This window comes from Notothenia rossii, assembly GCF_949606895.1.
Source record: "Notothenia rossii genome assembly, chromosome: 6".
Taxonomy (NCBI): Eukaryota; Metazoa; Chordata; class Actinopteri; order Perciformes; family Nototheniidae; genus Notothenia; species Notothenia rossii.
In genome coordinates, this window is record NC_136909.1 from 14837927 (window position 1) to 14980485 (window position 142559).

Below are 142559 nucleotides of genomic sequence, written 5' to 3' on the forward strand. Positions count from 1 at the left end.
AACCGCTCCCTCCCTTTCTTTTGTTCCAGTTAGTTATGTAATCTAAGTGCGTGTGTCATATGTGACCAAATATCGATAGCTTAGTTCTCCATTGACACTCTCCAGCCAGTATAGTTAGTTACCCCATTCCAGGCAGCTGGGAAGCAGCATACTGAAAGTATTTAATTTCATGAGGAGTTTGTGTTTTCATGTTACTGGTGTACAGCCATCAGCATTACCTGACTGTCAGTTGGTACCTACTAAATTTGAGTAACATCACATGCCTTGTGTGTGGGTTCAAAACAATCTTGTCAGTTGATGTTATGCGACCGGTGTTGACTGCAAACCAGATAACACTAGTACTGTAGGATTCTATACGCGTTGCCATAAACTGACTAACAGCACGCAATTCCTCGCTGACCTAATTCGTTCTAATCTTGTTACGATAACGTTGGTGGGATTATTTGGTTGCCTGATGTGAAATTTAAAAAAATTCCATGATCTGTGATGAACAAGACCAGGTTTTAAAACTGAGATGGCAATTGAATGTGAAGGCATTTTTAGCTTGTTTTAACAGATCCTACAAAACAATATATCGGTTGTACTTTGGGATGTTGTTTCTTGAGTTGGTTCTGCACAGTCATTCTGAAAAATTTATTATGTTAGTAAGTAGATTGCTTTTGGCTGAAGAAAATGTGTTCTAGTTCTTCATGTCTTTTTGTAGGAAACATAACAAGAAAGCAAGGTGAACGTATACATCATAGAGATCTCATAGGCATGGTTGGAAATGTGTTTCACTTTTGCCGTGTATGTAGATGTCTTGCCCTATAACAGTAAATTACAATAATGGAGAAAAAAAGTGAATACATTGAAAACAAATCTAGTTATACATTGAAAGTCTGCCACATGTCTTCGAAAATGCCTGGAAGAGAAGAGATGTTGCATAGAGAAAGAGACAAAAAAACAAATACCCTCCCTCTGCGAAGTGCCCTACTGGGCATGAGGGGCCTGTGGGGCCGCACACAGAATAAAATCACAATGTTATGGTTTTTTAGATAGTCCACTTGAGTGAATAACTTTTAGGCCACTCCACCTTGTCCTAAAGTCTGTTAGCACTAAACTGTCATTGGCCTGCCTGCACAAAGAAATAACATAACCAATAGCCCCATCTATTGGTGGATTTGTGAAGTGCGGAATTAGCAAGATACAGGTTTTTTTTTTTATAAAAATGTTTACTGGTACAGTTGTTTAAAACATACATTTTGTCAGAAAGAATAATATAATATTTATAAATGTTAAAGCTACATTTACATACATGTACATACGTGTACTTTTTATACACGTTTCTTTTGAATCATTCTGTAATAGGCTAATTTTCTTCCTACATTTAAAGACAAAAATAACATTTAACATGTAATGATTTTCCCATGGTCCTTGCAGAATGTCACCATGACCTTAAGCTGGCCACTTATGACTCTGTTTCTTTGAGTTCATGATTTCTTTCAGAAAATTCTCCAATTTACCAAATTTACATTCATATACGTCAACTAGAGCAAATTCCTATGACTGGGTGTAGCGAATAATCTCACTCAGGTCATACCCTGTCACTGCAAAGGCATGACCATCACCGTCACAGAACCTGGCGCCACAGATTTGTGTGTCTGTCACACACTCATTGTGCAAATGGGCAACCTAAAAGGAAATGAGGAAAACACACAGTTAGGGTTGCTTTGAGAGTAAGTTTTGTTTAAATGTGGAGAAATTCACTAGAAAAGTGTGCCTTGATTGTGAATGTATTAAAACAAACAAGTTTTGTATTTTGTGTCAAGTCCAGTTACCTCCACACTTAGGGATTCTGGTTTGATTGACAGGTGCCAGACCCTGACCAGAGAGTCCTCAGCAGCAGACAGAAGCTAAAGAAAAAGAAAAAATCATGAGATATGCCCAAACACCTTAAGAGCTTAAGATCTAAATAATGTTGGTCATTTAAGTAATTATTCATTTTAACTAGAACATCTAAAAATCATAACAACTTGTTCTTGTTATCTCTATAAACAACTCTATATCCATTTGATTTATACAACTCACCAGCCCAGAAAAAGGTGCAATGTCCAGTGAGTATATCCAGCGAGCGTGGGCATTGACCTCAGCATGCAGGATTCCCGTCACTGCTTCATAGAGACGAATCTGACCTGTGCCATAACCTGCCACGGCTGTACCTTTCCATAACTTGACCGATGTGCAGCTTATACTGAAAGCAGTGAGGTTGATAGAGGGTGATTGCAATTAGGGAGTTCAGGGAAAAGATCATGGACATTAGATTAGAGCCAGGAGGGAAAATGAATAAGGAATAATGGGCAGTGCAACAGAACATAATGTGGAGTAGATAAATACAACAATGCAATGCACGAGTGATGATGGAATTTTACCATGGATCTCATTATCAAAGCTCGATATTTTACCACTCAAAAGACAATACATTATTATGCAATCAAGTTCTTACTCAAAGCCAGGGATGTTGTTGAACCGCTGAAATTCCTCCCCGGACTTCCACACACACAGGTTGCCCCCATCATCTGCACTGATGAGATCAGCTATGCAATCCTGAGACAACAAAGAGAGCAACAGAATTGATAGGATCATGTATTAAAACAGGTACATTATTAATGTGTATGTATTGTATGTCTTTCAATCATGGAAAAGTTAGAGATACTCCAATTCAACATAGGTTCAGATAGAAAAAAAAAGAACTAGCACACACACACACACCATACCTGGCTGCCTGAGCACTCTGAGGCAATGTCAGTGATGGACTTCTTGTGACCTTTCAGGACGTCTGACAGAGTAATATTACTGCCTTTACTGGGAACATCAAATACTAGAATTGAACCAGATGAATCGCCTAGAGACAGTGAAAGAGATGATGGAGAGTTGGCCCTGTATTTGAATATACCGTATAAATATTGTTCACTAAGTACAAAACAGCAGTGTAAACTTGAGTAACTTGACTTGGACTCAGTCACACATTTGATTACTTGAGCCCTTTGACATGGAAATACTTGAGATTCCCAAGCCCAAATATCATGTTAATTAAAAAGTGTGCATCAAAATAGTTTACACTTTCACTCATTTCATGTTTTCAATCCTTATTCTCAACAAGTTGCGACTTAATTCCCCAGCTCCTCTTAGCTTGAACAAATTCAACAGCATCCAATGAAGTTGTAAAAAAAAACCTTAAGAACCAACGTTACTTTACTGAGCCCCACGGAGAAAAAAAATACTAAAGATACATTTGTGTAAGATAAGTTTGTGTACAAGAAGTTTTTGTTAAACAAAAACAGACTGCAATATGCAAAACCTGGTTGTCGGAAATTGCATTACATTTGTTAAAGAGCACATTTTGACCCGTTTAGGATAGAACATAGTTTAGTTTAGGACTTGGGACTTGACTTAAGACCAGTCAGTCTTGACTTGGGATTTGGCATGGTACAGGAGGTCAAATACTTGAGACATACTTGTGACTTGCAAAACAATGACTTCCATTTCTGTTACTTACCAACACATATATAACTGTTCCCCACTGCTGATATCCCCCGAGCAAACACGGCCTGATCTGGAATACAATTCAGTTCTGGATTAATGCTTTTTATCCCACACGTGAATGTGTGATTGCACAAATATGCATACTTGAACACATGTGTAGATGTGTGATCGGTGGTATCAATAAGTACACCTGACAAGCAGATCCTGCCATTTGTGCTTGTTTATAATTAGGTAGGTGTAGATGTCTGGAAAATGTTAATTTGATTATAATAATCAGGTCCTTCCAATTATGTTTTTAATTATGTTTGTGTTGTGAGGATGGATCACATACACTGACACATTTCCACGGAACAACAAAGTATCTTTGTTTATATTCTATTGTATTATACAGTATCTCACACTATTAAACTGCAACATATTTATTGAATCTTTACAAAGTGTTAATGCAAATAGTTGAGACTCTGAGTGCCTGCATCTGTTCCAAATCCACAGTTTAGATTAAATGTACCTGTAGGTGTATCCGGAGTATCCAGTGCATGCCAATACACCATGGTGGAGCCATCAGATTCATAAATCTATAAAAATGGATGTATAGGCGAATAAAAGGATGTAAAACACATAAATAAATACTAAAAAACACACTCAATGACAGACTTCAGTTCAGACATAGAGGCTGCCAATGAAAGCAGAGAAAGCAAAACTCACCTGGATGCCTTTCTGAGAGGTCACCACCAGCAGATCACGAGAGGGCAGAGCACAAAATGCAGCCTGAAAACAAGAAAACACAGGATTTTTTCATTTGTTTTTGTTTATGATGGATAATATGCCAGAGCAAAATATAAAATGAGCCAATGTTAAAAATATATATATTGTTATCTTTTCCAGCAACTTATTGAATGTATTTCAGAGATTTCTCATTGAGGGTGCATGGATCCCTAATTCGAAACAGTACAAGATGAACTGCCCTCTTTACACATAGTCCTCTAACTTTAGGACATGCAGTAGAGCAATACCTTAAATATACATAGACGACAAACAATACTTTGTACACAAATACATTGTTTCCCTGAATGTGTATCAGTCTGCAGATATATGTGGTGCCCTAATTTAGCCATCAATTTCTCTCCCTTGAAATTGAGGAACTATACAAATGGGGTATCAATTCCTTCTTATGATCTCTCGATGTTGCATGGGGAGCTGCTGACCTCACCTGCATGATGAGCGATGTGCTTGTGGCGACATTTGGCTCCTTGGACTGCAGCTGACGGTGAGAATAGTTGAGGCCGTCCCAGGACGCGCTGACCATGTTCACCACGTTAGCATGGACCACCGTGAAGTAGGTGAGGCTCCTCGGGGCGATGCGCAGCACGCCGAGGTTGTTGTACAGCGCTGAGGCGCTGTTTTTGATCTGGATGCTCTTCTCTTTGTGATACATTGCACTTACTTCTCTTAGCAGCTCAGTTTAAACAAATGAGGAGATGATCCGGTGTAAATCTAACAGAATAATAAAAAAGGGGATCACATTCTGGTTTAATTTGATAAGAAGTTTCAGTTAAAACACAGCGTTGTGTGTAGCAATTGGCAGCACTAAGCACTTATCATTAGCAGCAAGCTAACCTATGTTAGCTAAAAGCGATACAAAACATCGCAGTTGAAGGACACCGTTTGCTTTCTCTGCTGCACTTACCCTTCCTTTTAGATTACGTTACAGTTGATCCAGCAGTCATTGGATCTGTTTTAATTCACGATTACATAAAGTTGCCATAAACGAAGCACTTTTCTACCTCTTCTTGATAGCAACAGATTACCTCCGCGTCGTCCGAAGCCATAGATACAACGCCAGCTCTACGTAAAACGTCATCAGTGCGTCCTCGGTTGCCGAGCAACCGTACACTACACACAAAAGGGGTACAAAAAAGAAGAGCGTATGGTAAGTTACTAAATAAACCTCGCATCGTAACATTATAATGTTGATTATTCGCAAGCAGTAACTTATGTATTATTATGCATTTTAACCGCGTGGCTATAAATAGCTTACCTTAAATACAATAACACTTTACAGCCCACACTAGTACTATCAGCTCTGACTGAACTAACTGACAACAATTTTAGCTAGACTTATTTTTGATAAATAATTAAATAAATAGTATTAAGAAATGTTTAACATATTTGACATAACGATTAAGATTTTGTTGACATAAACGGGGCAGGACTGTAAAACATTTCACAAAAATTAACTACACAAGCTAGTATTTACTTAGAAGATGTCTTTAGATTGTGGCTCTCACACATTGTTGTCCACATTTGTTTTGGGATTTAAAATGCACGGAATTATTGATTTGTAATCAGGAGCATTGTATTGTTATGCAAATACAGTTCTGTAATGATTGATGGTATTTTATTTTACATCAAGTTCCCAAGATGAAATGAAGCCTGTCATGTTTGACTAACACCACCAGTTGGCGCTAATGTCTACCATCTGACATTTCACTGCAACATGCCAACTGATGTTCTTAATTTGTTGATTTTTTCCCAAATAAATATATACTAAACTATAAGATATTGGGTTTTTGATTTTCTCTTCAAAGTTGTTTTTCCCCATAATTTGTGTTTCATGTGTCACACCAGCGTCTGAGCCACAATGCCCCGCTCTGCAGCCAAGTCCGCTGATAAGCGAACGCCTAAGCAGTCTATCCAAGTGAACACACCTCCAATAACTCCACCTCCAGCTCAGTCCCAATTAACGGACACATTGAGCAAAAAGGATGCAGATGAGACAGTGGCAGAAGGCATGGAAGAGCTGAAGAGCAAAGCCATGGAAGGCTGTTTGCCACCTCTAACTCCAGCTCAGTCCCAATTGATGGACATGTTGAGCAAGGAGCACACAGATGAGACAGTGGATAAAATCATGGAAGAGCTGATGAGCAAGGTCATGGAAGGCTGTTTGAATGTGGACATTGAAAGACAGGTACAACTGAAATGTGTATTTTGATTACCCAAAAATGTGAACGTCTGCCTACTGAGCTAAACCAATGGACAGACCAATGAAAATATTGATTGTGTTGTCATCAATTTCATCCACACGTATACATTTAGTATTGATGATGTTGCATTTTGCCCTTAAGCTAGTACCTTTCACTGCATCCTGGGCCAAGAGCTACCTCACCAAGATTCTGGAGAGGCAAATCATGTGCCCAGATGGTGGAGAAGAACCAGAGGAATCATTGAGAACAGAAGACTCGGAGCCTTTGCCAGCAACCCTAGATGCCTGGGTTCAAGGATGTGTGCCAATCGTAAGTGCTACCCCTCGAACATCCCCCTGCCTCACCACAGATTATGTTGTAAATCTATATCTCTTTATTTGTTTCTAACAGGAGGCTGACATTGACCAGATTCCAGCACAAACAGAGCCAAAAGTCAACCAGGTGTGTAATGTTATGGCCCAAACAAACATCTCGCTAAAGCAATCTGAAAAAGAAACAACTCCCAGAAAACCTGTCATTAACAAAGTGCTTAGTCCTCGCCCCCCACCAAAAATTGATCCAAAGAAAAAGCAGCAGGTTAATTGGACTCCTAAGCCTGTTGCGGGCAAGTTACTGCCACCCCTGCCCTATTCTGCAGGGAAAAAAGAAGTGGGCAAAGAGCGTGAAGACCGGACATATTCTGTTTGTAACTACTCGACTGAATCATTATATCAGCATAATAACAAGCAACCAACAACAAAACTTGATCCATCCAGTTTGCCTCGACATTGCATCTTTCCTCAGTATGAGATTATTGACGACAACCATAAAAAACCAAACAGCAAAAAAACAAGTGGGCTATCCAAACATGAACCAAGATATGTCAAGCCGCAGAGTGAGCAACTAAACCGTTCCAAGGATCAGCCAGCAAAGGGGAGAAATGAGGCAGACGTCTGGCTGAAGAAACTGCCTCCACAAGGAAAGGAAAGGATGGTCTCCTCCGGGCCTCTGAGGCTGGACACAATGGTTTTGGCAAAGGGAGTTTCTCTCGTGGATCCCCAGGCCGTTGAAATAAGCCCTCTCAGATGCAACCCTCCAACTCTTACCAAGCTGAGGCCGATACAAAGTGTTGCAGCTGTGCCAATGTTTTCAGTTGATCAGTTTACCACAGGGCAACCACCTCGGGTTATCCCATTGCTCAAGTCCAAGAACCCTGACAACTAATAGAAAAACTAAGTGATAAATGTTTGTGGTTGTATTTAGAGCATATGTAAATGGTGAAAAAAAGTGCCTGTATTACAAGAAAACTGTATGTTATTGCTGTTGTAGGCTTAGGTGGGACATGTTATACATTTTTGAGAGATTCTGACTCTATTATTTATCCGTCTGTATTTGTTAGCAATTCTTCATTTGCAATGCAGTGGTGAGATGCACTGTGCACATGGAAACAACAGTACCTAATAATAATAATAATATTATATTTCATTTATATTGTTCTTTTTGAAGTACCAAAATACCCTTTTTACAATATATCCATTGACATTTCTATGATATTTGTATATTAAAGGAAAGCTTTGTGTTCTATAATGGCCTCCCGCAGCCTGCAAAGAAGATATACAACTACAACACTGTGATGCAAGTACATTTAAGCATGAGTTATTAAGACTGCAGGCTCTCTGTTTTCACTCTTTTCCATCTTGTCATATGCAAAGATAAACACTTACTGTGGAACCAGATTGTGTTTTAGCCACTTTGTTTTACTGTTATCTAAAACTCAAAACAGTGATACATTTAAATATGTGTTGTACATGTTTAAAAATGAATGAATGTGTTGTGCCATAAACATCTGTTGTACATGACCCCTATATTACAGGAGTTTCTACTATTTGGTTCATAACATTTGTATCACTGAAGGTAGGATAATAAGATAAACACTTCTTTGTATAATACCTACAGTTCAACAGCATTAACGAATGCATCCTCAAAACCATACTTTTTAATCAACAGATCCAACAAACACTTAAGTCCATTTAATAAAGTGGTGGGGACAAGTCCCTAGCGTTATTACATGCACACCACTCATAATCATCTGCTGCCGTCAACATCTGCCACAGATCTGTAGGTATTGGATTCGGAAAATAACAACTTAAGTTAATATGTAAATATAAATAAATAAATGTTTTACCGCACGAGGTTTTATTTGTATTTAACTTTAGGCATCCCTGGACCATGACACATCAGTGCCACAAGAAGACTGTTCATGCAACCTATCTTGCTGAAGCCGGAACGAGTCTCGACCACGCTCGACGTACAGTGAGCCAATCACATTTCACCCCGGCCACTCTTCCACCAATCAGCAGAATATTTTTGCTATGTAGCATGTATGACTGACCCTGTGCACATGTGAGAGCGATATGAAGGGAAAGCAGTGTTGATCAAAACGTCAAAATACCGGATTTTTCCTCACATTGGAATCAGATCAGACATGAAAAATAAGCAAACTGTTGCCGACGACGCAGCAGAGGTAAGACTGCTGACATGTATTCTGATTTTAGCTGCTCGGTGGCTAACTACCGCTTAGTTAACAAACGAGACACTTTACCTAGGGCTACACGGGTGGTGCGTGCATGCGTTGCCTACAGATGGGCAACTACGTTACATTGTTGAGATTTAATGTGCACTCTTTAATAATAGAAATGCAGTGCTTTCCAGTAAAGTAACACACACTCGAACAAACGCTCCAGGCCCAGTTTGTATTGTATACCCTGATTATGATGCCTTACTAGTTATACAATTCAAAGTTGGATAAAACCGAGCTGCTGTTGATGCCACTGCATTTTCTTGTTTTACAGATGATTCCCTCCGAGAGTCATGAGGAGCAGGAGAACGAGGCTCCGTCTAAAGCTAAAAGGAGCAAACCCGAAGACGCTGGGGGGGAGGAGAGTGTGTATCATCCGGTGAAGCTGTCCCGGAGTGATCTGTACAAACCCCCCTCAGCAGAGGAGCTGAACCAGCTGAAAGAGGCAGAGAGTCTGTTTCACTGCAGCCTGCTGAAGATGCAGGTAAGACCTCTGACATGGACAGAGAATGAAGTTGTGACTTAAGGGAAGCCTGTTAAACAATAACACACAACCTTGCTCATGCTTGTGGTAAAATGTCTGTAATTTATCACCAATAACAGATGGAAGAGTTGCTGAAAGAGGTTGCCCTGAGTGAGCGCAAGAAACAGCAAATCGATTCTTTCATTCAGACAGTCACCAAGCTGATCCAGACTGTACCAGAATCGCCAGAGGTTGAGGTATGTAGTATTTCAACTTTAAGAAAAGCTTAATGAAAAGGCAAAACTTCCCACACTTTAACCTGTGACCTTTTTATCTCTCAATCTCTCTATGTGTTCAGGTAAGTGACCTGTCATGGCTGTCCAGTGAAGTGAAGGTCCCTTTCCTCCTGGTGCCCAAAGCAACGAAGGGCAAGTTCCACATGGTGCCTCCTGCTTCTGTGGATCTGATCGGCAGCTACCCCCTGGGCACCTGCACCAAACCACGCATCAGGGTGGACCTGGCTGTCACTATCCCTGCTGTAAGTCTCCTGCTCCCTTTTATATTTTAATACATCACCTCAAGCCTTGAAAGCAATGTGCTATTAACAAGTACTGAATGCAATATAACAATTGATTTATAATCAGGGGTGCACATAACTTTTTTAGTGAGTTACTCAGATGAGTACCAGGAGACAGCGTTTGGTACTCACCCCACACGAAGCATGGTCCTCCTCAGTGTCTCCTTCACTGTCCTCTATTTACACCTCTTGCATGCTCAATGATGAAGACGATGAAGATGCACCTCCCTGTCCCTGTTTAAGCCTCCGATTTGCTTTCTCCAAAACTTGTTGCCAAACCTGTGAAGTCCTTGCCTTTCCTGAGGCCAAGTGGAAGGATCAAATACTAAGAAATTATAACATGACTTGAAATCTTATCTGATTTCAGATGTGGGAAGTTACTCTATTAACTACTATTAAGTACTGTACTTAAGTACAATTTTTAGATATTTGTACTTTACTTGACTTTGATTCTACTTTGTACTTCTACTCCACTACAGTTCAGAGGTAAATGGTGTACTTTTACTCCACTACATGTATTTAATACTCAGTGTGTGAAAAAGCACATGTCCCACCGTCCGGGACGTGTTATTTACAATATCGGACAAGTAGATCTTTCAATTGACTTGTCCGATGGACAAGTGACGTTTTTCGCCGTTATTTATTGACAAATTATTGATAAATTCAGCTTACAAAAGGCAGAACTCATTCGCAAATTGTCCGTGTCCGCAATTGTTGTGGTTTTGCTCGTCGATTCCTAAGTAAATGTATCTCACAGCTTTCTGTACTGTTAGACGGGGGCGGGGCCGGACGTGTAGCACAGTGGCACTGCCGTTGCTTCCCAACCCTGCCAATGTGAGCAAAACTCGGTTCCGAGTAAGAACAAATAAAAATTGTCCGGTACCGGGATTAATAAGAGTTGTGAGGACAGGAGGCGGAGGCCGATCCCCGCGGACCGCAGCTCTCTCTCTCTATCCTCCGTATCAGCTGATCGCTGCACAGTGCAGCTCAGCGTCTCTCTCTCTCTCTTTCTACACACATAGCGGATCGGCCTCATATTTGTCAAATGAAGGTTATTAAGCGTTTTAGCTCCTATGTTGTTAATATTGACCGCCATTTCCTTTATGAAGTAAAGCAGCCTCCCTGTCTGTGTCCTTGCGCTGTCCTCACATCCCCTTACCCCCAGACTCGGAGGAGCACAGGGATGTCAGTATTGTTTATGAAGCAGGGTATAGAAAGTACATTATTGAAATTAAAGTACTTTTTATTTACTTTTACAAACAGTGAGTAGCTGGGCAGCTGCAGCATGTGTATTCCAGGACATGTGTTGGACAGACAGTGTGTGGTTGGACTCTGTCTCACAGGCAGGTTGCAGTGTAACATCAGAGGAGACTGGGCCAATTGTACATTCTCAAACTGCACCTCTTAGAACTAACTAAAAATTATTTTTATATAATTGTATTCAAAAACCGTAACAAAATTAAACAGTATGAAGTGATTTGTAAATGGGAATACAGATTTGACTTAATGTTTTCATAAATATATTTTTCTCCCAGTTTGTCATGGGACTTATTTTTACCCTCCCAAAGAACCAGAATCGAGAACCGAAAAAAAACGGAATCGAAAAGCATAACCGGAATCGTTAAAATCCAAACGATACCCAACCCTATGTGTGATGCAGTAAAATCTTACTGTTCACTTACGTTAGCGGTGTCATAAAAACCGTGGGAAAATGTAAAATACGATGCTGATTTGAAAAAGTGAAAAATGTATTCGGACAAGTAAATTGCCAAACTCACTTGTCCATGGATAGGTACTCTCTAAAAACGTTTTCTTACATTGAATACCTTTAGTTACTTTACAGATCTGGATTAATGATGTGAAATATATTCAAGTCTAAAATCAGACTTTAGTTCCACCTGGAGTAAATTCACAAGCTACCCTGTCTACCCGGTCGTCAAGGGCCGATGACGGCCGGCTCGATTCGCTGACGGCACCGACACCGGCCTTACTTTTTAATGTTTTTAAACCCCACCGTTGACAATTCGCGTGGGCTGGTCTGGGTGAGATTCCAGGGCGGTTTTTTAGTCCCAGTCCGCCCCTGCCTGCAGTATACAAAGTCATTAACACTAGCTGCACCTTTACCAGCTTTGATAACACTTTAATGATCAATCATTATAAAACATACCATATATATATCATTCTGAAATGGAACAATCTACACAATGACTACTTTTACAGTCGCTACTTTAACTATATTTTGATGATAATACTTTTTTTCTACTTTTACTTGAGGAACATTTTGAATGTAGGACTTTTACTGTAACAGAGTATTCCTACACAAGATCTGAGTACTTCTTCCCCCTCTGTCTGATTTCAAACTCTTAAATCAACACCCTGAGTAAGTTTGCAACTGTGTGTTTTACTCCACTTTGTTGTAAACGAAACTGCAGCAGCTTGACCACAGAGCGTGAGTGTTGTGAGCAGCTGATTTTGCTCCAGTGTTTGCGCGGAGCACAGAATGTGCACAGGGGGAGTCTCCCACTGCAGCCAGTTGGCAGAGTTTTGGCACAATTCTGTTGTTCATACCAACGTTAACCCTGTCTGTACACACGGTGAACAACTCTGTCGTCCAGTGATCTAAGCCTCTGCCTCCTGTAAAGCTTCACAGGTCCGTCGGTTATGTCCTGCGCGGCTTTGCCAGCTCCAGTTCAATCAGTCATAGAAAGTCCGAAGATTTTTAGCAGGGAGCGAAACGGCAACGTAGCTGCTTAATGTCTTTGTTTTCTTTGACTTGTCTAGTAGTTTACTCCATTGAGTGTTGAAAAGAAACACGTGTAGACGAAATATATGTTTTGTTGTACGCAAAGGCGCGTTGTGACACAAGTGACGTCACGCAATTCAGATTTGTGCCGCGCATGCGTACCAGTTATGTGCTGTTTATAATATTAAAATAGAGACTGATTGTTTCTGGTGCCTCGTCTTTTTGTTATTAGGATGTCCTCCATCCAAAGGATGTTGTGAACCAGAGGTATCCGAGGAAACGGGCACTCTACCTGGCAGGCCTGGCACAGTATCTCGCATCTTCCTCTGAAATTGGAACCATGCGTTATTCCTGTCTCCATGGTAATCGACTCCGACCCGTTTTGCTGCTGACACCTCCAGGTATTTCACTTTTGATTTCGTATAATTTATTTATTTACTGGATGAGTTTAATTTCTGATTTCCTAATGTACACAACCCTTTAATCTCACAGTGTTTAGAAGTTTGAGTTATGATTGCTATATGTTATGTGTTGTCTGATATTTCAGGTAAAGACTCCTCCAGCTTCTCTGTTAACGTCCATGCCTGTCCGCCTCCTGGATTCTTCAAGCCCAGCCGTTTCCACCCGCAGAAAAATAATATCCGGACAGAGTGGTACACTGGATTGCAGAACTCTCAGTCTGGTAAGATTGTTCATCAAAATATAATCAGCCATCACAATTTCACTGTCCCCTGCAATCACTCTTTCTCAGACAATGGTCATACGTTATTTATGATTGCATTTTCAGCAACAATCCCAAATAAATATCATAATATTTGTTTTTCCTTTGTTGCAGAGGGCACCGAACCTCCCACCCCTCATTACAATAGCTCTGTTCTGGGGGATTTACTGCCCAGGCCGCACCTCCAGTTTCTTTCTGCTGTTGGCTCCCAGTGCTTTGCTTTTGCAGATGGGGTGACTTTGCTCAAAGTCTGGCTTCGACAAAGAGAGCTCGACCAGGTAGGAGGCTTGAAAGGGTTCTCTGACTTGTTGAGAACTTTTCACAGGTATTATGTATTAGTATTCTTACACCAATTCTCTGACCTCACCTTTGTATTGCTCTCTTAATGTCTTATAGGGCACTGGTTGTTTCAATGGATTCCTGGCTTCAATGTTGTTGGCCTATTTGCTGAACAGTCGCAGAATCAGCAACTCCATGACAGCCTATCAGCTGCTTCGAAACAGCTTGAACTTCCTGGGTAAGACATTTTAAAACCCACTAAACATGATACACGTTATACAGTAGTTGGTCTTACAGCAATTAGCTCGTATTACTGTTTTGAATATCTTGCGACTCACCCAACTCCTAATTCTAACCCTCAGCATCTACAGACCTGACAGTGAATGGAATAAGCCTCGCCAAAGATCCTGACTCTTCCGCTGTGAGTTGTATAAACCAGTGCATGTAGTTTAACCCAGTCTTTTTCTTAACCTCCTCAATTAATCATATTCTTTCCTATTCTTCTTTTTCCTACAGCCATCTATGGAAGAGTTCCACAATGTTTTCCAGGTGGTGTTTGTGGACCCTTCAGGACATCTCAACATGTGTGCTGACATGACTGCTTGTACCTACAAACAGGTAAATACTGTAAAAACAAATGTGTGAAGATCATTTTTACACTGTTAAGATTAAACGGCACTCTATTGACTATTTATAATTTGGTTTTCAGCTGCAGCATGAGGCATCTGTGTCGATGCAGTTCTGGGACAACCCCACGGTGGATGGGTTCCACAGCCTCCTCATGACCCCCAAACCCATGATAAGGACAAGCGACCATGTCTTCCAGTATGGATCTTTTTAACAAATCGAAATCCTGTCACTTTTCTATTTACTAAATGAGCAGTTTTTTTCAACACATTCTCACACACGTACTACATTTTCCACGGTGTATCACATGAGTTTACTGTTTCATTGTTGTATCTGTCTAAAGATAGTTCCTACACCCTCCTGTTCGCTTTCATCACTAAAGTAAGTTTTTTGGAGCCTCATGTATAACGACGTGCGTAGGATTGACGTGGGAAGGTTGCTTACGTAGTAGAAATCCGAAAATTAGGTCCATCAATTTTCCGCCACTTTCCGATTCACCAAACATTACATACCGGCGAGGAAAGTGCGTACGGCACTTCCTCCGCCGGTTTCCCTCTATAAATCACAACCGACTCGAAATGCGGTGCAGCTTTGGCGGGCTTCACGTAACGCCCATGTTTACGTATAAATAGTCAAAGAAACGCCCTTTCATTCATTCATTTTGACTGACTTCATGGAGAAGATCGCAGGACATGACGACAGCTAAAAAAAACATCTCACGCCGTGTCAGATTTTGGTTATGTTTGGGAGGTCGAGATAAATCGTATTGTTTGGTGGATGCAGTTTGAACCAGAGGAGCAGCATGGAGGTCAGATCGTCACCAAAATAAATAAATAAGTGGTCCGAAAAAGGTTAATCACAAAAAGAATACACATAGCCTTCCTCAGGCAGTGTGTTTGTACCGGGGACAGGAGACCCCCCCCTTGATGATAAACTGTGAGAAATGATTGGGGGATCCCTCCGGAGTGGAGTCATGACGGCTGGATCTGAATTATGTTTTTGTATTTGGCGGTTTGTGTCCCAGCTGCCAATCAGCTGTGCGCAGCGTCTCCACTGCAGCCTTTCCCCCCCCCCCCCTCCGCCGCAACTCTATATCTACAAGTTAAAGGAAATACAACTAATGTGTTATATTAGCTGTACAACTTACCACATATGGTGCTCTTAGTTTCCATACCTCCTGTGTTTTACGAGCAACTTATCAAGTCTTGGCAAACGGCATAAAACACGATTAAACATGTATTAAACATATATAAAACCATGCTCGTATCTACAACCTATATAAATGCAAAACGGCGTCAGTTTAGACGTAATTCTGTCCTCCTGCTTACCGCATCATTTATGAGAAAACATTTCATAACATTAACACAACATATTCGAGGTGATTTTAAATAACATATCCGTATTTATTTATTTCTCCCATCTAGGTTTTTGTGTGCACTGAGGAGTCTCAAACAGTTGTTTGTTAAATCATTTTAAGATTGGCTTTAATCAATGTTTGAAAATGAATTCTTCATATGATAAATGAGAGGTAACATTTTATTTATGGTATTATTTCCACATATTTCTCTCCATTCTTCCTTCTGCCAACGGTGTCGCAGTTTCTCGTCTGCCGTTTTTGTGCTTAGTGCGTACGCATGGGTTAGAGTTTGCGTGGAGGACCGCACGTTTTCCCGTCAAGTTACTATTTTATAAATCGCAAACATTGCGTAGAAACTGCCGTACGCCATTTTTTGAGCGTATATCCCTTTATAAATGAGGCCCCTGGTCACATCATCTGTTTTGTGTTTTTCATCTGTTACTCAGGTTATGTGAGCTGGTAAAGCTTCAGTCCAGCTGTAAGAAACTGGACCTCCTCAGTGAGTTGATGGACCACAGTGGAAATTATGTCCACACTGCACTCCCCTTTATTCTGTCACTGCTGCAGCAAGGACTGGGCCAAAGGATCAGCCTCCTCACCCACTCCCTCTCTCCTGACCCTGAGGTGGGAAACATTTGAAATTCAGGGTTTACCAATTTCTGGCTTTGGGAATTGATAAGATTTTATCAATAACAATTCCATTACAATTTTGTCTTATAGATCAAATTCTTATTCAGCAGTAATACTACTACTTTTAACACTATGTTTTTGACTCATAACTTGAGTTTGAACGTGCCTTACAATCATAAATCACTAAATGTGTTGAGCTTTGTTTTTGTTTTATTACAGTGGTCTGTGGATAGTGAAGCCCCAAAACACAAAGCCCAACCTCCCCTCTGCTTCGGTTTGCTTTTAAAGCCAGAGCTGGCAGCCTCTGTCCTGGAGAGAGGCCCACCTGCAGACAGCCCTAAGGTAAGCCACCTGTCGGTTTTTTGTGCGTGGTTTATTTTCCTAGATATAAAAAAATGCTACAAAGGAGCCCATCTATATTAGTGTCTACTCTGTGCTACATTGTACTTACCGTAGTGTTTGATTACTGAAGACCTTACGAAAGTTTTCACATATGCTAAATCAAGTATGTTTGCAAAAAAGATTATTCAGGAAAAAATGTTTTAGCATTCAGACACAACTAAATTACTTATATTTTTGTATGGCTAGAATATAAACTTATAAAAAAGCTTTTCTTATTGGGGGGGAAAAAGAGAAAAACTTGTTCTTTCAAGTGGGTTGTCTCGTTTTAAAGTCGTTTTATTTTGTGTTGCAAGGCGTATGTTATGGTTAACAATAATAGTGTTTCTTCTGCTAGTCGGCTGAGTTCCGCCAGCTGTGGGGTTCTCGCTCCGAGCTGCGTCGCTTCCAGGACGGTGCCATCACTGAGGCAGTGCTATGGGATGGAAAGAGCATGTGCCAGAAACGACTGGTCCCAAGGCAGATCATTACACACCTGTTACAGCTGTATGTATTTAATTTTTGCTTTACATACTGAGAGACACAACAGACACATTTGTTCTGTTAATAATACAGTGATTAGTTTGGTCAGTGAGTTTCTAGCTGTATTGTAAATGCACATATTAAGAATGCTATCTTGGTACAAAGGAACAAACCAGTGCTTTTTTTTCCTTCATTTATTTTACAATTGAGGTTTATCACAATCAGAATACCTTTATTCGTCCCACAGAGGGGACATTTACATTTGTTACAGCAGAAAAAAAAGCCAAAGACAGCTAAAGATGGTTGTGTTTACCATGATTTGAATGTACGATTTAGATAGTTAGGTATTTGATTGCAGCTCAGCTCATTACAACTGTCGAGGGAAAAATATCTAACCATTTGTCGACTACACAAATTCATATGTTTAGCGTTGCTTGCACCTACAAATATAACACATCAACCGTGGAAAAGTACCTACCAGCTTCTTTTCCCATACTCTTGAAACATCTAATCAAAGGGTCAACCTAACACTGCCATACAGTAACTATTCTCTAACATGAATATAGGTTATTAGCTGAGTCTAACAAAAGCAGTCAGTAATGTAGCTCCTATGTTTTCATTTAAACAGCTCCTTATATCTGTTAGCGCAGCTAGCTAGCACCAGATGCTAACAACAACAACAATACACGTAAGGTCTCTCGCTCGCTCGCGCCACACATACACACACCCTCCCGATGGCCAGTCGGCGCCTACCGGTGAGTGTGGAAGTGTGGTCTGCCACAAGCGTGCGGCAGGAGCGGGGCTCTCAGCATCAGCTTGTAGATGGTATTTTAAACTCGATGCGCTCTGAAACTACGGGGCGGCCGAGGACAAAAAAATACACATGCGTTAATCGCGTTAAAATAATTAGTGGCGTTATTTTTTTTGTTGCGTTAACGCGTTATTAACGCGTTAACTTGACAGCCCTAGTTGTCATAAAAGTTATGCGTTTCTGTTTACAAAGATCATCATGTCAACATGCTCTGGGGCCAGTCTTGTACGCATTTTTGCAAATGTTTGCCCAGACTCTGACAATAAAGACGGCAGTGATACCCCGGGTACACACAAATAGTGTCTCGCCAGAGTAGCCAGTTTGGGGAATCTTGGTCCATTTACCTTCCACCAGTCAAGAGGGTTTATGTCCAAAGAGGGCGCAATGTCTCTCAAATAGTAATCGACCTGAGCCTCAGAGTCTGTGGCATAGGAGGAACTGTAGTTGTCTCCTAGGAGCAACATCATGGTGTTTTTGGTGTCACTTCTCAGTTGGGAGGGAATAGCTGCCTCCTGGCTGATATCAGGTGTGACCAGGATCTCTTGGTGTTCATCCTTTAGGCCCACAGTAGGAGTCTTCACATCTAATTTTGCAACCAGTTCGTGCAGTTTCACCTTTGCCGACAGTCTTCCTGTTGGTGTCAGAAAGCTGAGATGTTTGTGACGAGGGTCCAGCATAGAGGCAATCAGAGCTGGTTTGGAGGCGAGGCCGTTCGAGTCAACCTGCGAACAATACAATTAAATTGATATAGTTATTTCAATGGAATGCAGATTGTTTATCATAATCAAATGTTGCTGTTAGTTAGCACTTGTTCTGCTAAAATGATTGCAAAATATATTTCAGTCAGTAAATTATGATTAGTTTATGCTTACCTCCATGTGATTTTGAAGTAACTTTTGAACCTTCAGCTTGAACTCGGAGACTTGTTCCACATCGTTTTCTTTTGGCACCAGATGGGTCTGAATAAGGCTGAATGTGATCGGGTAGATGTTTGAAATGGACACTTCTGTCTCAGCAGATATCACTGTTGTCGCCCATTTCAGAGTTGCAAGCACAGGTGTGAAATTCTCAATTATTTGCCAGCAGTCGTCTTCAATCTCAAGCATCTGGGCTTCCTGTCGGTTGGTGATTGTGCGATCGGAGAGCACCGCTTTAATTGGCCACCGTTGTTCCAGTAATCGCTCAAACATATCACAGATTGTGTCCCATCTAGCTTTGCTTGACTGGATAAGCTTGTGCTTTGGCAGACACATGTGAACTTGCTTTTGCTCCAAGGCTTCACATGCCTGCAAGTTGTGATTGAAGTGTTTGACTAGTTTCCCTGCGGCAACGATGATGCGGACCAAATCCTCACTCAGCCCAACACTGACTGCCAGCTGCAATATAGTAGCAAAGCAAGTGGCATAGTCCCAGGTGACAGGGGGACACTCATGGGCTGACAGAATGCCTTGTGTGTCGTTATGAACACATGCAGTCACTTTCCCATCAATACCCCAGGTTTCCACAGTGTTAAAAAGCCTTTCTGTGAAACTGTCTGTAGAAGTGTGGCTGTCGGGTGATAGCTTGTGTGTCTGCAGCACAACTGACCTGCCCTGCCAGTCTTCTGTTATGAATGAACAGGAAACTGTAACATATCTCTGAAATGGGAGGGCTGTCCAGAAGTCAGCAGTGAGAGCCACTTTCTCCACTTTACCAAGCTGCACTAGAAGCTCCTCTGCTTTCTCCTGGAAATGTCCTTCTATAAGGCGTATAATATCTTCAGCAGATGGCATTTTATAAGTATGCACAGTGTATGCGAGTAGCTCACGGAAACCATCACCTCTAAGCAGGCTGATGGGAAGCATGTCCTTCTCAATCATTCTGGAGATGAGCTCAGTCACCTCTGTGTGGGCTGCGACCGACACACCATCATTGGGCATAGAAGAAGAAGAAGATGGACCTTTATTAACCCCCCGAGGGGGAGATTCAGTGCCTTGGTGGTTGTTTTTGATGTGGTACATCATGTTGGTGGTGCTGCTCCTGTACTTAAGCTTTGTGTCGCACATTGTACAGTGAACCTCGTCGTCCACTCTTACGAAAATGTCCCACACAGAGCTCCTCTTCGGGCGCCTCTTCACTCCGCAGTCACGCTCAGTGGGGTTTGCATTCATGATATTTATATTGGGGGACATAATAGCAACCTCCATTATTTCCGAATTAGCGGTACTCTCCTCCTCGAGGCTCTGAACACGGCATATGACCGGTTTCTCGTCTTCGTCCAGCGGTGCGGTGGACGCATGGTGCCTGCTCATGTGGCTCATCATGGCGGTGGTGGCTCCTCCGCAGTACTTCAATGTAGCGTCACATTTCATGCAGCGGACAATCTTTCCCTCTTGTTCAAAGCAGTCCCACACAGAGCTCCGTCTCCTGCTCACTCGCTTCATTGTTTCTTCAGTCAGAGGACTAATGTCTGAAAATTAGGTTAGCAAGCTAGCGTTAGCAAATTGTACTCCAACTCGCAAAACCGGTGTTTTGGCTAATAAAAAGCCAACATGCGACCAGTTTCACTTCGGCATTGCCCTAACAGATGTACAGTGAGGCGAATGTTTGTTTGAATTTATTGCAACCTCGTTTTTATAAAGAAAATAATATACCTATTATCCACCAGGCATGCAGATATCCCCGAAAGTGCTATACGGTATGTGGGTGCGCTGTTGGATGACGTCATCAAAACAGGAAGTGAGGTAATCTTCTTCTTTTCTTTAATGGCGAATCGCTTCCACTTGGAGCATATATCGCCACCTACTGTTGATTTATTTAATGTTCATACTAAATCCTTGTCCTCAGACCAGTGTTTTGAGTAACTTGAAGATCAGCTTGTTTACTTAATTTCTTGATTTACTTTCGTATATTGCCTTGAAATCCATGTCCTTGATGTTAAAAGGTAATGCCAAATCGTTTAGGCTTAGACAACAAATACAAATATAAAACGTTTGTGTTATTCATTCAAAACATGCAGAATCAAGTTTTTCACTTGTGCTATGTTTATCCAAAAAGAAGATCCTGCATCTTTTTTAAATGCCATTTGTACTTAATTAAGTATTGTTAATTACATTTAGTAGTTTTTGTTCTTGTTGGAACAGACATTTAATTAATGGTGTATTACATGTGAATTTTTGAGTTTCTTGCTTACTTATTTAAATGGTCTAGTAGTCCACCAGATGGGAGAAGTTGTTGCTGTTTCATCTTATAGTATTAATCATGTGTGTGTATGTGTGTGTGTATATATATATCTATCAAGGAATATATATATATCAAGTTACTGATGTGTATTGTATTCTGCAGGTGCCAAGTACTGGAGAAGAGGAGAGTTTACTGGTTGTTCAGTCCTATGATGACCTGAGTAGAAAACTGTGGAGGCTGGAAGGTCTGCCTCTCTCCATCACAGCAGTGCAAGGAGCCCACCCTGCACTCAGATACACACAGGTAAAGCTCTTGTTCTTGACATCATACTGCTTTTATTACTGTAGAAGTAGTGAAAGTTAAGTAATTTCTCCTAATTTGAATTAATATTATAAATTGTGACTTTGACGTTAGGACCGCTCCAACATTTCGTTTGTGCCTTGCAGGTCTTTCCTCCTGTGCCACTCCATATGGACTATTCCTTCTTTGAAAGAGAAAAGACTTCCAGATCATTGGTGCCAAAAGAAGGCAAACCCTGCCCTGCTTACATCACCCCTATCACAGGTATACGCCTACCACTACTAGCAAATACTTAGGAGTTTTAACTCTTGTTTAATCCGTTTAAAACTACATCTAACTTTTTTTTTTTTTTTTTTTTTTTTTCGTGTATTGTATTCATTTCTGTAATTTACCTGCTAAGTGACAACCCATGTATTCAAAGTAGGAATACCCATAGGTCCTTAACCACAGATATTAAGCTATTGGAACTCATGTTGATATGCAAACTAATATCATTGGTAACCCTGCTTTTGCAGTGATCTGTCACATGGAGGGGAGTGGAAAGTGGCCACATGACCGCTTAGCCATTCGCCACATACGCACCGCCTTCCACATCCGCATGGGAGAGTTACTCAAGAAGCACCATAATTATACATGCAAGCCCTGCCCTACACACCTAGATGTCTTGAAGGTATATTTTTGAGTTTGTGTACAGGTTGCGCACTTATCTGTAATTTGACTGTGGTTTTTGTTTTGAGGAATCTAATTATACGTTTGTGTTATGTCTAGGAAAGTTGTTGTCATAGAGCTTTCTTATGTATTCATTTATTTATGCTAGCTAATTCAAATATTTTTGTGCATCCAGGATGGCTTGGTGTTCCGCATCCAGGTTGCCTACCATCGGGAGCCTCAAGTGCTGAGGGAGAGTGTGAATGCCGAGGGGCTGCTGGTTGTTAGGGACAACGAGGAGGCTCAGGCTCTGGAGATGGCAACAAATCACAAGCCGATACTCACCAGCACATTGCATGGGTAAAACTAAAACAGTAACACAAAGCAATATCTGTGTGTTTGTTTTGGAAAGCAGGGTTGTTGTGCTCTTACAGGTTACCACACTATTTTCAACCTTACATGTTGCTGATATAATACATGATACATTTTTATTGGTTCTAAATGTTCACTTTATTCAACCTTTGGTCAACATATTTTTGTCTCTTTCCTGTTTTATTTAGCTTGCTCTGCACGCACAATTATCACATTTTGTTTTGCTCCATCTTATACATATCATCTTGGTCTCGTTAGTCTCCAGCAGGAGCACCCGTGTTTCGGGGCAGTGTGTCGCTTGGCCAAGCGTTGGCTGGGGGCTCAACTCTTCAGTGAAGACATCACAGAGGACACAGCAGACCTGCTGGTGGCGTCCCTCTTCCTGCAGCCCGCACCCTTTACTCCTCCTGGGTAACTACCAGTTCTACTTTTTAATAAATTCTCAAAGTCATTAGTGGACACATTGTTTTGTCAGTTCTCTTTGTTCGTTCAGTAGGTCATGTCAATATATTTCTGTCTCCCTCAGTTCTCCTCAGGTTGGCTTCCTTCGTTTCCTTCATCTGCTCGCCTCCTTTGACTGGAGGAACAACCCGCTGATAGTCAACCTCAACAACCAGCTTGCAGGCAAGCTCTCACACCCCCTTTCCCTCGGTGTCACGCAAACAAATACACCTCTGACCTCTTTTTATATACACACTGAAAGAACGCAATGTTAAATTGTTGTACACCTCTCTGTCACGTGCAGTCTCCGACTACACAGAGATCAAGAATGACTTCATGGCCTCCAGGGAGTCTCTGCCTGTCATGTTTATAGCTACGCCTAAAGAGACGAAACAATCCATGTGGACCAAGAAAGGACCCACTGTACAGGTCAGTGGAACAAAATACAAGCACTCAACTCATTCAACCCGCTCAACAACACATTTAATAGAATAGGACTCTACTGAATTTGAAAAATGCTTATTGCAGAAGAAAAGATCAAATCAAATACTAATATGCAATCAAATAGATCACAAGCTTATAGATTTTTACCCTGTTTCTTGTATGTTGTAACACACAGAGAATCACAAACAACGGTGTAGAAAAGAGTTGCATGTTCTCGGCAGATAGCAGTCACATAGTTTCCCGATCCTTGAGCCTTTTCTGAGTGCACACTGGTCTCCTGGATCACACTGAAAATATATAACACCAAAATAAATTGTTTAACTGAAAGGTAATAAACACTTTTTAAACGGACTGAATAGGTTGATTTAAGTGATTTAGATCATTGCAAATTGACTGATTTGTTACATTACATACCACAGACAGGTAGCCATGCTTTTTTCTTAGAGCTGGAAACTGATTGTTCTGTAGTCTTTCCAAAACTCCATGTAAATCAATGATCTGAAAAGGCAGACATTTTATGAATTTGAGATTATCAGCAGAACATCAAATAAGAAACAACATTTTGAAGAATTTTGACTAGCACTTGTGCTTTGGGAGACTATCAGGTGTAGCTCACCAGTTGCCTTTCATTGCTGTCCTCTGTCGTAGTGAGATAAGTGAAGTGTTTGGTTTTGTATCCCCCTGTTTGGCTGTAGAAGAGTCCAGTGGCACACAGTATTGAACAGAAAAGGGGAACACGGCAGCTTCCCATCGTGCGTAGTTGACCCAGATAAACTTCCTGTGCTATAGCACATCACTCCCTCTGCAAGCCCAACATTAACACTGAGCCTCCCCCAGCATCCTCCTTTATACCGGTGGCGGAGAACAGGAACTTTGTGCTCTGTGACGTCCTGACAGAGACGTCATTATTTACTCCTCACAATGCACAGGATCATTTCAATTTTACTTTATTTGGTGGCACAGGATGCATAAATCAGCTATTGTTGAATAAGCAAGAGACCTTCAAGGACTGGCACACATTTAAATCGTTTTAAAACAAATACCTGGGTCGAGTGAATGATCCTGGCTCAGTGTGTTATTATTGTTGTCTCAATACCTCTGAATGGCCACTAGGGAGCAGGAGGTGATGGTAAACATAACGGCCCAATTCCAAGCCACACCCTAGCCACTCCCCTTGTCTGTAGTCACACTTGCAGCTTAATGAGGCTCCCTTCTTCCAGGTGGAGGGTGTAAATACAGCGGCAAGCTTTGGGATGAACTCCCCTCTCTCCAGCTGAAACAGGAAATGCCATAATACGCAACAACGATTTCAAATCAGCATCTCTTGGATTAAAAATAACAAAAATAAAAATCTAAAAATCTTAAAAACTTATGCTGAACGGCTAACCTGCTCCGGAGCAGGTTAAGTTCCAGGATAAGAGATCAACTCAGTGAAAGCACTGCCTGCTGACTAATCAGAGCTCAGTGTGCGGAGTTTAAAGCTATTGCGTCATATTACAGGAGAAAGAAAATACAGAAAAACTGCCGTTGCAGGAAAGACGGCCGGCAAAAATAAACTGACTGTGAACGTGAACATTAATAGACTATCATCTCCCATCTTCAGAGCAATCTAACTATTATAACATTAGCGTTAAGAAAGCTTATTTAAATATCTGCCACAACATAAGTAACCGGATCAAAGTAACATTACGTACAGTCACTGTGAGTGCAGACTTCGATGTGTCACATCATCATTCATATCACATCATAATGTATCATATATTTCCTTATCTGAGTCAGCTTCTTGAGCCGTATCTGGCCGTACAACACTTACAGTGTCACATACTGTATGCAGAAGTATTATTTTAAGCAACACATTAAACGTGGGGTAGGTAAGTTTGAGAAACCGGCTCGAGATACACTTTTTGTTATATTCCATGGAATGCTCTTTACATCCCGATAGCAATGAATATCTGAAGTGCTTTGACAAAAAATCCATACAAAAATGTCATCTGTGGAAGCCGTAGTACTGTAAAAAGCACGACCAATCATTTTAGCCGGCCCGGCTAAAATAACTGGATGGCCTACCTGCCTGTCTGCCTTCCATCTGTGCACAAACTTATCTCGTGCCCTCATTGGTCATGTACGCGTTCGTGTGTGTTGGAGGAGGGGCTCTGTCAGGAAGTGGCAGATTTTTTCCTGTTGTGTGTTTTCAAATTCTAGCGCACTCGAGCTGGTTTCTCCAACATTACCTACCCCACCTTTAAGATGACGAAACACTCGAGTCAAATGTAATTTAAAGTCAGATCCACAGTGATATCATAAACCTGTTAATGTACGCATTCAAACACTTTCTTTTTACCAGCTGTGTTCACCTTGCAGGTGCAACTATGTTGCTTTTATCCTGGATAAAGTGTTTAAGTCATGGATGTTTAAAGTTTAACTTCTTCATTTGTCCAATATTATAGTTCACTTTTCATTCAGGAAATGAATGCTGCGCTGTCAGTACGCTTCTCCATGTTTGTGATTGGTCAAATGTTGCTAACCCCGCCCCTTTCATGTGAACGCGCACTCAGTCGGACAGAGAAACCCTGGCTTGAGTTACCGAGTTGATAACCAGCGTCTTAGGACCGCTTAGCGAGAGTGCGTTTGTTTTGGATTAGGTAAGCCGGGTAACTCAAACATATCCAGGGTATGTTGAACTGGATTCGTAGTACATGCCTCTGGTGAAGTCAGGACCGATGCAGACTCGCTGTTTGAGTGCTTGATAACCCACTACCCCTTCACACTCGTTGGTTTGGAACAGCACTTAATGTGGCAGACCCTCCGCGAATGGAGGGGTAGGGGTAGTGTGTAGGGGGTGGTTTGGAATTGGGCCAACATTTGAGTTCCTTTTCACAAAGATCATTATAGGTTTAAAAATTGCATTTAACATTTCCATGATAAATGATACCGTAATTGGTTTTAATCTTGTTAACTGTAAACCAAAAAACAAAAACTATTTTGTACAAGTTCTTCTTGTAAAAGTCATGACTAGTTTATATGTTGGAAAAAATGGGTTTCAGTAGGAAGAAAGTTGCTTTAACTAATTAAATACCTTTTACCAAAGCCGAAGGAGATAAAGGCATAACATTTGCTAAAAATAGTGCAAATGGAATAATGGTGACGTCGAATTTCTTAAAGAACATTTATTGGACAACTTCATGCATTGATTTTATATTGTCAAAAATGACAAAAACAAGAATCTTCAACCATTTTGCAGGTGTATAGATTTACTCGAGAGCCATAAAGATTAGATCCAATATAAGACACGGATCAATGTGCCCAGTGTGTAGCCCATATTCAGGTTAGCCCTGTACCCACATGCATTTACTTCAAGTCAGAAACACTGGCACATGAGCTTAGACTAACTTGTTTGGTTCCAGCTGTAAATGTACAGTAAGTACATTTTTGCACTGATACAAAAAACATATGGGTGTACTTTCATCAGACGTGTTGACAAAATACAGTAGGCGGCTCCTTGTAATACAACAATTGCTGGAAATCGCTCTATATAATGTTGTTCATGTTGTTATTGTCTTTTTTCGTGTATGGAATTGCTGTTTGTATTTTCTGTGCCCTGTGAAAGTGGATATTGAAAATGCCAGTGCTGATGTTACATTACATTACATGTTACTTGTTAGACGCTTTTATCCAAACCGACTTACATACTCAATACTGTGGACAATCCCCACACGAGCAATTTGGGGTGAAGTGTCTTGCCCAGGGACACAACGACATGCTGACTGCAGTGGGGTTTGAACCTGTGACCCCCCTGATCCGAACACCAACGCACTAGTCCACTGCCTCTCCCATTGTGTAAAACCACAAATGAAGGGTTACATATTACATGATATGACCTTTCAGAATATCTTCAGTGAATATGAAATGCTACCGAGTGTAACCATAATAGTGTTGTAATTTGTGTGTGTCTTCAGATGCTACAGCGTGTGGTGATGGTGGCAGCAGAGAGTCTTAAATTACTGGAACATCAGTTGATGGACAGCAACCAGACACAAGATGTCAGGGTGAGTAGAAAGCACTTAAAGTGTCTCATTTACTATAAATCCTACTATCAGAATGAATTGGGTTAGAATATTTCAGCCTTGTGATGCATTCGTCTGTGATTGTGCAGGTGGTCATGCGCCCTCCGCTGGATGCTTACGACGTGCTGATTCAGCTGAACCCCAAGCAGGTTCCCCTGCTCGCTCAGGCAGTGGACCCCCCCGCTGTCACCTTCGGCAGGGGCGCCATCGCCGGCCGCGCGGGCCAGACTGGAGGGGCCCTGCCTGTCGTGGACTACAACCCTGTGACCCTCTACTTGGCAGAGCTCAGAGTGAGTGCTGTCTGTCGGGGAGAATCTTGTGTTGAAAAGGATGTGTGGTGGTAATGAGGCCTCTTTGACACGGGATGTGGAAGCTATGCAGCAGGATTTGCGCATGCAAGTCGCAGCTAGGCTATTCAGGAACAAAGTCAATTCTTTGTGACATCCAGCAGCTTCCTGACATTAAAAATGAAATGCAGAGAAGAGAAATACCAAGAGGGTTCTTACATTGTTCACAAAACGGATAGATTTCCTAAAAACAAAGTCAACAACTTCTTCAGCAGTTAATGATCATGTCCTTCAACTTGTCCTTACACTCTGGTGCACCATTAAGCATGTTTAACGGCCAGGGTCTTGGCTTGTTGTCGAGTAATCTGAACAAATAGGGCCTCTCCCTTTCCTTATTTCTGCTTTTTCTCCAATGATAGTGTGATAAATAGGACACAGGCAGACACAGGCACTTATGACGCAAAGACATATCTTTTTTTTTTGCAGTGTATGAAAAAGTCAACACTTAATAATGATGAATCATGCAATCAATCCTACAGTTAATAACAAGACCAGTTTATCAAGCAGAAGTTAATGTGTTAAAGTAAACTTTATATCTGCACGCCTTCTTACTGGGAAGAGACGTTATGACAACATCACACCCGTTTTGGCAGATCTTCATTGGCTTCCTGTCAGTAACAGGATCCAGTTCAAGTACTTACTTGTTGTTTTTAAATCATTGCTTGGACTGGCACCACATTACCTGTCTTGAGTTGTTGCACCGCCATGCTCTAGCTAGAGCTTTGCGATCAGCTCAGCAAAATATGTTGGTGGTTCCTCGGTGCAGGAAAAGAACCTGAGGTGTTGCAGCTCCCAGACTGTGGAACAGCCTCCCAGCACATATCCGGACTGCTGAGTCTATTGAACTTTTTAAATCTCAGCTAAAAACTCACCTCTTTGCACTGGCGTTTAATACTAGTTGAACGTTACATTTTTACATTTATATGTGTTTTTTATATGTTCCTAGTTATTGTGCTTTTGATCATGTTTTTAATTATTGTTTTATTATTGTACTCCCATTGTGTTATTTAATATTGTAGTTATTGCCTGTACAGCACTTTTGTCAACTGAAGATTGTTTTAAATTTGCTATATAAATAAATAAAGATTGAGAATATATCTAACTGAGGATGCGATTTTCCCTTACTGTTCTTGTCCTGGCGTGTAGTTCTGTTGAATAAAACTTTCCCTTGACTTTTGGCCTAGAGCACTGCAACAAAATATGTTATATCACACTTGTGTCCTGAATGTCTACTCCATCATCTTACCTAATTTATTTCAGGAAGCTTTCGGGGACCTGGCCCTCTTCTTCTGTGACCCGCATGGTGGAACAGTGATCACAGTTTTGTGGAAGCCAAAGGCTTTCATGCCAACACCCTTTAAGGTAAGCCTATAGATGTCCTCCATCTATAACAAGCTTTATCTAAGTAAAAACAGCTTGCTTTGTTGCATCATGTGTCCTTAGGCCTCCATCCTCCTCTTGTCACACGTGAGCATCAACCTCTCTCCTATGTTTGACTTTTTCCTTTCTCACAGACGTCACAGCTATCAGCTCGGAGCGTGGAGGTGAATGGAGATGAAGCAAAAACCATTCCCAACGTCGAAGCTATACTGGAGGACTTCTGCGTCATGGGAAAGGGTTTGATCAAATCAGTCGAAGCCAGGACTGAAAAATGGTCATTTTAAACGCAGTATTTTCACCAGGTACATTACAGTGCATTACAATATCTTTGTTTTGTTTGTGCCTGATTTGAAAACTTCAAACAATGGAAACATAAAGACACCTTGGACATTTTGTTAACGATATTATAGGTTAATACATTTGCTGTTAAAGATGAGCCAGGTGATTGTTTTGTTGATGCAATATCATGTCTAATAAATGCTTATCTACACTTTTTGATTCACATTTGATCCCTTTGCCTTCTTTCTTAATCAGTAGATGACATTTGATGAAAGCTTGGCAGATTGGACACTACAGTGACTGACTTTTAGCTCTCACATTTTGTTCTGGAAATGTCCATGCTCCAATAAATGTACCCTAAATTATAGCACTTCATATATTTATTAGGTAGACTAAACCAGTTTATGTCTGCGCTTGTCGCTTCTGTTAATTAACGTTCATGAAACAGATGTTGTCAGCCTTCCCAACCTCTGTGACGATAAACAGTGATGCAACAAAACCGTTTTTGCTGGTTATTCGCAGTGTGTAAATAGACCGAATATACGTACAGAACATAATGGGTACATTCAGTTAAACTGCTTTTATTCCTTGGTTTGACAGTAAGTCATGTACATGGACGTTTAAATCTGTAATAACCTGGATGCAGGTAGGCTTTTTGTTACTTACAGACAGCTTGTTGCGTGACAATCCCTCTCTCCCTCTGCAAGGCTTGTGTAAGATTTCATGATAACCTGTTACTGAAAGGCAATAAAATCGGAGATGCAGGTGAGAGGTGTTTAACACGGCTATAAAATGTAGTCAAATATTGTCGGAATCGATAAACATTATGTTATGAACAAAGGAGTCCTTAATGTAATCTAGTCAAATCTATGAAAGAGGTTTGGTGAAAAATCCAAACGCAAGATGGTATTTCTAGTTTACTTTTTATCTTTAATACATTTGTTTATTACCATTTAAATTTGGTTTGAATTAGCAATTGTCTTACTGAAAATAATGACTTAACCTTTTTCTTTAAATGAATACATTTAGGAAAGAAATAATGATCTATCCGATGGTCAACGGTACAGTATAGATCCACAGTCTGTTTGTCACGTCACTGTGAAAAATATAGCCGTGAAAAGCACAGCATATAAAATGACAAACGTGCCAAGATGACACATTCACCTTTGTCATAGGATGTGTATGAGTTTTATGTCTGCAGCTGTTGACAGACAAAGCATGTTGTATCAATTAAAGTCTACCATAATTATAGAGAAAGTAGCAATGTACCGGTGACGACTTACTTAACCACACACACAGGACTGTGTGTGTTTCCTTCTCCAGGAAAAAAGGAGAGTGTTATAAATCATATTGTGTAATCTTGATCAATAATATGCTAGCTTTTCCCAGTTAACTCTTATCATTAAATCAACTTGCCATGTCAAAGTTTTGTCTGGACGCAAACCACAACTTGCCAAAATTCACTGGAATTATTCACTGATCATTTGCTAAACATATCATGGGAAAATTATTTGAGGATGCAAGATAAGTAACATTACGGGATCCCGAAACCTGGTGACAGTAACTTTGGGCATTACTCATGCCCAAAGTCAGATTTCATGACCTGACATGACTTCAGATTTCCCTTTCACACAGTCGGGATTCATGCCATGGGGCTTGTTGCTGTACTGTAAAATGAAGTAGAGATTATCATGTGCTACTTTTAGGACTTTTGACCTGCATTGAAGTGTTTGAGACCTTTAATTTCAGTGTGTACTCGTTGCTAACCTAATCTTTGCCCGCAAGGCAGTATGCTCCCGCCCCATGTTCAATCTGGCTGAGAAATATAAATCTATCTTCACCTGTCTGTGCTCAAGCTGTCTTCCAGCCTCTGATGGAAAACAACTGGCAAACTGGCACTCCTGCTGAAGACAAACACATCTGGTAGACATAAGGACATCACTCACAAACAGAAACAACAATGATCAGTGCAATTTCCTACGGACCTCAGTCTTGTAAAAAAGGAACTTTATCAAAAAAGAAAACTGAGTTGCTATTTCCGAAAATGCATAGAAATTCATGTTGGTTCAATAGCTTTCCCTTATGTTTGTGGGTACCACCATTCTTTTCCCTTTCCGATTTACTGTCCTGCCTGTGAGCCAAACCATTCCAGGAAAAGTGATTCAAAACCATATGGCCCAAAAATGCAGCTCCTCTGGCCATTTTCTTCTGGAGGCCTGCATAGGTTAACTGAATCAGAAGGCAAAGTAGAATAAATAAAAGCACACTCCTCAATCTATCTTTGTAGAAGATGGCAACCCTGGCCAGGTAACATTTTTTACAAGATAATTACTGGTATATTCAAATGTTTGAGCCGATACCAGAGGAATTTAGGACTTGACCACATATATGCACCACAGGATAATGGGATAATGCGGTATAACTGAAAAGTTTCATACAAAATAATGCTTATTTCCTATAACTACTTATCACTGTTCATGGGTATGCAGTGATAACCCCTGTCAAGCTGAGAAACCCTAACGCATCACAAAGTTGAATGTAATTCTTGTTAAATTATCAAATGTATTACTGTCGTCGATTTGGATTGCATACATTTATTATACCGAAATTTGAGTTAACATCCCTGCATGACAAAGATGGGAATAACATTTTGATGAACCAGTCATCTCCTTCAGCCCCTCCCTTCTCAATTGAGACTACATTGAAAAAGTTTTTTGTGAAAGGTTGCGCAACATTCATTACGCATGTAGGTTTGACGCTTGTGTTAAGACTGACTCAGAATGCCTCAGGGTCCTTAAATTATGAAATATGTCACGTACTATGGCCTTAAGTGTATGAACTATGGTATGCCCATGCTCTCATTAAAAAACATTCTGCATGCCTGTGAAGTGGAATATTCCCACAGATAATCAAATTATCTTCACTTACTTCAGTTTTCATAGGTAGCAGCAGGGCCGCCCCTCCCTACAGGCCAATCATGCAGGCTGCATGGGGCTCCGCCTTGCGCAGGGGGCCCCGCCCAGAGGGCCTCAGCTGCTGTGTGCAGTTCTCCACGCAATTTTCCGCGTACCCCGCGATGTCACTTGGGGCACCAAGTTGGCCAGGGGCGGCCCTGAGTAGCAGGGATATTCTGTAATTGAAAACTAAACTAAATAAAGCTCTCTTTGGCACGTGTATAAATACAGATATGCACAGAGGTTTACTGTTAAGGTAATGCAAGTGTATAATGTATTCCACCACCACTACAGAATAGGTATTGGTTCTTGCCCAGCAGTTTTTTGGTTCCAAATGCAAACCAGGTTTAAGGGCCGAGAGCCGGACTCGCTGCAGTGGAAACAGGTAAAACTGGTTCGCTATCGAGCACTGGCCTAGATCTGGCCCTGGAACCGCTATGGTGGAAATGGGGTAGCTTATCTGTGGGATTTAAAAACTGCAAATGTTCTCACACCTCTTTTGAAAGCAGACAAAGAAGGTATAAAATGTAGTGATGAGGTTTCACACGGGGACAAAAGAACAGGACAGAGAAAATTAGGTGAGGGACAAAAAGGGAAAAGATAAAGATTTATGTGAGCGGGTGGGAATGAACTGGGCAAACAATATAAGCATTACTGTATGTGTTTTGTTTCTACTCTTATGAAGACCAACATATATTCATAATTATGTGAAATTAGGAGCATCTATCATATTTCAAAGGGGGTATTTTAAGACTGGAATTTGGGTTAAAGTTAGACTAATAATTATGTTATTAAGAAAAAAAAGATGTAAAAGGCAGATTGTTGGATTAAGGTTGATAAAGGCTCCATTTACTGTTAAGAGGATTTTGCAGTTCAGGCGGTTCTCCTTATGTTTGTCTATATTACTCAATTGCATAATCAGAGACTAGTTTTAGGAACTGACCTCAAATCTACAAAAAGTAGATAATAGAAAAGTTGAATGATTTAGCAGATTTCGAGCACTAAGTATCTAATGCTAAATGTTGGGGGTGGCAAATATATTTGTTAAATGTGCAAAATAACATTCAAAGTAAACTTAATTGCATGTCATCAAAATCAAATATATACACTATACTGTACACACATACCACTTATTATAAATGGACCTTTTAAAAAGTCTAATTTAGATTGAGAAAGAAGACTCATCACAAATATATTTTTGTAGCTGCTGATAACCAGATTACACTTGGGGAAGCTATGGTTTTGAAATGTGTGTGTGTGTGTGTGTGTGTGTGTGTGTGTGTGTGTGTGTGTGTGTGTGTGTGTGTGTGTGTGTGTGTGTGTGTGTGTGTGTGTGTGTGTGTGTGTGTGTGTGTGTGTGTGTGTGTGTGTGTGTGTGTGTGTGTGTGTGTGTGTGTGTGTGTGTGTGTGTGTGTGTGCGCGCGCGTGCGTGCGTGCGTGCGTGCGTGCGTGCGTGCGTGCGTGCGTGCGTGCTTGCTTGCGCGTGTGTGTGAGAAAGTGTACCAGTGAGAATACCTCTCAATCTGAATCACCCTGTGACATAAAGGGAGGTGTGGGGCAGAGGGTGGGGCCCCTAACCAAGCCGGTCTTGCTTATATAAGAGGAGCCCAGTCCTCCCAGCTTCACAATCACTCAGAGCTACATCCATCTCGATTCTCAAAGTCCTATCAGCCTCCAGAAAGAAAACATGGGCAGACAGAAGATGTATTTGGAAAAACTATCCCGGTTCTTTCAGATCCGAAACCTGCTGCTGCGCCAGGCCCTGGCCGAATGTCTTGGAACCCTCATCCTTGTGGTATGTGTGTGTGTGTGTGTGTGTTTGCATGGCACTTACTTACTTTCTTCTGATGTTGCAATATGATCAATAACCCTTCATATGACAGCATTCTTATTGTATCGTGTTTGAATGATTGCAAAAGAAACATGACATTTATAAACCATTGATAGACTTCAAACTGAGTATAAATTGAGTTTACTGAGTTCAGAACAAACAGGTAAGTAACAGGTTGTTCAGGACTTGATGCTTTGTAGACAAAGGAGGTTTTAAGATGACACCTATAATTGCTTGGAAGCTTTGATCCCGGAGCCAAGACCTCATGACATCCTAATATTATTTAATTTGGTTTTTGTGTGTTGTCAAAGTGCATGATAATGTCAAGGCTAAATAATAAGTCAGTATCAAAGGCAATAAGTTGCAAACTGCACTTTCAAACATCAGTCATTGTTTAAGTGTTGTTTAAGCCATATTAATATATAAAAGCTGTTTTAAAAGCTGTTTTCGTTTGAAAGGATCATATGAACATTGTTGCACTGTAGCATAAACAGACACTTGCTTTGTTAATTAAGTAAAAGAGATCCATAGGCAAGGTTATCTACACTGATAACAAAGGCTGCTCTTCAAAAAATGGTTTCTACTAACCCTGTGTTGGTAGAAACGTGTCATTTAATTGAAATACTTTAAATACTCCAGCTTAGTGGGCAACCTAAAGGCTCTTGAAAAGTGTGGCTGTGGTGAGTTTAGTGACTCATTTTCAGGGATAAACAAAGCCATTTCTAAAGGCATAGAAGCGTGGTACTTTTAACTTAATGAAAACATTTGATTCTGAAACACAATCCAAGTGAATCTTACAATTTATTTAAAAGATATCTCATATTTCCCTCCATTACACCTTAGACCGAATTTCAATTAGCACAATATAATATATAAATGAATACATTGTAAACACAGATGTGCACAGGTCAACTTCTTACTTTATAAGAGTTAAGGACTGAACATATTTACTTATTGTTGTTAGTCACACATTTAGCATGCTATGTGACAGAAAGGTGTGGCAGAGTAATTTAATGGTGACACATGTGGATGGCAGCACTGGGAGAGTCATGGCAGAACAAAAGGCAGCACATCACAGGCGTGACTGACATAATTCTCATCAGAGATATTCTCTCTCTCACTTTTAAATAAAAGTTCTCTCTCCAAATATCAGTGTGTCAAAAATATTTGTTTTATTAGGGACAAACTCAACAAGTCAAACTGCTTATTTAGAAATCAGCTACTAGGATAGGTGACGTGTGTGAGGGTGTGTGTACAGTAGGTGTGTTCAACTCTTTGAACGCATTGATTTGGCATTCTTGACACGTTTCCCTATCTCCTAGCAACATGTTCGGAGCATTAAACAGGATGTTTCTGAACTCAGGTCACGCTGAAGACATTGTGTGCCTACAGGCTGATGTCAGCATAGTGGTTTGTCTAGTCCGGTATAGGTCACTATAAAGGGGCTTTGGAAGTATGTCCTTGAAGGTCACCTATAGGCAGTTATTGTCTTTGGTTATCTTACTGTGACTGTTTTGTTAACCCCCTCAATGCACTTTCACAACGTGCACTTCAAACCAATGTCCGTGCCTTGAGTAGCCGTAGGGGGGGTTTAAGGCTCTTCATCATCACACAGGTACTGTTTTAGAAATTGGTTCCAGGCCAGCAATTTCTTTTTGTCTTGCCTTCAGCTCCTACACAATTTCCAAATATGTGTTTTAGTAGACTGGCTACTGTGGGGTTTTCTTTTATAAGCTCCCCAGCTGTGCTAAAAGCTGGGAGTAGCTGCATGGAAGCGTGCAAGCTAAAGCAGCCAATTGAATGTTGGCTGAGGAGATGGTGGGGTGCTGTTAACTAACTACAGCATTATAGCAGCAACACAGCAAGTTGTTGGAATAATTCAACAGAGGGAACACACATTGGCGAATGAGCACTTAATATGGTTGGCTCACAGATTCAGAGACTTACTTCAGACCTTTCTAGAGGAATGTGATCCAATTAAGTAAATCGGCTCTTACTAGCTAATGGACCATCTTTGTAATCCGATGCCTCTGACATTAAGAAAAAAGTCATTCAGTATCTTTATTTTTATTGTTACATCACACAAGCATATCATGGCAAAACATCTGGAAGCCTTTCCCCCACGCTCCAAAAAAAGTAAGCTAAGCACATTCTAATATTTATGAAGTATTTTTCCAGTAATGTCTGACTGGATAAGGGTTGGAAAAAGAGTTTAGACTGAGCCCAGTGATGATGAACTCCCCTCAGGCGCCAGTCCTTCTGAGTGTGGTTCCCCTCAAGCTTACCTCAACATTTGAGTCTTGCGGTCTGACTGAAAAGCATCCTCATCAGGGGGCTTACAGAGCAGAAGCCTAGACATGGACCACACATAGTACTCTTGCTAAACACATGAGCACACACACACACACACACACACACACACACACACACACACACACACACACACACACACACACACACACACACACACACACACACACACACACACACACACACACACACACACACACACACACACACACACACACACACACACACACACACATAATCACACAGTGTGCAGAATAAACAGTATGGCACCTGTTTGGCCATCTAAAGGCAACATGTTCTTAAATCCTTCTTCATTTGGCAGAACTAGTCCCGTCTCCCTTAAACATATGTTTTCCTCTTTTCCCCCATCCCTCAAGTAGAAACCGACCTGTGTTTTCCGCTTCCCAGAAAAAGCACTAAATGTACAGTATTCATGTTTTTTCTTTATACAAGTCTGAGACTAGGTCATGGTTTGTGTGCAAAATGGGCACAAGACATTCAAAAGGCCTTTGTATTTCTTTCAAATAACACCTCAATATCACACACAGTACCCATAACATCATCCGATTACTTGTCCCAACAAAGAAAACTACTTAAGCTATTATGTGCACAAGACGTTTTTGGAGCCAAGCATAAACCTGTTTTTTTATTCTCTCTTCAGATGTTCGGCTGTGGTGCCGTGGCCCAGCTGGTGTTGAGCGGTGGTTCCCATGGCATGTTCCTCACAGTCAACTTTGCCTTCGGCTTTGCTGCCATGCTAGGCATTCTGGTCTCTGGCCAGATATCAGGTACATATAATTAAATATTATGATTGAAATTAAAGAACATGACTCAATTGGTATTTATTTTTGCTGCATGAGATTAACTCCCTAATCAGAATAATGTAAAAATGTAACCCTTTTCAGCCAGTTCTGGGAGTCTGCATTTTTTTCTATAATTAGGTAATGAGGTTGCCTTTAGGTTTGGTTTATAAAATGCACTGACCTACTGTCACACTGTACATTTGCAGGGGGCCATTTAAATCCAGCAGTGACCTTTGCCATGTGCCTGCTCGGAAGAGAGCCCTGGAGAAAGTTCCCCATGTACTTCCTCTTTCAGACAATCGGTGCTTACTTCGGCGCAGCTATCATATTCGGCATGTACTACGGTAAGAGATGGCTTTAAAGATGGAGCGACATTTAAAAAAGAAATCTTGTTACGACCATTTACAGTATATAAACAGATGTGAAATATATAACATTTGAACAACGGTCCAAATATAAAATGTTTTATGCTTTTTTTTTTGTTTGTCTACTTTTAGATGCCCTGTGGGACATTCCTGGAAGTTTTAATGTGACTGGGCCTAGAGCCACCGCTGGCATTTTTGCTACATACCCTGGAAAACATCTCACCCTTGTCAATGGCTTCTTTGATCAGGTACCCATTTAAAATGTGGAAACAGCTCTCATAAACTGAATTCAAACTTGACACATATATGTTACACAACTCATGTGTCCAACTCACAATTTCCTCTTACATGTTCCCCTCCGCTACATAGATAATCGGCACAGCAGCACTGATTGTTTGCATTCTGGCAATTGTGGATCCACACAACAACCCCATCCCCCAGGGGCTGGAGGCCTTCACTGTGGGATTTGTGGTTCTGGTCATTGGATTGTCCATGGGCTTTAACTCTGGCTATGCTGTAAATCCTGCCAGAGATCTTGGACCACGTCTTTTCACCGCTATGGCAGGGTGGGGCAGTGAGGTTTTCACGTAAGTTCAAAGATTTTTAATAATTGTGTTTATGTGAACTTGTGACACTCTTAAAGTGCTCACTATCTATTGACCTTATTATTTCAGGACAGAGGGATTTTCTTGTATAATTAACTTTTTTTTTTTTGTCTCTCCGTAGGGTTAGAAAAGGCTGGTTCCTTGTACCTGTTTTCGCCCCTTTCATTGGCACCATTGTTGGTGTGATAATCTACCAGGTGATGGTCGGCTTTCATACGGAGGGAGAATTTCGTGACCAGAAAAGGTCAGAGGAGGAGGTCTCACTCACCAATGTCAACTCCAATGAAAAAACAAATAACACTAGCAAAGAACATCTGTGAGCGTGTGAGAGAGCTACACAACAAAATATGCGCTTTCTGTAAATACCAACACCCCAGAAATGTTCCTTCCATCCACAAATGTTTTTTTACAAACAATCTTCACAGCTGTTTAGATATTTCCCAAATAAGCTGTGTTTGGGGAAAAGGGACATTATTTTTTCATGATAAATGTATTGTATTATATTGTAAAGAACGATTGTGTGCGAGTGAGAGAAACATAACTTCATAAACACAGAATTACATTAATTCTTTTAGGGGATGAACATTTGGATGTTAACGTCTATAGCTCTCCAGTTTTAACAGTATTGTATGCGTTATACCTATTTTTTTAAAAATAATATTTGAAAACGTGTAATAAGACATACATTTTTTGGTCCAGAACCTTTCAATGTTAACATTTGAATTCATGGAAGTTATCAGGAAATTGGGAAATAACATTTTTTAAACTTTGAAATAAAAGCTAGTGAAATGACTCCATGTTCATGTTATTCGTTAAAGTCAACGTTTTTGTTTAAAGCTTACATTTGATAGTCGTAAATCCTTCCCACGAAATTCTTCACTGTACCATAGCTATCTAAAAGCAGCCATATTAAAGCGGCTTTCTTTTTATAAACACTCTTTTTTCCCTGTAAAAGCCATAACCAGGAATTGTTAAACAAGCGTAGAAATATTGTGATATGTCAGCTAGAAAACATTAACCTTTGTATGACTTAAATGTAATCACAAGAATCATTTTAGCTTATAATTTCATGCTTGAGAAATATCATATATGTATTAACAAATGACTGTGTTTTTTTAAAGTACTACCACTACATTCTTATGAAGTTTTTACCTATTGACATCTTTCTTCCTTATGACTGTTGATGTTTGGGTGCTAAACTGGACTGTGAGCACCTTGGTAGATTGTATGTAGGTTAAGGGGAAATGCTTTTGTACTTATACAATAAAGTTTTTTTCTTGATTGTTGTACGTGGATCATGTTACGTTCTTGTGTGTAAGAGAATGAACCAGCCGGGTCGTAAGTTAGCAAAGCAGGAAACAGAGCGATTACTCCATTCGCTCAGCTGTTCTCTAATAAGGATGTTGTGTTTCCAAAAGGAGACTTACTCCTTATTATGCAGTGGAAAGCAGTACTTTGCACTGCTATTTAAAGGCTTCACTTTATTTCCAAGCAAACCTCAGTATCCAAAAAACCAGAACTGGGCTGCCGTCCTTTAGAGCATAAATCAAATAAGGCAAGGGTTCATTTTGATAGAAAATATTGCCCACTTGCCACCTATAATCAAGATATGGAAACTTGCAGGCTTAAATATGCCTGGTCTTTTCCAGTTTAAATCAGCAGTATTATTTAATGACAGGTCTGAGCAGGTCAGTAGCATGAGTAAAGTAGATTAAAAGCAGTTCATTAAGTTCATCCTTTTTCTTCATGATAACAAAGGGAGACCAATAAAATCAAAATGAATCAAAATGACTAATATTGAGCTTACTTTCCCCTCCTTGTATTGCATAACCAAGCCTTAGCCAGAGGGGAAATCATAATCTACTGTTATTATTACAAGCAAAATACTATTGAAAATTCAAGATAAGCCTAATGCTGTTTGCTTTGAGGGTTACCAAAAGGTATAGAGAGGGGAAACACTGTACTAAGATTCAACAGGTTGTTAAACATGACTGCTGTTGTCACTGCTATTGAAAGGTTTGCCAAAAATCAGCAATGAAGGTTTGTCCGACTACTTTCCCCTTCTTACACTCTTTATGCTTTGCAAAGCTATTCAAACCCAGATCCTACAATGGTGGTATAAATCTTAAACACAGAAGGAGAAATATTCAAACAGTTCCTCGCAATAGGCAATGATAGACATTTCAAGCCAAAAGCCACAATGAAATATCAAGACCTAATGGTTTCCTTGAATCAAGAAATTATTCGAAAATATCTTAACTGGGCTTTGGAAACTTGTAAGCATTATTGTGAGGTACACCATTTTCAGTTAATGGACTAACATGTGCAAACCTGCCACCATGGTTGAAAGAGCTGAGACAAACAGCTCTCACCATGTGTTTTCTATCTTCAGCCGCCTTGCAAGGTATCCCACAGTATCCCGCCAGAGGCTCTGGTGGAATTCTAACATCAGATCAGGTTTGATGTATTATGGCTCTGTAAGATATTGTCTCGGTAAATCTTTGCCACTTTTATTATTGAATCATTATTTTGAGGTCCATAGGATTCACTTAGCTCCAGATGTAGCAGCTAGCCATATTCATCCACCCTTATTCAACCGCTTATTTCAACTACATACCAATCTAACGTTGGCCAAAATCTAACAACGATAAGCCAACATGTTGTTACCACCCATAAAAAGTAATAAAATAAAATTGCTTGTTTTAGCGGGTACTCAGCTATACAATGAAAAATGTATGTGGACGTTAGTAATCTGGAAGGCAAGGCAAGGCAAGGCAAGATTATTTATATGGTACTTTTTAACACTAGGCAATTCAAAGTGCTTTACAAAAAATGAAAGACATTAAGAAAATGGCATTTAAAATCAGTCATTAAAAATAAAAGTTAATAAAAGAAACATTAAAAGAAAAAAATACATGGATAAAAGTTACAGTGCAGTCTAAGATATGAATAGTTCAATTAAAAGCAGCGACAAAAAGAAAAGTCTTCAGCCTGGATTTAAAAGTAGTAAGAGTTGCAGTGGACCTGCAGGTTTCTGGGAGTTTGTTCCAGATATTTGGAGCATAATAACTGAACGCTGCTTTACCATGTTTAGTTCTGACTCTGGGGACAGAAAGCTGACCCGTCCCTGAAGACCTGAGAGATCTGGATGGTTCATAATTTAGCAGGAGGTCAGAAATGTATTTTGGGCCTAAACCATTCAGTGCTTTATAAACCAGCAGCAGTATTTTGAAATCTATTCTTTGACACACAGGAAGCCAGTGTAAAGACTTCAGAACAGGAGTGATGTGATCCACTTTCTTAGTGTTTGTGAGGACTCGAGCAGCAGCGTTCTGAATCAGCTGCAGCTTTCTTATAGATTTTTTAGTGAGACCTGTGAAGACACCATTGCAGTAGTCCAGTCGACTGAAGATAAAAGCATGGACAAGTTTTTCCAAATCCTGCTGTGACATTAGTCTTTTAATCCTAGATATATTCTTTAGGCGATAGTAACCTGATTTAGTAACTGTTTTAATGTGACTGTTGAAACTCAGGTCAGAGTCCATGACTACACCTAGATTTCTGGCTTTATCTGTTGTTTTGAACATTGCAGACTGAAGCTCAGCGCTAACTTTTATACGTTCTGCCTTGGCTCCAAAAACCATTACCTCAGTTTTGTCTTCGTTTAATTGGAGAAAGTTCTGACACATCCAATCATTGATTTGTTCAATGCACTTACTCAGTGTTTGAATTGAAGCATAGTCTCCTGGTAAAATTGTTACGTAAATTTGTGTGTCATCTGCATAGCTATGGTAACTTATTTAGTTGTTCTTCATTATCTGAGCCAGTGTTAGCATGTAGATGTTAAAGAGAAGAGGCCCCAATATGGAGCCTTGAGGAACCCCACATGTCATATTTGTCAACTCAGATGTGTAGTTACCTATAGAAACAAAGTTGTTTCTGTCCTTTAAGTAGGATTCAAACCAATGTAGATCTGTTTCTGAAAGTCCCACCCAGTTTTCCAGTCGGTCTAGTAATATGTTGTGGTCAACAGTGTCAAACGCAGCCCTGAGATCTAATAATTCTAACACTGAAGTTCTGCCACTGTCTGTGTTTAAGTGGATGTCATTGAAGACCTTTACAAGAGCAGTCTCAGAGCTGTGGTTTGGACGAAAGCCTGACTGGAACACATCAAAATAGTTATTTAAAGTGGACCTATCATGCTATATTTGAATAATATAGTGTAGGACCATACCTATATAAGGCATATTTATACTTTTTATTTTTCAAAATACCAAACAGATCATGCATTTTAGCCATTCCTCATTTCGCTCAATATAACACTGTCTTTTCATGGGCTGATTCTGTGAGAACAGCACCATCTACAGGCCTGGCATATGTACTACAGCGTCTCCAGCGCTTTCGAACGGCAATGTCCGTGGCTGTCTCCTCCTGATTGGTGGAGTTGGCCCAATAGCCGTAGCACCACTTCTGTGACGTCATAGAAGTGTTCAAATCTGGATCAGTCTGTATCAGATCCGTTGCAGCCCCTTTTTAAGAGATTTGAGTATGGAGGAAAATAGAGAGGGTTGTGTTTTCTGACACTTGGTGAGTTCCCTGGAACACCGGGGACACATATTCATGTATAAAAGACGTACAAAAGTGCATTTTGCATGATAGGTCACCTTTAAATGCAAGAAGTTACTCAACTGTTGAAAAACAACTTTTTCAATGATTTTACCTAGAAATGGGAGGTTTGATATGGGCCTGTAATTGTTCATTACTGAAGCGTCTAGATTATTATTTTTTAAGAGTGGTTTAATGACTGCAGTTTTCAGGGCCTGTGGAAAAATACCTGAGTGAAGAGATTTGTTTACTATATGAAGTAGATCTGAGGCCATGCAAGGAAAAACATCTTTGAAAAATCCTGTTGGAATAATATCAAGGCAGCAGAAGGAGGATTTCAGAAGTTGAATAATGTCCTCTAGGTTTTTATCATTAATCTGATGGAACTGTGTCATGATGTCTGAATTGATATTAGGTGGACATAGGGACAACACATTTGCTGTACCTGATACAGAGACACTGGCTGCTTGCCTGATTTTCTATATTTTGTCAGTGAAGAAGGAGGCAAAATCATTGCACGCCCTGGTGGATAAAAATTCAGAGGCTACTGACACTGGGGGGTTAGTTAGTCTGTCGACGGTAGCAAACAAGGCACGTGCGTTGTTTTTGTTTTTGGTAATGATGTCAGAGAAGAAAGACGGTCATGCGTTTTTCAATTCCAAATTATAAAGGCCAAGTCTCTCTTTATAGATTTCAAAGTGAACCTGGATATTTGTTTTTCGCCACCTGCGTTCAGCTTTTCGAAGTCAAAGCTTTTAACATCATATGATTGTCACGATTCTCATGTCATGTCACGTTTCTATGTCTAGGTTTGGGTATTTTGCTGTTCTCCCTGTCATGTTTTCCTCCTGGGTTATTGTCTGGTCCTTTTCCTGTCGTTAGGTTCCCTGGTGTGTCTAGTTGTCTGAAGTTGTTCACCTGTGGCCCTTGTGTTTCTCCTCCCCTGCCCAGCTGTTTCTCGTCTTGTGATTACCCCTCCCTGTATTTAGTCTTGTCTCTCCCTGTGTTCAGTGTTGGTGCTTCTTTTGTTTGTGACCTAGTTCACCGTAGAGTGTTTTGTTTTTCCAAGTATAATTAAGTCCTTGAAATAAAGGTATTATCAAGTGTTATCTGCGTTTGGGTCCTACCTGCTTCACTCTGCGTATCAGAAAGCACCAACCTTGAAATGGGCCCAGCAGATCCGTTCGAGCTGGAATTAGTGAATTTTTCCTTTTTGTTGGCTAACTGCTCGGATCAATGGAAGACAGCACCCTGAGTTCAGCAGCGGGAGGCTGTGTTGTCAGAGGCGTGCCAGATGGCTATCGAGAAACCAGGTTTGGTGAAGTTCTTACCTGGCTGGATTTCAAAGATCCTCTCGGTGTGTGATTCCCGGCCTGCTAGCTAAGGGCAGGCTAGCTCCCTGTCTCCCAATTCCCAACCTGGCACCATACGCCTTGGTGGGTTCCGTCTGAAGTCAACCCGTGCTTCTGCCCCAGTTCCTGCTCCTGTCCAGGAGTCGTATTCTGGAACTCGTCTGGCTTATGGAGGTCCACGGAGCATTCAGGCGGCTGCTAAGAGAAGGAGTTGCAAGGCCAAGCTAGCAGCCCGAGTCCCAAGAGCCATGGTTCCAGCCCCAGTACAGGCCCCAGCAGCCATGGCTCCATGCTCCAGTACCGGCCTACACAGCCATGGTTTCGTGCTCCAGTACCATCCCACACAGCCATGGTCCCGTGTTCCGGTTCCGTGCCCAGCAGCCATGGTTCCGGCTACGGAACCGGCCCACACAGCCATGGTTCCGGCCCCAGTTCCGGCCCCAGCAGCCATGGTTCTGGCTTCAGTACCGGCCCCAGTACCTATGGCCCGACTCCAGTTTCGGCTCCAGGACTGGCTTACCGGCCAACGCCAGCTCCCCGAGTTCTGTCGGCGTACCGGCCAACGCCAGCTCCCCGAGTCCTGTCAGTATACCGGCCGACTCCAGCTCCTCGTCTCCTGTTGGCTGTTCAGCCGACGCCAGCTCCCCGAGTCCTGTCGGCGTACGGGCCGACTCCAGCATCTCGTCTCCTGTTGGCTCTGCAGCCGACTCCAGCCCCCCGTGTTCTGTTGGCGAACCAACCTTCTCAAGTCCCCTCTCAAGCCACATCTCCAGTTCCCTCTCAAGTCAACTCTCAAGTTCCTTCTCGAGTCATCTCTCAAGTCTCCTCTCCAGTTCCCTCTCAAGTCTCCTCTCGAGCTACCTCTCAAGTCCCCTCTCGAGTCCCATCTCGAGTCCCCTTTCAAGTCACCTCTCAAGTCTCCTCTCAAGTCCCTGCTCAAGTCCCCTCTCCAGTCTCCTCTCAAGTTCCTACCCGAGTCCCCTCTCAAGTCACCTCTCAAGTCTCCTCTCGAGTTCCCTCTCAAGTATCCTCTCGAGTTCCCTGTCGAGTCTCCTCTCAAGTCCCCTCTCGAGTTCCCTGTCGAATCTCCTCTCAAGTCCCCTCTCAAGTATCCTCTCAAGTTCCCTCTCGAGTCTCCTCTCAAGTCCCCTTTCGAGTCTCCTCTCGAGTCCCCTCTCCTGTCTCCTCTCAGGTCTACTCTCAAGTTCCTACCCGAGTCCCCTCTCAAGTCACCTCTCAAGTCTCCTCTCGAGTTCCCTCTCAAGTCTCCTCTCGAGTTCCCTCTCGAGTCTCCTCTCAAGTCCCCTCTCAAGTATCCTCAAGTTCCCTCTCGAGTCTCCTCTCAAGTCCCCTCTCGAGTCTCCTCTCCAGTTCCCTCTCAAGCACTCTCTCGAGTTCCCTCTCAAGTTCCCTCTCAGGTCCCCTCTCGAGTTCCCTCTCAAGTCACCTCTGGAGTTCCCTCTCAAGCCCTCTCTCGAGTCTCTTCTCAAGTCAACTCTCAAGTTTCCTCTCGAGTTCCCTCTCCAGCCCTCTCTCTCGAGTTCCCACTCAAGTCCCTACTCAAGTGCCGTTTGAGGTTCCGCTGGGGGTCCTGCCAACCCCATGTCCTGTGCCGTTGGAGGTCCCGCAGACTGCTCTTCTGCCGGGGGTCCTGCCAACCCTGTGTCCTGTGCCGTTGGAGGTCCCGCAGTCTACTCTTCTGCCGGGGGTCCTGCCAACCCCATGTCCTGAGCCGTTGGAGGTCCCGCGGACTGCTCTTCTGCCGGGGGTCCTGCCAACCCCATGTCCCGTAACGTTGGAGGTCCCGCAGTCTACTCTTCTGCCGGGGGTCCTGCCAACTCCATGTCTTGTCACGTTGGAGGTCCCGCAGACTACTCTTCTGCCGGGGGTCCTGCCAACCCTATGTCCCGTGCCGTTTGAGGTTCCGCCGACTGCTCTCCTGCCGGTGGTCCTGCCGGCCCGGTGTCCTCTTCCGTGGGGAATCTTGCCGACACCCGTCCCACCGGCTCCGGATCCTGTCCGGTCGACACCGGCTCCTGCCCGGCCTCCGGAACTGTCCGGTCTTCGCCCTCGAGCCCGGTCCCCTGAGTTTGCCCGCTGTGGTCTTCGCCCTCCTCGAACTCTGCCTCGCCCCCGGGCCATCCGCCCGAGACCCCCTCCTCGAACTCTGCCTTGTCCCCGGGCCGTCCGCCCGACACCTCCTTTTTGAACTCTGCCTTGCCCCCGGGCCGTCCGCCCGAGACCCCCTTTTTGAACTCTGCCTTGCCCCCGGGCCGTCCGCCCGAGACCCCCTCCTCGAACTCTACCTTGCCCCCGAGCCGTCCGCCCGAGACCCCCTCCTCGAACTCTGCCTTGTCCCCGGGCCGTCCGCCCGAGACCCCCTCTTTGAATTCTGCCTTGCCCTGGGCTGCCAGCCAAGGCCCGTCCTCCGGGCCCCCTCCACCCACCGTGCTGGACATTGTTGGATTTTTGTTTTGGTGTTTAGGGACGTCTAGAATCCGTCCCTTGAGGAGGGGTTTCTGTCACGATTCTCATGTCATGTCACGTTTCTATGTCTAGGTTTGGGTGTTTTGCTGTTCTCCCCGTCATGTTTTCCTCCTGGGTTATTGTCTGGTCCTTTTCCTGTCGTTAGGTTCCCCGGTGTGTCTAGTTGTCTGATTGTGTTCACCTGTGTCCCTTGTGTTTCTTCTCCCCTGTCCGGCTATTTCTCGTCTTGTGATTACCCCTCCCTGTATTTAGTCTTGTCTCTTCCTGTGTTCAGTGTTGGTGCTTCTTTTGTTTGTGACCTAGTTCACCGTAGAGTGTTTTGTTTGTCAAAGTATAATTTAAGTCCTTGAAATAAAGGTATTATCAAGTGTTATCTGCGTTTGGGTCCTACCTGCTTCACTCTGCGTATCAATGATGTTGCAAGAGGCATACCGGGTTTACAAAAAGGCCCCCACAAGAGAATGCTTTCATGTTAAACCTGTATTATGCGCTCAATATAGCGTCCAGCATACCAAGTAAGTCCTTCTGCTACCTGGTATACCTGAAACATCTCCATCATATCCCCAAGCCAGAGTCCTGCCAGAGTCTCAACATATTTGCAACTGGCTTTATTTCAGCATTGCATAATACACTTTCACAGGAAAAACACGGCGATGCATTGTATAACACACTTTCACAGGAAAAACACGTCGATGCATTGTATAACACTTTCACAGGAAAAATAAGCTGATAGATGTGAGATAAACATCAGCTTTCTCACCTTATCACAATATCTGGTTTACAAAGAAAGAACGTGGTGACTGGCTCTTGGTAGTTCAAACAACTTTCGCCATATATTTTTACAGAGCAATAAAATGTATCTCACACAGTTGTGTGTCTGGTTCAGGCTTGGACTCTAATGGTCTGTTTTTTTTATACAACACATAAAACACCTGAGGGAAGAGTTGGTACCATGTGCCGGCCATGTGTGGACAGTTTTGTGAAGCTGCAGTGAATCCAGAAAATAAACAGCAAACTAACCAAACGGGAACTATGAGGGACTTGATTCATTCCTATACATTTAGAATCTTTTGGGGAGAATTCAACCTTGTGTCAGCCAGATTTACAATAGATAGACACAACCTGTGAGGCAGTGAATGGACCCTTCATACCTCTGCCAACAATAGTACTATGGACAAATGCTGAGACATACACAAAAACACTTTATTGTTAAATGCTCTGTTGTTAAACATGGTGAAAAGTACTATCAATTCTATATCTTTCACATTCACACACAACAAAATAAACTGATCCATACTGTGTGGTAGGTGCATTTTCATATTTTTAAAGTATCAATCGTCTTTCTTTCAAGCTCTTGTTAGTTGTTTTTCTCTACTTTTTGCTAATTAAAAAACCCGAAACATATCAAAATGAATCAAAACTCAGGTGGCGCTTGAACAATACAACATTTTATATTAAACCTGCACAAAGAATGTTTTGTTTTTGGTCAATTTCTCTGTCTGTTAGCAGCATTTAATACAAATGTAATAAGTCTTTCTGGCATGGATGGTCACAATAATCCACATGACATATTCATAACTTCTAAACTATGCAGTGCAGAATAAAATGCATTTTACGGAATATTTTTGTACCAACAATAATTTATTCAGAACACTTCTTCACCAAATGTTTGAATTGGTTCCTATTATTTGACATAAACTACCCTCATTGTCGAATGCAATGTGCAATTGCAGCCAAACTAAGAATAGGCTGTCCAACAATCCTACAAAATGAGACTGCATTTAATTAGCCCATTAGTGGAAAGGAGGTATGCAAACCATTAGCAGATTTACGCTATAATTGGGGTTCTAAAATATTTGTATTAATTTCAGATTAGACTTCCAAAAAGCTTGCTAAAAGCGACATTTAATCTTTAGTTACAAGCTTTACTACTGTGTAACAGAAATACTGCCCAAGTGTGGGTGAAATGTGTATTATTCAGTGTGTTGAAAACTGATTCAACAAAAACAAATAACACATAAAGATTTTAGCATTTTTTGTTCCTGAATTTGGAAATGAATTGAAGAATATCCACCATGCAATGCTTAGAGGTAGAGGAAGCTCAGAAATCTCTGAGTCCTTAGAACACATCTGTTTAAGGTTGCTTCTGTTCCTTCCTCCTGTTGATCCCCTTTCCTCTAAGTCTCAAACTAAAATGTTGTCCACACCACTTCCCAACGTAAAGATCGTTTTTTCTACTGTTTCTCACTGGTGGTTTTGTATATAGAAAACATTATACTTTTCTGAACGGTTATATGGAGGTTGAGGTAAAAACAACATTTTGCTTCATCTAGTAACTGTCTTGTGGTATGATGCTTAGGGATGAGCCGGATGTGGTTAGTCTCCCCAGTCTCTAAGAAACTACTTTTCTTCCAAAGAAAACAATTAGTTGAGGTGAACAAAAACAAAAAGGAAAGGAATACAGACAAAGGAGTGCTATTCTAGTTCAAATTCCCAGGAACAAGCAGAAACATCTCAACAAAGTTTACAAGGATAGTTGTGGAAATTTGAGCAAACCATTGTTTGGAGATTGTAAAACAGAAAATATGATTCGACAGGTATACAGAGTGCTGAGTCAGTCCTCTCTCACACACCCCTTGTTCACACAGGTATCACTCCCATCCTCTTCTGCCTCACCTGCAAACAAAACATGTTAGTGCACGTAAAAAGCAGCCTAGGTACTTGGAAGGTCAAGCACTCACATGGGTCAATGGGTTGACATTCAGCTTTAAGGGAGTTTGAGGGTGTTGACGTGATCCAAATAGTTTTGACACTACACTCCATTGCAGAGAAGGACAATGATAACACTCTTCGTGCAATGTATGTAAACACCTAGCAGTCAAATTATAGTCGAGCTGAAAGGTGCCCTCATTGGCATTGTTTATTTTTAAATCCAAAGAGCTGTATTACGCAACAGAAACATAAAATAAATGTGTCCCTCTGAATATAGATCTTATTATCATGCAGAACTCAACATAAAACACAATTTAAAAGTATAATGAATCTAATACCCTGATAACATTTACTGGCCTGTCAAAACAAATATGATTTGTGTGAAGGCTAAATGATTCGTTTGCAAAAATAAATGAAGGAAACAAAGTAACCTCGTTTTTTTTCTAGGCATCAGGCATGCGGATGTGGTTTGGGATGCCATTTCATTTCCAGAGCGCTGTGTGCTGTTCATTAAACGTTGAGCCCTCTCATTAGTACAAACACTATCAGCAGGGGAAACGGGCTGTCAAGTTCCAGGTTGAGACAAAATGTCCATTAAAAGCACAGAGGAGAAGAGAACTGCTTGCTAATGCACTTTTAACAGACTCATGTAGAACAAGCGCTTCTTCTGGCAGTTTTGTCCAAACACGTTTACCTAATTTCTTATTAAATTGGAGGGATGTGCTTCACCTACCAAACAACACAGAGGCCTCTCCCAGTAAAACAACAGTATAACAGCCTTTGGTTTACTGCTGTAAACACACTCTTCCTGCTGGGAAGTTTCCGTGCCACAGGGAATGCCATGTTCTCTGGAAGCCTCATCAACATCATCAATTTAATTAGTTTAACTGGGATTACTGCAGCCCACAGGCAGTCTGAAGAAATTATTACATGACACTATGCTTTTGCCAGCAACCATTCCCTTTCCTCCGAACTCAAGATGATGATATTAAACTACTATGGGAATGATTTAGCTGATATACAACAAACACAGAAGAACATGCTCTTAAGATAAAACATCACAATACTATGTAGTCATAAAAACAGCACAAGTCATCTGTATGATTTTATTAGATAGTTTACAATATGAAAATACTTTTTTAGTAAAAAAAATAACCAACACATTTGCCGCAAATTAGTGGTCTGCCAGGTAGCGATATCAAATGAAAAAGTAAATTATAGTTGACGAAACAATCTCCACTCAAAAGCTGGTTCTGGAGCTTTTAACTTTATCAACAATCTTCACAGTGGACTTTTAAGGAAAAGTGCTCAGAATAATGGCAAGTTAAATACATCTACATGACTACAGAGCTAACGTCTTTTGCTGATGAAGAAAGTGTAGTAAGGATACGCTCAAGTGGACCTTGAGTGAAGGTTAAAGGCCATTTTAGTATTAAGTACCCCCCCTTTAACACTTTAGTGCATTCCAGAACAGGGTTATGCTGCCAGTCTAGTGACCTTACTTATGTAAACTAGGTTATGATTTTTTTCTGAAAAATCTCAATAACTATATATTTATGATATAGAGTACAAGCTAAATAATACTTAATTCTGTTCTGAAAACAACTTTCTTGCAACACAATGGTCATTACACTTTCCTGTAAAACCCCAATTCCTAAAATGAAGGGTTTGAGTCTCAGGAGCCAAAGTGACACCTGAAGTAACTCAAGTGTTCAAATCTTCATATATGCAACAAACAAAAATAACTTTTCTTAGTATTATTCCAACTAAAGGCCTAAGCTATTGGTTACTTTGTTAAGTGCTTGAGTTGTAGTTTTATTAAGCATACAAATAATGGTTTGCTTAAAAACGAATTTACTATTTCATCCAATAAGCTATCTCTTAAATCAGCAGTAGTTAGGTCTTTTTCAAATCTGACAGTCCAACTCTTTTCTGGTGGCTTCCTAGCAGCTTTTATCTTCCTTTTGGCAAGTATCACAGAAATGGCCCGACCGATACTGATCCTTTTTATGAAACATTTTGTTTAATTCCATTTGGATGCCAACATTCTTAGAAAATATTCTCTTTTCTTTGAACCCTTTCAGATACATTCAGAAGATAATAAAGTTGCATGAGAAACAATGCTTGCTTGCACAGACAGAACCATGTTAAACATTATTTACAGTCCAACGCTCAGGCTTCGTACAGTGGAGTAACAGTGCCATCCTTCCACTCAATCAGGATTTCTCCTCGATGTAAAGTCGGGGTGGAGTGTGGGAACCGCATTGCATGCTGGGTCAGCGGGGCTCTTTCACTGAGCACCGGGGACCCAGGGACACTTGCCTCTGACCTCGGTGTGTATGACTTCAAAACACACACCACCTTCTTCCTTCTGACACAGCAAGACAGAAAAAGAGCAGAAAGTTGGCGGCAGTAAAACATGTGGCTTTGTACCAGAGCTCTTTGAAATATATTGCCCTATTTATTCTATCCAATGTTTGTCAATGTCTTATGTGTACTATTATTGTTGGCATATATGATATGATTAATCATTGAGTATCATTTATATATTTTTTTATTACCCTAAAATGTCTATAGATGTATGTATCTGACCTAGAATGACGTGAAAATAGAAATAAACAAGCAATTCTAGCTTCAGAGAAAGTCAAATGTTTTCTATTTGACCATTTAATTATTAATGGATAAGCAAAAATAAAATACATTTATGTTATGTTGGTTTACTGATTAATGATCAAGTTAGCATTTCAAAAGTAAATCAATATGCATTTGATCAAATCCCGTCAGTGTGTGTGTGTGTGTGTGTGTGTGTGTGTGTGTGTGTGTGTGTGTGTGTGTGTGTGTGTGTGTGTGTGTGTGTGTGTGTGTGTGTGTGTGTAGCATTCACCTATTGGAGTAAACACTGAGGATAAGAATGAGAGTCCCCAGGACCAGAGCCAAAGAGCTTAGTACCAACATGGTTATCTTCCAGCCCATTCCTGTAAACATGTACAAAGACCAAGCCACACATCATTCATTTTACACAACCCACATTGCATTGTTTATGCATTTGTTAACATTTATGTCAAGACTCTGACCCTGCAAATAAAAGCCCATTGAAACTCCTTTACAAACACTGCAACACACCCACTATACACTCTGCTCTTGAATCAACAGTCATCCATCTCCACCTAGAGGTGAAAAACAACTACATCTGTACTGAAGAAGGAAATGACAACTTCAGTGCCAAGAGAATCAGACTGCACTGACATAATGTGACAGGCTATGTTTTTAAGCAACTTTATTTATAACACAGACAATTGAATGCTATACAATTAAAAAAATAAGTAATAACTCCATCAGGACCTGAACCTCTCGTCACTTGAACAGTTTCTTCCCCTCTGCTACCGCCTCATCAACATGGACCGGGACCCCCACTGAGAGTGACTGTTTATCCACTCCACAAACATTATGCATTACATTAATACACATCATGTGAAGAACATGTTGTTCTTTTTTTCTTAATACTGGGAGCCATGTTCATGCTCAGCTCTGTGTTTTAGTTTTTTAAGCTTTTAAGGTTCTGTTTAAAATTAAATACTTGTCTTTATTCTTTTTTAATGCTAAACAGTTTCTTAATAATACTAATTGATATTATTGTCATATGTTTGACCTACTATTGCAACTTATTTTTCTTATATTGTTAACATTTGCACCAGCAGACACTAAAGCAAATACCTTGTATGTTTAATCGTACATGGCAATAAACTTGATTCTGATTCCTGTCCAAAATAAAAATGACCGGTACATTCATCTGTGTAATTAAACAGCTTTGGTAAAGGATGCTCCGGAGTTCCTGTTGCTAAAGGACATAGGAAAGGTAGCATTGATGCACCTTTCCCTTGACATTTAGATAATTTGAATGGCTTTTATAATGTACTAATTGCACCCAGTTGGAAACCTTCCTCAGCTAAATGGACTAATGACTTCAGATACTTCTATACTGTCAGCCTACATTAAATGATGTGTTACCAAACTCACCATAGTCCATACTAAAGAAAATCATGGTGGGATCTTCAGGAGATTTGGTGCTCAGGGATGAATGAGGCACATCCATTACAGGATATGTTTGCGAGACCTCATCAGCCATTAAACCTTCAACTGGAAGTGGAGAAAAAAGGGAACATGTTACAACGAATCAACTCAACTAAAAGCAAGGACTACAACTGAACATCTTAGGTTGAATTGATATGCCTTTTGACCAAAGAAGCTACAGTATTGTCTGTCTGTCTTTATTAGTGAGACAGAACTCAGTTAATCCAGGACCAGCTTGATGTAAAAACAAGATGGATCACATTTCAATGATGCAAATTCATGGCCTGTCTAGCTCCCTTTTTAGGGAAATATTGATCAGTCAAGAGTCTGATGAATAAATCAGATCCTTAGGCTACAAGTAGGCATTTTGTAATAAAAATCTAGAGGCCATGGCAAAATACATCAGATATCAGATATAGAACATGGAATATCTTTTAAAAGGTATCATGAGCTTAGTTTTTTTCTTTATAGATAATTTCTGTTATATTTGGAAATGTATTTCCTCTTTGTTTCTTGTCTGGTTTTACTTCCTGTGTTTGCCCCCCTGGGCCTGATTATGCTCACCTGCTGCCCCTGTGTGTGATCTCCCCTCCCTAGCTGTGTCTTGTTTTGGTGATTGTCTTGTGTGTATTTAGGCCTGTCTTCCCACAGTGCTCTCTTTCAGTTGTTGTTTCCTTGGTGTGGTTCCTAGTCTCTTGTCGGCATGTTCTACATTTCTCTCGTCTAGTCTTCTCAGTCTTCCCTGTACATTGCTATTTTCTTTTTTTGTTTGACCTAACCTGAGGCCTGTACTGCGAAGCAGGATTTTCGCTTAGCCGGCTAACTTCAGGGAAAACTCGGGGTTTCCGGTCTTACGAAGCTGGTTCTCTTTTTAGCAGGCTGGATCTCCATGGTAACTTATGCTGAGCGGCTAACCTGCCCCGGAGCAGGTTAGGTTGCAGGCTAAGAGCTCAACTCAGTGAAAGCACTGCCTGCTGACCAATCAGAGCTCCGTGTGCGGAGTTTAAAGCTATCAAGTCATATTACAGGAGAAAGGTTTAAACTGCCGTTGCAGGAAAGACGGCCAGCAAAAATCAGAGACTGTGTGAACGTGAACATTAATAGAATATCACCTCCCATCTTCAGAGCAATCTGACTATTATAACATTAGCGTTAAGAAAGCTTAATTAAATATCTGCCACAACACAAGTAACCGGATCAAAGTAACAGTACAGTCCGTGGCATATCACATCATAATCAAAGTAACATTACGTACAGTCACTGTGAGTGCAGACTTCGATGTGTCACATTATCATTCATATCCCATCATAATGTATCATATATTTCCTTATCTGAGTCAGCTTCTTGAGCCGTATCTGGCCGTGCAACACTCACAGTGTCACATACTGTATGCAGAAGTATTATTTTAAGCAACACATTAAGTTGACGAAACACTCGAGTCAAATGTAATTAATGTCAGATCCACTCTTGTCTTAGACGGGGCAGTGATATCATAAACCTGTTAATGTACGCATTCAAACACTTGTTCTGTTACCAGCTGTGTTCACCTTGCAGGTGCAACTATGTGGCTTTTATCCTGGATAAAGTGTTTGAGTCATGGATGTTTGAAGTTTAACGTCTTCATATTTGTCTAATATTATAGTTGACTTTTCATTCAGGAAGTAAGACGCGCTGCGCTGTCAGTATGCTTCTCCATGTTTGTGATTGGTCGAATGCTCCAAATACCACCCCTTTCATGTGAACGCGCACCTAACTAGATAGGACACGGCTGGCTTGAGCGATCCACTTGATAACCCACGTCATAGTACAGTTTAGCGAGAGCGCGTATGTTTTGGATTAGGCCGGTTGAACCAGCTTCGTAGTACAGGCCTCTGCTCCTCCAGTTTTGTTGTGTTTATTTTGTACCAGCTTTTTATTTAATCAAGGTTGCCTTTTGTTACACTCTTATACTGTACCTGCCTTCCCTCTTTCATACTGTGTTTCAGTCCTGTCTTCCTTACCGCCCCAGTGACAAAAAGGTATGTGTAGTTTGAATGTTTGTTCCCATGGACTACTGTTTGCACACATTTGTTTAAATGCTAATCATTGTGCAAAATGGTTAAAACTTGCAAATGTTTAAAAATGTTGACAAAAGTAACCCATCAAAATGAATGGGAAAAGGGGAATCCTGGAAAGGCTTCTGCTCAGAGGCCATCAAATCAGACTGTGGCTGTACTGGGTAGCTTCCAGGTGTGTGTGTGAACTATGCGAATGTGATGAGGGCGTTGCTGAAAGAGCGCTCTGCCCTCCATTAAGTGAAAGCCCTCGCTGAATAAATAAGAGAAAAATATGCTTTGAGGAACAGCAACCTTTTCAATGTAAGAACAATTACTAAATCTATTATCCTTTTCAAATGTAGTGTTTACTTTGAGTTTTGACATAATAATTGAATGCACCACCAAGTTTGGAAATGGTCACTGATCTGCATCCAGAAAAAACAAAACAAATCTACTGTTTTTTTACGATTAATTATTTTCAGAAATAGACCATCAATGTAAATCCTACTGACGTGACTGATTACAACGGCTAGCTAGAGAGTATTTATACACTTTGAACAGAGTTTCAGTTAGAATCTTTTTTCACCGGTCAACATGTCCGTTAAAGTTTAAATCTTCCGGACAAAATGAGAAAAGTGCCGTTCAAAGGTCTTCTTTGTTATTTATTGAGCTTTTAAACAAATTGATAACGACTCTATATAATAATATAAGAATAATAAACGGAGCCTCTCTTTTCCTCCCCCTCTCCTGACAGCCCGTCAGTATCCGTCTCATGCAGCTGGCTGATCCAGTAATGAGTGACCCGACAGTAAAAATAAACATATTTATAACTAGTTTAGAAATAGCTAAGTGTGATGATCTAACTTGAATTGTGTGTTCTGCTCCGCTCTCCGGTCCATCAAAGCGGGCGGAGCTGCAGGTGATCATGCAGAGCTGCGTGTCTCCGTCAGCAGCAGCTGATCTCTGATCTGTCTCTCCTGTACGATTAGACTTCACTCGCATGTATGTCCATATCGATCAGATCTAGCTAGTTCTAGCTAATGATATGACTGCCTGCGTATCAATGGACACCTAAACAATAAGCAACATTTTGAGAGAGATTTAGATTTGACGTCTTCAGCATATTTTACCGGTCATAGTCCGGTAATTACCGGCTAACGGAGACTCTGGCTTTGAACTCATATCATTTAAAATAGTGTCAAGTAGCCTAGTTCCAAAATTAGTAACAAAGGAGGGTTTTATCTAGTCGCTGGTTATCTCTTTACGGAGGTTTTTGCCACTTTATCAGTCACATAATGTTAGAAGACAACACACTAAACTACTGTTAGTGAGATACTTTTAGGTCCTTACATGGTTCAGCCTGTCTGCGTATGTCAGACATGGCACTTGGAACAATGCTGTGTTCCAATGATTTCCCCAGGTTGTGGTGAAATTGGTGTTGGTTGTGTTTGATGTCTCTCCCTTTGCACAATGTCTGGTTGTCAAGTGTCCGCCACCTGCTGCCAGGCTTGTAAATAAAACGAGGCAGAAAAAAATCGGGCTGGATTAGACATATTTTAGGTTTAATCTCTTGGCATAGAGAGGGTTTGTTATAAAATATCAATATTTCTTCCCAATTTGCAATAAGTAATATGATTAATGTACTAACATCAGATGTTATGTCTCATGGAGCAGGTCCTCCTCCTGTTATACCATTCTTACCTGCTTATGTTCCCTTGAAAGAAAGACCAAAGTGGATTCTTGTGTGGCACTCAGGTGCAGCCCCCTCCCCATCAAAGTGAGGTGGCCCCTCTTGGAACAGGACCACGCCTGGTTGCTTGCCTCTCTGCCTATATCCTCCACTGCCTCTCCAGCAGCAGCTTTGCCACTTTCAGCGAGAAAGACGCAGGACTGCAGGCGCACACCTTCATACTGCTCTCCAGGTGCAGTCAGACACTCCCCGGTGTGGTGGTTGCTTAGAGCCTGGCTCTGTGGGAGCCAGCGCCATTCCTGTAAGGCTGAAAATGGGCTGCATTCACCCAGAGATACTCTCCCTCCCGAAGATCCTTCCTGAACCTGCAGACATTTACCCAGCAGCTTGTTCTGAATTGTCAAGCCAGACGCCTCTGTGGAAGGGACATTAAACAAAAAGCATTGTTTAAAAATAGTATTACAACTCATATAGGCTACCTCTCAGCCATTGTATTTGAGGGAGCTAGGCTAGGTTTACAATTGTCAAATTAACAAAAAGTGTTTCTGAAATAAATTACATACCCCACCTTTCAGTAACATTTTTAGAAACTTGTACTTTAGTTAAGTGTTTTTATTTGTTTCTACTTATTACTTCCACCCCACTACAATTCAGAGGTAAATCATGTAGTTTTACTCCACTACATTGTCGTTACGCCTTTAGTTACCTTACATATTTTGATTATTGATAGGAAATATAATCAAGACTTTACCCGGAGGAACATTCACAAGCTACCCTGCAACATACAAAGTAAATGAAACTGGCTGCACCTGTAGGAGCTGTGATAAACACATTAGTAGTAGAGTCCTACTTCTTCTACCTCTGGCCTACTTCAACACAACATTTCCCCATGTATTTAAGTAGCGATAAATCCACTCGTAGCTCTCTTACATCACTACATTCTTCTCCTGAAAGATACAGGAGAGACGATTTAACGTTGACTAAACAGGTTTAGTTGTTGTCAACAAAGATAACTCTAGCTAGCTAACGTTAGCTCAGACTTGGGAAGTGTTGACACGATAAACACTACGCAACTATTTCGACTGCAGGTGAAAATAACCCTTTTCCTTGGATTGGAATCGCTTTCTTCTCGGTTTAGTAATCTGGAAATCACACAACTAACTGCGTTAAAAAGTTCAGTAGCCTAGTACCTGCAAGCTAAAGGTTAACTTTCTTAACATTACCTTTGTAAATGACGAAGAGGAGCAAATGGACACACAGCAGCATTCTTCCCATGGTGATGGCGATCATAGGCACAGATCGTTTGGGGTCTTCAGTGGCAATACAGCCTGCATCTATTCAGCAACAGTAGCAAGTGCAAGTGGGCGGGAACAAAGGTTTATGCACCCTCCCTGTATGCATCTATCACTTGGATAGATCCATAGAGGATCCGTGCCTTCCTCCCCATTAGTCTGCAGAGGGACATCTCAGTCTTTGGGGGACATGCAGAATTCCTTTGAAATACACTGTTATTGTCCAGGGAGAATGCATTGTTTACGTTCTGGTCGAATGTAACTAAGTACATTTACTCAAGCACTGTAGGCCTACTGAAGTGTAGTTTGGGGAACTTGGGAACAAATGTTATGCTACTTTAAACTTCTACTACATCTCAAATACAAATATCGTATTTTGTACACTACATTTATTTGACTGTTGTAGTGGGTACTTTTTATACAAATGATATATAGGCCTACCACTACAAACTATCCAAAATGACAAATTACAGCATTAAAAACTAATAAGTATTTTCTAAAAATAAAAACAGAATAATATAATCATACATTTGTTAGAAGACCGATCCTGCATAATCTGTACTTTTACATTTGATACTTGAGTTCACTTGGCTGATAGAACTTGGGTACTTTTAAGTAAAATGTACCTAAATACTTTTACTTGTATTAAATTATTTTTGAAGTTTGGTATTAGTAGTTTTACTTAAGTAGCCTACAGGCTCTGAGTATTTTTCCGAAGATAACTTTGATTGCCCATTTCTATTTCTACTCTTTCACTGTAACAAGGTTTTGAGATGAAAAAATAAATTCCTGTTTTCCACTGTTTATGCAAATTAGGTTGCTGTTTTGCATATTCTGTTACTGTCCTTTTTTAGATCAACAACTCATAGACATTCCTTGTTTTCCACCATGGCAGGAATGAAATGTGTTTAAACCAGTGTGCTACAACTCCATGGACTACCAATTAGATGTAAGAACATAAATCTGTTATAGAAAACATTGTCCCAGGCTGAATAGGATTGCCCATTTGTAACTGGGAGGAATGGGACAGCTTTCATGGCGGCATGGTCACATGATGTTTTTCTCCTTAATGATGCACCACAGAGCATGGTAAACCTTTATCCAAATAAACACATTCAGTGTGTGGGGGAAACTTCGGAAGTGATTGGAGTCAGGACTCAAAGAGAGACACGAGGAGAGCTGGAGCTTTGATGGTAAACACTGACGGTTTATTTGAAGCTTCGGCCGGAGAATTCACATAACATATCACTGGCCACGAGTTAACCACACGCTTGAGATGCCACAATCAATTCTGAAGAACCATCCTGTAGCTCGAGGTTTTAACTAGTTCAGAGTGTAATAATCAACATTCTTCAATAGATAGACTTAACAGCTGGGGAAACTGAATCACATTTGATGTCAAGCCCATTGAAATACCAACATAAAACCGGAATTTCCTGTTTTCCTGTAACCCTTACAGTCATTTGTTGACTGTAAACCAGAACAGATAACTAAAAAGTGACTTTTGAAAAGTCAGCTTTTTGAAAACCAACATGGCTAAGTTAAAATGTTAGTTTCAAAACAAAACTTCTCAATACTGGGTATTGTACTTACTTGTAGTCGAATGCGAAAGAAAACAATAGCCATATTTTTAAAACAGCATTTAAATAATCGATTTGGACAAAGTGTCTAGTGTTCATATGAGAAAGTAAATCAAAGGCCAACACATACATATGGCCAACCATTTCAGTGAATCAGTCTGAAGTATGTTTTGTGCGCACTGTTTGATTTCACCCCTTTTGTCTGTCCAATGTATGCGAGCTTCCTTTATCGTTTGTTACAGAACTTCCCTTTTTGCATGAAACATCACCATCAACGACTGAACAAATACTGCAGTCCCACAATGGTTCAAGTTAGAATGTTTTATTGCTGACATTAACTTGACATTTAGTGCAGGCGTACATTTGACATATTTAAACATAAGCCTGGTTTCTGAAAGGGACAGTCAAAGACAAAGATAGCAGCGCCCCACCCCAGTTACAAACACACAAAACAGGTTAATTTGGCTCCACTGTAGATCAGAACAAATGAAATTGTTTTTCACATACACAGCTCTGAAGAATAGAACAACTCTTACTGAGATAGCTAGTCTTTTTGTACTAGTTTTGTTGTTTTCCTTTTGAAGCTTAGTTTTTATAATCTGACCCAGTCCTACCTAAGTCGTCTTGAGGAGGGGAGAAAGGGGACATGTAGGGTGGAGGTTGTGTGCCCTGCTGAAACGGAGGTGGAGCAGCATTTGAAAAACCATATGGAGCAGCAGGTTGTGGCCACTGGTTATTGTAGCCACTTGTCATGTTTGCATGTTGACTGGGATCTGGTGCTGGGTACCCATAAGCACCTGGGCCTGCTAGTACAGGGTAGGGTCCCGGTGGGAAGGCAGGGGGAGGGAAGTCGGTGTAAGTTGGGGCCCCAAAAGCCCCAGCCGGGTAAGGCCCCACAGCCTGACCAGATTGAAGGGCAGCCAAGCTTGAATGAATGACGACCAGTGGAAACTTCACTTCAGGGTCAATGGCAAAGCTAATGTCCAAGTACACCTTGGAACCGGAAACAAAACAAGAAGTAAAATCTGTCTACATCAGAGAGTTTCTTAAATAAAAATACATTTATGGAACTATTAATTAAGTTGATCATGCAGTCTGAATGACTATAAACACTATTATTGGATTATACTATAAAAATGTATAATATAAGCTGGTGTGTTGTTTTACATTTCTAATGTTGTTGAATTGTGTGATGTTAGACAATAATTGACGGTGCCAAACTTGCTTTACCACCAATATTTGCAAACAAAAGCAAGTCATTAATGCAATTAATTAAGTGTAACAGGACCTTTTACACACCTTGACGTAATGCTCAACTGAGAGGATTTCACAGTTTTGGATGGTGCAATTTGCATCGCCGGGAATCTTCACTTGGCATGAGAAAGTTTCCTCTGATTCCGATGTGATAGTGTCCCCCTCCATTTTGTACAAACTTAGGTCGCTGACCTTAGTGCGGGCTTCGGCGCGGAACACTATTCTCTGCTGTAAACTGACTTTGGGCTTCAATTGTTTGGATGAAAAGTTGCGAATTTTGGCAACAACAGTTAAAGTGTCACCTATCAAAAACAAATCATAGCATCTGATTATGCAAATGTTCCTTTGTAAAATAAGATGATTACAAAAAAAATTACACATACAGTATACACACTGTATTAAGCTGGTAATTTTACCTGGAGAGCAAACCTTCATGTTAACGGTAGCAGACATTTGCACCTTTCCTTTGTCTTTTTCCACTGAACCAGACTGGGGACACTAGAACAAATAATACAGACAAACATGATTTCATATCAACTGAATGCCTCATATAGTGGAAATTATAAATTCAGTTGAAAAATGAATCTTGCTGTTTCCCTTTAGATTAGGCCATCCTGATTCCTCAAATGTTATATCATAATGGGAAAACTCTCCATAATATATTAAACTGAATTTTCTCCATTCTAGACTCCATTCAGTCATATTCTGTTTAAAACACAACTCCTCTAGAAAGTCTAAATAGTGGATCAAATTCATAGCACGTTTTATTAGGATTCCATTTACCATTACAGAGCCAGGGTGTAACAAGGACTTTGACACAAACTTGAGCTCTTTCTGGACTACAGAAGATGGACGCCAGCTCCTGGACATCTTTGCTTCAAGCATGTAGACAATTCTTCCATGAAGCCCCTTAAAGGATGACGGCATGTCCCTGTAAGACAGAACAAGATGCAATAATTGGTCAAAAGCAAACAATGACACAGTATGCTATATTCTAGTAATGTGTACTCACTCCTGTGGGATTGTGATCCTGAACTTAAAGCAATTGGCCCCTTTTGGGAGTGCAGTGCCTGCAAAATAAGTGAGATTGATTTACACTTTTTGAAGAGACCTGACAAATGACAGAGGCTTTATTTACTCAGCAGAGCATATTTAGGCTACTTTGTGCATGCGTATTAGATTGAGGGATTTGGGTGGTGGAAGTTCCTGTGTAGCCCTATCAATTTATGTTTATTTGCAGTAGGTCAAAAATGTGTAGATTTATCAAATATAAAGCATAATAAAGTATATGGTACACATAAGACAACATTCAGAAAAGTAGGGCTATTAGCATTTTTTTTATATTTTCTTAAACAGCTTATCTATATAAGTAATGGAAGTGTAATTTGCAGGTAAATCATTCATATGAGAAGCAACCAGTGCAGAGATTACCAATATTAAAAGCAATACAGGTAGGCCAATATATCAATCCTAACACATAGATCTATCAAACTAACACCCATAATTTTAAAATAACATCAATTGAGTGTTGAGAAAAGTTGCGAAAATCAAAAGGCCAACGCATTTATATTGCCTACCTTTGTCATTTTCTGGCACTAAGTACTCTTTCAGTTTGAGGTATCTCCTGTGCGCAGTGCGCGATGTCCGTCTATCTCCGGTTCCCTCTGTCCAGTGTACACGAGCGTTCCCTTTGACTTTCACCACCAGCACCTTCAATTCGGTTTCTTTAGTCAAAGTGAAAGTGACTGTGCCTGCGATAGTATCTCCTTGAGAAATAAATCCTTTCTCGTTGGGAGCTTCGTATGATACAATGAAGTCCTTAATCGGAGACATTTTGGATCGGTAAAACGGGCTCTGTTTACCACAGGTGTGACTACAGGAAGGGGATTATGGGTTTTATAGTGTTCAGTGAATCTGTCAACTGGCCAATAGTAGCCTACAAATTGTGTGGGCTATTGTGCAGCTGAAAATGGGCGCAGTTTAAATTCCATCCCCTGGTTTCAGCGCTAAAGGTTATTAAAGGTGTGGCTCACATGATGTTGAAACAACATACTGTTAAGCAAACCAGGTATTACACAATCAGAAAGGTTTTACACCACCTAAGTGCCCTATAAATAATGTTATCTTAAAATATAGGTTCAATAATATTAGTAATTATATAATTATTAGGCTATTTAAATGGTATTCGTGAAATTACAAAACTGGAATTAACTTGAAAAAAAACAAGTAGAAAGCTATATTTCATCATCTGTACAGACTGATCTCAAATATTGCTTTTTGTGATGGTGGGTAGATTTTGCATTGCACATTTCGATGTAATATGTTTTGAAGTGGTCCTGAGAGAATGGTATTGAAAGTGATGGGCAGCCACAGGTAATGTGTTTGAGGTCATAAAGAGACACTGGAACTTGATAATGATGTCACCCTTCGTTTTTATATTGTACACGGCCACGTACTAAGGCCTTTTTTATAGATCTGATTTTAGTCAACCCATTTTTTTATTTATTTGTATTATATTTAAATGTGCTGTTGTAGTGTGTAGAGGTTTCTATATACTTTATAATATGACTAAATGAAAATACATAATGTTTAAAAATGAGAATAAGTGACATTTCAAATGGTTTATTTATAAATACAAAAATATATGTCATGTTAATATGAGAGATATCAGATGCAGGAGATAAGTGTTGTGCTGCCTTGTGGCTTAGACTTGAAAACATAGAACAGAATACAATTTAGTGTTCACGCTCACATTAAATATGTAAAAGTCTTTATTGAAATCTACAGGGAAGAAAATGGCAGTTTGAGAGTATTACAAATCAGGTTTGCAAAGAATTGGGTATTTATTAGAAAAAAAAAGTTTTCTGGTATAAAATTGACAGATTGTAAAATACAAAGAACATTCAGGCCTATATTTGACCTCTAAGCTATTTCTTCAAATAGCTTCCAAACATAAGTGAGGCAGATAGAGTATGTAGCCTATAAACAATACAACTGAAAGATTGATCAGTTAAAGAAACCTGAGTTAAACAAGGCACGTGAAATACACAGTCAATACTGAAGGCTGAAGTTAGAGTAATTATGTTAGCAGCTGGCAACACTAATGATCATTATGAATTGACCATCACACAACCATCACATACAATGCATAAGTGATATTTTGGGTATACTTTTTTACATGCAAAAAGATAATGTTGCACACAATGTCTTTTCAATCTCACATTCATGCTTAGAAATCAACAACAAAAATAAAGACACAAATGAGGTGACCGGATTAAACATTTGAACTATCTATTAGTTTTTTTAACAAAATGATCGATCATGATTAAAAAAAACAACCCAGTCATCGAGCAATCATACTATTATTTTGCAACTGATTTGTCAGTAGTAGTGGAGGGGAAAAGGAGTGTATATGCTGGAGGAGCTTCATCCGATTGACCCAGGAAGTCTATGTTCATCATTGGTGCAGAAGGCCCCAGGTTGTACGATGGAGCCGTTGGGGATACATTGAATTGTGAATAAGAAGGGGGTAGGTTGAACTCTGCGAGAGATGGGGGTGGGTTGATCACTGGGAGAGATGGGGGTAGGTGGATCGCTGGGGCAGCTGGGAGTGTTTGAAATGTTGGGGCAGATGGCGGAGGGTGAATCACAGAAGAGGAAAATGGAGATCCATACGGAAAAGGTATCTCAGGCACTTGGTTGTTGTAGCCCCCATTCACATGTGCGGGCTGAGCAGGGTAAACACTTGGTTGACAAGGAAACACCATTGGGTTACCTGGGTACACAGGTGGTGGTGGTGCTGAATACATTGGGGCTCCTGGGTTTCCAGACCTGCCTGAGGATGGGGAGACAGGATAAGGATGCCTGGACACTGCAGGGGGAGGGAAGTCGCTGTTGCTTGGGCCCCCAACAGCTCCCGCTGGGTAAGGACCTGCATCCACACCAGGCTGAGGTACAGGAGCAAAGCCTAAAGGAACAACGACCACTGGGAAGAGGACCACTGGGTCGAAGGCAAAGCTGATGTCCAGATACACCTAAGAAAAATATAACAGCTTGATTAGGACTTAATTGACCATTTCTTAAGGCAGCTTGTTATTATTTACAATAAAGATACACTATTGCCTACCTTTAAATGATATTCCACTGAGAGGATGTCACAATTCTGGATAGTTGTTGTCTGATCGAGAGGAATCTTCATTCTACACCTGACTTCCAGCTCTGTATGGGCTTGAATACGGTTTTCGACCACTTTGATGATAGTGCACTCCTCGCGTTTGGTACTACCGCGGGCACGGTAGATCACGTTCTTGCCCAAACGGAATTTGGGTGTCATCTCATTGGACGAGGAATTGTTGATTTTGGCCAAAACTGTGATAGTTTCACCTATGAGGAAAACAACATAACATGTATTGTTCATTTTGTATTCATTGCCGCATAGAACAATGCACTGTGCTAAAGAGTGTGTCTCATATGAAGGCAGTTTATTGTTATGCCTGTGAGACACAACTTATCCACTTTATATCAACAGAGTTAAAAGGCTAAACCCCACCCACTTATTATTTTATTCATGTTATTGGAAACCTTTTACTAAAACCATCACTTACAACAGACTAATTTAATGGCAGACGTTTTAAATTGTCAAGGGCACAGGTGTAAGCAGCTGTTATTAATGCCATTTGTTACACAAGTGCTTTCCTGGAATTACATGTCAACATGTCTGTTGTGAAACAAACTTACTACAGTTGAGTAACTTCTTGCATTTATATAACTGTTTCGATGTGTTCCAGTCAGGCTTTCGTCCAAACCACAGCACTGAGACTGCTCTTGTAAAGGTCTTCAATGACATCCACTTAAACACAGACAGTGGCAGAACTTCAGTGTTACTATTATTAGATCTCAGTGCTGCGTTTGACACTGTTGACCACAACATATTACTAGACCGACTGGAAAACTGGGTGGGACTTTCGGAAACAGTTCTCTATTGGTTTGAATCCTACTTAAAGGACAGAAACAACTTTGTTTCTATAGGTAACTACACATATGAGTTGACAAATATGACATGTGGGGTACCTCAAGGCTCCATCTTGGGGCCTCTTCTCTTTAACGTCTACAAGCTACCGGCTCAGATAATGAAGAACAACAAAATAATTTACTATAGCTATGCAGATGACACACACATTTACGTAACAATTTCACCAGGAGACTATTCTCCAGTTAAAACACTGAGTAAGTGCATTGAACAAATCAATGACTGGATGTGTCAGAACTTTCTCCAATTAAACAAAGACAAAACTGAGGTAATGGTTTTTGGAGCCAAGGCAGAACGTATAAAAGTTAGCACTGAGCTTCAGTCTGCAATGTTCAAAACAACAGATAAAGCCAGAAATCTAGGTGTAGTCATGGACTCGGACCTGAGTTTCAACAGTCGCATTAAAACATTTACTAAATCAGCCTACTATCACCTAAAGAACATATCTAGGATTAAAAGACTAATCTCACAGCAGGATTTGGAAAAACTTGTCCATGCTTTTATCTTCAGTCAACTGGACTACTGCAATGGTGTCTTCACAGGTCTCACTAAAAAATCTATTAGAAAGCTGCAGCTCATTCAGAACGCTGCTGCTCGAGTCCTCACTAACACTAAGAAAGTGGATCACATCACTCCTGTTCTGAAGTCTTTACACTGGCTTCCTGTGTGTCAAATAATAGATTTCAAAAATACTGCTGCTGGTTTATAAAGCTTTGAATAGTTTAGGCCCAGAATACATTTCTGACCTCCTGCTAAATTAGGAACCATCCAGATCTCTCAGGTCTTCAGGGACGGGTCAGCTTTCTGTCCCCAGAGTCAGAACTAAACATGGTAAAGCAGCGTTCAGTTATTATGCTCCAAATATCTGGAACAAACTCCCAGAAACCTGCAGGTCCACTGCAACTCTTACTACTTTTAAATCCAGGCTGAAGACTTTTCTTTTTGTCGCTGCTTTTAATTGAACTATTCATATCTTAGACTGCACTGTAACTTTTATCCATGTATTTTTTCTTTTAATGTTTCTTTTATTAACTTTTATTTTTAATGACTGATCTTTTTTTTTTTTTTTTTTTGTAAAGCACTTTGAATTGCCTTGTGTTGAAAAGTGCTATATAAATAAACTTGCCTTGCCTTGCAGTTCCCTGGATATTGTTCTTGTTGGCAATAGTAACACTTAGGATATGAAAATTCAACTATAATATCACCAGTACTTTAGTTTTATTACAAATAATTCCCTGTTTTGTAAGTCTGTGATTAATGGTTTTTGGCATTTATCATAGAGAGGAACACTTTTCATGACTTGAACCACCCTGTTTGAAGGAGATTGTTTATTACCTGGGGCGTAGGCCATCCTGTCAATTGTGACTTCCATGTCTGCTTTTCCTTTGGAGAAAAGTCCCATCTCTTTCTTTGTTGCACCAATTTGGGGCAACTAGAACACAATAAACAGAGAGAATTATTACTTTTGATCCACTTCCAATACATTGCATGACTTAGTGTTTCAGTCCTTTGGGACGAGGACTGTGTGTCACTCACATTTCCTGTGAATATTATTGTTTACTGTACACACACACATATGTCATTACTGTACATGGTGAGCAATTTCAACTGGAAAATATTTCTACTGAAGAACTTATGTAAAAACGTTGCAAAAACATTTGAATTGAGATTCAAGCAGGACCAATTTAAAATCCCATTTCCAGATGACATTTATCAAAGCAGAAGTTTTGACTTATCATGTGAAGCTCATGCCATTTACGATAGCTATTTTCTATATATGTGTCTTAGTAAGCCAAACCAGTGAGCAAGCTTGCTGTGCACAATAGCTTGAACCTGGAACCCTCCAAATTAAGTGCATCACTATTGTTGGGTAGTGGTGGAATGTATAATCATAGTTGGATATCCCTAAACTGTAGGACTAGCTAAATGTCCAGATATTGTAAGGAATAACATAGAATGTGGTGTAATACCTATATTTTGATTTGATCTTCTCTGTTTCACCCCCCGATGACAAATGCTGTGTTCGAGAAAATGACTGTCGACTGTGACATCTTTTCAGTACCAATGCCAATAACAACACCTGATATTTGTGTATCTATGTATCACTTTTTTACACACCATCAGAGAATGAAGGTTGGGATAACACCTGGAGACAAACAGTATTTTTTGTTCCACTGATTGGTCCATCCTCCAACTCCTGGACAACTTGGCTTCCAGCTTGTAGACAATATTTCCATGAGGTCCCTTGAACGATGAAGGCATGCTTCTGAAATAGAGAACAAGCCGAATAATTGTTATATAATCTGAAATGAATTAACATCAATAATTTAAATTGAATCAAATTCAGTTATGTGCTGAGATTGGCTATATGTTCCTGTTTGCAAAGAAAAACACGGTGAAAGTGCAAATATCCTGTCTTGGTTGATTGTCTTGTGCGCTTACCCTTGTGGAATCTTTAAGCTGAATTTGTAGACATGGATTCCTTTGGGAAGTACAGTGTCTAAAAGGAAAATGGATTTTAGTGTTAATATTTATATATTTATCCATGAAATGCTTGCTTTACATTTTATTATTGCATAATAGGGCAAAGTTCTAATGTTGCCCTATTATGTAATCGTCATAATTAAAATTTGCTCCTGATTAACCAACTATGTAATTTTACATATTCCATGTTTTTAAATGAAGTTAAACTACCTTTAATTATATTGTTTTAATATTGTGTTATTACCAATTTTGTATAGCTATGAATGAAGCTATTTGTTTTTAACCTTTAATTACTTTACAGATTTGTATTAATAATGTGAAATTTAATCAACACTTAAAAAGGACTTTAGTTAAACATGGATTCAATTCACAAGCTAGCTAAAACTAGCTGCACCTTTACCAGCTGTGATAAACACATTATTGTAATCAACACATATAATATTATTCTGAAATGGATTATTCTGCTAATTCTTTTTTATGTTTAGTTGAGTAACATTTTGAATGCAGGACTTTTACTTGTAACAGACAGAGTATTCCTACACTCTGGTAGTTCTACTTTTACGAAGTACAAGATCTGAGTACTTCTACATCCTCTGGATAAACATTAAGGCTTTACCTCAAAGTGCAAGTCATCCTTCACCCATTCACACACATGCATACAGAGGCAGGCTGCATCCATGCAGGACTCCAAGTATCCCATAGGGGTCCTAGTACCCCCGTTAGAAAAACACTGGGTTAAGGCATGCATAAAGAAATGTAGCGACTACCCTTGGAGGCCTCTGGGAAAAAAAATTGCTTTAGTTTGAAATATCTCTTATGAGCCGAGTGTGAATGGGTCTTATCGCCACTCCTTGTCGTCCAATGTACGTTTGCGTCTCCTGTTGCTTTAATGAAAAAGCTATCTACTGTGACCTGCTTTAACAAGGCCAGGGTTACTTTTCCAGAGATAGTGTCACCCTCCGAAAACGTCCCCTGCTCATTCAGCGCGTCACAAGTCAACGTTAAACTTTGAATCGAAGGCATTGTCTTTGCGAGCGGCGAGCGTAGAGATTAAACAAGTAAAATAAATAAAACCATGTGATCGATCCAACTTCTCGTTTCCAAACACTTCCCTTGAATGGTATGATAAGGAGGGGCACTGATGGCGTCTGGTCTGTTGAAGACACGCCCTGCGAAAGTCTCAAAGCCCTCTATCGCCATCCAATGTACAGATGAGATAATGTATGCTTTCAGGAAACCAGTGAAGATCACGCTGGTGCAGAGCACATAGAATTATTGAATCATTATTTTGAAGTCCATAGGATTCACTTAGCTCCAGATGTAGCAGCTAGCCATATTCATCCAACCTTATTCAACCGCTTATTTCAACTACATAGACATTACTGGGAAATCAATGCCTTTAAATATGAAATCTAACGTTTGTCAAAATCTAACAACGATAAGCCAACATGTTGTTACCACCCATAAAAAGTAATAAAATAAAATTGCTTGTTTTAGCGGGTAGGCTACTCAGCTTTACAATGAAAAATGTATGTGGACGTTAGTAATCTGGAAGGCAAGGCAAGTTTATTTATTTGAAAACCTCGTTTTTAGTCTTACGCATCCGATATGGAAAACTTTGCAGCAAATATTATTTGTTACAGTGTACCGTGCACCAGGTCCTTATTCAGAATTCTTATCAGAATTCTCTGAGTTTTTATCAACTTTGGTACTTAAAACAGATAAAGTAATTATCGTAGGTGACTTTAATATTCATGTTGACGATGATAAAAATAGCCTTACTGTTGCATTTAACTCTATATTAGATTAGGCCTATGTTGGTTTCTGTCAGAGTGTAAATAAACCAACCCACTGCTATAATCACACTCTCGACCTTATTCTGATTTATGGTATTGAAATTGAGCAACTATTAGTCGAACCGCATATGTAATAGATATAAGTCATGGTTGATGACCTTCCGGGTCTGTCCAGCAGAGGGCGCGTGTTGCTTGCCGCGGGAGCATAATACATAAGACTTGAAGCAAGCTAACATCGTCTCTGTTTCCTTTGTCTTATATTTTCCCCATATTAGGTGAGTTCATCCGTGAGAAACGTTATATATGTAGACTGACTGTGTATAATATTAATGTGAATAGTGATAGTTGTTAGAGGTATTTTTGGAGGGTTTCTCTAGGTTCTGTAATTGTTGTAGCTGTGTATGCTAGCTTTGCGAGCGCCGTTAGCTATGCTAGCGCAGCTAGCTATGATAGTGTAGTTTAGCTCCAAGAAGGGGAGTTTGGGTGTTAATTTGGATATGTATGTTTGTACTGTGCATTTAAAAAGTGACATCTTGTTGTGTGTTAAATTGGATGTATGTTTGCAGTACGCGCATTGTTAGTGGTTGTTTTATATCAAGAATCCATGTTCTGTATTATACAGCGTGCTATGTGTACCATGTTGTTGGCGGGCATAATACATAAGACTTGAAGCAAGCTAACATCGTCTCTGTTTCCTTTGTCTTATATTTTCCCCATATTAGGGGCATAAGATTTGGAGGCGCTGCTGGGAGATTTGATTTGAGGACCATCCCTGAGTTGTTAGTGGAATCCTCTGATCAATCATCCCCTTAAACAACCCAGTCATCGGAGAAAGGAGCTTGGAAAGGCAGTCGAGGTCGTTTTCAGACAACGTTGGTAACCTGCATCCTGAAGTGTGAAAAGTCACCACTAGGGAGCAGCAAAAAAACCTAATTAAGTAAGATAAACCCTCATTTGCTATTTCTGCCCACTTCTCTGATACAATGGAGGCTGAATTGGAGAAGCTGCAGCTGGACATTACAGGTGCATTGTATACACTGACTGTAAAACAACTGATTAAAGTGTGCAATGAACTGGAGATTTCAGGACCGGATAATGTGCATGTGACTGGTAAATCTCGCAGTCAATTAATTTCTCATGTCACAGAGCATAATGAACGTGAAGAAATGGCCGAGCTAGAGGATGAAGGCATGTCCGAACTTCTTAATGTGCAGGATATCATAGACAAAGCCAAAATTACAACAAATGTACATGACAGTGTCAAAAGGGAAGATCTCCAGAAGGAGGTAGAGGCACTAAGGTTGTCATTACAAGAAAAAGAAAATGCAATGCATGACCTAATGAACACAAGCATGAACCACCCTGCCGGGTTCAGCCCCCCAGAAAGAAATCTGGCCCAAGTACTCCCCATTAGTTCTATGTGGCGCAAAGATCTTAAGATCGCAGGCCAAATAGGCGAGCCAGGACAAAAAGATAGGCTCACACTTTCTAGTCTGGCCAGACAAATTGAAAATGGCTTTAGTAAGGGCTACCCAGAGTCAGAGATCATTGATGCTGTAATCCGTGCCATCACACCAGGCCTGCAGTTACGGAGTTACCTTGAAGGGAAGGAAAACCTTACACTGCCTGCCCTTCGCCGAATTCTCAGGTCTCATTACCAGGAGAAAGGTGCCACAGAGTTATACAAACAACTCACCTCTGAGGTTCAGAGTAGTAAAGAAACGCCTCAAAACTTCCTGATTAGAACCATGGACATGAGACAGAAAATCCTGTTTGCTTCTCAAGAAGCCGAGTCAAACCTAAAATATGACCCAGCACTAGTCCAGAGTCTCTTCATGCATACTGTCCTGACTGGTCTACAGAATGACAATATTAAAAGTGACCTGCAGCCTCTCCTCATGCAGATAAGTACTTCGGATGAGCTGCTGCTGGAGAAAGTGAACATTGCGTACACCAATGAAAAAGAGAGACAGGATAAAAAGAAACTTGCTGCCCCATCACGAGTAACAAATGTGAATACAGTCAAGTCCACTGAAGTTCCGGTGGAAATGAAAAGCACCAGCCAGCAAAACACAGTTACTCTGCCCACTGATCTGCTGTCAGAAATCAAAGGAATGCGCTCTGACATGGTGCTGTTGCAAGCCCTGAGAGCTGAGGTCTCCCAAATCAGAAAAACGATCCAAACGGCCACATCTGCACCCCCACAGCATCCCTCACCAAGCAGAGAACCAGCTAATATTTCCGCCCCTTATCCTGTGTTTTCACCCCAACAACCCTCTCCCTATAGGGCTGAATTCAATGCCAACAGCGTGTACCACCAGCAGCCACCAGCAGCAGTGCAGGAGTACCGACCGGCATTCCACCCGGCACGAGTAAGAGAAACGGCTCAGTTTCAACAAGGGTATGCACCGCAGCGATACTACCCAGCACCACGCCCCCGACCTAGGTTTGTTTCCTGTACTCATGCAGGCGAAGAGTACTGTCAGCATTGCTTTAGGTGTGGAAGCAGTGAACATTTCAGAGCAGGTTGTAAGGCACAGAGGGTAGAGGGACCCACTAGGCGGAGCCCTTTAAACTAAGAGGGGTTGCTCCCATGGGACATGCAGCAACCGGCCACACAGATAAGTCCCAATCTTGTGCAAATTGCAATGAAGAGAAAAAGAGTAGGGAACTACAATACTGTTCAACTTGCAAAATTACACTGTATTGTTCTAAAGAATGTCAGGAGAACCATTGGCCTGCACACAAAAGGCATTGTAAGACATACACATGTTCAGGTATTAAGAAAGCGACACAGTCACATGACAAATCCAAGCACAAACAAAATATTGCAAAAGAAAAAACAGCTACTGTGAGAGAGTTAGTAGGGAAAAAGTGCCTCATCAGGTGTTTCCTACACGAACAGAAAACTCAGGCCCTCTGGGATACAGGCTCACAAATTTGTGCTATAGATGAGGTATGGAAAGAAAGCCATCTAACTGATGTACCGCTAAGAGATGTAGCAGAGCTAATTGACCCTATAGACTCTTTACAAATTGAAGCGGCCAATGGTACAGAAATGCCATATGTTGGTTGGCTTGAAGTGTCCTTTAAACTTACTGCAAGTGATACCGAGTTGCTAATACCCATGCTAGTGCTAAAAGGTAACCAACAGCAGTGTCCCATTATTGGCTTTAATGTCATTGAGCACCTTGTGATAGCCAGTCAGCCAGGCCAGAAAAGACATGGGGATAAAGAGAAGCTTGTACAGGCAGTAAAAATTGCCTTTCCTCATCTTCGAAAAAACAAAGCAAAAGCCTTTATTAATGCTGTGAGTGTAGGACAGACATGTGACTATAACGTAAGAACAGCAAATGAGAGAGTTAGTGTGCCTAAACGTAACTCCATTCAACTCGAGTGTCGAGTACAGGCTCCATTTTTCAAAGAGGATAAAACTCTGGTTTTTGAGCCAAATGAGAACCCACAATGGCCTGAAGGATTAGAGTTTTGTGATACTCTTGTGTCCGTGAAGGCAGATACAGTCCCAATAATTATTGTTAGTGTGCAAAACACAACAAATCATGACATTACGATGGCAGCAAGAACTATTATTGGAACTGTACAGTCAGTCAGATCAGTATATCCTGCAAACATATTTAAAACAGACCAAAAACCTGCTGCATCAATCCACCATGTCAACGCCCAGATCTCCAGTGAAAGCCCCCCTGTGCATGAGCAGTGGGATCCTCCTGTGGATTTGACTCACCTTGATGAACACCAGAGACAAATAGTCAGTCAGATGCTAAGAGAAGAATCAGACTCATTTTCCAAGTCTGATGACGACATAGGCTGTGTGGAAAACTTGCAAATGAAGATTTCACTACAAGATGCTGAGCCAGTGTCAAGAGCCTACCGCTCTGTTCCAAAACCCTTATACAAGGAGATGAAAGATTACTTACTGGACTTGATAGCACAAGGGTGGGTTGAAAAGTCCATGTCTTCCTACTCCTCTCCAATCGTCTGCGTAAGAAAAAAGGACGGAACTCTACGTTTATGTATTGACTCCAGGGAGCTCAACAGGAAAACCCACTCAGATCGCCCTCCCATCCCCAGAGTACAGGACATTATGGATAACCTGGGAGGAAACACACTCTTTTCACTGCTGGACCAGGGTAAGGCATACCACCAGGGTTTCATGGCCAAAGACAGTAGACACCTAACAGCCTTTGTGACCCCCTGGGGTCTTTATGAGTGGGTACGAATCCCGTTTGGACTCATGAATGCCCCTGCAGCATTCCAGCGCTGCATGGAAGAGTGCTTGGAGGGCTTAAGGGATGAAATATGTGTGCCATATCTTGATGATGTTCTTGTGTTTAGCAGGACATTTGAGGATCATATCAATGCTGTCAGAAGGGTGCTGCAATGGCTGAGGGAGCATGGGATAAAACTAAAGCCCAGAAAGTGTGACCTGTTTAAAACACAAGTACGTTACCTTGGAAGAATTGTGTCTGCTGAGGGAAATAGAGTGGACCCTGCCGATACTGCTGCAGTAACGGCCCTGAAAAACAAACACCCAGGAACTATCGGTGAGTTAAGAGCAATAATGGGACTATTAAGTTATTACAGGCAGTATATCAAAGATTTTTCACGTATTGCCTGTCCCTTGTATGACCTGCTTAAAGCACCTACAGAAACTGAAATGCTGAAAAAAACGAAAACAAAAAGAAACAGTAGAGGAGTTTCATCCAACACACCCATCAAATGGACTGACATGCATCAGTTAATATTGGAACAGTTGATAGACTGTCTCTCGCAGCCTCCTGTTCTAGGTTTCCCAGAGTTTTCACAGCCATTTGTCCTCCATACCGATGCTTCCAACCAGGGATTGGGGGCAGTATTGTACCAAAAGCAAAATGGAAAGCTTCGTGTGATTGCTTATGGTTCACGTACTTTAACAACAGCAGAGAAAAATTACAATCTACACTCAGGCAAATTAGAGTTTCTTGCCCTCAAATGGGCAATCACAGAAAAATTCCGTGATTACCTATACTATGCACCATTCTTCACCGTCTACAGTGACAATAACCCACTTACATATGTACTGTCCACTGGCAAACTGAATGCAACAGGTTGTCGATGGGTAGCAGAACTGGCAGACTTCCATTTCATAATTAAATACCGTCCTGGTAAGGAAAACATTGATGCTGACAGTCTTTCCAGAATGCCTTTGGACGTGGAAGTATTCATGGATGAGTGTACAGAGGAAATGTCATATGATGTGATTGGAGCAGCTACACAAGCAGTGGAGAACCAGGATGAATCCAGTGTGTCATGGTCCATGGGTGTCTCATTAAGTTGTGCAGCATTAACTGTAGACGCATCCATCATTCCATTGACAATAGGACAGATCAAACATGACCAAAGAAATGATCCCAATGTTGGAGCAGTGATTCAGTACAAGCTGGCAGAAAAGAAGCCATCAGGCTCAGAACTCAAACAACTCAGTTCACAAATCTTATGTCTGCTAAGAGAGTGGGACAAGTTGGAGATGAATGAGAGTGGAGTGTTGTACAGGAACACTTCAAACAGAACACAGCTTGTGCTTCCAGAAAAGCACAAAAGTACAGTATTAAAGGAGCTCCATGATGAAATGGGCCATCAAGGTGCAGACAGGACTACATCTTTGGTACGGGACTGGTTTTACTGGCCCTACATGCAACGAGAAATCGAAGATTATGTCATGAGGAGATGTGTGTGCCTCAAGCACAAGAAACCAAGCCGTCAGACAAGAGCGCCACTGACGAACATTGTCACCACTCAACCGTTTGAGCTTGTCTCAGTTGATTTCTTGCACCTTGACAAATGTAAGGGTGGTTATGAATATATTCTTGTAATTGTTGACCACTTTACACGTTTTGCCCAGGCCTACGCCACGACTTCCAAATCAGGAAAAACAGTTGCAGAAAAAATCTTTAACGACTATGTGCTGAGATTCGGCTTTCCGACAAGAATACACCATGATCAGGGTGGTGAATTTGAAAACCAATTGTTCACACAATTGAAAAAGTACTGTGGAGTTGCTGGGTCGAGAACCACTCCCTACCACCCACAAGGAAACGGACAGGTCGAGCGGTTTAACCGAACATTACTCCAGATGTTAAAGACCCTCACAGAGAGACAAAAGACTAACTGGAAAGACTCACTAAATAAACTGATTTACTCCTACAACTGTACTCGTAGTGATGTAACAGGTTTCTCACCCTTCAACCTGTTGTACGGACGCTCTCCACGGTTGCCAGTTGATATGCTGTTCGACTTGACCGTGGAGCAAGGGGACAGTAATCATCATCGTTACATGGAAAAGTGGAGGCAGGGCATGGAGAAGGCATACGAGATCACAAGAGAAAATGCTCACAAAGCTGCTATGAGAAGCAAGACACATTATGGCAGTAAGGTGAGAAGCTCAGTATTACAGCCTGGTGATCGTGTATTAATCAGGAACATGACACCTCGCAGTGGTCCTGGCAAACTGAGAAATCACTGGGAAGATGCTATTCACACAGTTGTGCGTCAAGTGAGTCAAGATATCCCTGTTTATGAACTCAGACCTGAGAGAGGGACAGGGAGATCAAGGGTTTTACATCGTAATCTTCTCCTCCCATGTGACAACCTGCCGCTGGAAACTCAAGTACAGCCACGTGCAAAGAGAAAGAGTGTGGAGAGAAATGAGGAAGCGGAGCAAACAGGGGAGGAGGAAGAGGATGATGAGTATTATCTAGCACCACTTAAGCAGCAATCAAATCCATGCCCACCTGAGACAGTGAATCCTGCGTGCACTAGTACACCTGTGGAGCTTGAATGCATACACTCTGAGGAAAACCTGTCAGCTGAGCCAGAGAAAGAACAAGAAATGGCACACGAAGTTGGGTACTTGCCGGAGGGGGAGGACAGCTACGTTGAGGACAGCTATGTTGAGGATCTACCTGTGGAGAATGACAGCTACGTTGAAAACAGCTGCGTTGAGGATCTACCTGTGGAGAATGACAGCTACGTTGAGGATCTACCTGTGGAGAATGCTGTCCCATCACCTGCTCAAAGTGACCCCAGTAGTAAGGAGCTTCAAGGGCATCGACGACAATGCAGACGACCAAAGGTCTTCACATATGATAGGCTTGGCTCACCAGCCTGCTACAACATAAAAGCACCACCTCTGCATACAAACTTAAAGGTGCCATGGACACACACTGTACCGCCATACCACTTTCAGCAGTACTATGGATATGAGGGTAGTGACATTGCACACCATTGAACTGAGTAAATGCACATACATTACACTCAAAGAACACATAAAAAGGAAAATGGACGGCAGAGGTCACATTCAAAGTGATTGTTGACATGAGATACATTTATGGGCTGTGCTTTCACACAATATATCGTTACATGACACTGTTACAGTCAATCATATCTCACTCACCTGTTTTAAAGGAGTGTAGTTCACTTGGACATGCTGCACAGGCAGAACTGTTAACAAGGTAGCAACGGACTATGTTGAAACTATGTGTGACAAAGGAGGTCAAAAACAAATGTATGAAAAGAGTTCCAGACTGTAACATTGCACTTTATAGGTAAATGTACTAAACATGTTTAGCCTGAAATAATGCATATTCGAGACCGTTTCTTCTGGCCACATATGCAGCAAGAAGTAGAGCACTCACACACACAACATACATTCAGGGACTGTAAAAAACAAAAACAAACGGAGAGCTTGTGAACATATGTTTGTCATACAATGATGGACTTTCTACTAAGCCAAGGGCTTAAATGTGTAAATTGAGTGTGTGCACTTTTGCCAGACTGAACAGTGAGCGTGGTATGTGTTTAATAAATGTTATAGATGTTGCTGACATGTAGGCATAATATTGTGGATTAGAATGTCGGGACGACATCTGTTTTGAAGGGGAGTGTGTAATAGATATAAGTCATGGTTGATGACCTTCCGGGTCTGTCCAGCAGAGGGCGCGTGTTGCTTGCCGCGGGTGCATAATACATAAGACTTGAAGCAAACTAACATCGTCTCTGTTTCCTTTGTCTTATATCTTCCCCATATTAGGTGAGTTCATCCGTGAGAAACGTTATATATGTAGACTGACTGTGTATAATATTAATGTGAATAGTGATAGTTGTTAGAGGTATTTTTGGAGGGTTTCTCTAGGTTCTGTAATTGTTGTAGCTGTGTATGCTAGCTTTGCGAGCGCCGTTAGCTATGCTAGCGCAGCTAGCTATGATAGTGTAGTTTAGCTCCAAGAAGGGGAGTTTGGGTGTTAATTTGGATATGTATGTTTGTACTGTGCATTTAAAAAGTGACATCTTGTGTGTTAAATTGGATGTATGTTTGCAGTATGCGCATTGTTAGTGGTTGTTTTATATCAAGAATCCATGTTCTGTATTATACAGCGTGCTATGTGTACCATGTTGTTGGCGGGCATAATACATAAGACTTGAAGCAAGCTAACATCGTCTCTGTTTCCTTTGTCTTATATTTTCCCCATATTAGGGGCATAACACATAATCCTGCTTTATCCGACCATTTCTTAGTAACTTTTGAAGTACTGTTACTAGACTACAAAGCATTAGTCAAAAGCTCCTGCAGCAGAAACCTATCTGTTAGTGCTATAGCCAAATTTAAGGAAGAGATTCCACCAATACTTAACTCGATAGCATGTCTGCATGTAATGGAGGAAACTTATACAAAATGTACACCTCCCCAAATTGATCATGTTGTTGATAGTGCTACAGATGCGCTGCGAATAAAATTAGACTCTGTTGCTCCTTTGAAAAAGAAGAAAATAAAACAACATAGATTAGCTCCATGGCATAATGCCGAAACCCGCAAAATAAAGCAAAAGTCGAGACAACTTGAAAGGATATGGCGTTCCACTAAACTTGAAGAATCTCGTTTAATTTGTCATATTACTCTCAATGAATATAAGAAAGCACTGCATAAAGCGAGAGCAGCCTACGCAAGATTTCTTTTCAGCACTGTAGCCAGGATGACAGAGAGCCACAGCTCGACTGAGCCTTCTATTCCCATAGCACTCAGTAGTAATGATTTTATGTGCTTTTTTAACGATAAAATTGTTACTCTTAAAAACAAAATCAATGACCTCTTGCCTTTGACCAGTATAGTATTATCAACAGCTCCCGGAAACGTAAGTTCTAATATTACACTAGATAGTAAACTAGAATGCTTTTCAGCCATAAACCTTGAACAATTAAATTCAATGATTCTCTCTTCTAAACCATCAACGTGTATCTTAGACCCGATTCCAACTAAGCTATTAAAAGAAGTTTTTCCATTAATTAGCACTTCTTTATTAAATATTATGAATATGTCTTTATTATCAGCCTATGTTCCACAATCATTCAAAGTAGCAGTGATAAAACCGCTTCTTAAAAAGCACAACCTCGATCCAGAGGTTTTAGCCAACTATAGACCTATTTCTAATCTTCCGTTCCTCTCAAAGATTCTTGAGAAAGCAGTCGCAAAACAGTTGTGTGATTACTTAAAAAACTATGATTTATTTGAAGATGTTCAGTCTGGCTTTAGAACACAACATAGCACAGAGACAGCTCTGGTTAAAGTCACAAATGACATTCTAATAGCCTCAGACAAGGGACTTGTCTCTATTCTTGTTTTGCTCGATCTTAGTGCTTTATTTGATACTATCGACCATGATATCCTATTGCAAAGACGAGAGCACTTAGTTGGCATACAGGGAACTGCTTTAGGCTGGTTTAGGTCCTATCTATCTGAACACTCTCAGTTTGTACGTGTCAACGATGAATCTTCCATGCAAACCAAAGTTAGCCATGGAGTGCCACAGGGCTCAGTGCTTGGACCTATTTTGTTCACACTATATATGCTTCCGTTAGGCAATATTATAAGTAATCATTCTGTAAACTTTCATTGTTATGCGGATGATACTCAACTATATTTATCAATCAAGCCTGATGAAATTAATCATCTAAATAAAATTCAAGACTGCCTCAAGGACTTAAAAACGTGGATGACCTTACATGTTTTGATGTTAAACACAACCTAAACTGAAGTTATTGTACTTGGCCCGAAGAATCTACGAAACAAATTATCTAAAGATATACTAACTATGGATGGCATTAATTTGGCCTCCAGTGAGACTGTAAGGAATCTTGGTGTTATATTTGATCAGGATTTATCCTTTAACACCCACATAAAATCAATTTCAAGGACCGCCTACTTCCATCTACGTAACATTGCAAAAGTCAGGCATATCTTGCCTCAAAACGATGCAGAGAAACTAGTCCATGCATTTGTTACTTCAAGGCTGGATTATTGTAACTCCTTATTATCAAGGTGTACCAAGAAGTCAGTCAAGTCGCTTCAGCTGATTCAAAATGCTGCAGCTCGTGTACTAACCAGAGTTAGGAAAAGGGACCACATTACTCCTGTTCTGGCTGCCTTACACTGGCTCCCTATAGAACACAGGATATAATTTAAAATTCTTCTTCTCGCCTACAAAGCCCTTAATGGGCAGGCGCCATCTTACATTAAAGAACTCATTATACCCTACTGTCCTACTAGGGCATTGCGTTCCAAGAATGCAGGGTTGTTGGTTGTTCCTAGAGTCTCTAAAAGTACAATGGGAGCCAGAGCCTTTTCTTATCAAGCTCCACATTTGTGGAATCAGCTTCCAGTTTGTGTTCGGGCGGCAGACACCCTATCCGTTTTTAAGAGTGCGCTTAAGACCTTCCTTTTTGATAAAGCTTATAGTTAGGGCTGATTAGATTCAGCCCCTAGTTTTGCTGATATAGGCTTAGTTTGTCGGGGGACATCTTACTTCTTCCTTCTCTCTGTCCATACCTGTGTACTCTCATATTCCGATTAACCCAGCTTCCCCAAATGTCTTTCTTTTTGGTGTCTATATATCCGGAGTCATGGATGATCCTGCGGTCCTGTGTCATGGATCGCGAGTCGTGGCTGTGGTCCTGGATCATAAGTCCTGGATGGATATCTTCGTGGATTCATCTTCCTATTATACACACATGCATTTCCAAACATTTGGACTACCTATGCTGCAAATGTATTATCTTTTCAATTTACACACGGCATCTATTGCACGTCTGTCCGTCCTGGGAGAGGGATCCCTCCTCTGTTGCTCTCCCTGAGGTTTCTCCCATTTTTCCCTTTAAACTGTGGGTTTTCTCTGGAAGTTTTTCCTTGTACGATGTGAGGTTCTAAGGACAGAGGGTGTCGTATTGTCATACTGATATTCTGTACAAACTGTGAAGTCCACTGAGACAAATGTAACATTTGTGATATTGGGCTATATAAATAAACATTGATTGATTGATTGATTGATTGATTGATTGATCATGTCCTCTGCTTTCAAACTACTTCAGACTGCCAAAATATTCACCAAATTGGATTTAAGAAATGCATATCACTTGGTTAGAATAAGGAAGGGGGATGAGTGGAAGACAGGATTCAAAACTCAGAGTGGTCACCATGAGTATCTTGTAATGCCTTTTGGACTGTGTAATGCACCGGCTGTGTTTCAGGGTTTTGAGAATGAGGTTTTGCGGGAGTTTTTGAATGTTTCTGTGTATCTCGATGACATTGTGATTTTCTCACCAGACATTAAGTCCCATGTTAACCATGTCCGTCAGGTTCTGCAGAATGTGCTTCAGAATCAATTATGTAGGCAGAAAAATGTGAATTGCATGCAGAAACTGTGTCTTTCTTAGGATACATAATATCTCCTAACCAGATACAAATGGATCCTGCCAAAGTCAGTTCAGTTTCCGATTGGCCAACACCAGACTCCAGGAAAAAGGTTCAGCAGTTCCTGGGGTTTGCAAACTTCTACAGGAAGTTTATTAGAAACTTCAGTTATGTTGCTCCTCCTCTGCATGTTCTCACATCTCCTAAGGTTCCCTTCAAGTGGACTCCCCAGGCTGAAGTCGCTTTCCAGCGCCTCTGGGAAAGGTTCACCACAGCTCCCTCACCATTCCGGATCCCCAGCGCCAGTTTGTGGTCGAGGTCGATGCTTCTGTAGCCGGTGCTACTGTTTTCTGGATTAGCTGTCAGATCATTTTTTCACGTGGCTGGACAGCCACTGCCTCTTTAAGACATGAAGAGATCTATGGATACATGTCAACACCCATATTGTTAGGATTATGTTTTAAACAGGACCCAGGCGCAGGCAATGACTGAAGATGTTTAAATGGTTTATTGTTCGGAGATTCAGGCAGGTTTGGAGACTATGGAGGCCCGGAGTGGAGGTAGGCAGTTCAGGCTGGACTGAGAACAAGGCAGGCAGGTATGGTGAAGGAAGAAGCAGGCAGGTTGGCTGGAAGCTCTGGTGGTCGATGGCTGAGGGATCGCACTGGAAGCATAAGGAGAAACTAATTACAAAAAGTACAGAATAACACGCAGACAGGATAACTGAATTGAGCAGCCAGGAGGATGCAATACCACTGGTGTAGAAAACAATCTGGCGGTGAGTTGCTGGGAGACTGGAGTAGATATGCTGTGTCCTGATTGGATTGATGAGGGACGGCTGAGTCGGTCGGCCAGGTGAGTGCAATCAGGCTGCTGCCTGCAAGGGAAACCAAACCCCTTCCACACACACACAGGGGAACACACAGGGACACAGTTTGGGCCGTGACACATATGAAACAGAACTGTAAACAGATTTACTTTTTCTTTATGGATATTTTACAAATCACTCCCCTTTTTAAACTGTATTCTTGTTTTACTGTCATATAGTATTTCATTTTTAGTGAGTGAGTTACTCAGATGAGTACCAGGAGACAGCGGTTGGTACTCTGGTACAGTTGTGGTGAAGGCATCTGACGTACTTGAACCGAAATGTCTACAAGCATAGCAGAAGATGGCATATTTTTGACATGAATATCCCAGCCAATCTCTGTTTTTAACCATTAGCTGCAAAATGAGCCCCTTACCGCACTGTACAGGCGAGTTTGGTACTTTTTTAAATATACCTGGGCAGGCTCTGTTTCGCCGAGGTCCTCTGGCACTTGCGGGCCGCCGACGGGTGGCGTTGTTTGGGGCAACGAAGACGGCTGCGGCTGCTCCGCCTCCGTGGGCGAGGCGGGCAAAGCCAGCGAGTCGAGCGGGAGGACGTTAGTGTCCACCAAGACAGTGGCCGCGGGAAACGTAATGTCCCCATGATTTGAACTGTTATTACCTGCAGTAGATGCAGTGTTACTGCTGGCGATAAGATCTGGTTGTTTTAACCATTTTCTGATGTCCATCATTGACTATACTTCTTATTATTGTTATTAATTATTATTATTGTTACTATATATGTAATAATTTTTTTCACTTTAGAATTTTGTTTTTTCACTCTTTAAAAAAAAAGAAGAAGTTTAACTTTTTTTTTTCAAATGAGGGTGCATAACGACTCAACTGAGGGTGCAATGCACCCTTATGCACCCCTGTAGAACCGGGCCTGATACAGCTACACGTTGTGATATTGTGATTTTGGGGAAACCCTCAGCAGTTGGACAGGAGAATCACTTTTTAACTATTTAACTATCACTATATGTTTGCACTGTAACAAATATTCACAATAAATACCTGGCCAAATTTTGCCTGACTTTTACAGTAAGATTCACAGCAATTTACGAATGTCTTTACAGTAATTTACTGTGAATGTCTTCACAGCAATGTATTGTAATTTCACATCCATGATATTACAATACATTGCTGCGAATGTCTTCACAGCGATGTATTGTAATTTCAGATCCATGATATTACAATGCATTGTTGTAAAGGTAAAACTGTATACTGTAACTTCACAGCTTCAGTGACTAAGGAATTACTGTGATTACAGTATGTTACTGGGGAATTACATCATTTTGTTGTACATGCATTACTACAAGGGCCTGTACTTTTACATTTCTATTGTGAAAGCAATGTAGGAGTTGCCAGTAATTTACTGTGAATTTACAATGTGTACTGTGAAAGTAATGCAGATGAGTAGCCAGCAATTTACTGTCAATTTACAATGATAGACGTGCATAACTGTAGTTCTCAGCTCCGGTACTTCCTGGAGGAAGCTCATACAATGGTTTTCCTGTCAAGTACTATTGGATGACGTGACTAATCGTGACGTCATCCACATACAGCAAGCAAAAATGCACAAAAAGCATCACACCCGTGAGTCCAGTTGGGTCAAGAATGGAGCTAGAATGTCTCAGTTCAAATCTTCCAGACGGTTTGAGAAGTAGGCATGCTGCAGGACACACACCGGTTAGAATAGTCTATTCTGCACATGTGCAATGCTGCACAATTCAAATGTTACAGTAATGGGTTGTGCTATTACAGATGATTTTGAGTACAGTGCTTTACTGTGAAATAATAGTTAAATAATGTCAAACCCAATTTTACTGTAGTTTTATAGATATTTTGTTGTGATATTACAGGGGCTTTTGATTACAATATTTCTCTGTAATAAGATACTCTTAAATGCTGCGAAATCCTTGCAATGTTTACAATGTATTTGTGATATTACAAAATGTGATGTGGTATTACAGAGGATTTTGATTGCAGTATTTTATTGTGAAATAATAGTTAAATGCTGTGAAATCCAAGGATACAGTCCTTTTTACATGTATTTGTTGGGATATTACAGGGGGCCTTGATTACAATATGTCACTGTAAAATAATACTGTTAAATGTTGTGAAATGCTGGTAAATGTTTACAGTGTGATATTATAATTCTTCTAGTTATTCTCTCCTTGTCAGAGCCAGCCTTCAATCGTGTGTTGACTTGGAAAGCTGGATACATTTTAATCTGCATTTAATAATACTGAACTTTTACCTGATTATTTTATATAATAAACTTTTGTGAGCATTTGAACTTGATGCCGCGTCCCTGTCCATCCTTTTATTCTTATCTACGTGACTTGTCCTAAGGGCTCGTATTGGGGAACTGTGACGAAGGTAACTTCGTCACTGTGGACTGACGGCTTCGGGCCTTGTAAATCAGCACTTTAGTGAACAGTTTTGCACTTTATTAGCGTGATTGCACAATACCGTTTGGCATGGCATATTTGCACATTTTATATAATTTATACTAATTATTGAGATGGTATTTCTTAAACGATTAAGCCGTATTAATTGAAATGTCGTCTGGCAGTTGCTGGTCGGGTCCTCCTGACAAGACAGGGGAGTTAGCGAGAGCGCAGAAAGTGCTTATGCTGGTGTAGAATGACAGCGGTTAAGAATAATCCGAGGTGCAAATAATATGTGAGGGTGTAAACATCATAGCGTTAAGTGGCATTAATTGTTCAAGTGCTGACTGCGTTTAATTGGGTTTGTATGTGTGTACTTCTGTTCAGTTATATGTTTGTGTTTGAAAAGTGTTCCCCCTCCCGTTATGTCTGTTGCTGGATTGTGTGCACCTGGTGCCTGTGTTGTCTCCTCCCCCCTCACCTGTGTCTAATTGCTGATTAGTGTGTGTGGGTATTTAGGCTCTGTTTCCCTGTCTGTTAGAGGCAGGAAGTGTGTGTGAGATCCTGGTGGCTGCAGACTGGGCTCACGTGAACAGCAGCAGCAGGGTTGAGGCTGTGTGTAATATGTTCATGTTTTAATAAATGCCCACACCGGGTTATAATTTTGGACGTTCTGCCTCTGCCTCCTTGCTTGGTCGGGCCGCTCAACGGTCAGCTTCACAGGAACCCAGGTTAGCGTTAAGTAGTGATGGGATAATGATACCTCAAGGAGTGTATTGACACACTATACAAACTGTGTCGGCACTGTATTGATACTGCGCCGGTCACCCAATAGTGCCCCCTGCAGTTGTTAGAAAATCATTGCAGGTAAAGAAATTCCTTGTTTGTGTAAATGCTAAACTGAGTTGGTATGTAAAATTTAGCAAATTTGAGTTACAATTCAGAGTTACAATTTGTGACTTATGTACACAATTTTGTTAACTTAACTGTTCAATCATATGAAATAAAATACTTGAGAAAAGAAGTGATTTGTTTATGCATTTTTATTGAGGAGCAACAGCTTTTGTAGTGTCTTTGCTCCAAGGCGATTTCTCCTCTTTGATACCAGTTCCCCCGCCTTAGAAAATACTCTCTCACACGGCACAGATGAACATGGTGAGCAGAGACATTTCAGTGCAAGTTCATGAAGGTGTGGAAACGCTCTTTTGTTGCTCTTCCAATATTGCAATGGGTCTTGTTTTCTGGGTAAGTTGCTTTCTGACAGGTAGCGTTGGACTTCTAGTATCGAATCAGCTGTGGCATTAGAGGTCCTCTTGTTCTCCTCAACCTCCATGTCAAATGTTTCCCAGAGATTGTGCCCTAAAAAAAATATAATAATAATAATCACAAGTATATTATCACATGACAAAGTGCCACAGAAATATACAAATAAACAGAAAGAAATGTGTTTTCATACCTGAACTGGGTTCTGATCCATGTGAAGAGCTAGGCCCTTCTTCTGCTGGGTCAGGCTCTTGGCTCCTCATTTGGTCAGCACACTCCAACTTCAGTCTTTTGACAGCTTCAGTTGCCTTCAGTGAGCTGACGAATCCAATTGTTTTGAACCTAGGATCCAAAAGTGTTGCCAGTGTCATCACACTGAGTGATTCCATGCTAGAGATGCATTCTGTTAGCCGCTTTCTCAGATTTTCTGCAAGCTGTTTAGCAGCTGTTTTTCTCACCGTTGACGCTTGACGGTGAAGCTCAACGTGGACCATTTTCAGCATGGGAATAACCTTTGACCCAGAGGCTCTTTTTTCCTCAGACAGTTCAGTTGTTGCTTGGTCAAAAGGAGCAAGCACCCTGAGCATCTCTTCAATGGTTTCACAGTCTTCCGTAGTCAGTGGAGTGATGTCCCTTTTTAATGAGGCCAGTGACACCCAGACTGCCTCCTTCTGCTCAGCCATTCTTTCAAACATGTGGTAGGTGCTGTTCCATCTTGTTGGCACCTCATTGATTAATTTATGGACCCTTGTTCCCAGCTGCTGCTGTATTTGAGTGAGCTTCTCTTTGGCAGTAGTGCTCGATTGAAAGTACGTCACTATTTGTCGTGTTTTGTTGCGTATTTCTGTAAGTGTTTCGACCTGATCAGATGATTTCCTCACCATTAAATTCATGGTATGGGCTATAAAAATGGTATGGGCTATACAAATGGTATGGCGTATTTGCAGCATCCGAGCACATGAAATCATGTTTGCTGCTGCATCAGTGACAAGACACCTGACCTTTGTAGCTATGCCCCACTCCTCCATGAGGCTCTTTTTAACTGTGGCCATGTTTTCAGCAGTGTGTTTTTCAGGAAAATGCTGCACTCCCAAGACTGACGTATGGAGTTCATGGCTTTCTTTGTCCACATAGTGGCAAGTAACCGCTAGATATGCCTCCATATTCATGGATGTCCACATATCAGCTGTTAAACTAACAGCAACGGCGCTCTGGAGGTCCTTTTTTGTTTTCTCCTTTTCCTTCTCATACCTCTGGCTCAACAAATCCTTGATGGTCTGAAAATAACCATACAAATATTCTTATACCAAAATATAGTTATATAGTACAAAAACATAATAATAACCTTTCTTAAACATACCTTCCTGCTTGGTAGAACATACGAGGGTATGATGAGCTTCAAGAGCTCCCTGAATCCCTCATTTTCAACCAAGCTGAGTGGCTGACAGTCTTTGATGATCATGTTGACCACTGCCTCATCCACTGCTTGCTTAGGAACTGCAAGCCAAAAGGAAATATTTAGTTCAAAGCTTATTTAAGGTCTGTATTATTTTTTTTTACAAACAATGTTAATCTAGCAGAGAAATGCAATAGAGAAAAACTTCCCTGATCGGGAATTGAACCGAGGTCACTGGGGAGTGAGCTCTGAATCTTACCCACTAGACCACCAGGGCTGTAAAGTTAATAAGGAGAACATGTCAACATACCTGGGGTATTCTCACGGGTATCTGCTGATTCTTCATCGCCACCATGCCGAGCTCTATAATGCCTCAGTATTGATGAAGTGCTCTTATTGATGTAAGATAGCTCCGTAGAACAGAGCCGACACTTCACCTACAATGACATAAAAATTTAATTTATCAGAAAACTATTCAAACCACTTACCAGAACAGAGTAAAAACTAAGGTGGCGCACTGCATTAACTTTTCAAAGAAAAATGACAATGACATAGGGTATCTATCAGGATCTCGTAATAACAAGATAATATGAATAAAGCAACTGTAAGGCTATTTCACTGACTATCATATGTATCACAGGTGACGTTGTGACGACAAAGTGAATGCAATGCGCCACCCAAAAAACATATGGTATATAATGGAAAAACTAACAGTAAACAGTGCTCAAAGGAGAAAAAGATTTACCTTGTTTGGCGTCAGAAGATCAAAATTATTCCACACTGGGGAAAACTTCCTTGAACGATCCATTATAACGCAACAGCAAAACTCCATCCAACAAACCCACGACATGTTGATGCAGTTTGATACCTTATAAACACACTTTGGCGCAACAAATTCAACCGATACACTTTCTGTATCGGTCACGTGATTAGTTCTTAAAGCAATACACGCACCAATACGGGGTTTCACTCTTGGGCTCTCGGCACAGTGCTGACGCACCAGTGTTGCTCGTCCCATCACTAGCGTTAAGTATCCTAACCCCCTTTTATTATCGCATCCCCCCCCTCCCCGGTGGGGCAGGTCACATTTCCAATTAGGGTATTGGAGGGATGTTGTCTCAAAGATCCGGTGAAGACAACAAGATGCACCCGTGTGCTTACCTGTCGCGTAAGTTGACAACAGCTGAGAAGAGCTACGATGTGGGAAATAAAGAACTGTTAGCAGTTAAAGCGGCCTTTCTTAGTCTGGACAGACCATACAAATCTGGAATAAATCAGAAAAGCTAAACGCCTTAACTCTCGCCAGGCCAGTTGGACACTATTTTTTAGTAGGTTCTACTTCACACTCTCTTTTCGTCCCGGATCTCAGAATCGAAAACCTGATGCCTTGTCTCGCCTCTACGACCCAGAACCTCTTGCCATAGAGCCCAAGACCATCCTTCCACTAAACCGTGTGGTCAGAACGTTTTCCTGGCAAGTAGAGTCGGATGTAAAACAGGCTAATGTTTTGAACCCGGCACCTAGTGAGTGTCCAAACAACCTGTTGTTTGTCCCTGTGTCTCTCCACTCCAAGGTCATCCACTGGGCCCACACGTCTGTGCTCTCGTGCCACCCTGGTGTAAAGAGCACCATGTTCAGGATCAAGCAGCGGTTCTGGTGGCCAGCCATGAAGAAGGATGTGGCGGAATATGTAGCGGCTTGCCCTGTGCGTTCTCGGAATAAAACCTCGTCCCAGGTCAAGATGGGCTTTCTTCAGCCGTTACCAGTTCCCTAATGTCCCTGGTCACACATTTCCATGGACTTTGTGACAGGACTCATCCAGAGGCAAAACCTATGGTCCTGACAGTGGTGGACCGGTTCTCCAAGATGTTTCATTTCCTTCCCCTAACCAAGCTTCCCTCTGCCAAGGGTACCGCAGAGGTCATGATGAACCAGATATTTCGGATCCATGGATTCCCTAAAGACATTGTTTCCGACAGGGGTCCACAATTCATTTCCGCCTTCTGGAAGGAGCTTTGCAGGCTCATAGGCGCCACTGTCAGCTTATCTTCAGGTTATCATCCTCAATCAAATGGACAGTCGGAGCGTCTGAACCAGGAACTGGACACTACGCTACATTGTCTCGTCTCCCAGAACCAGACCACCTGGAGCGACCACCTCACATGGGTCGAGTATGCCCACAATACTCTTCCCACGGTGGCCACAGGTCTCTCTCCTTTCCATTGTGCCAATGGCTACCAGCCTCCGCTGTTTTTAGCCAACGAAGGAGAAGTAACGGTTCCATCAGTCCATGCCATGATCAGACGCTGTCGCCGAACCTGGGCAGGTGCTCGCCAGTTACTACTCAGAAGTTCGGCTCGGATGAAGGCTGTAGCAGACGTTCATCGCAGGGCCGCTTCCCCCTACAAACCGGGTCAGAAGGTTTGGCTTTCTACCAAGGACCTACCGCTTCATGTCGCCTCCAAGAAATTGGCTCCGAGGTTTGTGGGTCCATTCCCGGTATCTAAGGTCATCAACCCTGTATCTGTGCGCCTACGACTTCCCAGGACTATGAGAGTACATCCCACCTTCCATGTCAGCAATATCAAGCCCGTGCATGAGAGCACACTCGTTCCCACCTCCAAGCCCCCTCCACCGCCCCAGTTCTTTGAGGGTGGTGAGGTTTACAAGGTCCGTAAGCTGCTGGAGGTTCCTAATAGGGGGAGGGGTAAGCAATTTCTGGTAGACTGGAGGGGTTACGGTCCTGAGGCTAGAAGCTGTGTAGCTGCTTCATTTATTGTAGACAAGACTCTGATCCGAGATTTCTACAATCAGCCTGGGCCATCAGGAATCGGCCCTAGAGGGGGGGTACTGTTGTGCACCGACAGAAATGTTAAGTCTAGTCATGTTTCATGTTTCGTTTTACCTTTTTCTCTCTTGTCTCCCACTTCCTATCTTGGTGTGTGTCTCCCGCCCCCCATCGGCGTCAGCCCCGCTGATGGGAATACATTGCAATCAGTTGAAAGCTCTTTGCGTCCATTTATGAAGCTGAAGGAGCCTCGGCACGTCACAACTGAACGCCACGGGACCCTGACCAAGCGTCACTCCTGGACGCTTAGGGAGTGAGAGTGTGTTGGTTTATTTAATATATCTGGCTAGCTATAGCTACTTGATAACGGTTTAGCTTACCCCCGTGATTGAAAGTAACGTCAACGTAGCTGTAATTTATGCTTTGCTTATATTTTCACATAACTTTAATTTACATTGTTTACCTGGCTCAAGTGGTGGCTCTGGGGTTGTTGTGTGAGCCACCACTTTGTCGTCTCTTTTAAGAAAAAAATGTTTATTTCCATTCAACTCTCTGGTTGGTCTGGTGTCTTGCCTCTGTTGCATTCACTGAACACGGGAAATTACAAACTTGCCGTCCTCTCTGTCATGATGAGGTTCAGGTAAAGTACAGTTAATGTGTTATATTATTGACTCAATAATATAATACATGACTTTGAGAGTAGGCAATCTAGGCATATTAACAAAATTAATTAAACATACTTATCACGGCGACGGTGTACTGAGATTTTTTGCTAGGGGGCCATTGTGACTACGGTGCCCTAAGCGGCCGCTTATGTCGCTTAATGGGTCGGGCCGGCTCTGGTTGGAGCGAAGGGGCAAAGTTATCAGAACGACGAGGCACAAGCTCGGGTCAGTCACACACAAGTCACAGCCATAGTCTGACTGTTGCCCCTTTCACACTGTGAAGCTGACCGTTGAGCAGCCCGACCAAGCAAGGAGGCAGAGGCAGAGAATTCAAATATAAGCCGGTGAGGGCATTTATTAAAACATGAACACATGACACACAGCCTCAACCCTGCTGTTTCTCCCTGACCACAGCCTGCAGCCACAAGGATCTCACACACTAACAGACAGGGAAACAGAGCCTAAATACCTACACACTAATCAGCACAACAAGACACAGGTGAGGGGGGAGGAGACAACACAGGGCACCAGGTGAACATAATCAGGAGTAACAGACATGGGGAAAGGGAAACACTTTTCAAAATAAAACCACATGTGCAATAGTAGGCTACAAGGCCCGAAGCCGTCAGTCCACAGTGAAGTTACCTTCGTCACACACACCAACGCAGCTCCCGTTCTAGTCTGTCACTGTCTGACTGTCACACAACAACTAAACAATAACTCATCTCTTTCGAGTTTTATTTTTGTGCTTTGCCAAAAGCCACTGTGTCAGCTGTCCTACTTGGGTTGCCGTATGTAGTTGTCAAATATGGCGGACCATCTCGCACATGCGCACTGCAGATAGGGCAGGGCTGCAGATCGGGTAGTGAAAGTCACTACCCGTACTGCAGCCCTGCTTTTTACAGCGCTACGGCTTCCACAGATGACATTGATTTTTGTATGTATTTATTGTCAAGGCATTTAATATATTCATTGCTATCAGGATGTTAAGAGCATTCCACGGAATATAATAAAAAGTGTTTTTGAAATAAATTTGATTGGTCATGCTTTTTACATCGCTACGGCTTCCACAGATGACATTTCTTTTTTAAATTTGGTTAAGCACTTAAGATATTCATTGCTATCGGGATGTTAAGAGCATTCCATTGAATATAACAAAAAGTGTATCTCGAGCCGGTTTCTCAAACTTACCTACAACAACATACACAATCAGATTACACCACTTAAGTGCCCTATAAATAACATTATCTTAAAATATAGGGGAAATGATATTAGTAATGTTATATATATATATAATTATTATGCTATTTCAATGGTATTCGTGACATTACAAAACTGGAATTAACAAGAAAACAAGTAGAAAGCTATATTTCATCATCTGTACCGACTGATCTCAAATATTGCTTTTTGTGATGGTGGGTAGATTTTGCATTGCACATTTCCATGTAATATGTTTTGAAGTGGTCCTGAGAGAATGGTATTGAAAGTGATGGGCAGCCACAGGTAATGTGTTTGAGGTCATAAAGAGACACTGGAACTTGATAATTATGTCACCCTTTGTTTTTATCTATTTTATATTGTACATGGACACGTACTAAGGCTTTTTTAGATCTGATTCTAGTCAACACATTTTTTTATGTACAGTATTTGTATTATATTTCAATTTGCTGTTGTTGTAGTATGTAGAGGTTTGTATATACTGTACAATATTACTAAATGAAAACATAATGTTTAAAAATGAGAATAAGTGAAATTTCAAATGGTTTATCTATAAATATAAAAATATAGACATGTCATTTTAATATGAGGGATATCAGAATCAGGAGATAAGTGTTGTGCTGCCTTGTGTCTTAGACTTGAAAACATAGAACAGAAAACAATTTAGTGTTCACACTCACTTTGAATATGTAAAAGTCTTTATTGAAATCTACAGGGGAAAAAATGGCAGTTTGAGAGTATTACAAATCAGGTTTGCAAAGAATTGGATAATTATTAGAAAAAAATGTTTTCTGGTATAAAATTGACAGATTGTAAAATACAAAGAACATTCAGGCTTATATTTTTTTTATGTTAGCAGCTGGCAACACTAATGATCATTCTGAATTGACCATCACACAGCCATCACATACAATGCACAAGTGATATTTTGGGTATACTTTTTTACATGCAAAAATGTAATACACACAATGCCTTTTCAATCTCACATTCATGCTTAGAAATCAACAACAAAAATAAAGACATGACCGGACATGACATGATTAAAACTTTTAACTATTAGTTTTTTTACATCATGATTAATAAAACAATCCAGTCATCGAGCAATCATACTATTATTTTGCATCTGATTTGTCAGTAGCAGTGGAGGGGAAAAGGAGTGTATATGCTGGAGGAGCTTCATCAGATTGACCCAGGAAGTCTGTGTTCATCAGGTTGTACGATGGAGCCGTTGGGGATACATTGAAGGGTGAAAAAGAAGGGGGTGGGTTGATCGCTGGGAGAGATGGGGTTGGGTTGATCGCTGGGAGAGATGGGGCTGGGTGGATCGCTGGGGCAGCTGGGGGTGTTTGAAATGTTGGGGCAGCTGGCGGAGGGTGAATCACAAAAGATGAAAATGGAGTTCCATACGGAAGAGGTATCTCAGGCACTTGGTTGTTGTAGCCCCCACTCACATGTGCAGGCTGAGCAGGGTAGACACTTGGTGGACAAGGAAACACCATTGGGTTACCTGGGTACACAGGTGGTGGTGGTGCTGAATACATTGGGGCTCCTGGGTTTCCAGATCTGCCTGAGGATGGGGAGACAGGATAAGGATACCTGGACACTGCAGGGGGAGGGAAGTCGCTGTTGCTTGGGCCCCCAACAGCTCCCGCTGGGTAAGGACCTGCAGCCACACCAGGCCGAGGGACAGGAGCAAAGCCTAAAGGAACAACGACCACTGGGAAGAGGACCTCTGGATCGAAGGCAAAGCTGATGTCCAGATACACCTAAGAAAAATATAACAGCTTGATTAGGACTTTGACAATTTCTTAAGGCAGCTTGTTATTATTTACAATAAAGATACACTGTTGCCTACCTTTAAATGATATTCCACTGAGAGGATGTCACAATTCTGGATAGTTGTTGTCTGATCAAGAGGAATCTTCATTCTACACCTGACTTCCAGCTCTGTATGGGCTTGAATACGGTTTTCGACCGCTTTGATGATAGTGCACTCCTCGCGTTTGGTACTACCGCTGGCACGGTAGATCACGTTCTTGCCCAAACGGAATTTGGGTGTCATCTCACTGGACGAGGAATTGTTGATTTTGGCCAAAACTGTGATAGTTTCACCTATGAGGAAAACAACATAACATGTATTGTTCATTTTATAGTCATTGCCGCATAGAACAATGCACTGTGCTAAAGAGTGTGTCTCATATGAAGGCAGTTTATTGTTATGCCTGTGAGACACAACTTATCCACTTTATATCAACAGAGTTAAAAGGCTAAACCCCACCCACCTATTATTTTATTCATGCTATTGGAAACTTTTTACTAAAACCATCACTTACAACAGACTAATTTAATGGCAGACGTTTTAAATTGTCAAGGGCACGGGTGTAAGCAGCTTTTATTAATGCCATTTGTTACACAAGTGCTTTCCTGGAATTACATGTCAACATGTCTGTTGTGAAACAAACTTACTACAGTTGAGTAACTTCTTGCATTTAAATAACTGTTTCAATGTGTTCCAGTCAGGTTTTCGTCCAAACCACAGCACTGAGACTGCTCTTGTAAAGGTCTTCAATGACATCCACTTAAACACAGACAGTGGCAGAATTTCAGTGTTAGTATTATTAGATCTCAGTGCTGCGTTTGAAACTGTTGACCACAACATATTACTAGACCGACTGGAAAACGAAAAGTGTTAAAAGGCTAAACCCCACCCACTTATTATTTTATTCATACCTTTGTCTGATCATTTCCTTAAATCAGAGGATTTGTAAGTCTGTGATGAATGGTTTTCGGCATTTATCATAGAGAGGAACCATTTCCATGACTTGAACCTACCCTGTTTGAAGGGGACTGTTTATTACCTGGGGCGTAGGCCATCCTGTCAATCGTGACTTCCATGTCTGCTTGTCCTTTCGAGAAAAGTCCCATCTTTTTCTTTGTTCCACCAATTTGGGGCAACTAGAACAGAATAAACAGAGAGAATTATTACTTTTGATCAACTTCCAATACAGTGCATTAAGTGTTTCAGTTGTGGGGCAGAATAAGAAACCTGAGTCCTTGGGACCAGGACTGTGTGTAACTTACATTTCCTGTGAATATTGTTGTTTACTGTACACGAACATATGTCATTACTGTACATGGTGAGCAATTTCACTACAACAGAGCTATCGTAAATGGCATGAGCTTCACATGATAAGTCAAAACTTCTGCTGTGATTAATGTCATCCGGGATTTGGATTTAAATTGGTCCTGCTTGAATTTAAAGGGGACATATCATGCAAAATGCACTTTTTGATGTCTTAGGGTGCATTCACACCTAATAGTCTGCTTCTCTGGTGTGCACCAGACCACAGTTTGTTACATTGTTTCATTTTTCAGAAGGTTCGGTTTGTGTTCACACCATGGATGTATAATAAGAACTGGATACAGCGTGGGAGGCGGAGCCCATTAATTCCTATGAGAGTTGCTCAATGGCGCATGGATGACAAAATGGCCCAACTTTTGAGAGAGTGAAACTTACCCAGCATGCCTGAGAAGTACCCGTATGTGCGCTCATAGAGCATGCACAACTTTATCCACGCCCCCCAAAAGGCTCGTTCACACATCAAGCACGTCAATTTGCGTACACGTAACAGCACCGCGCGTTCTGGATTATTATAATGGATTTGATATGAGCGAAGAACGAGGCGGGCGCGACAGTTAGCAGCTAGCAGCTAGCGGCTAGCTAGTGTAACGTCTGAGCCATTAGTAATCATGCTAATGTAAACATCAATCGTTATGTACTTTTCTATTACGCTGATGTAACAGGATCTAGTGATGGTTTTGTTCAGCATTGCCAGCTTCACTGTTGAGCTTTATGTTGTGCCCAGCATTCTCCTGTGCTCTGAAATCAAAATGTGGATAAGCGTAAAACAACACTAAAATAAACACTACAATACAACTTGTTATTTGACACACACAAGCATGTTCATTTGTTTGTATAAATATACAACACAGGCTATATACATATACATATATATACAAGTATAATTAATACAACTGTTCATTTGATTAGAGCTTTGACACATATATCTTTATTTATATGTATAAGTATGACGACTTCCTCGGGCGATATCATATGGTATAGCTAATTCATCGGTCAAAACGTGTTGTGCCCACATGCAAAGGTTGTAAACTCTGGCTTATCCCTTCGTGATTATAATAATAGCAAACAGCAAAGTTCAACTCCTTTAATGGTAGGCCTATATTGCAAGTGCAATAAGAAGCTACAGGGACGTTAATCTACGTCGGTAATATTAACTTTAATTAATACAAGATTTACATCATACAGCCCATGTAGTATAATATTTTACAAATTATGAATTACAGCAAACATGTGCAATATATCCATTATTACAGCTACGTGGGCTGGCAGTAAGGCGATATGGGTCCGTTCTTATTGTGCATCCATGGGTAAAGGTAAAACTCATGTAGTGCTGAACACGTCACATTACATGAACGTGCTGGGCGGCGCGGTCCCGTGGGTTAGATGCGCGTTCATAATGCAGAGGGAAATAACTCTCAGAATAACGTTATTAGCACATTTTTACAACTTGAGGAACGAATGTTTTTAATAAGGGCTATACAAGTGTTCATACTGGGTAGTTTATTTAGTGTAAAAAAAATTATCCAACGATTTACAGACCACTCTTTCCCCATGTAAGTCAATGGGAAAAAGTGTTTCCGGGCCTGGCAACCAAACGGAAGTGTAGTACCACCGTTTGGCCACAACAAATATTTTCATCTGAGTCCGGCGCACTTCCTGGGGGCTTGGTTCACACGGGCAAAACTCAAACGGACTATACACTTTAAACACAAGAAATGCTGTTCAACCATTGGTCAGACATTAAGGGGGTAAAAACGCAAATCCCGGCAATTTCTACCGGAGCCTCCGCCATGGAGCATCGGCACTTTCGGCAGGTTCTCATGCTGCTGTTAATCTGGAGATCAACAGACACTAGTGGCCTGCGCATATGATTATGTAATCAGACAACGTCCGTTAAAAAACATTATAACAAATATAATGAGAGACGTTCTGCAGTAAGGAGGGCCGTTTCACCGACGACAGGTCTTCTTCATTTTATGTAGTTGACGGAGCATTTTTACTTTACACAACACTGTTCAACACTTAATTCTGCTTCACTCTTTAAACTAAACAACCTCGGAAGTCTTGAAAGACTCTTTCGCTAAAGATTTTAGAAGACATCCGCGTTCTTGTGACACGTAAATACTACGCTTCCAATATTTTGGTGCGGACTTCGCTCACACCAGCAATGAACCGCTACAGAGTGCGCAAGCAAGAGTTCATAGACCAACTATTTTAGCGGACCAGAGTCCGGTTGTTTAGTTCACTTAAGAGGTCTCGGACTGTGTTCACACCGGCCCAAATGAACCGCACCAAGCGGCTAAACGCACCAGGGTTTGATTCAACGAACTATAAAAGGCTGGTGTGAATGCACCCTTATATACATAAATATGTGTCCCCGGTGTGTCGAGGAACTCACATATCGTCAGAAAATAAAACCTTTTCTCTTTTCCTCCGTACCTGAATCTTTTAAAAATGGGGGTACAACGAGCGGATACAGATTTGCTGCCGATATGACGTCAAATCGGCGGCAGACCCACAGAAAGTTGCTATAAGAAACAATGCCTGAAGTGTTTAGGACGAAATCTCGTCTTTGTTTACATTAGCAAGCCTCGCTAACACTCAGAGCTAACCTGTACTGCAGAGCACATGTGTTTAAAAAGCAGGAAGTAAAAAAAGGAACTCACCTTGTGATAAGGAATAAAATAGAATGTGGTGTACCTATATTTTGATTTTATCTTCTGTTTCACCCCCCCGTGAGAAATGCTTAGAGAAAAGGACTGTTGACTGTGACATTTTTTCAGTACCGATGCCAATAACAATATCTGATATTTGTGTATCTATGTATCCCTTTTTTACACACCATCAGAGAATGAAGGTTGGGATAACACCTGGAGACAAACAGTATTTTCCGTTCCACTGATTGGTCCATCCTCCAACTCCTGGAGAGCTTGGCTTCCAGCTTGTAGACAATCTTTCCATGAGGTCCCTTGAAGGATGAAGGCACGCTTCTGAAATAGAGAACCAGCCGAATAATTGTTATATAATCTGAAATGAATTAACATCAATAATTTAAATTGAATCAAATTCAGTTATGTGCTGAGATTGGCTATGTGTTCCTGTTCGCAAAGAAAAACACGGTGAACGTGCAAACATCCTGTTTTGGTTGATTGTCTTGTGTGCCTACCCTTGTGGAATGTTTAAGCTGAATTTGTAGTCATGGATTCCTTTGGGAAGTACAGTGTCTAAAAGGAAAATGGATTTTAGTGTTAGTATTTACAGTGGTAACCCTGCCGTTAGTAGCTATATGTTAGTAATGAACAGATTGGTGGTGGCAAATAACACATGCACTTTATCTTAGATTTAGAATAAAATGCTTGCTCTACTACATTTTATTATTACATAATAGGACAAAGTTCTAATTTTGCCCTACTATGTAATCGTCATAGTTAAAATGTGCTCCTGATTAACCAACTATGTAATTTTACATATTCCATGTTTTTAAATTAAGTCAAACTACCTTTAATTATATTTTTTTGATATTGTGTTATACAACTACTTTCTTTATAGCTATGAATATTTTAACATCACTGACTTATCGACCATGAACATCAATGGACAAAAAGAAAAGAGCAAACTGCATTCAGCAGTCTTTCTAAAATCTTTTCAACATATTTCCCCCTTTGAAATATTTTTGTAGCCGTGATCAACTAAAATCATTTTTGGGGAGTAACTCATATAACTATGCCTTTTGCATAAAAATGTGAAGAAATAGACACCAGTTACAAACAAGAACCATTACATAGACGTTATTGTCAAAATAAGATATAAATGCAGCAGTGGGAAGTAACTAACTACATTTACTCACTGTACTTAAGAACAATTTTGAGAGAAATACTTTACTTAACTATTTCCATTTTATGCTACTTTGTACTTCTACTCCACGACATTTATTTGTCACCTTTAGTTAGGCCTACTTTACTTATTTGTATTAATAATGTGAAATATAATCAACATTTAAAAAGGACTTTAGTTAAACATTGATTCAATTCACAAGCTAGCTGAAACTATTTTACCAGCTGGGATAAACACATAATTGTAATCAACACAATATTATTCTGAAATGGATTATTCTGCTAATTCTTTTTTATTTTTACTTGAGTAACATTTTGAATGCAGGACTTTTACTTGTAACAGAGTATTCCTACACTCTGGTAGTTCTACTTTTACTGAAGTCCAAGATCTGAGTACATCTCCCACCTCTGGATAAACGGTAAGGCTATCCAGCCTTTAGGACTCCTCAAAGTGCAAGTCATCATTCACCCATTCACACACGGGGCACATCCATGCAGGACTCAAGTATCCCATAGGGGTCCTAGTACCCTCGTTAGAAAAACACTGGGTTAAGGCATGCATAAATTACAAGAAATGTAGCCCCTACCCTTGGAGGTCTCTGGGAATAAAAACTGCTTTAGTTTGAAATATCTCTTATGAGCAGAGTATGTACTGGTGTCATCGCCGCTCCCCTCCGTCCAATGTACGTTTGCGTCTCCTGTTGCTTTAATAAAAAAGCTATTTACTTTGACCTGCTTTAACAAGGCCAGGGTTACTTTTCCAGAGATAGTGTCACCCTCCGAAAACGTCCCCTGCTCATTCAGCGCGTCATAAGTCAAAGTTAAACTTTGAATCGAAGGCATTGTCGATGCGAGCCTAAGTAGGATTACAAAATTAAGTCAAATAAATAAAACCATGTGATCGATCCAACTTCTCGTTTCCAAACACTTCCCTTGAATGGTATGATAAGGGGGGCACTGATGGCGTTTGGTCTGTTGAAGACACGCCCTGAGAAAGTCTAAAAGACCTCTATCGCCATCCAATGTACAGAGGAGATAATGTAGGCTTTCAGGAAACCAGTGAAGATCACGCTGGGCAAAGCACATTGAAATCATTCAAAGAGAATGATATGAAGCCCCTTGGAGGTTAATCACAGGAAATAACGGCTTTAACGAAATAATGGAGGAAATCAGAATTCCTTTATTCCTCCCACAGAGGGGACATTCACATTGTTACAGAAAAAGTAAAGAAAGAGACAACTAAATAAAATAGATACAGTATTTTAGGTGCGGTAGTTAAAGATTGACCAAAGACCGATATGGGTCCCTGGCTTTCAGAACAATTTTTTTTTAGGTAAATAATTAGACCCACTAACTAAAAGCAGGATGTCAACGCACATGTACAATATCTACTGTAAATAACAAAATATGTCAGAGTAGTTCAATGATTTTTTTATTTACTTTAGTGATATAGGCATAGCCATACTTTGCAACCCTCCCGATTTTCGCGGGAGACTCCCGATTTCATTGCCCTCTCCCGGTTTCCTCCCGGGGTCATATTTCTCCCGATTTCTGACAAAATCAGATTTACACACGACTGTTTCCACTCGGACTTTAATACAGCTACACCATTGTTTGGTTTCCATGGTAACACGTCTCTTTAGTAGCGCGCGCAACTCAAAGTCTGAGAGGGTGAGGCAGATATTCACAGAAAACAGAACAAGAATCGACAACTACTCTACTCTCTGCTCACTCCTTTCCTGTAAAATACAGGTCCAGCCCACACATATGCTCCATCAAGGATGGTGCTACAGGCCGCAAGGCAGTGCACTTACAATTACAAAAAGCATGTTAATGTTAATCTAACAGCTCCGTCGATCCAAAACGAGCTGGACTGGAGAAACTGCATTGGTGTCTGTACTGACGGAGCCGCCTCAATGACGGGCCGATTTAAAGGGCTCATGGCACGTATTTGGGATAAAATCCAGAAGTGCAGTGGAATCACTGTGTCATACACAGGGAAGCACTGGCTGCCAAAAAGCTGAGTCCTGTGTTGTATGATGTTTTGAACAACAGCATCAAAGTGATTAACTTCATAAAGTCAAGGCCACTCAATGCGCGTCTGTTTCACCGCCTTTGCGAGGACATGGGAGCTGAACACACCCAACTACTGCTACACACAGAAGTGCTGGCTCTCTCGAGGAAGGATACTGAGCAGGCTGTTGGAGCTACGATCGGAGGTGCACACCTTTCTGTCAGAGCAAGGATCTCCCTATGCCACACTGTTTGAGGACACAGATTGGCTTGCAAAGCTTTGCTATCTGGCAGACATATTCAGCAAGTTGAATGAGCTGAATGTGTGCATGCAGGGCAAAAACACCAACATTCAGAACCTGTATGACAAGGTGGGTGGTTTCGTAAAGTAAGCAGAGTTGTGGAAACGGGCATGTGCACAGGGGGATCTCACCTGCTTTCCTCAGGTAGATGATTTCCTCTCCAGTGAGGATGGACAGAGAGCTCCAGTCAAATCCATTACATAGGAACACTTGGCCAACCTGATAGTTAGTTTCAAGTCGTACTTTCCTGACATGGAGCAGAAACCTGTACAGCTTGATTGGGTAAGAAACCCATTTCTTTTTTCAGAAGCAAAATGTAATAATTAAACAGCTTACACAGCTCATGTTTAGAGAAACCTTAAAGAAACGCATCAGTAAAGTGGAACTCCTGTATGAAAGCAATGTAAAGATTTGTATTGGAAAAATTGCCGAATTATGGGGGTTTCAGCAGCCAACACTAGCAGTTAAAAATAAGCAGCGAGAGATATTACCGCTATCGCCTCTGTAAACACGGCTCCAGCAGCACCCGCGGGTGTGTGTGTAAATACCTCCTCGTGTTTGTGGGGCTGGAGAAGTGCAGCTGAGAGGGAGAAAGTCACAGCTTTTTGTCTATAGCTTTAACTCACACCCAGGGGTGAAAGTGGTTTGAATTTCTTGCAGGTACTATAATGCTACCCCGACCTTCATTGGTTCATATTGTTCTCCTCCCGCCCCCAGCTTCATGCATCCCTGAACACAAACTTCAAATTTGTAATGTCTTTATGGGGTAGAAATTAGAAACACTTGACAATATGTATAGTCAATTATTTATTTTCAATTGTGCATACAACTTGTGTCAAAACTTAACAGACCATTAGCAAGGCATGTTGAGGGAGGTAAACTACACACTTTTCCACATTTTCCACAGAGGGCTGAAGTAGCTCTCCTCTTCTGTGTACCGGCGAGCCATGCAGCTTGTTGAGTGGGCTGCTCTTCTTCCTTTGCCCAGCCAGGTCTTCACATAAGGCAGTGGATCCCACTGTCTGCATGGTGGTCCCACAGAGCTGATGAAGAGGAGATTTGCTGCATTTGTTGTTGTAAGTTTGCTCCTATACTCAGTTATGATGTTATTCATTGTGCTGAACCCCCGTTCACAGTCAGCATTGCTTGGAGACAGTGCCACTGCCATGAGCAACTTCTTCATTTTGTTGGGAATGTTTCTTCCTCCACTGGCCTTGTATTCTGTGAATCCAAGATGGGCCTATTGTTGGTTCACATGTAGGACATCACACAAAGCCCTCACCTCATTATCTCCAAATCGAGGATTGTCATGGTCCCAGTTGTCAGGGTTGAGGACTGCCATTTGATTGATAAGGCTGTTATAAGCCTCTTTTCGGTTGGCTGCAACACTGGCCTGTGCTCTGTTTGCTGTGGTTGTGAAGAGTCTTTCTTTCATATTGTCTGCCACTGCTTGGATGAACTGAGCAGAGTCAATGATGGGAGACCTGCCAACTCTTAAATCCTCTCCCTTGAATTCCATCACTTCCTCTGCCTGACTGGCATCAACTGCATGTTGTCCTGGGTAGCAATTGAAACTTTCTATGCGTTTGACATACGTCGTCATGATGTCATGGGCCTTTGGGAGTGTGGTCTTCCTGTTCTGAAGAATTTCTGACAAGTTCTTAAGTTCAGTCAGAACATCTGCCATCAGTGCAAGACTTTTCAGGAAGTTGATGCAGCACAACTTAGAAAGCAGACCTTTGAATTTGGCCCTCTCTCTGCTGTCCCTTGTATCATCCTCTGATGCCTCACGGAAATGTTGTGCCAAGACTGGATAAGACTACCAAACTGCAGAGACTGCCCTCCATGAAGAAGCTACCCAGCGAACACTGAACACTTTTCCAATCCTCCTGAGGGCGATGTCCAGGTTGTGAGCAAATTCACTCAGCTGCCGCATGTTTTTTGGTGACTGGCTATATAATGAATATAGGCTGTCCATGAATGCCTGGAAGTCCTTTGTTCCCCCTGTCACATCCAGTGCCTGGTCAACAGCAAGCTCCAGTCTGTGATTAAGGCAGTGCCATAGTATGATGCCTGGGAAGTCATCCTGGAGCAACTTCCCAACACCTGACTTCACTCCCAGCATGACACTGGCCCCATCACTGCAAAATCCAATGAGGATTTCTCTCAGCAACTCAACAGTAAAGCCATTTTTAAGCAAGCAACCCATAATCTGTTCCTTGATATGAGGAGCAGACATACTATCCAGCTCAACCAGGTACAACGGAAAGGCAATGGGCTCCATGTCTCCATCAACACTAGCCTTCAGGAACACAATTAGTGTTGATTTGTGCCCAACACTGGTTGACTCATCAGCCAATACTGTGATTTTGCTTTTGGTCTCTATTATCTTTTTTAGAAGTTCCTTTTTCATCTGTGATGACACATGCTCAATTATGTCAACAGACAGTTTTGCTATGCAAAACACGCCCCAAATCAGCAGAATTTGCATGCTGCAGGTCAATCAGAATCTCAAAGTCTGTGAAAGGCTTGTTGTTCTTGGCCACATAATAGGTTGTCATGAATACCTTGGCAGTAGACTCAAACACAGACTCCTGACTACTCGCGTTCATGTTCAGAAGAATATCTTTATTTGCTGTCTGAATAATCTTGACTGCTTCATTATGTGCTGCAGAGTTCTTGTGTTCACGGATTTTTTTGCGCAGTGATGAAAGCTGGACATCCCTTGATGGACCAGCTGGGATTATCTTTCCATCAGCCTACTGAATAGCAATATTAACACCACGGGAGGCCATGACACCCAGATCCTTCACATCATGGCATGGGGTACAGCCTAGCCTTCCATTGTGAGCATACATCCATTCATTTTTCTGTTTGAACTGTTCATATTGTTCTTCTTTCCATATAGAAGGGTATGCAGTAGGGCTAGCATCACCTATGGTGGCTTCTGAGGGACCTGCTGCCACTTCTTCTGGCTGAGTCTCCTCTTCCTCCCTCTGGGCCTCAACTGTTATAAATTAGAATAAAGATGTATAACTAAATTCAGCAGACAGTCAAAAATGTACAAGTCTCTGTCTTTCTTTGAATTTTCAGAATATTGGTTACATAAATTAAAATACTAATAAAATAAAATGTATGCCACAATGTGCAGATTAAAATAGAAGATATCAAAGCAAAATATTTAATGTTAAAATAGTATGCTGTGTACATGTTGTGTTCTGAGTAAAATAGCCATTGACTATATAGAGCAGGGGTGCCCAACCTTTTTTTAACCAAGACGGCGGCGATCGTTGACGGGGGGGGGGTTATTAACTATAGTTATTTGACCACAATATTTGAACACAATTACAGTTTATTTTATTTTCAACTATATTCTTCTTCTTCTTCTTCATATTACTACTACTACTATTATTATTATTATTATTATTGTTATTGTATATGTAATATTTTTCACTCCCTTCTCTTTTTCAAGTGAGGGTGCTTAACATTCAACTGGGACCCTTATGCACCCCCGTAGAACCGGGCCTGGAGGTGGCCAAACTACGGCCCGCGGGCCACATGCGCCCCGTTGATGTGTTTAATGTGGCCCGTCCAATATTGGTATAAATGAGCCAGGGTTCCCGCGCTGATCTTAAAAAGCCTTAAAGTCTAAAATACAACGATCCAATTTTTATTTATGTTATCCCCCACTGTCCACACGCCGCGCGCGCCGCGAAAAGTCCCTTCCTCCCTGGTCGTCGCAGCTGCGCGTGGACGTCACCCCGCGCGCGGGAGAATGAGATTAAAACAACCCTCAGCCCGACATGAATCAAGACGGAACCAAACAATGCCCCCCGGCCCGGCTGTCACATTGATACATCATTGTGGCCCCTGAACCAAAAAGTTTGGCCACCCCTGTTGTCGGACATTAACTGAATATTGTTGTTCTACTTTTAGACATCTCGAGATCGACTGGTTGGGCACCCCATATAGAGATACAGTTTGCTAGTTAGCTAACTTATTATATTCATCATGGCCATGTTCATGTCCATTCTCTGGGCTAAATAAGCATCATCACCTGTGTCATCTGTGGGCGTTGTTTTTCAAATTTTAAGCACATTCTGAGTTTCTTCATCTCTCTCCTTTCTCTTAAACATCTAAAGAGTCGTCGTTTGCATTTTTGCTTTAATTACCACGTAGCCTAATTTTCTAGCTGTCATTCAGTCACTCCATTCTTTTCTCCTCCCGCTATTCTGATCAAGTGGGAAAAAGCTAATATGTGACCCGCTCTATCGAAATCAGTCGGAAGTCGCAACGGCTCATTTCAAAATAAACGTGTATTTGCGTAAAAAAAATTGTTTTTCGGGGTTCGGGTGTTTTGTTTAATAAACAAAGTCTTGGCTTTCAGAATATGAAACTTGTTTCGGCAAATTCAGATGATAAATACAACTTAGAAGCTTGTAACGGCATAATTACAAGCGAAGAACGGAGTAACTTGAGGTCACAGCAGGCATAACAGCAGCCGGTGTTTCTCGTTAGTGTTTTCCCCGGGACACAAACACAATATACACACACACACACACACACACACACACACACACACACACACACACACACACACACACACACACACACACACACACACACACACACACACACACACACACACACACACACACACACACACACACACACACACACACACACACACACACACACACACACACACGCGACCAGACCAGTAATCCAAACCAAAATATCTGCCCTTCGTAGTATAAATTCCACGGGTGGAGCTATCAATTCTTCCCGGTCCTCCGGACCGCCTGGAAATCTCTTACCGGTACTAAGGACCGGGTAGGACCGGCACACTTTCAACACTGCTCACACCACCGCCGTCTCTATTAAAAACGAGATGGTCTGAATAAAGCACTCCCGTTGTTTGTGACCGTCTTCTAGGTGCTGGTAAGACAGGGGCAGCGCAAGGTGCGTGCATCACCTGATGCGCCACAGTTCCCTACATTGCTGGAGGAACTCACAGTTCCCTACATTGCTGGAGGAACTGGTGCCGGTCCGGGGTGCAAACATAAAATAGGGTAATTAATCACGGGTGGGCAGTGGCAAGCAAGTGTAGAACAAAACTGTCTTTCATCGTTGTGATGAACTCGATGGCAAGTGTAGCCTATAGGCTGGTCGTTTAGGACTACAGTTAACTGTGCTGTTGTTGGAGAGAAGGGGTAGTGGAAAAAAGTATCTGCGCTTCTGATCGGGGGGGCATAGCGCCACTAGAACAGAGTAGTGGTGTCGCAAGAGGATAAGCTAGTTATCACTCTTGGACGGTCATCAGACACCGATCTAGGACTTGTATCAAGCACAAGTAGGCCTACGGGCACGAGCAAAAAAAATAGGACTCAAGAGCACAACCAGGCAAAAAGGTCTTTAGTCAAGCGTTTAATCCAAAAGGTAAAAATAAAACAGGCATTGATCAAAAAATGTACTGACTGGAAGAAAAAACAAAAAAAACAACTAGATTGGTAGGCTACAAATGCTAAGCAGCTAGAACAATAGCTTACGTCAGGAGAGAAACCTGGAGCACTTTCTGCTATACAGACAAGAAAAACTGGCACCGACCAAGGAAACAGCACAGACTAAATACACAGGTGAGGAGTGATGATTAGGGACAGCTGAGGCTCATTGAGGCCAGGCAGGTGATTAACAGGGAGCGAAAATACACAGGTGAGGGAGTGAGGCGATCAGCCAGGGCCAGGATGTGACAGTATACAAGGGTGGGCGAGTCAAGGCGCCCCACTAGAGATCATTTCTTACCCCCTCTGAAACCTCTTAATTCGGACTAAATTGAGCTGGATGAACTTTGCTGTCACGCTGGTGTTTATTACGAGTTCATGTTTGTTCGTCTAATTGTTTGTATGGGGGGTCTATATTGGTTTGTCCGCCGTCTTGTGTATGTTTTGTATCAACTAATAATGAATCAGTCCATACTTAGTCTGGGTAAAATTACACTACATTTAATTTAGCTGACGCTTTTATCCAAAGCGATTTACAATTACCAATTACAGGGACATTCTCCCTGGAGTAAGTAAAGGCTAAGTGCCTTACTCAAGGCACACTAGTGGTGTTGTTCCTGGCGGGAAGATTTGAACTCACAACCTTCCGATCTTCAGCCCACCTAACTATCCAGACCAGGGGTTCCCAAACTTTTCAGCCCGCGACCCCCAACATATCAGTGCCAGAGACTGGCGACCCCCTGTCGACTGGGGGTGGGGTGGGGTGGGTGCTAATGGATTAATTTCAGTTTTCTACACTATCAGTAGCCTACTGTCATTATTAGGCTGTAATTTCTTATATACTGTTGGAATGGGTAAGCAGGCCTATTGATTTTGAATATTTGTGGAGTTATGTGGTCCATGAGTGTTTTTTTTTGGTTAAGTGGTCCTTGGTATGAAAAAGTTTGAGAAACATTGCGCTAGTGGATTGTCAAAGGGGGAGCCTCGTTGCGGGGAAATTATACAGATGGCTAGTCCGCCCCTGAAAATGTCTATGCAAACGTTATTATTAATAATAATAAAAAAAAATTCTAAAAAAAATTAATACATTTTTTTAATAATTGTTATTTTTTTTATTTTCCATTTTTATTTTGTAATCATCTCGCGACCCCCACTCGGGGTCTCTCGACCCCCAATTTGGGAACCCCTGCATAAGACCACCACTATCCCACTATAAACTAAACTTTAGTTAACTCACCAAAAGTAAATGACTTGAGAAAAATAAATAATCGATTCAGATAATTAATGTGAGTTGAAGTTCAATGACAGTTTTAAATATAGTTTAACACTCTTTATTAAACTGCTTCAAATTATTTCTCGCATCAACCAATTGGTCTCCATAGACATTACTAACATTCTAATATTTGTTAAACTACTGACAAGTTTTCTGAAACCAAGCTTATGAACATCTGAGTAAAGGTCGCTGGTTAAGCCAGGATCAATATATTTGTTGAAGTTTTTATTGTGTGCATAATAAATGTGTTAAATAAATTGAACAATTCTTTAAAAGGTATAATGTTGCAATCTTTTTAAAATAAGTAATTACAGTTAAAACATAGATGTTGTTTTCCATGGGCCTCTCCTTCACAGGCCCACACAATAAATCATGAGTCTTTCAAATCATGACAGACAGAGATCAGTATCACTTTGTGTTGCAAGCCAAATTCATGTAGGGGTTCTACTTGAGCCCAATTTAAATACCATAAAGAAAGTATTGAACCCAGCTCAAGCTAAATGTCAACTGTATTTAATTAATGTACAACTGTTTTGATTTATTTAAAATGTTCTTATATTGTGTTTCCAGTCTAGCTTCCTTCAAGTTAAGTCTAAGCAACACATTTTTTCTCATAACATTCTCACTGCTGTCCCAAATGTTTTAACCTTGAGCAGACAAGCTGTTCACACACATAAGCACACACACACACACACACACACACACACACACACACACACACACACACACACACACACACACACACACACACACACACACACACACACACACACACACACACACACACACACACACACACACACACACACACACACACATGTAACAGATGTAAATATTATTTGATTTAATTTGGTATAATCACACAAATTCTGTGTTTTATATTATTTTTTTCTGTGTTCTTCATTTTATTGAATGTTAAATACCTGGCAAGGTCGGAGATCAGTGGGCGGAACTTCTGAAGTGTGGTCGCTGTGCTCAGGAGTTTTTTGTTGTGAGGACTTTCCCCCCTATATATTGTGCCCCTCACGTTTCCTCTTCCTTTTTCGTAAAATGTTCCATGTGAGAGGAGTCATTGTGAGGAATTGATATGAAACTGATAGTTTTATCTGTTGTCAGTGATTAAACAGAGATTGTCTCTCAACTTTACGCTGGCTCGGGTCTCGTCCATTATCAACACAACGCAGAGACCGCGTAACCACACGGGTTACACACACACACACACACACACACACACACACACACACACACACACACACACACACACACACACACACACACACACACACACACACACACACACACACACACACACACACACACACACCTCATCCACATTGTAAATTGTTGCCTTCTTTAAAGTTATTAGTAATTCAAGATTAATTATTAAATTAAATATGGTAGGCCTACAGAACATAAAATAAATAAAATAACTGACTTGTTAATTTTGTTCACAACATTAGACCTCTCCTCTAATCTATACTAGAATGAGATTTAAGTGTGCATGTTTGGGTGTTTTAACACTCCTGCAATGTACCTAATCTTGTTATCCTTTTCGTGACAGAGCTGGGAAAATTGTGTATTGATTAGATTCTGATGTGTGCACGTCCGATTTTGACTGACTTTAGTTCTAATGTTAATGTTAATTTGATTTAAACCCATAAGTAATTATTTGGATTAACTAAAAATGTCAAATGATGATGGATTAGTGTTCCACATTTTTCCCACTAATTTGTTTTACAATTAGCCCAAAGGTAAAGAGAGACATTGATGACCTTCACTAAAAGTCACCCAGTTCTACCCTGCTACGGTCCGGCTGAGTGCAGTCACAGAGATGCTATGGCTGCTCTACATGCGATGACATTAATGGTCTGGTCTGAGAATGGACACCATTTCCTGCTCCCAGAGAGAATGACGCTCCTCAAACTGAATATTACAGCCGTTGATACTGTCTCACGTGGGTCTGCTCCCCCCCACCGAGCCATTAACTGAAAGCATGACATCTGCTTTAAACACTTGGAAGCTTCCCTGTCACACCAGCACCAACCCTTGGGTCAGTCAGATGAGACTAACGGCTTCACTTAGGGCATTTGGTTCCGATACATGACTCTCGTTACCGCAGAGTGGGTTTGTTCTTTAAGGCTATTCGTAATAATAATAATAATAATAATAATAATAACTTTTATTTATATAGCGCTTTTCAATAACCCAAAGTCGCTTACAAAAAAAAATTAAAAGTACAGAAAGGGGGTGAACAGGCAGAAGACAACATATTGGACAAGAAAATTGAACATGAACATTACATGAACAGGCAAAGGACAACACAGGGGGGGAGCAAGCATAGGACAACGAGCAAAAGACAACATAATGGAAAAGAGGAAAGAAAAAGTTGATGAATGTATGAATAAGAGATGCAGCGTGGGGTGAATAAGAGATACAGCGTGGGGTGTGAGTGAAGTCAGTGGGTTGGGGGGTAGGGTAAGTTGAAGGCTTGGGAGAAGAGGTATGTTTTCAGCTGGGTTTTGAAGGTAGACAGTGTGGGAGAGTGGCGGACAGATTGGGGGAGGGAGTTCCAGAGGCGGGGTGCTGATCTGGAGAATGCTCTGTTACCAAATGTTTTGAGTCTTGATGGTGGTACTGTGAGGGAGAGAGTGGAGGAGGATCGGAGGGCTCGGGGGGGGTTGTAGGGGATGAGGAGGTCAGAGAGGTAGGGGGGGGCTAGGTGGTGAAGGGCTTTATAGGTGAGGAGGAGTGTTTTGAAGATGATGCGTTGTTTGATGGGGAGCCAGTGAAGAGAGCGGAGAACGGGAGTGATGTGTTCACGGGTCCGGGTGTGGGTGAGGAGGCGGGCAGCAGAGTTTTGTACCATTTGGAGTCTATGGAGGGAATGGGAGGAGATGCCAGTGAGGAGGGCGTTGCAATAGTCGAGGCGGGAGGTGATGAAGGCATGGATGAGGGATTCAGCAGCACGGGGGGGGAGGTAGTGTTTGATTTTGGCAATGCGGCGGAGGTGGAAGTAGGAGATCTTGATGATGGAGCTGACATGGGGGTCAAAGGAGAGGGTGGGGTCCAGGATAACGCCAAGATTGCGTGCCAGGGGGGAGGGGGTGATGGTCGAATTCTCAATGGTGAGTGAAATGGGTCCTGTTTTATTGAGGGTTGATCTGGTGCCTATGATGAGTAGCTCTGTTTTATCACTGTTGAGTTTAAGGAAATTGTGAGTCAGCCATGTTTTTATTGAAGAGATGCAGGTTTCGATATGGGTGAGGGGAGGGTTGTGAGGGGATTTGGTGGTGATGTAGATCTGGGTGTCATCGGCGTAACAGTGGAAATCAAGGTTGAGGTTGCGAATAATGTGACCAAGGGGGAAAAGATAGCAGATGAAAAGGAGGGGGCCGAGGACTGAGCCCTGGGGGACCCCCTGTGTGACTGGGGAGAGGGCGGATGTGTGGCCAGAGAGGGAGATGAATTGTTGCCTGTCGGTGAGGTAGGAGGTGAGCCAGTCGAGAGCGGAGCCCTCAACACCCTGTTGGCGCAGCCTTTGTAGGAGGATTGAGTGATTCACAGTGTCAAAGGCTGCGCTGAGGTCTAGTAGTAGCAGGATGTTGAGGGCACCGGAGTCTGCAGAGGAGAGGAGATCGTTGATTACTTTGACCAGGGCTGTTTCAGTGCTGTGGAGTGGGCGAAAACCAGACTGGAGGGGTTCATAGAGGTTGTTGGACTGGAGGTGGGTGTGGAGCTGGGTGGCGACAATACGCTCCAGTGTTTTGGAGAGGAATGGCAGGTTGGAGATGGGGCGGTAGTTGGAGAGGTTGGCTGGGTCAAGGGTGGGCTTTTTGAGGATGGGGGTGATGGAGGCAAGTTTGTAGATGGAGGGAACAAGACCAAGGGATAGAGATTGGTTGAAGAGGGTGGTGAGGTGGGGGATGAGGACAGGGAGGCAGGCCTTAGTTAGGGTCGTAGGGAGGGGGTCAAGAAAGCAGGTGGTTGTTTTGGATGAGGTGATGATGGCTAGGATGTGGGAGGAGTCAACAGGAGAGAAGGCAGTGAGGGGAGGGAAGGGCGGGTGGACTGGGAGAGGAGGGGGGGCGTGGGGGTTGGAGGAGATAGTGGTCATGGCAGTTAGGGAGCTGTTGATTTGTGAAACTTTGTTGTTGAAGGCGAGGAGGAAGGAGTTGCATAGGTCAGGGGAGGAGGGTGGATTGATGTCAGGTGGCTGGAGCAATTTATTGATGGTGGAAAACAGGATGCGGGGGTTCCGGTTGGTGCTGTCGATGAGGGTGGAGAAGTGGGCAGATTTGGCGGCTTGGAGAGCATCACGGTAGGAGGAGATGTGAACTTTATAGGCTTCGGCGTGGACGGTGAGGTGGGTTCGTTTGAACAATCTTTCAAGTTGACGGCCGGTCTGTTTCATGATACGGAGTTCCGGGGTGTACCAGGGGGCGGGGTTGGTGAATGAAACAGAGGAGGTTTTCCAGGGGGCCAGAGAGTCGAGGGAGTCAGAGAGAATTGAGTTGAGTGTGGTGGCATAGTCGTCAGGGGAAGAGGGGGCAGAGTCGGGCGGGAAGGCAGAGGATATGAGCTGGGAGAGCGTGAGGGGGTTGACTGCCTTGATGTTGCGGTAGGAGATGGTGCGTTTTTTGGGGTTGTGGGGGGAGGGTAGAGGGGCGGAGAAGAGGATGCAGAGATGATCAGAGAGTGGGAAGGGGAGGGGCTGGGGGTTAGATAATGGTAGAAAGGAGGAGCAGACTAAGTCCAGAATGTGGCCTTTGGTATGGGTGGGGAAGTCAATGTGTTGGGTGAGGTGGAAGCAGTCAAGGAGGGAGAGGAAGTCAGATGTCAGGGGGGCATTGGGCTGATCCATGTGGATGTTGAAGTCGCCGGTAAGTAGGAGGTGGGAAGATAGAGAGGATGCAATGGTGAGTAGTTCAGACAGTTCAGAGAGGAAAGAGGGGTGTGGCTTCGGGGGACGGTAGATTAGAACAGTAGTGATAGAGTTGGGGAGGGAGAAAGCAAGGTGTTCAAAGGATGAGATAGGTGGGAGGTTGAGGTTCAGTTCAGTGATGTGTAGGGATTGTTTGTGGAGAACAGCGAGACCACCCCCGCGCCCGGAGAGGCGGGGTCTGGCAGTGAAACTGTAGTTGGAGGGAGTGGCTTGGTTGAGAGCGTAGAAGTCCAGGGGCTGTTGCCATGTTTCACAGAGGAGAAGCAGATCAATGTTATTGTCCAGTAGCAGTTCGTGTATAACAGGTGATTTGTTGGAGAGGGAGCGGCAGTTCAGGAGTGCGAGGGAGATGGATGGTGGAGCAGGGGAGGGGGTACAAAGGTTGTTGAGGTTGGCAGTGCGGTGGATGGGGATGGCGGGGGGGTGGGGGATAGTCCAGAGTGAGGGGATGGGTGAACCGTCAGGGAGGTGTCGGTTGCGGGGGAGGCCAGCGCCCCGGTGGATGTAGCGGCGTCGGCGGAGGATCCCAGCGGCGCTAGCTGCGGTGGCAGTAGCAGCAGGGAGACGATGGTTGTTGTTGAGGCTGTGGAGGTCAGCAGCAGTGTAGATGAGAGGGCGAGAGGTTGGTGGTGTAGTAGGCTGAAGCAGCGGGAGAGATAGTCCAAGCAGCAGATGAAAGGTAGCAGCAGATGAGAGTAGCCAAGGTAGTGTATTTGCAGTGGTTATTAACTGATTGGCTAGGAGTTGGTAGGCAGTGAGATATGTGAAAGCAGCAGTGGACCAGGTGTTGGAGTGAGTGATGCGTGTGGTGTTGGTTACCCCAGACCGTCCCTGCGGCACCATGTCTGGACCTAGCTACCCAACAGTAGACGAGCTGGTGGGGAGTGGAGGCTCCCTGCAAGAACGCCGGCTGGGCAGCCAGACAGAGTGAGTGTTGTTGTTGTTGATGTACGGCGCACAACAGGTCGGTCCAGGTTGGCACAATCACCATCACAAAACACACAGCGTACTCACCCGAGTCCAGAGCAGCGATCAACACACCCAGAGCCAGGAAAAACAATCCAGTGGTGTAATCAGGTAGTCCAATTGTGACGGGAGCCAGCTGTTAGCTTCGGTGGCTAACGTAGCATACAGACCGGGTAGTCAAGGTGACGGAGTGGAGCCAGCTGTTAGCTTTGATGGCTAACGTAGCATACAGTCCAGTAGTGAGGGAGCCTATGAATGGAAACGGAGCTGGAGAGATGCACAACGGAGTGAAGAGCAGCCTTGGATCGGCGAAAACCAGCATAGAGACCCGTAGACAAAACAAACAAACATCCAGAAACAGTCCGGGGGTAGAAGCGGCAGTCAACAGACAAGACGCCAGCGTTGCTCTAGCACCGGAGGGACAGACGTGACGTGACGTGACACTCGTACTGCTATGCAGAGGATGCCTGTAAATTGGCTAGCTGTTAAAAGCCCCTACTATTTTTAAAATAGGCCTAATGTCAGGGGCCTCTTAATGTCTAGTTCTGCATGTATTCACATTATATAAACAATGTTTCCACCTGGTAAAACTAAAGGCTGCAGGAAACTCAGGCTACAATACAACCATTCTGTTCTGCTCTAACGATTCAATTGATAGATTCTACAAAACAATTAGCTTTTATTGTTTCCAATGATAACGTCACCTTAAGTGGAGGAATGCAAACCTGTTTTCAAATGTAAGGTTTTGATTTTGTTTGACATTTCTCAGTAGGCCTAATGACACCCTCAGACACACAATACCATTCATGCTATGCCTTCAGTAATAACACAGATGTTGGGGAAAACAAGATGGCGGCGTAGAGGAGAGGCGTGTTTCATTGAGCTCCGGCTATAACTGTTAAATAATCCGCTTATTAATCACATTTCTTGGCAAAATTATCATAGTTTATGATCGCTGTTACTATATAATGAACCTGGAGTACTGCTTTTCAAAAACTTTGGACAACATGACCAGACAAAAGAAAGCAAAGACGACCGAGATGGAGGAGGAGGAGCATGGCGAGGGAGCACAAGCTAGCGCACCTGAACATGCTAGCAGCAGCGGTAACACGGATCCAAATATCGTAAAAGCAATGGACAACATTACAGAAAACATAACTACGGTTCTCAACGCTAAAACAAACACAGTGCTTGCAGCCATAAAGGATCAAACAAGCTGGATCGTGCACACCGCTCCATGGCACCGAAGCCCGGCCCCGAACAACGCTCCAGGCCGATCATACTGAAGTTTCACAATTTTGCAGACAAATAACTGGTTATGAATGCTGCCCGCAAGCTTGGTTCGGAGCCGGACCGCCTCGCCCACACGGGTCCAAGGATTTCTTTCTTCAATGACTACTCAGCGGCCGTGGTAAAAAAACGCAAAGCCTTCGATGAGATTAAATACCGGCTGAGCAAAAAGAGTATCGCTTACGCGCTGATATACCCGGCAACGCTCAAGGTGATGATCAACGGTACGGAAAGGAGGTTTGATACACCGGAGGGTGCCGCAGCATTTGCTGAATCGCTTGATGGAACCAACTGAAACATATACCCCAATACTGGACAATTCAGTTCTTGCAAAGAATAATAAGCGGGCACTGATAATTTGACTTGAGGAAGATGGGTATTGTTTTTGATACTGTTGGGGAAAACACTGCGGTGCGGAGACTGCTGATCCGCAGCTGGGACTTTTACGCGAGAGATGTTACCGCTGCCTCTGATAACTGACTGGACTGTAAAACCAGATGTAGGAAAATTCGTCTTTTTGGTCTAATGTTGTGAAGTAAGTATTCACATAATTCCATGGCGTTGTTTTGATTTTGTTTCTTATTTAACTTGCCATGTTATGTTGCCGTGTGCGAAATGAAACGTGTTCTGTTTCTATGGATAGGCGAGAGTATAACGCTTGGTTTGTCCCATGGCTCTCGGCTGTGGGAAGGAAGAGGAGTGAGATTCCCTACGCGCTTAGTAGGGACTTTTCCCCATTTCTGTTATGTGTTAGTTTAGGATTGTATATGCTTTGTTTAGTTTTTTGTGTTACACAGCTCAGTCACTATATCATTATGTTTATTGAGGAGAAGGTGTCAGGACATTCCCAGTCATATAACTACATAAAAAGTTTAGATAATGGCAAATAAACTTAGGATTTGTACATGGAACATACGAGGGATTCATAGCCCCATAAAACGCAGAAAAGTATTTACCTTCCTGCAGAAGGAAAATATAGACATTGCATTAGTCCAAGAAACTCACCTTGATGACACAGAACACTCAAGGCTTCAACATGGACCATATGGGCAAATATTCTATTCATCATTTACAACTAGAAGTAGGGGTGTCGCTATACTTATTAAACGGAATCTGCCCTTTAAAATTGCAAAATGTATAAAAGATAAGAAGGGTCGTTATGTGATAATTAAGGGCAGTTTACAAGGGCAAGATATTCTTATTATGAATGTTTATCATCCGCCAGGTCACCCACCAGATACCATGACTAATATGTTTATGGAACTTGCAGAAATGACAGCTGATACAGTCATTGTAGGAGGTGATTTAAATTGTATAATGAACCCACTAATAGACAAATTTTGGATTTGAGGATGTATGGAGGAACCTCCACCCCCCTAACAAGGAATACTTTCTTCTCAGCTCCCCATGGGTGTCAGACTAGGCTTGACTATTTTTTTTATACCTAAAGCTGACATGCATTCCATACTATCTTGTGACATTGGGAGTATAATTATATCTGAACATGCCGCCGTGGTTATGGACTTAAAGCTTAAGAATCCAATAAACCAGCCTAGGCAGTGGAGACTGGATAGTGTTATACTGAGAGACAACACCTTTATATCCTATTTTATAACTGAATTTAAAGTATTCCTGTCGATTAACCTACCATCAACAGACAATCCATCACTTTTGTGGGAAACCTGCAAAGCCTATGCAAGAGGCCTGGTTATATCTTATACATCCACTAAGAGGCGCCAAAAACGTAGAGAGCAAAATAACTTAGCAATTGAACTGACAGACAAGGAAAAAGCTTATATCAACTCACCATCACCTACTTTATGGGAAGAAATATCTGCCCTCAAATCAGCTATAAACTGTCTCCTTACTAAAGAGGCAGAGAAGAAAATTAGATATGTTAAGCAAAGGTTTTATGAACATGGTGATAAACCAGGGAAATGTCTTGCGTACCTTGCCAAAAAAAAAGCAGAGTCCCAATCAATAGCTGCCATTGTTGATTCAGAAGGTAACAGAATATATGGAAATAGATTAATAAATGACTGCTTCAAAACATTTTACACAGATTTGTATTGTTCAGAGCAGACAAGTGACGCACCTCATTTAATGGAGGACTTTTTTGCTAAGATTAATCTTCCAACAATATCAGAGGAACAAAGAAGCCTCCTTAATGGCCCAATCACAAAAGAGGAACTTATCAATGCCATTAAAAATCTCCAGAGTGGAAAGTCACCAGGACCCAGTGGCGATTCTAGAGATTTATACATGGGGTGGCAGAGGGGTGGCAGGCATATATTGTAGGGTGGCAATTTTTTTAGGAAGCCCACCTTACTTTGTACTTTATATGCACCCATATACAACAGTTTTTTCAACACCCAAGTGTGATAAATTCAATATTTGGTCTACATACATGAGCATTCCACTTTTTAGTACATTAAAACAGTGTTTCCCTTGGGATTATTGTAGCAGCAGAAATGTTGCTCATCCCAAGCAAGCCTTCTGGGGGGGTATCCGGGGCATATCCCCCGGGTCAAAAATGTTGAACATTGTTAATTCAATCTAATCAATCTGAGGCACTTTGAAAGCAAAATCAAGCCATAGGAATGATTTAGAAATGTGAGGACTTCCCAGCACTTTACAAAATTCCAGCATTATCCTAGAAGCAAAGCCCTCCCTCAAAGGCCTGCCTGCCAAAGTGTTTTGTGAGTGCATGTGTACAGAATAGGTTAGACAGGTTTGTGAGAACAATTTCTGTGTGTGTTAAAGTCACAAAATATATACAAGTATTTACATTATCAGTTATTGATGAAATTTCACATTGTAAATGCAACCAAAAAAATACAAAGCAGATTAGAATGTTTTTTGACTCCGTTACATATATCATCTGATTGCTACAGAAGCTGTATGCGACGATTGCTATGCTGTGCAGCAAATCTCTTCACAAACTCATCCAAATTTAAATCTTTCGCACGTTTAGACTCAATACTGAGAATTGCTATACTTGCTAGTCTGTTCTCAGTCATGGTAGAACGCAGGTGATTCTTGATCAGTTTAAGAGCTGAAAAACTCCTCTCACATGCTGCACTGGTAACAGGCAATAGAGCTCCTGCGGTCACGTGACTTTTGGTTATCAGCCACCATTTTGGCAGTAAACATGACGACCGGCGCCAGCGTTTTCCTACCGTGCGAGTATACATCTCATTTTAATTCAAGTGAAATTCGGCTTTATAGTACAAAATTAGAAAGATTAAATATAAGCGACCCATATAATGCACCCGGTGTGCTTTTCAAGAGCATAACCTCCTGCTCTGAAGACGATGTACCCGACTTGCGCTACGCGGACATCCACAGCTATCTTGTAAGCTTTCCATCAGTGTACTCAGGAGACTCCCTCAGAGCTTACAAAAGCTTGGAGGCTTACAAATGGTGTCAGTCCGGCTTCGTAAACAACATTCAACTGTGGAGTCTTACATCCAAAAACTTCGGCATCATCACTGCAAGGGTAAGTATTAAATTATTCCAGTTTGATAGGCAGTGTCACGTTAGCATTGTTTGTTTATTAGCTTGTCTAGCTACGGCAGTGTCACGTTAGCATGTTTGTTTATTAGCTTGGATAGCTACTGCAGTGCGTCTGAAACTAGTTTGTATTTTTGCTTTTTGAAAACTTTTTGTAGCATTGTACTGTATTCCTTCACCCACCTGATATGAAGTGATCACTGCATAAGCGAAAGCAAACGGCCGGGGGGTCCCATCTTTCAGTCTTGTTCAGACGGCTCCTGGCTCTTTTAATCGCTGCGATCCACTTTTCCCTCCTCTCCGCGTCTTTTGGAATGCGATAATAAGATACACCTTTCTTCTTCCCACGCCTATTTGTGCAACCTGGTGCACAGCAGTTATCCACCATCCTCGACAGTCTGCCAGTGCCTGCCAATGAATTTACTGACGCGATTACTGCCAAAATGGCTGCCCCCTTCGTTTCTCGTCACGTGACCAGCATATGTGACATCATCCGCTGGAGCTCTATACCACAGCTATTTTACATAACCTGAACATCTCAAAGAATACCTCCTTGTATGGTTCCAAAAAATTAACAAATTCTATTAAACTGGACGGACTTTTTCCATGTGTTGCTTGTCGATCTAACAACCTTCTAGTCTGGTGCAGTTCATGTTTCAGATCCTCTACATTTGACCCATATGCATTTGCTAATAGAAAAACTGCCTCCTCATTTAAAAAGCTGCTGCTGGATGGATTTAGGGCCTGGACACCCTGCATGATGTCACAGTTTACGCTAGAGAATCGTCTTCTCATTTCACCAACCATATAATCAATGATGGGATAAAATACCTTGGTGATAAAAGACCTCTTACTGTCCGATTCTGTGTGTTGTCCTAATGTTGACATGATAACACTACCTTGAAGTCTTTGTGTTATTTGCCTTGCCCTTTTAAAGGTGTGAGTCGTTGAAATGTCAGACTTTTCACAGGTGGCTAGTACCTCATTCCACAGCTCATCAAAGTATGTCTCACTGCGATAGTCTTCCAGAGTCTGTCTGAGGGTCGCAATTAACTCTACAGCTTTAGTAAGGTCAATCTGTGTTGACTGAAGCATCTCTGACAAAAAGTGTGTGTCCTTTAGTACCTTTCTAAATAGTACAAGACATCCAATAAAATGTAGATCGATCTGAACTAGTAGACCTCTTGCTTCAACCGCTCTGTCCGGATTGTCCTCCTCTGAAATATCTTCCAGTACTTGCATTACAGCAGGCAACCTATCCATGACATTGCGACAAGCTGTATGTCTGCTGGCCCATCGAGTCTCGCTGAGACGTGAGAGTTCCCTTACTTGACCATCATACATCTCTCTCTGCACATCCAACCATTTAGGATGGACATAAGATCCTGACATAAAAATATACAGTCGCTCTAACAATGAAAAGAAATTTCTTGCATCAGGAACAGATTTCACACTGTCTACCATCACTAGGTTTAAGCAGTGGGCACTGCAATGAACGTAGAATGCATGCTTGGCTACTTCTCTTATTCTGGCTTGGACACCAGCATGCTTCCCACTCATAGTTGAAGCACCATCATAGCCTTGCCCAACTAGGTTTTTTTTATATTCCAGCCCATACTTCTCTAAACAGCCAATGATCTTCTCTGTTAAACTGGCAGCATCCAGTTTATCTGCCTCTTGAAACTCTAGAAAACTCTCCTGAACTACACCATTATAATAGTACCGAAGAACAAAAGACATCTGCTCCATTTTCTTTACATCTTTTGTTTCATCAACAAGAACAGAAAATTGTGCACTCTCTTTAACCTCTTTGATAATCTCCTCTTTAACCATATCTGCTAAACACTGCAGTATTTCATTTTGTATCAGGCTACTTGTGTATTTTGCATTTTTTGCTTGATTTTCCATTCGTTTTTTTAAAAACGGATCATGCTTGCTCAGGAGATCCAACAATTCTAGGAAATTTCCTCTATTGTCCGCCTCGGATGATTCCCGGTGACCACGCTGGGAAATGTTTTGAGTGGCAGTTAACAACAGGACTTCACCAAGTGTGCGTATATATTTCTGGTTTTCGATTACTTTTTTACTTGACTCCTCTTCCATCATTCCTAACATTGATGAGTTTCTGTCTAGCATTTTCTTATTCTCTGTCCATGCAAACATAGCATTAACATGGCTCTCTGATTTAGCATGTGAACAAAATCCACTGTCCTTAAATGTAGCTTTCTTCCAGTTAGAATAACCATTCATAGAGGTAAACACAGTCCTAGAGGCATTAGGTAAAGAAAAGTGTCTACAAGCAAAGCAATATGCTGCGTCTTTTGACTGTGAGTATTCCACCCAGTTATGCATTTTGTACCAGTCAGCATGGAAACTTCTCCTTGCACAACCTTGCATCGTCTTGGGAAAGCTCTCCAGCGATGGTTGTGTCGGCCCATCCCCTCTGTGTTTGGAAATGTCTGGAAAAAGATCAAATAAGGAGGGAAAGTTACTCTATAATAACTACCCTGATAAGCCCCAAGATGTATTTAACTACATTGATTCATTGATACATTGATTAACTACATTGATTCATTGATACATTGATTGATCTACATTGATTCAAATCATACATGGCATTTACTGTACTGTGGCTTTGATAAAATGTCACTAATTCTGTGCTGATATATGTATTTGATCCAAATGGTAAATGGACTGCACATATGGGACTTCATTTGCAACTAACGGTACCCAACACACTTTACAATGGCCTCTCATTAAGCCATTCTCACACACATTCACACCAATTGTGGTAGCTTTTTTTCAAACGTAAGGAGCTAACACTTGAATGGAACCCCCCACCCACCAAAAAACATACCATGAGGACCAGCTGTAGCTGCACAATCTTCCACTTCTGTCTCAGACTGTCTCTCTGCACAGTCATCATTGACACTTTCTGGCTCTGGCTCAGGCTCTGGCTCTGGATCAAGGCACTCCAAGGTCTCTGTTGGGGTATTTTTTTGTTGTGTAGGAGAAAAATAAAATAAAATAAGATACTATAGGTAGCAATAATAATAATAATAATAATAATAATAATAATAATAACCCTGATGGTCAATGTCACACTTATAGCACTTTATTTGCATTTAACAGTACCCAAATCACTTTACAATGGCTTCTCATTTACCCATTCACACACCAACGGCAGTGGAGTTTCTCAAACGTAAGGAGTGAACACAACTGGACCATAACACAACAACAAAAACATACTGACCAGCTACGCAGATCTTTTCCACCTCCATCTCAATGAACTGGCTCTCTGCATTGGCAGATTCTGCCTCGGGCTCGCTCTCTCCTGCTCTTTTCTGATCTGTAGCCTATTTTACACAAAAAGTAGGCCATTAACATAATACATTAGCCCTAATGTTACTGCACTGTAGCTTCGTTTAAAATATCACTACTTGTGGTGGTATATTGAAATATAAGATCACATTTACTGGGCTGTGACAAAAAGTGGAAATCCTGAAAATAGAAATACTGTAGCAATGTAATTAACTAAATTGTTAACTGGGACACTTCCTAAGTTCTTTTAACTGACCACACAAACTATGTGGTAATCTATACGATTTTATGTTAAGTTTTGTAGTGTAGTAGTGTATCCCTTATTTTAACCTAAATTAAGCAAATTTAAAATACCTTTCATTACTCTTATAGTAAATGCAATGAAATCACAAATATCACCCTTTTATATAAAAGTAGAAAGTGTTTACTATGTAAATATTAAATGAAATTACAGTCAAATAAAATATTTCAAATAAAAGGTTTCTCTCTGCATCAATGAAATTACCTACCTAATGCATATTTTGCATTACCGAAATGCTTTACTCCTTTAAATAAGCAACCTCTGCTATGCCACCTTAATAGTTAGCCAGCTTTTTTGTAACATAAAGAAAATAAAAGGAAAATATAGCACTGGGCTACAATACCACGAGGACCAGCTGAACTAGCTAACTAACCTTCCCGCTCTAGCCTCAAGCTTCGAGTGGCAGAGGCTGTCTGCACTTGGACCCTCATGCTCCCTCACATCACTAACCTGCTTCTTTGTGAGGATGAAGCTCCTGATGTCACCCTTCCTCTTTGTGGTTGACGACATGGCCTTCCTATAATTGAAACAAGTCATATTCAAACATAAATTAAAGTTTTTATGTTAAACATACATTAAAGTTTACATGTAACGTTAAGGTTCGCCTTTCTGATGCTACACACAGAAATTCTGCTAGCCTTAGCCACCACTAGCATACTAGCTAACGCCAAATAGCAAACTTGTTAAGAGCGTTTCATAGAACTACAATGATATGAAATGCCACAACATCACTTGGTTTCAGTTCAAAATGTCAAAGGCTTGCCAGTAGCTGGCTAGTTATCAACGTTATTCAGTTAGCTAGCGCCAGCTAGCTAGTTACCGAACTGGCTTCAAAAGCTATCTTGTGGCTAACCGTGACATGAGGTAAAACGTAGCTAGGGGTTAGCCACATAATAGCTATCTAGCCTCATCACTCGGTAGTTAATTCTGAAATCGATAACAACACAGCATATTCATCCAGAAACTACCAGTTACTAGTACCATATCTCTAATAATAATAATAATAGTTTATTTTGTACAGCGCCTTCCATCTATGAGGAATTATAAACGTTTCGAAATCACATTACACTTTGGGCAAAGAGATTCTGCGATATGGATGCAACCATTCGTGATGGGGGGAGGGGGGGGGGGGGGGGGGGGGTGTGCACCAACAAGTTTCTTTTTCAAATTTGACATTCTGCAGTTTGACACCGATTTTGGATTGTTTTGAATTTGTTTTGATCTTAAAACGATATTAATAATAATTATCCAATAAATCATCAGTTGGTATTTTTTGACTGGGGTGGCAGGTGGGGTGGCAGACCCCTTTTCAGGGGTGGCGGCTGCCACCCCATGCCACCCTGGTAGTTTCGCCACTGCCAGGACCAGATGGACTAACCTGTGAATTTTATAAAGAATTTAGCAGCCTGCTTCTAGAACCGTTACTCAAAATGCTTAATCATTAATTTACTACGACAGAATTACCGCAGACTTTGAGAGAAGCAAACATATCTCTTATATTAAACAAGGGGAAATGCCCAGAATCTTGTGCCTCCTACAGGCCAATAGCACTCTTGAATGTAGACCGGAAATTGCTTTCTAAGATTCTAGCAACTCGTTTGGAGGACCTGTTGCCTATACTAATTGGAGAGGACCAAACTGGTTTTATAAAAGGCCGTAATTCTACAAACAATGTAAGACGTCTTTTGAACGTTATACAGGTCTATAGATGGATTGGTGCTTTCCATGGATGCAGAGAAGGAATTTGACCGTGTAGAGTGGTCCTTCCTATTCTACACATTGGACAAATTTGGTCTTGGCAATAACTTTTTGAAATGGGTGAGAATACTGTACACCAACCCACAAGCGGCTGTTGTAACGGATTAAGATCAGAGTACTTTCCAACACATAGAGGCACCAGGCAGGGCTGTCCACTGTCTCCTCTCCTCTTTGCGCTAGCCATTGAGCCACTGGCTGAGATCATTAGAGCCACGCCTTCCATACATGCCTTACAGCTTGGAGAGATATGTCATAAAATAAGTTTATATGCGGACGACGTCATAGTGTTTTTATCCCAGCCTGAGATATCAGTCCCAGCTCTCGTTGAGAGGGTAGATTGGTTTAGTAATTTTTCTGGGCATAAGATCAACTTAAATAAATCCGAAGCTATGCCTCTGGGTAGTCTTAGGACTAAACCAAATACAATGCCATCCTTTCCTTTTAAATGGTCTCCATCTGGTTTTGTATATTTAGGTATATTTATTACCCTGTCATTTAATCAACTGTACAAAGCCAATTTTACTCCATTATTTGGTAGGGTAAAACAAGATTTAGATCGCTGGACCTCACTCCCTATCTCCTGGCTTGGGCGAATAGCTCTGATTAAAAGGAATGTATTACCCAGGTTGCTTTATCCCATTCAGATGATTCCTATTTTATTTTCAAACAGGGTGCTTAATGATCTGAACAGCTGGCTTAGCTCTTTCATATGGAACAAACGTAGACTAAAAATGTCAGTGATGCAGCTGCCTGGCTCTATGGGTGCCTTAGACATGCCAAATATTAAAGTGTATCAGCTCTGTGCTCACCTGACAGCAATATCTCAATGGATAAAGAATGATGTCTCTTCTACATGGTTGGATATTGAATCCTCATTATCAAAATGTGCTCTACGGGACTTACTGTATTTTGGGAGTTTTAAAAACATAAAAGAAAAATGGACCGACCCAATCACAATTAATGCTTTGAAAGCATGGCGGTAATCTCGCCGTATGGAAGGGAGGCTCAAATTGACTTCCATTTTCACCCCGATAACCAACAACACGCTCCCCTCTCCTTCAGGGGGGCGTGGTCAGCTGCAGCTCACAAAATCAGCCCCCTGCAAAAACAGCGCTGGAAAGAGCAAATAGAGCTAAATGAGACATGGCTAAAATGCAGGATCTGTTTGGTATATTGAAAAAAAAACTATATTTATATACTTTATATACAGTTGCAAGAAAAAGTATGTGAACCCTTTGGAACTACCTGGATTTCTGCATAAATTGGTCATAAAATGTGTTCTGATCTTCATCTAAGTCACAACAATAGACAAACACAGTCTGCTTAAGCTAAAACCACACAAACAATTATATGTTTTTATGTTTTTATTGAACACACCATGTAAACATTCACAGTGCAGGGTGGAAAAAGTATGTGAACCCTTGGATTTAATAAATGGTTGACCCTCCTTTGGCAGCAATAACCTCAACCAAACATTTCCTATAGTTGCATATCAGATCTGCACAACGGTCAGGAGGAATTTTGGACCATTCCTCTTTACAAAACTGTTTCAGTTCATCAATATTCTTGGGATGCTGGTGTGAATCGCTCTCTTGAGGTCATGCCACAGCATCTCAATTGGGTTGAGGTCAGGACTCTGACTGGGCCACTCCAGAAGGCCTATTTTCTTCAGTTGAAGCCATTCTGTTGTTGATTTACTTCTGTGCTTTGGGTCGTTGTCCTGTTGCATCACATATCTTCTGTTGAGCTTCAATTGGTGGACAGATGGCCTTAAGTTCTCCAGCAAAATGTCTTGATAAACTTGAGAATTCATTTTTCTGTCGATGATGGCAATCTGTCCAGGCCCTGAGGCAGCAAAGCAGCCCCAAACCATGATGCTCCCTCCACCATACTTCACAGTTCGAATAAGGTTTTGATGTTGGTGTGCTGTGCCTTTTTTTTCTCCACACATAGTGTTGTGTGTTCCTTTCAAATAACTCAACTTTGGTTTCATCTGTCCACAGAATATTTTGCCAGTAGTGCTGTGGAACATCCAGGTGCCCTTTTGCAAACTTCAAACGTGCAGCAATGTTTTGGCTTCCTCCATTTTATGACCAACTTATGCAGAAATCCAGGTAATTCCAAAGGGTTCACATACTTTTTCTTGCAACTGTAGGTATGGCCCTACAATATATTGTTAAAATATAGCATGATATTTCCCCTTTAAATCAATAGGCGTCTTCAGATTTCAGTGTGGTCTCACCACACAGCACATCAATTACATCACAAAGTAGAATAAGATTGAAACACTCAATCCCAATGATTGATACAGACAATCATAATAGAAAAATCATCTCTCATCAGTGTTTGGATCATCTTTTGTCAAAAGCACAATAATGAACACACATAAAACACATATGCATAATAGCAAAAACATCTATTTTAAATCAATACATTCATTTTAGTCAAGTACATTGTTCAAAATCTGAAAAAGAAAAGTCAGACATTTGCTAGGCATTTGTTTGGCAAATATTCAAAGACTTTTGTAAAAACCTGGAAAGGAAGGATTACACATTCCTAAAACTTGAATTCATACATTTGTAAATACTACAACCGATCTGTACCAAATTAAGTCTCTCAATTATTCTTATTAGCCATACTTACCTGAACATTATGGTACTTGGAATGGGTTCTTCTGTGTTTATCTAATGTTGAATATAGTCAGTCGAACTTACCGAACAGCAAGAAGCCGACATAGCAAGGACCACAAATGAATGTGACTTAAAGCTGAAGGAGGTTGGAGAGCTACTTAGAGACATGCTTTGGCAAAAGTTTGGAGATGAACTGTGAATAGCTGTAGAACTAGCAGAAGCTGAGTATGAGCGTGTTGCTCGAGTACCTCCTGATGGCAACCATGAGGCCCACAAATTCATGCTCAGCCATCTGAAGTCACTGGTGGGGACCGCAAAGGTCAATCGGTTGAGAGAGATCAAACGGGAAGCAACCAGTTTGGTTTCCAGAAAGGCTGAGTTCCTCATGGCGAGACGACAGGAAGACACAAGGTCAGGATCAACAAATACTGACAGTCATCCCATCTTTACCCCAACCATTAGGCTGAAACCCACAGCCCTCCCCAGATTCTCTGGCTACAACCATAATTTTCACAGGTGGAGAAGAGACTGGGAGTCGCTCCAAAAACAGGGAGAACCAACCGGCTCCAAAGAAGTGAAAAAGATACAGTTGCTACTTATAACACCGCAGATGACATTCTCCGTGTCTTGGAGGACCGCTATGGCAATCGAATGGCTATTGCCATTGAAATAGTGGAAGACCTTCAGAAGATGTCATCTGTCAGAAGTAGCCAACCAAAGAAAATTGTCGAGTTGATTCAAGCCGTGGAGAAAGCACTCTGGTACCTGAGTGACCTCGGAGACACAGGCGCCAAAAATAATCCTCTCGTAACAAAATCCAGAGTGGCTTGTGTATGTAGCCAATCCAAAAAATGGTGTGAGGCCAGAGAAAAGGTTTGATTATCTCTTGGAGTTTCTCAAGCAGCAAGAGACTATCTACGAGGAGCTCAAGCAGCTATGAGATGAGGAGCCAAGTAAGCCGAGTTGGAAATACACCAGAATTGAGCAGAAAAGTGCCAGAACCAAGTCTACAAAGTCAGCTGATGACCAAGGCTGTGTAGTCTGCGGCGATGTCAAACACAAGAGGAAGCTCTACTTCTGCAAGCAGTTCAGGGCTTTGAGTGCAGCAGAAAGGAAGGCTTCAGTAAAGAAGTTGGGTGCTTGTACAAGATTCCTTGAGGTTCACGACGACCAGTCATCCTGCAAACCTGGACTGCGAAACGAAAACGAGAAAACAAGGACTGCAGAGATGGAGAGGCTGAGCATCACTACTACCTCTGTCCCAAATCTGTGTCAAAGAGGTCTGGTGACAAATCTGAAAAGGATAAAGGCAAAAAGAAGTACACAGAGGGTCAAGAAGATTTCATCAAATCTCCCACCAGACCTAACAAAGCAGTGTAGGGAGGTTTTCTCAAATGTTGCCTCCAGAGTCTTCAAAACCTCAAATGACCAACAAAGTCTACTTGAAAAGAGTGGAATGCAAGAGCTTCCAGTGATCATGATGCTACTCGTCGTCACAGCTAACGCCGGACAGAAAGTCGGAACACTCAACGACTTAGCATCTGACACAAATTACATCACTCACAGAGCGGCGAGCCGTCTGGATCTCAAGAGTGAAGATATCATGCTCGTTGTACATGGAGTTGGCGGAATGAAGGTTCAAGTAAAGACAAAGCGCTATCTCCTCAAAATCTGTGTATCCATCCCCAAGGGCACACTGAGAGCACATCAATTGGTTTGCTATGGGCTTGACAAAATTGCAGACGTCCACAAAAGTGTGACACCTTAGCAACTGCAGCCATTCTTCCCAGACGTACCTCTTGATGAGCTTGTGAGGCCCAAAGAAGTGGAGCTTCTCATTAGCCACAGAGAAGGCCAGCTAGCTCAGAGGATCAGAGTCGTGGGAGACCTCGTACTGTGGGACGGACCACTTGGGAAAACAGTTGGAGGAATCCACCCCAGACTGTTTGAGGTGGTTGAAGTGTCAGCCCACATGTCAAAGACACACTTTGCAAGATCAATGAGAGCAGCAGCTGTGAAATATGAAGAGCTCACTAACCCCATTCCAGAACAAAACCCCTCAATCAAAGAAGCAGCTGAAATACAGGGATCAACTGTTTCGACCAGCAAAGAGAGTTTCCTGAAATGGTGGCAATGGGACAGCATTGGCACAGCGTGCGAGCCCAGATGTGGAGGCTGCCGGTGCGGAAACTGCCAGCCCGGTGGTAAAGAAATGACCCTTGCCGAGGAAAGGGAGCTTGATGTGGTAAAGGATGGACTCACCTATGTCATGAGCGATGATCAAAGCAGAGAACCACGTTGGCATGCAAAGTATCCCTGGCTAAAGGATCCGGCCTCACTGCCGAACAACAGAGGTGCAGTTGAAGCAACATTCCTAAGAACAGAGAAGCAGCTAGCCAAAGCAACAGAGTGGAAGTCTGCCTACAAAGCTCAAGTGCATGACATGTTCGACAGAGGAGCTGCAATCAAGTTGACTAAAGAGCAGATCATGACCTGGAAAGAACCAGTATAGTTTGTGAGTCACCTTATTGCACCAAACCCACACTCTACAACAACCCCAGTAAGACTCGTCTGGAACAGCAGTCAAAAGTTCAGAGGCACCAGCATAAACGACTTGCTGATGAAAGGGCCAGACGACCTTAACCAGATACGTGCTGGCCTCCTGAGGTTCAGAGGGGGAACCAACGCTGCCTTAGGGGACATCAGGAAAATGTACAATTCTGTATGGTTGGAAGACAGAGAGATGCACCTCCACAGGTTTCTCTGGCGGGATTCTGAGGACAAAGAGTTGGAGGAGTATGCAATCACCAGAGTCAATATTGGTGACAAGCCTGCAGAATGCATCGCACAGCTCGCAATGCGAGAAACAGCCAACCTACCTCCTTTTGCCCACCTTGAAGAGGAGTGAGGGGTACTACAAAATGATAGCTACGTTGACGACATCCTCACGTCTCACAACGACTTCGAGAAGCTGAAAACCATCACAGCAAACTTGGAGCAAATCCTGAAGGCTGGAGGTTTCCTGTTGAAGCCTTGGGTCTTCTCAGGCCAAAGTGGGAGGAAGGGGAACGACAACAAACCAATGAAGACCAAAGTTAATAACATGGTCCTCCCGAATCAAATGAAGGATGAAGATAACAAAGCGCTTGGTCTAGGCTACCTTGTGGAAGAAGACAAGATCCATGTCATGGCATCCATTAACTTCTCAAAGAGAAAGAAGAAGATGTGACTTGGCCAAGACCTTTTACTAGACCAAGTAAGAGCGCAAACCCCAAACCCTTTGACAAGAAGGAACCTCCTGAGTCAAGTCTCAGGGTTGTATGATCCAGTTGGTCTGATAACTCCTGCCAACCAGAAGGGTGCCATCCTTGTGCGGAGAGCATTCCAGGAGGCAAAGAGCGACAACTGCCCTGTCAAAGACACCTGGGACTTCGAAGAGACGGTGCAACTCGGGCAGGTTACATTCACCAGGGCCATAACGCCTCCAAGCTTCATTGGAAAACCTTGGGCAATAACATTCTCCGGTGGAACACCGACCAAGGCCCATTTGTCACTCTGGTGGAGTCCAAGGCGAAACTAACTCCTTTAGACCACAAAGGTGATGCTGTCAAGGCAGAGATGTGCAGAGCAGTGGTTGCCTCACGTCTCAAAAAATACTTTGAGCAGCACAGCAAGATCCAAGTTGGAAAGTGGTTCCATGTGATTGATAGCCAAACAGCCCTTGGTGCAATCCAGAGAGTGAGCTATGGTTATCAGACCTTCTTCGCAAACAGAATCGGAGAGATCCAGAACACAACAGCGATTGATGAAGCCATATCTAGGAGCTTATATTATTTAATAGTTATCCTTTTATTTTATTATTATTTTCTGTTTGTAGTAAATCTTCTTTTTAATTCTTATTTAAGTTTATCAAATAAGTTGTACTATGCCTCTGTTTTTTGTAAAGGCAGCCTTTGGGCACCGGGGGAGGAGAGACCGGCTCATTATAAATATGGGAAACAGGTGGTAGTGAGCGGCGCACCCGGTAGGCTTATGGTTTTTTACCATCGGGTAAGAAGGAAGAAAAAATGCTTGATGTGTATAATAAATTGCACTGAAACTACTTTTGCTCGGACCTTGATTTTTACCCACGCGTAAGATTCGCGACGGGTGCCTCAGCGGCACTTTGCATTATATTTCTTTCTTATATTTTTATGATTTTGGCCGCTATAGCGATCCAAGACTGGTCGTGGGTTCCTGGTCCTCTGAATATTGCTGACATCATAACCAGAGGGGCCAGTCCTCAAGACCTGGATGAAAGTTCAGAATGGCAGAACGGACCATAGTTCTTGAAGTTACCAGTGGATGAATGGCCAATGAAATCTGCCAAAGATTTGGTGACAGCTGCCAGAGACAGTGTCAACAGATTGCAAAATAAAACGTTTGTTGCAGCACTAACCAGAGTCAAGGCCAAGGCACAAGTTCCATCAGATCCAAAGGTAGCCAACACAAAAAACCCATCAGAACTAAAGCTAAATCAGGAACAAACCCAAACACCCAAAGAGGCCACCAGCAGGATCAGCTGTCCTAAACCTTGTGAACGTCAAGCGGTTCAGCAACCTAAGTCGACTCGTCAAGACAGTTGCTTGGATTTGGAGAGCAGCGAAGAAGTTCATTAGAGGGAAACAGCAAACTGCAAACAGTCCAAAGTGGGAGGCAGTGTCGTCTTCAAAAGTCATCTCAGTGAAAGAGAGAGAAGACGCCCTAAGATACATCTTTCTTGCGGCACAGCAAGGTGCATCCTTCCCAAGTACAACCACAGACAGGCTGGTGGTGTACAGAGACCAAGAGACTGGCTTGTTGGTCTGTGGGGGTCGCGTGCAGATCTTCAATGAAGATAAAGTTGCTGTCCCTATCTTGTTGTATGAAGCCTGGGTATCACCAAGATGGAGTGGCCGGAACCTTGCTCAAGATGAGGAGGAGAGCATGGGTCGTGAAGGGTCGGAGGATTGCTCAGAAAGTGGTTGAAAACTGCATGCTCTGCAGAAAAACTAAAACAAAAAGATGCCAGCAAGTAATGGGTGATCTACCTCCAGAGAGGACAGAACCAGCTGCCCCCTTCGAATACACAACAGTAGACCTCTTCGGACCTCTTCAGTGACTATCCCTACAAAAAGCTTAAAGAAATGCAAGCGCAAGTGAACAAGTTCTGGAGACACTGGAGTCAACTCGCTGGCCCTAACCTATTCGTAAGGAACAAGTGGCATACAGCCAAGAGAAATCTCGCAGTCGGAGACATCGTCTGAATTGTAGACCAAAACGCCCTGAGGGGTCAGTTCAGGATTGCAAGAGTGGTCAGTGGTCAGTCAACTTGGACAGCAAATGAATTGTGAGGGATGTCAACGTCAGAACCTTCCCAAGCTACCCTGTTCCTGCCACAAGGCCTACCACAGCAAAAGCAAATCACCAAGCATCGAAAAAGCTCAAAGAGGAGATCCCAGCGACAGTTCTTCACAGAGACGTCAGGCGACTGGTCGTCTTGCTTCCCGCTGAAGAGCAGAGCAAAGCGTCTGACCCAAGTTTACCTTTTGTAACATGCGACCTCCCAGGTGTCTCCACTGGAAAGTCGATTGGGAGATGTGAAGTCAACTTGGAAAATCCTCACAGGAGATCAAAGGGTTAAAAAGTCGGTCTGATTCACAGAGTGGCAGCTGTCTGAAATTCCCTAATCGCTAATCAGCGTCGCTGCACCTTTAAAAGCACCGCACCTGAAAGAAGGGCGGTAATCAAAGCTGGAGAGGGACAAACTAAAAAGCGTGCGTCCAGCAGCAGCAGCAACAAACCAGCAGAAGAAACATCAAAGAAGCATCACTGGTGCAACAATAATAAGCTGGAGAGGCGGCCGGTGAGAGACGAAATGTGTGTTTATTTAAGAGTCATACAACTTGCCGTTCATGGCGCACGTTAGAACGTATGTTCTAGTTCAGTGTAATTTGTTTGTTTGATATCCTCAAGATAAAGCAACATGATTGATGATTTAAAAACGAATGTGATTTGTTTATTGAGATATGTAGATTGATAAAAATTCAGTATATTATATTTGCATTTTTAATGAGACTGCATAAGTTAAAAACTGTTAAAAAACATGATTCATAAAAATACACAAAGAAAGTAAAAACAATATTCACAAGTGTTAAAAAATATATGTAAAACATGTATTTTTGCATTTATTATTTCATGTATATTGTATTTACAGTAATTATTTTTTATTTTTCATTTAAGGTTTTTCACCATACAACCTTACTACTACATATGCTGTACTGCAACAACAAAAACTAAAGTAAAGAAGAACTCAAAAGAAAACAAAGTTGTGGTCATTGTACGAGAGTCATTGAAACCCAGTTAAAACCTCCTATGGACTGTACCATCCCATTCAAGCGGGGAAACTGCAAATAGAGTGGCGAAGTCACGCCCATCTACTTCCGGTCCATGGGACCTTATTTCGGAAAAATAATGTATTGAAGTCATAAGTCAATGGAGAGTGAAAACGTATCTTTCGATCCCGTTTGAATTGTGCCATGAATTACACATATGATGTTTGTCAATCTTAAAAAATAATTTCCTTGTCAAAAAGTCAGTTTGTTGTAAAACTGTTGAAATATAAGACTATGAAAAATACGCAACTAGAAACACTGAAAATCCCAGAGTCGCGTAAGTGATGTCACAATTGTTTTCCTTCACTAAGAGATAGCTAAGATCAGCGCCATATAGATATAATCTATCTATATGGCGATGGCTAAGATAAGAGAACTTTAACAAGATGCCTGTGTGCTTAGTACCAGGTTTTTATCATACCAGCAATGGGTCTTGCTTGTTCTTTCGCTTCCCGTCTGATGAAAGGACCAGGAGTGGCTGGATCAAGTTAGGTACCTAGCTAGTAGCTAGCACTTTAGTTAGCATTACAGCCTTGTCATTTTTATTAGCCTTAATATGAAGTAACATTAAGTAACCCAAAATGTTAAACCGTAAGAGTAGTAGTCATATTTCGTGAACCCTTTGAAGAGTACTGTCACCGGTGTGATCGTTCTATAATACACAATTTAAGCCCGGGGGAGAAATGCTAACGCTAACGCTAGCATCGGCGATCGCCGATCTTTTCTACTTCATGCTATCTGCACAAATGGTTGACATTAAACATTAAAAAGACCAGGCAGTTCAGAGATAATCAAAGGAAGGCAGGCAGGCAGCTTTGCATGACATTCTTCTGGACGTGTTTCATTGTTGTGATAGTAGGGGTGTAACGGTTCACAGAAGTCACGGTTCGGTACGTACCTCGGTTTGGGGGTCACGGTTCGGTACGGGCTCGGTACAACAACAAAAAGCAAAAAAAACTCCCAAATGCATAATTCCAGGTTTGTTGTTATTTATTTTTGAACAGTAGTGAAAGTTTCAGTTTAAAAATAAGGAACTCTGAGATTTTGAATAATTAACTGTATTAAACAGTTAAAAACAAACCACAAACAGTACCACACACCCAGATGGCCAGATTATCTATAATGGCTGATGTCAAACAAAAAGGTTACATCAAGCTGTAAAACTAGCATACCGCACCGCTATCGAACAACGCCGACACACCGTCCTCGTCCGATCCACCACTCGCACTCCATCGTTATTGTAGTCTACAGGGAACCCGAAATGTTCCCGGCACACAGCTGATTTAAAAGAAGCAGGTGGGTTCTAGCTCCTGTGTGTTATCTGAAATCACCATAGATGAAATCACCTTACTAACTTTTCTTCTTCTTGTATTTTGTTCGTTTTGTTGTTGTGTTTCTTCTTGTTCTTCATTTGTTGTTTAAGGGCGGCTGGCAGACTTTTTTTAGGCGCAATACCCCCCCCCCTGGATTATATATAGTGTAGTGGATACTGCCCTGAATGACAGACTTTTTTCCCAAAAGGCGTATTCGTCATGTGACTGATGCCGAACCGTGACGTCCGAACCTTGACGTCCGAACCGTGACGGTACGGGACGAATATGGATACCGTTACACCCCTAGGTGATAGTGAGGGTATTCAATCGTTTTGTTGACAAGACAGTAGTGACGGCCATCTTGGTGACGTGTGTTGTTTTGGGAGACCAGAGATGTAGTTAATTGAGCGTCCCTCACAAACAAATGTGTTACTTCACAGTTTTACGACACATTTATTTTTTTTGATTTGCAAAATTATCTTTTAAATTGACAAACATCATGTGTAATTCGTGGCACAATTCAAACGGGATCGAAAGATAATCTTTCTCTCTCCATTGACTTCAATACATAATTTTTTCGAAATAATGTCCCATGGAGCTCCACCAGAATGGGAGGGACTTTGCCTCTCTATATACCCAAGGCAGCGCCATATAGATAGATATATTAGATAGATATGGATAGATTCTATCTATATGGCGCTGACCCAAGGGCTTGACAAAGAGCGGGAAGTCTTCTTCGCTGCTTTTGTGGCAGACTACAGCGCCACTTACAGGCCTGGCATATGTACTACAGCGTCTCCAGCGCTTTCAAATTCAAATCTGGATCAGTCTGTATCAGGTCCGTTACAGCCCATTTTCTTTTAGAGATTTGGGTATAGGAAAAGAGAGAGGGTTGTATTTTCTGACACTTGGTGAGTTCCCTGACACACCAGGGACACATATTCATGTATAAAAGACGTACAAGAATGCATTTTGCATGATAGGTCCCCTTTAAGTATTGACCAAATTATTATTAAACTAATGTTTTAAGGTTATCATAAATGATAAAAAGAGTAAAACTGTTAGGGAATAATTCTCCTTTACTCCTAGAGATCTAAGCTTTTTGCCCTTTGACGTACGTCTGTTATCTCCCTTAAGGAATGTGCTGCTCCAGCTATATGTTGTTATTCCCAGTTTATGACCGGCAACTCTCAGTCACAAATGGTTTATGGTTGTGAGAACGCTGGAACATTTCCTTCTCAGTGTTTGTGGACTCCAAGGTGTAATCTTCGAGGCCATGAGGGTCAGACAAGTGATTCAGTGTTCGCAGATGTTTAGGTTATCTCCTCCAATAAGTTGATTACTCTCAGTGAACCATTTAAAAGGTCTAGCAGGAAAGAGGTGCTGCAGAACTGACGTGGCAACTCTCCCGTGCAGTCAGAACCTCTGGCTGCTGTCACTTGTGATGTGAATCCTCCGGCCGATACTCCTAAATAAACCATCAGTGTTTGTCATCAAAACTTCTGCTCGTCCCGTGTCTCCTTCCTGAGTCGGTGACTCCCACTGCATTGCTACACAGAAGTTTCCCCCACAAATGAAGCTTAGCGCAAGTTCAACCAGGAAGACCGTCTTTCTCATTCACGTATACGTTATTACTCTCTCTCCTCTCAATAAGTGACAGGGGGCGTCACTCTTCAGTCTAACCAATCACTTCGCTCTATTTCCAAGAGCCTATCATAGCGCTCTGTCAAACCTTTTTAATCTGCTCTTTCCCCTTCTGACAGCTGTCATTTCAGGTGACTCGACACAAACGGTAGTCGCAAACGAAACCTGCAGTATAGCACTCCAAGATATCCTCAACATGTCCAGTTCGGACTTCTCTGAGAATGATCTCTTCCAGGAGGATCCCAATCCCGATCCCGGTCCCGACGTGCCGACTGACTCGGCAGCTTCTACTTCCTCAAACCAACGGCGCATGAGCAGCCGCCTGCTTACCCGCAGTGCCTCACGAACAGAGGCAGATCTCCTCACCTCCCAACTACAGCAGCAGGGCATCTCTCCAGCCCCAGGTCTCTCTCTCTCCCAGCTTCGCGAGCTCTCGGATCAAGTCCAATTCGTCGCTCCCCAGCCCATGCCAGCAGCTCCAGCCGGCCCCTTTGACACACCAGGGCGCGGGCGCGGGGGTAAAAGACCAAGGAAGTTGACGCCCCCATCTGCTCCTCCGCCAAAGAAGACAACTTCTTCCCAGCCTCGTCCCATCGCTGACCAGGCCGTAAACACATTCAACCAGCCCTACATGGATAACAGCGTGGCCAATACCCTGCAATCCCTGGCCAGCTCCATGCAGAGAATCAACACTCGCCTCCAGTCCCTGGAAAGTGTTTCAGCCGAAGCCTCCACTTCAGCAACTACCAGGGCCGTACTTTCTGCCATGGCGCTGCCAGGGTTCACGCCGGGTCAGGCCCTCTCTGTCCCACACACCAATGCCTCCCCTCATTCTTTGGCTTCTGCCATCCCAGCCCCTCCCACAGGTAGGCCTTACATACCCCAAGCCGCTAACATTTCCCCCCGGCTCAGGTCAAAAATACTCCAAGGGCAGGACATTAACCTGGTTAGCCTCATCCCTGAGTGCGACAAATCCATTGCCACCGGGGGAAACATCACAGCCGTGTTCAAAACATCAGACCCCCGTCTCAACAGAGACCTTTCTATAGGGCAGTTTCTGGTTGCTTTCCGCATATACCAAGAAGTTATATGCTCAGTCTACCCGGAAAGGAGGAAAGAATTAGACGCCTATCTGGGTCTGATAGGCGATCTCAATCTTAAATACGGGAAAAGTCTGTTCTATGCTAACCATAAGGGCCCAGATCCCGTGTTTGTAGACTATCTACTCTCGGTGCTTTCCCAAGTCTTCAGGGTAGGCGTCCTCTCTTCCCCCACCGTGACTTTCGTTGCAAAAAACGTACAGTCTGCCATTAAAGAACCCGCAGTTGTTTCTCAGCTCATAGAGAAAGAACTCAGCAAAGGGTATATAATCGGCCCTTTTCACTCATCCCCATTCTCAGTGTTTCACACCAGCCCAATAGGAGTAGCCACCCGCAAGTACTCAGAGAAGAAAAGGCTAATTTATGATCTGTCTGCACCCCGCTCCGGCCCTTTTGCCAGCGTCAATAGCCTCATACCCTCGGAACCATTCTCCCTTCACTACGCCTCGGTCGACAATGCAATTAAGCTCATTAAATTCGCAGGCCAAGGAGCCTGGCTCTCCAAAGCAGACATCACCGATGCTTTCAAAATCATTCCCATTCATCCGTCCCAGTGGAACATGTTCGGCATCAGGTGGGAGTCCAAGCTCTACTTCGCCGTCTGCCTCACTTTCGGGTGCAGGAGCAGCCCATGCATCTTCAATTCCTTCTCCGAGGCACTCTGCTGGATCCTGCTGAATGTTGTCAGAATCCCATCCGTCCTTCACCTGCTGGATGATTTCCTTCTCATAGACCCCCCACGGGACAACTCAGGCGCTTCATTGCTTAAATTGAAAAACTGTTTCCAGGAGCTAGGCGTCCCCCTATCCCAGGAGAAAACCATAGGCCCCGACACAACTCTGGAGTTCCTGGACATCACTCTCAACTCCATAGAGATGAAAGCGTCTCTCCCAAATAACAAACTGCAGGGCATACGCGACATCACCAAGTCCTATTGCACACAACACATCATCACTAAACAGCAGCTGCTCTCCCTTCTCGGGCACCTCAATTTCGCTATGCGAGTCATCCCACAGGGACGCTCATTCATCTCCCGCCTCCTGGACGCAGCATCAGCTGTTAAAAACCTCCATGATCATGTCCCACTAGACGAAGGATGCCGCACAGACCTGCGCTTCTGGTCCCTTCTGCTCGACCAATGGAACGGCGTCACTTTCTTCTACTATGACATAGTGCACTCCTCAGACTCAATGAGGATTTTCACGGATGCCGCCCCATCCGCTGGTTTTGGGGGTTTCTTTCAGGGAGAGTGGTTCGCAGGTCCCTGGCCCCTCTCCTTCCCTAATCATGCCACATCATCCGCCCTGCACGAGATCTACCCAATCGCAGTAGCTTGCTACGTGTGGGGCCACTTCTGGCTCCGGAAACGCATATCAGTGCTATGCGATAACCAAGCAGTAGTCGGGATCATTAATAAAGCGCGCTCTCCATGCCCTGATATTATGCCATTCATGAGAAGCATCACGTGGTCCTCCGTCACCCACAACTTCATAATCTCGGCCCGTCACGTTCCCGGCCACCTCAACGTTATCGCTGACTCCAGGGGCGCCGCCAGGGATTTTGGGCCCCATGAAAAGATAATCACATTGGTTACTTAAACATTTTTTTCTTAATGTTCTAAAATAGTTTGGGCCCCTGTCAGTCACGGTCCCTTAGAATCGTCCTAACTTTTCACCCCCTGACGGCGCCCCTGGCTGACTCCCTCTCTCGCTTTCACTTTCAGACGTTCCGGAACCTCTGCCCAGAAGCCAGGCTGCAACCAGTCGGGATTCCCCCTCTCCATCTCCTCTCCCCCTTCTAAGCACGAGCCCATTAGTTAGGCATCTTGAGTCCGCCAGGTTATTCATGAGGAATGGCTTAGCCGCTTCCACTCTCAAAACGTATGATTTCGCCTGGAGAACATTCGCCTTATTTTGCTTTTCGCTAGGCATTCCCCTCAAACCCGTTCTCATCCACACCGTATGCGCCTTCATGAGCTAATGCTTCACCGACCGGCACCTTAAACCCCAATACATTTGGGGCTTGGTAGCCGGGGTTCAGTTCAACGTTCGCTGCTATGATCCCAGTTTTCCTAGTTTATTCTCTAACCAGGCAGTCAAGCTCATTCTCAAAGGACTAACTAAAGCTGCCCCTCCTGCTCCAGACCGCAGACGATCCATTACCCTCTCAATTCTGCCCCTCATGCTTTCCAAACTTAGAGAAGGGATATTTTCTCCATATATAGACTCACTACTCGATGCACTATTTCTTTTAGCTTTTTAGACTTTCCTCAGGCCCGGCAAATTCTCCACAGCTTCCCTCTCGTTCGACCCCCACCGAGACATTTGTTTTTCCGACTTGTCTTTCTACGCCAGTCACTACAGCCTAAGCCTTAAGCACTCTTCTGTCAAGGGGAGAACACTGAGGCATGAACTCAATTGCACGACTCAAAACTCAGACTCAGATAGCGTTTCAAAATAAAGACTTTACTGGAATTTGCACAGTAATAAAACAAGGAAAACAAAACCACTCTTTCGAGGAAAACTATAATGCGATCTATAGCATAGGTCCGTGAAAGGTCCGTGAAAAGGTCCGTGAGGTAAGCCGATACGTGGTCTTCGTGAGACAACGAACTGACAATTAACAGGAGGGAGCTAACACAATATATACACAGGTAAAGGGGACACAGTTGGAAACAATCAGGGCGGGGAAAATAATCAAGGACGCAGGAGACAGAAAAGGGGCGGGGAGCGTGGAGGCCTGAAATGAGAGGAAGAAATAATTAAGGGTATAGACATAAAGCACAAGACAAAGGGACATGACAACTCTAACATAAAGAATAAACTTTCACAATAAGTTTCTTGGACATGACATCTTCGCATCGATTCCCCGTTTTGCCCCCACAAATCTATGATCAATTACCTGCGCTTCAGATCTTCCTCAAACCCCTCTCACCATTATTTCTAATTTCAGGGAATATTCCCCTGTCACAATCCCGGTTCAATTACTATTTAAAGCAAGTAGTCATCAAAAGTGGATTATCACCCCAATTTTATTCAGGGCACTCTTTTAGAATAGGCGCAGCTACTTCAGCGGCTAATCAAGGCATATCATCCTCATCCCTGCAAAGACTCGGGCGGTGGTCCTCCGCGGCCTTCACATCCTACATCTGCCCCGACATCAACTCCGTTCTGGCAATCCAAAAATCTCTCAAGCCTTAATTGGGTAAATATGCATATAACTGGTGGCGGTGTTTTAATATCACTCATCATATGACTGTCTGTTCATAACATGCGTGACATTTCATGTCTCGTTACCCATGCTCACAACCATGTGCATTTCAATCCTATTCATGTCATCATCTCCTTCCCTGTTAAACCCCCGGTGCATCCCATGTCATGCACGTCGAGTCTCCTTCCCCGTTAAAACCCCGGTGCATCCCATGCCATGCACGTCGAGTCACCTTCCCTGTTAAAAACCCTGGTGCATCCCATGTCATGCAAATTGAGTCTCCTTTCCCTGTAAAACCTGTTAGAAATTAAAATCAATGTTTTGATGGTATAATGTAGCTTAAACATACCGTCAGTTCAAACGCTCTTTTATAGTGAAAAACCAGAAATTCTTGTGCACAAGCAGTTAAGCTTTTATTCTGAAAATCCTTCATCTACGGTTAGCATGTAGCATGTGGCTAATATACGATTTCCTAAAGAGGTGAATTGAGGAGCGAAATGACTTGGTGTGGTGAAAACCGAAACCTACTGATTTAACACTACAACGATAGATGTCGAGATATTACCATGCTGAATATTAAATGAAGGTACAGTTTATTTGAATACATTATTGTTTACAGACGAGTAGCATGTGACAACATCCGGAATGACCGGCAACCAAACGAGCCGAGAAGTATTGTTTAGAGTATTGATTACAGCGTTTAGAATGTGTTAAATGAAAAGTGATGAAAGAGAATATGAGGAGAAACGGCGTGTTAAGCATATATTGAATGTGAAAAGAACCTATCCTCTGTTTAAATGCAATAACGGACATTGGAGACGAGGTGAGCCGGCTGGCGGGGAGGAGCCAGCAGAGGATATATATAGCAGCGCCGGGGGAGAGATCCGCTGTCTTTCTTGCTCAGGAGAACCGGACCACAGCTGTTTGTCTGACGGAACA

At 42.0% G+C, this 142559-nt stretch overlaps 11 protein-coding genes across 16 annotated transcripts in view; 4 read left to right on the forward strand and 7 right to left on the reverse strand.

The window, feature by feature from the left end:
- Window positions 1–1176: 1176 nt before the first annotated feature.
- wdr54 (WD repeat domain 54) lies at window positions 1177–5363 on the reverse strand. The gene is made up of 10 exons (XM_079686140.1): window positions 5210–5363; window positions 4733–5016; window positions 4228–4290; window positions 4031–4097; window positions 3536–3592; window positions 2754–2881; window positions 2483–2583; window positions 2068–2230; window positions 1818–1892; window positions 1177–1671 (listed from the first exon to the last, which is right to left on the reverse strand). The coding sequence occupies exons 2-10, from the start codon at window positions 4955–4957 to the stop codon at window positions 1540–1542; spliced, it is 1011 nt and encodes a 336-aa protein (XP_079542266.1). The 5' UTR covers window positions 4958–5016; window positions 5210–5363; the 3' UTR covers window positions 1177–1539.
- c20h2orf81 (chromosome 20 C2orf81 homolog) lies at window positions 5332–8338 on the forward strand. 2 transcript variants are annotated; one of them, XM_079686138.1, is made up of 4 exons: window positions 5332–5452; window positions 6151–6490; window positions 6648–6815; window positions 6897–8338. In XM_079686138.1, the coding sequence occupies exons 2-4, from the start codon at window positions 6164–6166 to the stop codon at window positions 7707–7709; spliced, it is 1308 nt and encodes a 435-aa protein (XP_079542264.1). In that variant the 5' UTR covers window positions 5332–5452; window positions 6151–6163; the 3' UTR covers window positions 7710–8338. The 2 variants fall into 2 exon arrangements, with proteins under 2 accessions (XP_079542264.1, XP_079542265.1); XM_079686139.1 differs by lacking the exon at window positions 5332–5452 and having other exon boundaries at window positions 5626–6490.
- Window positions 8339–8849: 511 nt separating this feature from the next.
- nol6 (nucleolar protein 6 (RNA-associated)) lies at window positions 8850–29792 on the forward strand. The gene is made up of 26 exons (XM_079687556.1): window positions 8850–9009; window positions 9338–9547; window positions 9667–9783; window positions 9885–10064; window positions 13079–13247; window positions 13394–13528; window positions 13682–13845; window positions 13964–14084; window positions 14209–14267; window positions 14363–14464; window positions 14556–14671; window positions 16277–16454; window positions 16680–16802; window positions 17197–17345; window positions 20780–20855; window positions 21457–21597; window positions 21741–21858; window positions 22110–22264; window positions 22439–22602; window positions 22873–23025; window positions 23141–23238; window positions 23360–23484; window positions 27456–27545; window positions 27653–27853; window positions 29171–29272; window positions 29425–29792. Exons 1-26 carry the CDS (start codon window positions 8971–8973, stop codon window positions 29572–29574), a joined length of 3435 nt encoding a protein of 1144 aa, XP_079543682.1. The 5' UTR covers window positions 8850–8970; the 3' UTR covers window positions 29575–29792.
- LOC307043241 (E3 SUMO-protein ligase ZBED1-like) lies at window positions 18259–20867 on the reverse strand. Of its 2 annotated transcripts, XM_079687558.1 has the most exons (3): window positions 20766–20867; window positions 19005–20581; window positions 18259–18854 (listed from the first exon to the last, which is right to left on the reverse strand). In XM_079687558.1, exons 2-3 carry the CDS (start codon window positions 20553–20555, stop codon window positions 18303–18305), a joined length of 2103 nt encoding a protein of 700 aa, XP_079543684.1. In that variant the 5' UTR covers window positions 20556–20581; window positions 20766–20867; the 3' UTR covers window positions 18259–18302. The 2 variants fall into 2 exon arrangements, with proteins under 2 accessions (XP_079543684.1, XP_079543683.1); XM_079687557.1 differs by lacking the exon at window positions 20766–20867 and having other exon boundaries at window positions 19005–20749.
- Window positions 29793–34080: 4288 nt separating the features above from the next.
- Window positions 34081–39723, forward strand: LOC307044512 (aquaporin-3-like). Its single transcript, XM_079689821.1, has 6 exons — window positions 34081–34318; window positions 37326–37452; window positions 37674–37811; window positions 37965–38080; window positions 38202–38419; window positions 38559–39723. Exons 1-6 carry the CDS (start codon window positions 34211–34213, stop codon window positions 38755–38757), a joined length of 906 nt encoding a protein of 301 aa, XP_079545947.1. The 5' UTR covers window positions 34081–34210; the 3' UTR covers window positions 38758–39723.
- Window positions 39724–50685: 10962 nt separating this feature from the next.
- On the reverse strand, window positions 50686–58770 carry LOC307043703 (uncharacterized protein). The gene is made up of 6 exons (XM_079688406.1): window positions 58614–58770; window positions 57402–57805; window positions 57051–57207; window positions 53611–53730; window positions 52478–52568; window positions 50686–51964 (listed from the first exon to the last, which is right to left on the reverse strand). Exons 1-6 carry the CDS (start codon window positions 58678–58680, stop codon window positions 51766–51768), a joined length of 1038 nt encoding a protein of 345 aa, XP_079544532.1. The 5' UTR covers window positions 58681–58770; the 3' UTR covers window positions 50686–51765.
- A 1798-nt stretch (window positions 58771–60568) lies between these two features.
- Window positions 60569–63471, reverse strand: LOC307042132 (arrestin domain-containing protein 3-like). The gene is made up of 6 exons (XM_079685860.1): window positions 63094–63471; window positions 62529–62586; window positions 62300–62447; window positions 61933–62014; window positions 61562–61818; window positions 60569–61255 (listed from the first exon to the last, which is right to left on the reverse strand). Exons 1-6 carry the CDS (start codon window positions 63347–63349, stop codon window positions 60848–60850), a joined length of 1209 nt encoding a protein of 402 aa, XP_079541986.1. The 5' UTR covers window positions 63350–63471; the 3' UTR covers window positions 60569–60847.
- Window positions 63472–64269: 798 nt separating this feature from the next.
- LOC307044072 (arrestin domain-containing protein 3-like) lies at window positions 64270–70142 on the reverse strand. Its single transcript, XM_079689109.1, has 6 exons — window positions 69797–70142; window positions 68988–69045; window positions 68664–68811; window positions 67881–67977; window positions 65643–65899; window positions 64270–65550 (listed from the first exon to the last, which is right to left on the reverse strand). Exons 1-6 carry the CDS (start codon window positions 70050–70052, stop codon window positions 64879–64881), a joined length of 1488 nt encoding a protein of 495 aa, XP_079545235.1. The 5' UTR covers window positions 70053–70142; the 3' UTR covers window positions 64270–64878.
- A 23693-nt stretch (window positions 70143–93835) lies between these two features.
- On the reverse strand, window positions 93836–101050 carry LOC307042704 (arrestin domain-containing protein 3-like). Its single transcript, XM_079686745.1, has 6 exons — window positions 100718–101050; window positions 99464–99521; window positions 99140–99287; window positions 96014–96110; window positions 95011–95267; window positions 93836–94921 (listed from the first exon to the last, which is right to left on the reverse strand). The coding sequence occupies exons 1-6, from the start codon at window positions 100971–100973 to the stop codon at window positions 94268–94270; spliced, it is 1470 nt and encodes a 489-aa protein (XP_079542871.1). The 5' UTR covers window positions 100974–101050; the 3' UTR covers window positions 93836–94267.
- A 6697-nt stretch (window positions 101051–107747) lies between these two features.
- On the reverse strand, window positions 107748–124226 carry LOC307042954 (uncharacterized protein; the record flags this gene model as incomplete). The annotated part of the gene is made up of 7 exons (XM_079687111.1): window positions 124003–124226; window positions 123184–123286; window positions 122788–122913; window positions 120735–122389; window positions 113396–114800; window positions 112872–113287; window positions 107748–107804 (listed from the first exon to the last, which is right to left on the reverse strand). The coding sequence occupies exons 1-7, from the start codon at window positions 124087–124089 to the stop codon at window positions 107748–107750; spliced, it is 3849 nt and encodes a 1282-aa protein (XP_079543237.1). The 5' UTR covers window positions 124090–124226.
- The window catches only part of LOC307043356 (uncharacterized protein), a 283918-nt gene continuing 257345 nt past the window's right edge, over window positions 115987–142559 (forward strand). For 3 of the 4 annotated variants that reach the window (XM_079687743.1, XM_079687742.1, XM_079687741.1), the window contains exon 1: window positions 127381–127424. In XM_079687743.1, the coding sequence (XP_079543869.1) occupies window positions 127411–127424 (14 nt within the window). In that variant the 5' untranslated portion in view covers window positions 127381–127410. Of the gene's footprint in view, window positions 116953–127380; window positions 127425–142559 lie in introns of those variants that run through there. The other variant, XR_013809349.1, reaches the window with a different exon arrangement.

What these genes read in the sequence shown, in the direction of transcription:
- wdr54 (XM_079686140.1), bottom strand. Translation starts at nt 4,957, where the DNA reads ATGTATCACAAAGAGAAGAGCATCCAGATCAAAAACAGCGCCTCAGCG. An exon ending in GAACAGTTATATATGTGTTG is followed by an intron (nt 2,882 to 3,535) that starts GTAAGTAACAGA and finishes CACTGTCTCTAG; the next exon opens with GCGATTCATCTGGTTCAATT. An exon ending in CAGAGTGCTCAGGCAGCCAG is followed by an intron (nt 2,584 to 2,753) that starts GTATGGTGTGTG and finishes TTGTTGTCTCAG; the next exon opens with GATTGCATAGCTGATCTCAT.
- c20h2orf81 (XM_079686138.1), top strand. Translation starts at nt 6,164, where the DNA reads ATGCCCCGCTCTGCAGCCAAGTCCGCTGATAAGCGAACGCCTAAGCAG. An exon ending in ATGTGGACATTGAAAGACAG is followed by an intron (nt 6,491 to 6,647) that starts GTACAACTGAAA and finishes TTTGCCCTTAAG; the next exon opens with CTAGTACCTTTCACTGCATC. An exon ending in TTCAAGGATGTGTGCCAATC is followed by an intron (nt 6,816 to 6,896) that starts GTAAGTGCTACC and finishes TGTTTCTAACAG; the next exon opens with GAGGCTGACATTGACCAGAT.
- nol6 (XM_079687556.1), top strand. Translation starts at nt 8,971, where the DNA reads ATGAAAAATAAGCAAACTGTTGCCGACGACGCAGCAGAG. An exon ending in AAACAGCTTGAACTTCCTGG is followed by an intron (nt 14,085 to 14,208) that starts GTAAGACATTTT and finishes TCTAACCCTCAG; the next exon opens with CATCTACAGACCTGACAGTG. An exon ending in TCTACTTGGCAGAGCTCAGA is followed by an intron (nt 27,854 to 29,170) that starts GTGAGTGCTGTC and finishes AATTTATTTCAG; the next exon opens with GAAGCTTTCGGGGACCTGGC.
- LOC307043241 (XM_079687558.1), bottom strand. Translation starts at nt 20,555, where the DNA reads ATGAAGCGAGTGAGCAGGAGACGGAGCTCTGTGTGGGACTGCTTTGAA. An exon ending in TACTTCAAAATCACATGGAG is followed by an intron (nt 18,855 to 19,004) that starts GTAAGCATAAAC and finishes TATTGTTCGCAG; the next exon opens with GTTGACTCGAACGGCCTCGC.
- LOC307044512 (XM_079689821.1), top strand. Translation starts at nt 34,211, where the DNA reads ATGGGCAGACAGAAGATGTATTTGGAAAAACTATCCCGGTTCTTTCAG. An exon ending in TCAATGGCTTCTTTGATCAG is followed by an intron (nt 38,081 to 38,201) that starts GTACCCATTTAA and finishes TCCGCTACATAG; the next exon opens with ATAATCGGCACAGCAGCACT. An exon ending in TGGGGCAGTGAGGTTTTCAC is followed by an intron (nt 38,420 to 38,558) that starts GTAAGTTCAAAG and finishes GTCTCTCCGTAG; the next exon opens with GGTTAGAAAAGGCTGGTTCC.
- LOC307043703 (XM_079688406.1), bottom strand. Translation starts at nt 58,680, where the DNA reads ATGATCGCCATCACCATGGGAAGAATGCTGCTGTGTGTCCATTTGCTC. An exon ending in CCTCTTCGTCATTTACAAAG is followed by an intron (nt 57,806 to 58,613) that starts GTAATGTTAAGA and finishes TCCCTTCCACAG; the next exon opens with AGGCGTCTGGCTTGACAATT. An exon ending in TTTCTTTAGTATGGACTATG is followed by an intron (nt 52,569 to 53,610) that starts GTGAGTTTGGTA and finishes ACATGTTTACAG; the next exon opens with GAATGGGCTGGAAGATAACC.
- LOC307042132 (XM_079685860.1), bottom strand. Translation starts at nt 63,349, where the DNA reads ATGTCTCCGATTAAGGACTTCATTGTATCATACGAAGCTCCCAACGAG. An exon ending in TACACCCTGGCTCTGTAATG is followed by an intron (nt 62,015 to 62,299) that starts GTAAATGGAATC and finishes TATTTGTTCTAG; the next exon opens with TGTCCCCAGTCTGGTTCAGT. An exon ending in CAGTTGAGCATTACGTCAAG is followed by an intron (nt 61,256 to 61,561) that starts GTGTGTAAAAGG and finishes TCCGGTTCCAAG; the next exon opens with GTGTACTTGGACATTAGCTT.
- LOC307044072 (XM_079689109.1), bottom strand. Translation starts at nt 70,052, where the DNA reads ATGCCTTCGATTCAAAGTTTAACGTTGACTTGTGACGCGCTGAATGAG. An exon ending in AGCTTAAAGATTCCACAAGG is followed by an intron (nt 68,812 to 68,987) that starts GTAAGCGCACAA and finishes TCTCTATTTCAG; the next exon opens with AAGCATGCCTTCATCGTTCA. An exon ending in CCAACCTTCATTCTCTGATG is followed by an intron (nt 67,978 to 68,663) that starts GTGTGTAAAAAA and finishes ATTGTGTTCTAG; the next exon opens with TTGCCCCAAATTGGTGCAAC.
- LOC307042704 (XM_079686745.1), bottom strand. Translation starts at nt 100,973, where the DNA reads ATGCCTTCGATTCAAAGTTTAACTTTGACTTATGACGCGCTGAATGAG. An exon ending in ATTCCCAGAGACCTCCAAGG is followed by an intron (nt 99,522 to 100,717) that starts GTAGGGGCTACA and finishes TTTTCCTTTTAG; the next exon opens with ACACTGTACTTCCCAAAGGA. An exon ending in AGCTTAAACATTCCACAAGG is followed by an intron (nt 99,288 to 99,463) that starts GTAGGCACACAA and finishes TCTCTATTTCAG; the next exon opens with AAGCGTGCCTTCATCCTTCA.